Source organism: Procambarus clarkii, chromosome 73 (assembly GCF_040958095.1).
Source record: "Procambarus clarkii isolate CNS0578487 chromosome 73, FALCON_Pclarkii_2.0, whole genome shotgun sequence".
Taxonomy (NCBI): Eukaryota; Metazoa; Arthropoda; class Malacostraca; order Decapoda; family Cambaridae; genus Procambarus; species Procambarus clarkii.
Genome location: NC_091222.1, coordinates 22,429,126 through 22,573,304, shown reverse-complemented (window position 1 = coordinate 22,573,304; position 144,179 = coordinate 22,429,126). Strand labels below are relative to the sequence as shown.

The window sequence follows — 144,179 nt, the reverse complement described above, 5'->3', positions numbered from 1 at the left end:
TAATGGGAGTTAACTTTATAAGGAGTTGCACATTACTTGATGAGTGTGAGAGCTGTTAAGGGAACCAGTGCTGAGTTTATTGAGATATGTTTCTGGTGCAATTATTAGTCCGTGTGACAACTAATTGACCACTCTAGCTAATTATGTATTTAGCATTCTCATCATGAATTCACATAGTGAGAGAAGAACTGTCAGAGTCTGTCAGTATTAAGTCTGCAGACACTAAACTCCTCACTAACGATGCCTTTCTTCGCAAAGAGCACTACCTACATCCTCACTTCCCACGTCAGTTCCTGGCCGGAAGAACTGTTTTGAACAATGATGAACTGCGACCTCAACATCATATCATAAACAATATCGAGGACAAAAATCCAAACCTGTCGGTATTCAACCTAGAGTTCTGCAACACCGACAAAACATCAATGAAGATTACGTTCATCACCATAGCTGCGGCAACCCAGGCTGCCACACAAGGATTCTACTGCTTCGGCCTAAAAATACCATCCCACCAAATAAAAAAGGAACGATACCATGAGATCCAGCAGTGCTTTAAGTGCTACGAGCTCTCCTACCCGACCAACAAGTGTCAGCACCCTGTCCAGAGGTGCAGCGTGTGCGCACTGGACCATCACTACTCCATATGCAAGGCAACAGTCCATCACTGCTTGCTCTGTGATGGCAATCATGCCGCAATTTCCTACCGCTGCCCCCGCAGACAGGAAATCATCAAGGCCCAGGTTGAAGCCAAAAGAAACAACTCGTCTACCTCCTCGACCAGAGCCCCAAGCGTTCAACTTACCACCTTAGCGACCAGAAGACTTTCCGGTTCCAACATGTGGCTCCTCCTAGCAGGCGACACAGCCTTCTCATTGTGGACCCAAGGTCCCCAAGATCCCACAGGCTCCTTCACAGCCCCCTGCATCACGTGCAGGCATTATCCCTGGTCTTCTTAAACTAAAGGCTTGCAGGACCAGACAACCAGCGCTTTGTCAGTGAACTAAACGCATTATACATAGCCCCATCATAGCCACTATCGTAAATCTCACTGCCTCCTCTACCACTCCGGAGACTACCACCAGGACGACCAAGTGGTGAACTTCAACACCGACTCCAGAACCGCCCATAATCCGGGCGACACAAACAGAGGTAATTCCTTCTCCAGCTCCCAACACTCCTATCACTATCTCAGCAGCCGCGCTAGCAGACGTGCTGTCTACAAACGATAACAGCACCACCAGCGCTTCTGAAATAGCTACATCCACCAATCAACGACACCTAAACCTACCTAAGGCTGCGAGGCGAAAGACAAAAACGCCCACTACGGAGGTTACGGACTCCTCAGACGAGGAAATCATAGTAGGAGCTCCACCGCCACATCACAAATACGACACCTACACAAGACATCCTCATGGAGGCCACGTCATGGAGGCAAGCTTTATTTAAATTTAAAATTCTGCCCTCAAGGAGTGAGTTTATTGGGCAGCGCCACTCATCTTGTGAGCGGACACATCATCATAGCAGCATGTACAACACTTCCTATTTTTCCCTTTTGTATTTCTTCCTAGTTTCTTCAATAAGAAGAAAACCCACTGTTCATCCTGTCACTTGTACCCAGACACAGCCTGGACTTGCATAACTGTCTCAAGTGAACAGCTCCTCAAACAAGAAGATTAACATCTGCCAACCCTTAAAAGCTTTCGTTATCTTGTGGGTGCAAAATGGGGAAATCTTTTAATCTTTTCCTAACTCAAACAATGTGGGGTTTATTATTCTACACATATTTCTAATGTCTCTCAGGTGTTTATATTCACGTAGATAGTGGTCAAGGCGGTGTCCGTCACTCTCATCAATTGATCAACTGTTGTTTCCATTTCGAATCTCCATGGATTCGAAATAGAAATCCAAGACGGATTCTCACTATTACTGATCCAGATTCACTGGTTTGTGCTTTTACCCTCAGTAACTTTCCTCAGTTACCTTGTCACGGTGAAGTTGCCTGACAATACCTCTAATTTGAAGAAGAGTCTTGGGTATGAAGTATTCAATATGGTCTCCTTCAGCAGCCAGCACATCTGCTCGTTCATTCCCACATATTTCAACATGGGAGGGGACAGATCGACAGATCTGTTCTAAAACCTTAAACCTATGTTCCTTGGGGGCCGGGCCTAATTGTGTCACTACCCTGTTACACCTTGATTCTAACTGCTGACCCTGCTCCATAATGCTTCAATAATTCTAGTTCTGTGACTGCTGTGGAGGAGGGACTGTCCCATTTGCAGATGGCCCAACGTGAAGAGGTGTAGTCGTTGCTTGACGAATTCTCCAGTCTGTTCGGGGAGGTCCCGACCCAGACTGATGCCATTTACCATGATGTCAAATTGATGAACTACACCACCATCGGATGAGTCCGGAAAAGAAGGCCATCGTACAGAAAGAGGTCGACTTCCTGCTCCACACGGCCTCATCCGGCCGAGCCAGGGCTCTTGGGTTTTTTCCCAGCCCTGCCTTTTGGTCCCCAAACCAGACCGCCATGTACGTCTCGAAATTCGACCTCTCAAGGGATCAGATCCCACTCACTGAACGTGCTAAGCAACTAACTGTGTTCGTAACACCCGATGGTGTCTTTGAGTACCGTTCGGCTTGCATAATGCCCCTGCCATGTTCCAGAGGCTTATGAACTCTCTGCTCACTGATGTGCTAAATTGTCGGGCGCATTTAGATGACATTGTGCTCGTTGATAGTAATTGGGCTGACCACATAGCTAGGTTACGCCAGTTGTTCACAGTTTTGAAAAATGCAAATCTAACCATAAATGCAAAAAAGTGCCATTTTGGCCAAGGCACAGTGATGTACCTCGGTTATGAAGTGGGCCAAGGAAAAGTGTTACCTCGGCAAGATAAAATCAGTGCCATTCTGGAGTATCCTGTGCTCCGGTCTAAGAAGGACGTTCAAAGATTTATCGGTATGCGTACGTACTATCGACGCTTTTGTCAGAACTTTTCCAGTGTTGCCACTCCTCTCACAGACTTGTTGCGGAAGGTCCGTTAAATTTAAGTGGTCATCAGATTGTGCAGAGGCGTTTAAAAATTTGAAATTGATCTTAGCTTCCGCCCCAGTGCTAGTCCAAGGTTTGACCGACCATTTAAAATTCATGTTGACGCGTCTGACTCGGAACACCCAATATATTATTACTCTGAAATTTGACAAGGCGCAACGCAATTATTCAGTGGTAGAAAAAGAGGCGTTGGCGTTGACGAATTAAAAGACGATCTTTTTAGATCGCCTTTTTAGTTTGTCGAAACTAAAGAGGCGAACTTCCTCAGTTTAGACAAAGTAATCTGGTTAACACTTCTCCTCCCCTCTGTGCACAGGGGAGGAGAATCCCCACACAGTAAATAGACCAGTCTCATTAAAACTCATGTCACTTTCAAATTGTTTAATTTGTTCATTAACAATTCATCTGGCAAGGTTATTGGTTTGTCTTAATAAGGCAGAACACAAAACCAAAAATAGTTGTTATAACTCGAACTCTATTACATGCTTTTATATATTGTTTTCTGATTTTAATTCTTCCGTGTTTTTGTATTTACTGAAAATTTATAAATGTTACGCAGCCAAGATGAAATTGTTACTCATCAGTTCAGAATGTAAATGAGTTGTAAACAACAGTGGGTCCAACCATAATTTCCGAAAAAAATAGCGTAAACTATGACTTAATTGCACATAAGTTTTCTTATTCTTGAATCGTAATGTTTCACGGATTTCACATGATGCCTTTCTTTAATTTATGTATATAAGTGAAGGAGAATTCTTGAAGTAAAATAGATTGTTATTCAAGAAATGTTTTATTTAAAGGTTTTTACATTCATATTTTAGGTTCAATTTATTTTAAAATAAATGTACAGGAAATATTCACATACGTATATAATTATATAAGAGTATCAGATAAAGCCAAATTGTGAAAGTAATACCTGTAGTGGGCAAGCACTCCTGTCTATATCACTGTCACTTATAGTGTCTATGATGACTTCAGAGTCACTGATGTCACTCTCACTATCGTTAACCCTAACAATGTCGTTGTCATCGCTGGTGTTGACCTGGACAGTGGTGTTGGTCCAGGCATTAATGTCAGCCTGGAGGTGAGGCAGACGACTGTAGGAACCATGGTCCAGAGGGCTCCGCGTGAAGGGGTCTGTGGGAGACACCAGCAGCAGGTAGACCAGCGTCGACTCGTCCACCACCATCTTGGACGAATGCAGCAACACCGGCGCCTCCATCACCGAGTGCGTCAAGCTGTCCACGAACTCATCTGGACAATCCGTATTCTTCTCACATGGAGTTGGAAGACTGAGGAATCCACACTCGGCAGCCCGCTGGTTGATGGAAGCCAAAGCGTGACCGTGGTTTAGGCCTAAAACTTTGGAAATGGGCGTAGATTTATGAAGTAGTTGGAAAAAATCATCTAATTCACGAAAAAGCGAAAGGTGTCTGGACTGATTATCAAGTTGTAAAGTCGGACCCATTTCAACCAAAACGGAAGTTATATTGACGAGGGAAGCGGCAGCGGTCTGGGCCAGACCGGGGCTCTGGAAAGCGGTCATAGTAGGTGCTGTAAACACCAGCAGCTCAAACAAACTAAATATATTACTGTACTCATCTGCAACTTGTGAAGCGTCAATGAAGCTTGCTCGATACATGTCACGTGTTAACTCTGCCTTTTGTCCCAAAAGTTGTACTAGACGATGTAAAAATTTTGTTTCTTTTTTAACTCTCAAATTCCTCACCTGAATAATGCTTGCAGTAGCAACAGGATCTAGATAACCGCATTTATTGAGCCTGATCAACACCACATGGAGGTGATATAAGAGGCTGATCTGCAAGTCGCAGGAGACGAGGTTTTCCACCTCCAGGTATAGGCTCGTGCTCACCAGTCCAGCAGCGGCCTGCTGGCCGGCAGTTTCATCCTGAAGGAATGTATCTGGCCACATACCAATGAAGCGCAGCATTTCCAGACGGAGATAGGGGTTGGGACACAACTTTTGACAGGAGAACATCCTCAGTATCCATGACCTTAATGTGTTAGGAACTAATGGACTGAAATTTAGCTTGAATTCTGGAATCCAATTTTTAGCAAGATGAACAATTTTCCAAATAATGTTCTCCCATTGACCCGACATTCTAATAGACTTTGTATTAAAACAGGATGCCATTGTGAGAGCCCAAAAAATAGCTTGATAGATCTTTTTAACAGCCAATTCCTTTGAGCGGAAGATCATTTCGGCCTCACGTTTTTTCATTTCTATTGTTTCTAAAAGATGATAACTGGAGATTGTATCAGGATCAATTCTCGACGCAGCCAAGATGAAATGGTTGAGTCTAATTTCTGCATTTTGTGGACTGTCCATTGTGCGCAGCGAGTCTACCAAGTCTCTTACTCTCAAGTTCAGCCAAATTACGTAATTTCCAAAAATTTAAAGCCAAAAGTTTCCTTATATTTACTGTAGTAGTGAGGTGAAGTTAGAAGTCATTACCTGAACGTGAGGTGTAGGTCGTTGACAGAGATCACATATGATCTTTAGGTTTATTAGAACATAAGAATGAAGGTAACTGTTGCCCTATTGTTTTCTTCCATAGGAATAGGAAGGCCTATTGGCCATACGAGGCAGCTCGTATTTATTTCCAAACAATATCAATAATATATATGTCTAACCTACGATTGAAACAATCAAAATAAGAACATAAGAATTAAGATAATTGCAGAAGGCCTATTAGCCCATATGAGGCAGCTCCATTTTAAAATACCCAATCTCATTCATATATGTGAGTCTAACCAACACTTAAAAACATAGGAACATAGAACAAAGTTAACTGCAGAAGGCCTATTGGCCCATACGAGGCAGCTCCTATTTATAACCTCCTGTTGTTGTTGTTGTTGTTTTAGATTTAGCTACTCAGAACGAAGTGTCTATGTCCATTACGGGCTATGGTGAGCCCGTAATGGAGTTCGGTTATTCGCGATAACCTTGTTACTGTGATATTTGGGTCTATGTTTAAAATGGAGGAGGGGATTCCTCCTTTTTCCCTCCTTATCGCTTCTGTTTTAGTGCACTGGTTTTAGTCTTGTTTTATTAACATTATCTTGGTGGTGGATGTAGATACAGATTGCTCACTAGTGAGTCCCATTCCTCAACGGCATTTCTAATCTTCTAATCATTATAGTCACGGTGGAATGTGCACCTAATGCAGCTGCTGTCGTTGGAGTAATGTTGAGTTTGATGCGCAGGGCTTCAGTAGCTTCACATTTCAGTAAGTAGAGCAATAGTGGCGCCTCTGCTTCTGTTTCACAGATGTGACACTCTTTAACTATTGGCTTCATTACCTCCTAGCAGCACTTGTAACCAAGTCTGAGTCTGTGTATGGCTACTGCAATGTTTCTGGTTATCTTTTTGCCAGACTTGAAAGAGTCAAGTAATCAGTGGCTTGTTCGTACCATATCACAATGGATCTTCCTTCCGCTACTTTAGCTCTGAGGCGACTTTTGATACTTGAGAATATTTATAACCACCCAATCCCACTCATACACATGTCCAACAAACGTTTGAAACAATCGAGGGACCCCACCTCCACCACGTTACGCGGTATTTGGTTCCACAAATCAACAACCCTGTTACCGAACCAGTATTTAACCAAATCTTTCCTAAATCTAAATTCATACCCAGTGTTTCTTTTTTAGAAGAAAGAGGGCTTGAAAGAGGAGTAACCAGTGGCTTGTTCGTACCATATCACAGTGGATATTCCTTCCGCTACTTTACCTCTGAGGCGACTTTTGATAGTTGAGAATATTTATAACCACCCAATCCCACTCATATACATGTCCAACAAAAGTTTCAAAGAATCGATGGACCCCATCTCCACCACGTTATGCTTATGCGGTAATTGGTTCCACAAATCAACAACCCTGTTACCAAACCAGTATTTACCCAAGTCTTTCCTAAACCTAAACTTTACATTTATCATCATTAAACTGCATCTGCCAATCTTTTGACCATTTCAAAACCCTATTTAGATCAACTTGAAGTGATAGTGAGTCTTCTTCCGTATTACTTTCCCTACAGATAACATAAGAACAAGGTAACTGCAGAAGGCCTATTGGCCCATACGAGGCAGCTAATATCTATAACCACCCAATCCCACTCATATACTTGTCCAACCCGCGCTTGAAACAATCGAGGGACCCCACCTCCACCACGTTACACGGCAATTGGTTCCACAAATCAACAACCCTGTTACTGAACCAGTATTTACCAAAGTCTTTCCTAAATCTAAACTTATACAATTTATACCCATTGTTTCGTGTTCTGTCTTGTGTGGATATTTTTAATACCCTATTAATATCCCCCTGATATGTCCATTCATCCACTTGTAAATCTCTATCATGTCACCCCTAACTCTTCGCCTTTCAGTGAATGCAACTTAAGCTTTGTTAATCTTTCTTCATATGAAATATTTCTAATTTGGGGAATTAACTTAGTCATCCTACGTTGGACACGTTCAAGAGAATTTATATCCATTCTATAATACGGCGACCAAAACTGAACTGCAAAATCTAAATGGGGCCTAACCAGAGCAAGATATAGCTTAAGAACCACACCAGGTGTCTTGTTACTAACGCTTCGATTAATAAATCCCAGTGTCCTATTCGCCTTATTACGAACATTCATGCATAAGAACATAAGAACATAAGAACAAAGGTAACTGCAGAAGGCCTATTGGCCCATACGAGGCAGCTCCTATTCTATAACCACCCAATCCCACTCATATACTTGTCCAACCCGCGCTTGAAACAATCGAGGGACCCCACCTCCACCACGTTACGCGGCAATTGGTTCCACAAATCTACAACCCTGTTACTGAACCAGTATTTACCCAAGTCTTTCCTAAATCTAAACTTATCCAATTTATACCCATTGTTTCGTGTTCTGTCCTGTGTTGATACTTTTAATACCCTATTAATATCCCCCTTGTTATGTCCATTCACCCACTTGTAAACCTCTATCATGTCGCCCCTAACTCTTCGCCTTTCCAGTGAATGCAACTTAAGCTTTGTTAATCTTTCTTCATATGAAAGATTTCTAATTTGGGGAATTAACTTAGTCATCCTACGCTGGACACGTTCAAGTGAATTTATATCCATTCTATAATATGGCGACCAAAACTGAACTGCATAATCTAAATGGGGCCTAACTAGAGCAAGATATAGCTTGAGAACCACACCAGGTGTCTTGTTACTAACGCTGCGATTAATAAATCCAAGTGTCCGATTTGCCTTATTACGAACATTTATGCATTGATCCTTTTGTTTTAAATTCTTATTAATCATAACTCCCAGATCCCTTTCGCAATCCGACTTCGCAATCACAACACCATCTAGCTCGTATCTTGTAACTCTATCATCATTACCTAACCTCAGAACTTTACATTTATCAGCATTAAACTGCATCTGCCAATCCTTTGACCATTTCAAAACCCTATCTAGATCAACTTGAAGTGATAGTGAGTCCTCCTCCGAATTAATTTCCCTACCGATTTTCGTATCATCGGCAAATTTGCAAATGTTGCTACTCAAACCTGAATCTAAATCATTTATATATATTATAAACAACAGAGGTCCCAGGACAGAGCCTTGAGGCACTCCACTTACAACATTTTCCCACTCTGACTTGATTCCATTTATACTAACTCTCTGTTTCCTTTGGTATAGCCATGCCCTAATCCAGCTTAATATAGCACCCCCAATTCCATGAGACTCTATCTTTTTAATCAGTCTTTCATGTGGCACTGTATCAAAAGCTTTGCTAAAGTCAAGGTATACAACATCGCAATCCTTACCACTATCAACTGCCTCAACAATGCTAGAATAAAAAGATAACAAATTTGTTAAACATGAACGGCCATTTATAAAACCATGTTGAGACTCAATTATTAATTTATGTTTTTCAAGATGAAGACGAATTTTATTTGCTATTATAGATTCGAGTAACTTTCCCACAATAGACGTTAGGCTAATTGGTCGATAGTTAGACGCAAGTGATCTATCTCCTTTCTTAAAAACTGGTATCACATTAGCAACTTTCCAAAACTCTGGCACTCTGCCTGACTCTATTGATTTATTAAATATGGTTGACAGTGGGTCACAAACCTCTATCATGTCGCCCCTAACTCTTCGCCTTTCCAGTGAATGCAACTTAAGCTTTGTTAATCTTTCTTCATATGAAAGATTTCTAATTTGGGGAATTAACTTAGTCATCCTACGCTGGACACGTTCAAGTGAATTTATATCCATTCTATAATATGGCGACCAAAACTGAACTGCATAATCTAAATGGGGCCTAACTAGAGCAAGATATAGCTTGAGAACCACACCAGGTGTCTTATTACTAACGCTGCGATTAATAAATCCAAGTGTCCGATTTGCCTTATTACGAACATTTATGCATTGATCCTTTTGTTTTAAATTCTTACTAATCATAACTCCCAGATCCCTTTCGCAATCCGACTTCGCAATCACAACACCATCTAGCTCGTATCTTGTAACTCTATCATCATTACCTAACCTCAGAACTTTTATTTTATTATATTTTTATTATTTTTATAACACTATTTTAGATTTAGTGTTAACTAACAGGGAAACGCAAATTAATGACATCGAAATAGGGAGTGAGCTAGGGAGCAGTGATCACAAAGAAATCAGATTTAGCATAGAATGGAATAGACCAGTAGGAGAAAATTCTGTTAAAGTGCCAGATTTTCGAAAAGCTAATTTTAATAGCCTAAGAAATTTTTTGGGTCAAATTGATTGGAAAAGCTTGGGTATGGGGTGTGGGCCGGTCTTGGAGCGAGACATGAACCCAGCGATAGGTGACTTAAATGGGGATTTCGATGTGGATTCAATATATAACTTATTTAAGAATATTCTAAACAAAGCACAGGAACGTAGTATACCATACAAATTGAATAGATCGTATACTAATGACCCAAAGTGGATAACAAAGAATTTGAAGAACCTTATAGGTAAAAAGAGAGCTTGGTACAAAAGGATTAAAAATGGGGAGGTCACTTTAGAACAGGAATTCGTACAACTGGTTAGAAATGTTAAAAAAGAGATAAGGAAAGCAAAAAGAAACTATGAAGTTCGCATAGCAGGGCAAGCAAAGACAAATCCTAAAGGGTTTTTTCAGTTATATCGTACTAAGACTAGGGAAAGGATAGGTCCATTAAAAACTGAGACAGGTCATATAACAGATAGTGATGAAGAGATGAGTAGTATTTTTAATAAATATTTTGTATCTGTATTTACTAAAGAGGAACTTAACAATATGCCTTCAGCCGAACAAGTCTATGTGGGTGGGGACGAGGACAGGTTGACGAGTTTAGCAGTTACCAGGGAGGATGTTCTTAAACAAATAGTAAAACTCAAACCAAACAAATCCCCAGGGCCGGATGAAGTGTTTGCTAGGGTGCTTAAAGAATGCAAAGAGGAGCTTTGTGACCCACTGTCAACCATATTTAATAAATCAATAGAGTCAGGCAGAGTGCCAGAGTTTTGGAAAGTTGCTAATGTGATACCAGTTTTTAAGAAAGGAGATAGATCACTTGCGTCTAACTATCGACCAATTAGCCTAACGTCTATTGTGGGAAAGTTACTCGAATCTATAATAGCAAATAAAATTCGTCTTCATCTTGAAAAACATAAATTAATAATTGAGTCGCAACATGGTTTTATAAATGGCCGTTCATGTTTAACAAATTTGTTATCTTTTTATTCTAGCATTGTTGAGGCAGTTGATAGTGGTAAGGATTGCGATGTTGTATACCTTGACTTTAGCAAAGCTTTTGATACAGTGCCACATGAAAGACTGATTAAAAAAATAGAGTCTCATGGTATTGGGGGTGCTATATTAAGCTGGATTAGGGCATGGCTATACCAAAGGAAACAGAGAGTTAGTATAAATGGAATCAAGTCAGAGTGGGAAAATGTTGTAAGTGGAGTGCCTCAAGGCTCTGTCCTGGGACCTCTGTTGTTTATAATATATATAAATGATTTAGATTCAGGTTTGAGTAGCAACATTTGCAAATTTGCCGATGATACGAAAATCGGTAGGGAAATTAATTCGGAGGAGGACTCACTATCACTTCAAGTTGATCTAGATAGGGTTTTGAAATGGTCAAAGGATTGGCAGATGCAGTTTAATGCTGATAAATGTAAAGTTCTGAGGTTAGGTAATGATGATAGAGTTACAAGATACGAGCTAGATGGTGTTGTGATTGCGAAGTCGGATTGCGAAAGGGATCTGGGAGTTATGATTAGTAAGAATTTAAAACAAAAGGATCAATGCATAAATGTTCGTAATAAGGCAAATCGGACACTTGGATTTATTAATCGCAGCGTTAGTAACAAGACACCTGGTGTGGTTCTCAAGCTATATCTTGCTCTAGTTAGGCCCCATTTAGATTATGCAGTTCAGTTTTGGTCGCCATATTATAGAATGGATATAAATTCACTTGAACGTGTCCAGCGTAGGATGACTAAGTTAATTCCCCAAATTAGAAATCTTTCATATGAAGAAAGATTAACAAAGCTTAAGTTGCATTCACTGGAAAGGCGAAGAGTTAGGGGTGACATGATAGAGGTTTACAAGTGGATGAATGGACATAACCGGGGGGATATTAATAGGGTATTAAAAGTATCAACACAGGACAGAACACGAAACAATGGATATAAATTGGATAAGTTTAGATTTAGGAAAGACTTGGGTAAATACTGGTTCAGTAACAGGGTTGTTGATTTGTGGAACCAATTGCCGCGTAACATTGTGGAGGTGGGGTCCCTCGATTGTTTCAAGCACGGGTTGGACAAGTATATGAGTGGGATTGGGTGGTTATAGAATAGGAGCTGCCTCGTATGGGCCAATAGGCCTTCTGCAGTTACCTTTGTTCTTATGTTCTTATGTTCTTATGCAGTTCAGTTTTGGTCGCCATATTATAGAATGGATATAAATTCACTTGAACGTGTCCAGCGTAGGATGACTAAGTTAATTCCCCAAATTAGAAATCTTTCATATGAAGAAAGATTAACAAAGCTTAAGTTGCATTCACTGGAAAGGCGAAGAGTTAGGGGTGACATGATAGAGGTTTACAAGTGGATGAATGGACATAACCGGGGGGATATTAATAGGGTATTAAAAGTATCAACACAGGACAGAACACGAAACAATGGATATAAATTGGATAAGTTTAGATTTAGGAAAGACTTGGGTAAATACTGGTTCAGTAACAGGGTTGTTGATTTGTGGAACCAATTGCCGCGTAACATTGTGGAGGTGGGGTCCCTCGATTGTTTCAAGCACGGGTTGGACAAGTATATGAGTGGGATTGGGTGGTTATAGAATAGGAGCTGCCTCGTATGGGCCAATAGGCCTTCTGCAGTTACCTTTGTTCTTATGTTCAAAGCTCCTCTTTGCATTCTTTAAGCACCCTGGCAAACACTTCATCCGGCCCTGGGGATTTGTTTGGTTTGAGTTTTACTATTTGTTTAAGAACATCCTCCCTGGTAACTGCATTGATCCTTTTGTTTTAAATTCTTACTAATCATAACTCTCAGATCCCTTTCGCAATCCGACTTCGCAATCTCAACACCATCTAGCTCGTATATTGTAACTCTCTCATCATTACCTAGCCTCAGAACTTTACATTTATCAACATTTAACTGCATTTGCCAATCCTTTGACCATTTCAAAACCCTATCTAGATCAATTTGAAGTGATAGTAAGTCCTCCTCCGAATTAATTTCCCTACCGATTTTCGTGTGATCGGCAAATTTGCAAATGTTGCTACTCAAACCTGAATCTAAATCATTTATATATATTATAAACAACAGAGGTCCCAGGACAGAGTCCTGAGGTACTCCACTAACAACATTATCCCACTCTGACTTAACCCCATTTATACTAACTCTCTGTTTCCTTTGGAATAGCCATGCCCTAATCCAAGTTAATAAAGCACCCGCAATACCATGAGCTTCTATTTTTTTAATTAGTCTCTCATGTGGCACTGTATCAAAAGCTTTGCTAAAGTCAAGGTACACAACATCACAATCCTTACATCTATCAACTGCCTCAACTATGCTGGAATAAAAAGTTAGCAAATTTGTTAAACATGAACGGCCATTTGTAAAACCATATGCAGGCCATGTTGTAAAACCATGTTGCGACTCATTTATTAATTTATGCTTTTCAAGATGGAGATGAATTGTATTTGGAATTATTGATTCAAGTAACTTTCCCACAATAGACGTTAGGCTAATTGGCCGATAGTTTGACGCAAGTGATCTATCTCCTTTCTTAAAAATTGGTACCACATTAGCTACCTTCCATGACTCAGGCACTCTGCCTGACTCTATTGATTTATTAAATATGGTAGACAGTGGCTCGGAAAGCTCCTCTTTGCATTCTTTAAGCACCCTGGCAAACACTTCATCCGGCCCTGGGGATTTGTTTGGTTTTAGTTTTTCTAATTGTTTAATTACATCCTCCCTGGTAACTGCTAAACTAGTTAACCTGTCCTCATCTCCACCCACACAGACTTGTTCGGCTGAAGGCATATTGTTAAGTTCTTCTTTAGTAAATACAGATATAAAATATTTGTTAAAAATACTACTCATCTCCTTGTCATTATCCGTTATTTGACCTGTCTCAGATTTTAATGGACCTATCCTTTCCCTAATCTTAGTTCGATATAACTGAAAAAAACCATTAGGATTTGACTTTGCTTGCTCTGCTATGCGAACTTCATAGTTTCTTTTTGCTTTCCTAATCTCTTTTTTAACATTTCTAACCAGTTGTATGAATTCCTGTTTTAAACTGACTTCCCCATTCTTAATCCTTTTGTACCAAGCTCTCTTTTTACCTATAAGGTTCTTTAAATTATTTGTTATCCACTTTGGGTCATTAGTATTCGATCTATTCATTTGTATGGTATACTACGTTCCTGTGCTTTGTTTAGAATATTCTTAAATAAGTTATATATTGAATCCACATCGAAATCCCCATTTAAGTCACCTATCGCTGGGTTCATGTCTCGCTCCAAGACCGGCCCACACCCCATACCCAAGCCTTTCCAATCAATTTGACCCAAAAAATTTCTTAGGCTATTAAAATCAGCTTTTCGAAAATCTGGCACTTTAACAGAATTTTCTCCTACTGGTCTATTCCATTCTATGCTAAATCTGATTTCTTTGTGATCACTGCTCCCTAGCTCACTCCCTATTTCGATGTCATTAATTTGCGTTTCCCTGTTAGTTAACACTAAATCTAAAATATTATTTTCCCGTGTTGGTTCCTTAATGTGTTGCGTAAGAAAGCAATCGTCAATTAATTCTAGAAAATCTTCTGCTTCACTATTCCCTGTTTTGTTCAACCAGTTTATTCCGCTAAAATTAAAGTCACCCATGACATAAATACTGTTAGATCTAGATGCTCTAGATATTTCATCCCATAGATGCTTTGCTTCCATTCTGTCTAAATTTGGTGGCCTATATATTACTCCTATTATAATATTATTAGCTTTTTCGTTTAATTCAATCCAAATAGTTTCTGTGTGTGGCTCTGTTTTGATTCCCTCTTTGAGACTACATTTCAAATTGTCCCTAACATATATGGCTACTCCACCTCCTCGTCTAATATATCTATCTGTGTGAAATAGTTTAAATCCATATATTTGATATTCAGCTAATAGTTCTCTATTTTCTACATTCATCCACGTTTCGGTAAGTGCAATAATATCTATTTTTTCTGTGCAGACAAGAGCATTTAATTCGTTAATTTTATTTCTTAGACTTCTACTGTTAGTGTAATATACCCTAAGTGAATTGTTATTTTGCGGACCTTCTCTTTCCCTGATCGTTTTGCCAATTCCTTTCTCCCACAAACACATACTTTTATTACCTCCTTCCTCCAAATCAATTCCCATACCTCTATCTACTAACAGTTTAAACCCAAACAAACACCTCTAACCACTTCTTCTAGCGAGTTCGCAACAGCAACAACCCCAGCTCTCGATAGATGCACCCCATCACGAGCATACATTTCATTTCTTCCATAGAAGTGTTCCCAGTTGTCTATGAAAGATATTGCATTTGATTTGCAATATCTTTCCAGCCGGCAATTGACACCAAGTGCCCTCGATATCCATTCATTTCCCACTCCCTTTCTTGGAAGAATGCCACATATGATCGGGATTCCTCCCTTGCTCCTAACTAACTCTATGGCTGTTTTATACCTCTGAATCAGTTCCTCACTCCTGACTCGACCAACATCATTTCCTCCCACGCTAATGCAAATAATGGGATTGTTCCCATTACCAGAAATAATATCATTCATGTTGTTTATAATATCACCAATGCCAGCTCCGGGATAGCAACCCTTAACCTGTTCCCCCTATCTCTAGCACAAAACGTTCTATCCAAATACCTTATCTGGGAATCTCCCACAACTAATGTTTGCTTAGGTACTTCCTTTAATTTCTGAGGGGCCTGCGCTTCCTTTCTCTTCGTTGCTTTCCCTTTTGCGCGATCCACAGTCTCTCCACAGCACTCGTCCTCCAAAACGTCAAATGAATTTGAAGTTGCTATGGCGTTTGAAGGCGGCTTTATCAAAGTCTTCTTAAGGCCCCTGTCTTTCGCAACTCTCCAAGACGAGGTCCCTTTACTGCTGGTCTCCTCCTTCGTTACTTCTCGTTGTTTTTTAAGCTGACGCACCTCCTCCCGCAGAGAGTCCAACTCTGTCCTCAGGGCTCCCACTAGAGTCACCAGGTCCTTCACTACAACTTCCATATTGCTATGATAATATAACAACACTCAGGAGCTCCGGTTAACACAACCTCTCACTGTGACTTCACCTGACCGACCACCAGGTCCTTCACTACAACTTCCATATTGCTATGATAATATAACAACACTCAGGAGCTCCGGTTAACACAACCTCTCACTGTGACTTCACCTGAGTTCGCAACAGCAACAACCCCAGCCTTCGATAGATGCACCCCATCACGAGCATACATTTCATTTCTTCCATAGAAGTGTTCCCAGTTGTCTATGAAAAATATTGCATTTGATTTGCAATATCTTTCCAGCCGGCAATTGACACCAAGTGCCCTCGACATCCATTCATTTCCCACTCCCTTTCTTGGAAGAATGCCACATATGATCGGGATTCCTCCCTTGCTCTTAACTAATTCAATTGCTGTCCTGAATCTCTGTATCAGTTCCTCACTCCTAACTCGCCCAACATCATTACCCCATGGTTTTACAAATTGTCGTTTATGTTTAACAAATTTGCTAACTTTTTATTCCAGCATAGTTAAGGCAGTTGATAGTGGTAAGGATTGTGATGTTGTGTACCTTGACTTTAGCAAAGCTTTTGATACAATGCCACATGAAAGACTAATTAAAAAAAATAGAAGCTCGTGGTATTGGGGGTACTATATTAAGTTGGATTAGGGCATGACTATTCCAAAGGAAACAGAGAGTTCGTATAAATGGGGTTAAGTCAGAGTGGGATAATGTTGTTAGTGGAGTACCTCAGGGCTCTGTCCTGGGACTCTGTTGTTTATAATATATATAAGAACATAAGAACAAAGGTAACTGCAGAAGGCCTATTGGCCCATTCGGGGCAGCTCCTATTTATAACCACCCAATCCCACTCATATACTTGTCCAACCCGCGCTTGAAACAATCGAGGGACCCCACCTCCACCACGTTACGCGGCAATTGGTTCCACAAATCAACAACCCTGTTACTGAACCAGTATTTACCCAAGTCTTTCCTAAATCTAAACTTATCCAATTTATACCCATTGTTTCGTGTTCTGTCCTGTGTTGATACTTTTAATACCCTATTAATATCCCCCTTGTTATGTCCATTCACCCACTTGTAAACCTCTATCATGTCGCCCCTAACTCGTCGCCTTTCCAGTGAATGCAACTTAAGCTTTGTTAATCTTTCTTCATATGAAAGATTTCTAATATGGGGAATTAACTTAGTCATCCTACGCTGGACACGTTCAAGTGAATTTATATCCATTCTATAATATGGCGACCAAAATTGAACTGCATAATCTAAATGGGGCCTTACTAGAGCAAGATATAGCTTGAGAACCACACCAGGTGTCTTGTTACTAACGCTGCGATTAATAAATCCAAGTGTCCGATTTGCCTTATTACGAACATTTATGCATTGATCCTTTTGTTTTAAATTCTTACTAATCATAACTCCCAGATCCCTTTCGCAATCCGACTTCGCAATCACAACACCATCTAGCTCGTATCTTGTAACTCTATCATCATTACCTAACCTCAGAACTTTACATTTATCAGCATTAAACTGCATCTGCCAATCCTTTGACCATTTCAAAACCCTATCTAGATCAACTTGAAGTGATAGTGAGTCCTCCTCCGAATTAATTTCCCTACCGATTTTCGTATCATCGGCAAATTTGCAAATGTTGCTACTCAAACCTGAATCTAAATCATTTATATATATTATAAACAACAGAGGTCCCAGGACAGAGCCTTGAGGCACTCCACTTACAACATTTTCCCACTCTGACTTGATTCCATTTATACTAACTCTCTGTTTCCTTTGGTATAGCCATGCCCTAATCCAGCTTAATATAGCACCCCCAATACCATGAGACTCTATCTTTTTAATCAGTCTTTCATGTGGCACTGTATCAAAAGCTTTGCTAAAGTCAAGGTATACAACATCGCAATCCTTACCACTATCAACTGCCTCAACACGAAACAATGGGTATAAATTGGATAAGTTTAGATTTAGGAAAGACTTGGGTAAATACTGGTTCAGTAACAGGGTTGTTGATTCGTGGAACCAATTGCCGCGTAACGTGGTGGAGGTGGGGTCCCTCGATTGTTTCAAGCGCGGGTTGGACAAGTATATGAGTGGGATTGGGTGGTTATAGAATAGGAGCTGCCTCGAATGGGCCAATAGGCCTTCTGCAGTTACCTTTGTTCTTATGTTCTTATGTTCAACAATGCTAGAATAAACAATGCTTAGGGAGTGAGCTAGGGAGCAGTGATCACAAAGAAATCAGATTTAGCATAGAATGGAATAGACCAGTAGGAGAAAATTCTGTTAAAGTGCCAGATTTTCGAAAAGCTGATTTTAATAGCCTAAGAAATTTTTTGGGTCAAATTGATTGGAAAGTCTTGGGTATGGGGTGGGGGCCGGTCTTGGAGCGAGACATGAACCCAGCGATAGGTGACGTAAATGGGGATTTCGATGTGGATTCAATATATAACTTATTTAAGAATATTCTAAACAAAGCACAGGAACGTAGTATACCATACAAATTGAATAGATCGAATACTAATGACCCAAAGTGGATAACAAAGAATTTGAAGAATCTTATAGGTAAAAAGAGAGCTTGGTACAAAAGGATTAAAAATGGGGAGGTCACTTTAGAACAGGAATTCGTACAACTGGTTAGAAATGTTAAAAAAGAGATAAGGAAAGCAAAAAGAAACTATGAAGTTCGCATAGCAGGGCAAGCAAAGACAAATCCTAAAGGGTTTTTTCAGTTATATCGTACTAAGACTAGGGAAAGGATAGGTCCATTAAAAACTGAGACAGGTCAAATAACAGATAGTGATGAAGAGATGAGTAGTATTTTTAATAAATATTTTGTATCTGTATTTACTAAAGAGGAACTTAACAATATGCCTTCAGCCGAACAAGTCTATGTGGGTGGGGACGAGGACAGGTTGACTAGTTTAACAGTTACCAGGGAGGATGTAATTAAACAAATAGTAAAACTCAAACCAAACAAATCCCCAGGGCCGGATGAAGTGTTTGCCAGGGTGCTTAAAGAATGCAAAGAGGAGCTTTCCGAGCCACTGTCAACCATATTTAATAAATCAATAGAGTCAGGCAGAGTGCCAGAGTTTTGGAAAGTTGCTAATGTGATACCAGTTTTTAAGAAAGGAGATAGATCACTTGCGTCTAACTATCGACCAATTAGCCTAACGTCTATTGTGGGAAAGTTACTCGAATCCATAATAGCAAATAAAATTCGTCTTCATCTTGAAAAACATAAATTAATAATTGAGTCGCAACATGGTTTTATAAATGGCCGTTCATGTTTGACAAATTTGTTATCTTTTTATTCTAGCATTGTTGAGGCAGTTGATAGTGGTAAGGATTGCGATGTTGTGTACCTTGACTTTAGCAAAGCTTTTGATACAGTGCCACATGAAAGACTGATTAAAAAGATGGAGTCTCATGGTATTGGGGGTGCTGTATTAAGCTGGATTAGGGCATGGCTATACCAAAGGAAACAGAGAGTTAGTATAAATGGAATCAAGTAGATATTATTGCACTTACCGAAACGTGGATGAATGTAGAAAATAGAGAACTATTAGCTGAATATCAAATATATGGATTTAAACTATTTCACACAGATAGATATATTAGACGAGGAGGTGGAGTAGCCATATATGTTAGGGACAATTTGAAATGTAGTCTCAAAGAGGGAATCAAAACAGAGCTACACACAGAAACTATTTGGATTGAATTAAACGAAAAAGCTAATAATATTATAATAGGAGTAATATATAGGCCACCAAATTTAGACAGAATGGAAGCAAAGCATCTATGGGATGAAATATCTAGAGCATCTAGATCTAACAGTATTTATGTCATGGGTGACTTTAATTTTAGCGGAATAAACTGGTTGAACAAAACAGGGAATATTCTAAACAAAGCACAGGAACGTAGTATACCATACAAATTGAATAGATCGTATACTAATGACCCAAAGTGGATAACAAAGAATTTGAAGAACCTTATAGGTAAAAAGAGAGCTTGGTGCAAAAGGATTAAAAATGGGGAGGTCACTTTAGAACAGGAATTCGTACAACTGGTTAGAAATGTTAAAAAAGAGATAAGGAAAGCAAAAAGAAACTATGAAGTTCGCATAGCAGGGCAAGCAAAGACAAATCCTAAAGGGTTTTTTCAGTTATATCGTACTAAGACTAGGGAAAGGATAGGTCCATTAAAAACTGAGACAGGTCAAATAACAGATAGTGATGAAGAGATGAGTAGTATTTTTAATAAATATTTTGTATCTGTATTTACTAAAGAGGAACTTAACAATATGCCTTCAGCCGAACAAGTCTATGTGGGTGGGGACGAGGACAGGTTGACGAGTTTAGCAGTTACCAGGGAGGATGTTCTTAAACAAATAGTAAAACTCAAACCAAACAAATCCCCAGGGCCGGATGAAGTGTTTGCTAGGGTGCTTAAAGAATGCAAAGAGGAGCTTTGTGACCCACTGTCAACCATATTTAATAAATCAATAGAGTCAGGCAGAGTGCCAGAGTTTTGGAAAGTTGCTAATGTGATACCAGTTTTTAAGAAAGGAGATAGATCACTTGCGTCTAACTATCGACCAATTAGCCTAACGTCTATTGTGGGAAAGTTACTCGAATCTATAATAGCAAATAAAATTCGTCTTCATCTTGAAAAACATAAATTAATAATTGAGTCGCAACATGGTTTTATAAATGGCCGTTCATGTTTAACAAATTTGTTATCTTTTTATTCTAGCATTGTTGAGGCAGTTGATAGTGGTAAGGATTGCGATGTTGTATACCTTGACTTTAGCAAAGCTTTTGATACAGTGCCACATGAAAGACTGATTAAAAAAATAGAGTCTCATGGTATTGGGGGTGCTATATTAAGCTGGATTAGGGCATGGCTATACCAAAGGAAACAGAGAGTTAGTATAAATGGAATCAAGTCAGAGTGGGAAAATGTTGTAAGTGGAGTGCCTCAAGGCTCTGTCCTGGGACCTCTGTTGTTTATAATATATATAAATGATTTAGATTCAGGTTTGAGTAGCAACATTTGCAAATTTGCCGATGATACGAAAATCGGTAGGGAAATTAATTCGGAGGAGGACTCACTATCACTTCAAGTTGATCTAGATAGGGTTTTGAAATGGTCAAAGGATTGGCAGATGCAGTTTAATGCTGATAAATGTAAAGTTCTGAGGTTAGGTAATGATGATAGAGTTACAAGATACGAGCTAGATGGTGTTGTGATTGCGAAGTCGGATTGCGAAAGGGATCTGGGAGTTATGATTAGTAAGAATTTAAAACAAAAGGATCAATGCATAAATGTTCGTAATAAGGCAAATCGGACACTTGGATTTATTAATCGCAGCGTTAGTAACAAGACACCTGGTGTGGTTCTCAAGCTATATCTTGCTCTAATTAGGCCCCATTTAGATTATGCAGTTCAGTTTTGGTCGCCATATTATAGAATGGATATAAATTCACTTGAACGTGTCCAGCGTAGGATGACTAAGTTAATTCCCCAAATTAGAAATCTTTCATATGAAGAAAGATTAACAAAGCTTAAGTTGCATTCACTGGAAAGGCGAAGAGTTAGGGGTGACATGATAGAGGTTTACAAGTGGATGAATGGACATAACCGGGGGGATATTAATAGGGTATTAAAAGTATCAACACAGGACAGAACACGAAACAATGGATATAAATTGGATAAGTTTAGATTTAGGAAAGACTTGGGTAAATACTGGTTCAGTAACAGGGTTGTTGATTTGTGGAACCAATTGCCGCGTAACATTGTGGAGGTGGGGTCCCTCGATTGTTTCAAGCACGGGTTGGACAAGTATATGAGTGGGATTGGGTGGTTATAGAATAGGAGCTGCCTCGTATGGGCCAATAGGCCTTCTGCAGTTACCTTTGTTCTTATGTTCTTATGTTCTTAATACCATGAGCTTCTATTTTTTTAATTAGTCTTTCATGTGGCACTGTATCAAAAGCTTTGCTAAAGTCAAGGTACATAACATCACAATCATAAGAACATAAGAACAAAGGTAACTGCAGAAGGCCTATTGGCCCATACGAGGCAGCTCCTATTCTATAACCACCCAATCCCACTCATATACTTGTCCAACCCGTGCTTGAAACAATCGAGGGACCCCACCTCCACAATGTTACGCGGCAATTGGTTCCACAAATCAACAACCCTGTTACTGAACCAGTATTTACCCAAGTCTTTCCTAAATCTAAACTTATCCAATTTATATCCATTGTTTCGTGTTCTGTCCTGTGTTGATACTTTTAATACCCTACTAATATCCCCCCGGTTATGTCCATTCATCCACTTGTAAACCTCTATCATGTCACCCCTAACTCTTCGCGTTTCCAGTGAATGCAACTTAAGCTTTGTTAATCTTTCTTCATATGAAAGATTTCTAATTTGGGGAATTAACTTAGTCATCCTACGCTGGACACGTTCAAGTGAATTCATATCCATTCTATAATATGGCGACCAAAACTGAACTGCATAATCTAAATGGGGCCTAACTAGAGCAAGATATAGCTTGAGAACCACACCAGGTGTCTTGTTACTAACGCTGCGATTAATAAATCCAAGTGTCCGATTTGCCTTATTACGAACATTTATGCATTGATCCTTTTGTTTTAAATTCTTACTAATCATAACTCCCAGATCCCTTTCGCAATCCGACTTCGCAATCACAACACCATCTAGCTCGTATCTTGTAACTCTATCATCATTACCTAACCTCAGAACTTTACATTTATCAGCATTAAACTGCATCTGCCAATCCTTTGACCATTTCAAAACCCTATCTAGATCAACTTGAAGTGATAGTGAGTCCTCCTCCGAATTAATTTCCCTACCGATTTTCGTATCATCGGCAAATTTGCAAATGTTGCTACTCAAACCTGAATCTAAATCATTTATATATATTATAAACAACAGAGGTCCCAGGACAGAGCCTTGAGGCACTCCAATTACAACATTTTCCCACTCTGACTTGATTCCATTTATACTAACTCTCTGTTTCTAAATTTAGATTTAGATTTAGGAAAGACTTGGGTAAATACTGGTTCAGTAACAGGGTTGTTGATTTGTGGAACCAATTGCCGCGTAACGTTGTGGAGGTGGGGTCCCTCGATTGTTTCAGATAGATATATTAGACGAGGAGGTGGAGTAGCCATATATGTTAGGGACAATTTGAAATGTAGTCTCAAAGAGGGAATCAAAACAGAGCCACACACAGAAACTATTTGGATTGAATTAAACGAAAAAGCTAATAATATTATAATAGGAGTAATATATAGGCCACCAAATTTAGACAGAATGGAAGCAAAGCATCTATGGGATGAAATATCTAGAGCATCTAGATCTAACAGTATTTATGTCATGGGTGACTTTAATTTTAGCGGAATAAACTGGTTGAACAAAACAGGGAATAGTGAAGCAGAAGATTTTCTAGAATTAATTGACGATTGCTTTCTTACGCAACACATTAAGGAACCAACACGGGAAAATAATATTTTAGATTTAGTGTTAACTAACAGGGAAACGCAAATTAATGACATCGAAATAGGGAGTGAGCTAGGGAGCAGTGATCACAAAGAAATCAGATTTAGCATAGAATGGAATAGACCAGTAGGAGAAAATTCTGTTAAAGTGCCAGATTTTCGAAAAGCTGATTTTAATAGCCTAAGAAATTTTTTGGGTCAAATTGATTGGAAAGGCTTGGGTATGGGGTGTGGGCCGGTCTTGGAGCGAGACATGAACCCAGCGATAGGTGACTTAAATGGGGATTTCGATGTGGATTCAATATATAACTTATTTAAGAATATTCTAAACAAAGCACAGGAACGTAGTATACCATACAAATTGAATAGATCGTATACTAATGACCCAAAGTGGATAACAAAGAATTTGAAGAACCTTATTGGTAAAAAGAGAGCTTGGTACAAAAGGATTAAAAATGGGGAGGTCACTTTAGAACAGGAATTCGTACAACTGGTTAGAAATGTTAAAAAAGAGATAAGGAAAGCAAAAAGAAACTATGAAGTTCGCATAGCAGGGCAAGCAAAGACAAATCCTAAAGGGTTTTTTCAGTTATATCGTACTAAGACTAGGGAAAGGATAGGTCCATTAAAAACTGAGACAGGTCAAATAACAGATAGTGATGAAGAGATGAGTAGTATTTTTAATAAATATTTTGTATCTGTATTTACTAAAGAGGAACTTAACAATATGCCTTCAGCCGAACAAGTCTATGTGGGTGGGGACGAGGACAGGTTGACGAGTTTAGCAGTTACCAGGGAGGATGTTCTTAAACAAATAGTAAAACTCAAACCAAACAAATCCCCAGGGCCGGATGAAGTGTTTGCTAGGGTGCTTAAAGAATGCAAAGAGGAGCTTTGTGACCCACTGTCTACCATATTTAATAAATCAATAGAGTCAGGCAGAGTGCCAGAGTTTTGGAAAGTTGCTAATGTGATACCAGTTTTTAAGAAAGGAGATAGATCACTTGCGTCTAACTATCGACCAATTAGCCTAACGTCTATTGTGGGAAAGTTACTCGAATCTATAATAGCAAATAAAATTCGTCTTCATCTTGAAAAACATAAATTAATAATTGAGTCGCAACATGGTTTTATAATTGGCCGTTCATGTTTAACAAATTTGTTATCTTTTTATTCTAGCATTGTTGAGGCAGTTGATAGTGGTAAGGATTGCGATGTTGTATACCTTGACTTTAGCAAAGCTTTTGATACAGTGCCACATGAAAGACTGATTAAAAAAATAGAGTCTCATGGTATTGGGGGTGCTATATTAAGCTGGATTAGGGCATGGCTATACCAAAGGAAACAGAGAGTTAGTATAAATGGAATCAAGTCAGAGTGGGAAAATGTTGTAAGTGGAGTGCCTCAAGGCTCTGTCCTGGGACCTCTGTTGTTTATAATATATATAAATGATTTAGATTCAGGTTTGAGTAGCAACATTTGCAAATTTGCCGATGATACGAAAATCGGTAGGGAAATTAATTCGGAGGACGACTCACTATCACTTCAAGTTGATCTAGATAGGGTTTTGAAATGGTCAAAGGATTGGCAGATGCAGTTTAATGCTGATAAATGTAAAGTTCTGAGGTTAGGTAATGATGATAGAGTTACAAGATACGAGCTAGATGGTGTTGTGATTGCGAAGTCGGATTGCGAAAGGGATCTGGGAGTTATGATTAGTAAGAATTTAAAACAAAAGGATCAATGCATAAATGTTCGTAATAAGGCAAATCGGACACTTGGATTTATTAATCGCAGCGTTAGTAACAAGACACCTGGTGTGGTTCTCAAGCTATATCTTGCTCTAGTTAGGCCCCATTTAGATTATGCAGTTCAGTTTTGGTCGCCATATTATAGAATGGATATAAATTCACTTGAACGTGTCCAGCGTAGGATGACTAAGTTAATTCCCCAAATTAGAAATCTTTCATATGAAGAAAGATTAACAAAGCTTAAGTTGCATTCACTGGAAAGGCGAAGAGTTAGGGGTGACATGATAGAGGTTTACAAGTGGATGAATGGACATAACCGGGGGGATATTAATAGGGTATTAAAAGTATCAACACAGGACAGAACACGAAACAATGGATATAAATTGGATAAGTTTAGATTTAGGAAAGACTTGGGTAAATACTGGTTCAGTAACAGGGTTGTTGATTTGTGGAACCAATTGCCGCGTAACATTGTGGAGGTGGGGTCCCTCGATTGTTTCAAGCACGGGTTGGACAAGTATATGAGTGGGATTGGGTGGTTATAGAATAGGAGCTGCCTCGTATGGGCCAATAGGCCTTCTGCAGTTACCTTTGTTCTTATGTTCTTCTTATGTTCTTATGTTTCAAGCACGGGTTGGACAAGTATATGAGTGGGATTGGGTGGTTATAGAATAGGAGCTGCCTCGTATGGGCCAATAGGCCTTCTGCAGTTACCTTTGTTCTTATGTTCTTATGTTCATATGAAGAAAGATTAACAAAGCTTAAGCTGCATTCACTGGAAAGGCGAAGAGTTAGGGGTGACATGATAGAGGTTTACAAGTGGATGAATGAACATAACAGGGGGGGATATTAATAGGGTATTAAAAATATCAACACAAGACAGAACACGAAACAATGGGCATAAATTGGATAAGTTTAGATTTAGGAAAGACTTGGGTAAATACTGGTTCAGTAACAGGGTTGTTGATTTGTGGAACCAATTGCCGCGTAACGTGGTGGAGGTGGGGTCCCTCGATTGTTTCAAGCGCGGGTTGGACAAGTATATGAGTGGGATTGGGTGGTTATAGAATAGGAGCTGCCTCGTATGGGCCAATAGGCTTTCTGCAGTTGCCTTTGTTCTTATGTTCTTATGTTCGTATGTTTCCTTTGGTATAGCATGGTATAGCCATGCCCTAATCCAGCTTAATATAGCACCCCCAATACCATGAGACTCTATTTTTTTAATCAGTCTTTCATGTGGCACTGTATCAAAAGCTTTGCTAAAGTCAAGGTATACAACATCGCAATTCTTACCACTATCAACTGCCTCAACAATGCTAGAATAAAAAGATAACAAATTTAAGAACATAAGAACATAAGAACAAAGGTAACTGCAGAAGGCCTATTGGCCCATACGAGGCAGCTCCTATTCTATAACCACCCAATCCCACTCATATACTTGTCCAACCCGTGCTTGAAACAATCGAGGGACCCCACCTCCACAATGTTACGCGGCAATTGGTTCCACAAATCAACAACCCTGTTACTGAACCAGTATTTACCCAAGTCTTTCCTAAATCTAAACTTATCCAATTTATATCCATTGTTTCGTGTTCTGTCCTGTGTTGATACTTTTAATACCCTATTAATATCCCCCCGGTTATGTCCATTCATCCACTTGTAAACCTCTATCATGTCACCCCTAACTCTTCGCCTTTCCAGTGAATGCAACTTAAGCTTTGTTAATCTTTCTTCATATGAAAGATTTCTAATTTGGGGAATTAACTTAGTCATCCTACACTGGACACGTTCAAGTGAATTTATATCCATTCTATAATATGGCGACCAAAACTGAACTGCATAATCTAAATGGGGCCTAACTAGAGCAAAATATAGCTTGAGAACCACACCAGGGGTCTTGTTACTAACGCTGCGATTAATAAATCCAAGTGTCCGATTTGCCTTATTACGAACATTTATGCATTGATCCTTTTGTTTTAAATTCTTACTAATCATAACTCCCAGATCCCTTTCGCAATCCGACTTCGCAATCACAACACCATCTAGCTCGTATCTTGTAACTCTATCATCATTACCTAACCTCAGAACTTTACATTTATCAGCATTAAACTGCATCTGCCAATCCTTTGACCATTTCAAAACCCTATCTAGATCAACTTGAAGTGATAGTGAGTCCTCCTCCGAATTAATTTCCCTACCGATTTTCGTATCATCGGCAAATTTGCAAATGTTGCTACTCAAACCTGAATCTAAATCATTTATATATATTATAAACAACAGAGGTCCCAGGACAGAGCCTTGAGGCACTCCACTTACAACATTTTCCCACTCTGACTTGATTCCATTTATACTAACTCTCTGTTTCCTTTGGTATAGCCATGCCCTAATCCAGCTTAATATAGCACCCCCAATACCATGAGACTCTATTTTTTTAATCAGTCTTTCATGTGGCACTGTATCAAAAGCTTTGCTAAAGTCAAGGTATACAACATCGCAATCCTTACCACTATCAACTGCCTCAACAATGCTAGAATAAAAAGATAACAAATTTGTTAAACATGAACGGCCATTTATAAAACCATGTTGCGACTCAATTATTAATTTATGTTTCTCAAGATGAAGACGAATTTTATTTGCTATTATAGATTCGAGTAACTTTCCCACAATAGACGTTAGGCTAATTGGTCGATAGTTAGACGCAAGTGATCTATCTCCTTTCTTAAAAACTGGTATCACATTAGCAACTTTCCAAAACTCTGGCACTCTGCCTGACTCTATTGATTTATTAAATATGGTTGACAGTGGGTCACAAAGCTCCTCTTTGCATTCTTTAAGCACCCTAGCAAACACTTCATCCGGCCCTGGGGATTTGTTTGGTTTGAGTTTTACTATTTGTTTAAGAACATCCTCCCTGGTAACTGCTAAACTCGTCAACCTGTCCTCGTCCCCACCCACATAGATTTGTTCGGCTGAAGGCATATTGTTAAGTTCCTCTTTAGTAAATACAGATACAAAATATTTATTAAAAATACTACTCATCTCTTCATCACTATCTGTTATTTGACCTGTCTCAGTTTTTAATGGACCTATCCTTTCCCTAGTCTTAGTACGATATAACTGAAAAAATCCTTTAGGATTTGTCTTTGCTTGCCCTGCTATGCGAACTTCATAGTTTCTTTTTGCTTTCCTTATCTCTTTTTTAACATTTCTAACCAGTTGTACGAATTCCTGTTCTAAAGTGACCTCCCCATTTTTAATCCTTTTGTACCAAGCTCTCTTTTTACCTATAAGGTTCTTCAAATTCTTTGTTATCCACTTTGGGTCATTAGTATTCGATCTATTCAATTTGTATGGTATACTACGTTCCTGTGCTTTGTTTAGAATATTCTTAAATAAGTTATATATTGAATCCACATCGAAATCCCCATTTAAGTCACCTATCGCTGGGTTCATGACTCGCTCCAAGACCGGCCCACACCCCATACCCAAGCCTTTCCAATCAATTTGACCCAAAAAATTTCTTAGACTATTAAAATCAGCTTTTCGAAAATCTGGCACTTTAACAGAATTTTCTCCTACTGGTCTATTCCATTCTATGCTAAATCTGATTTCTTTGTGATCACTGCTCCCTAGCTTACTCCCTATTTCGATGTCATTAATTTGCGTTTCCCTGTTAGTTAACACTAAATCTAAAATATTGTTTTCCCGTGTTGGTTCCTTAATGTGTTGCGTAAGAAAGCAATCGTCAATTAATTCTAGAAAATCTTCTGCTTCACTATTCCCTGTTTTGTTCAACCAGTTTATTCCGCTAAAATTAAAGTCACCCATGACATAAATACTGTTAGATCTAGATGCTCTAGATATTTCATCCCATAGATGCTTTGCTTCCATTCTGTCTAAATTTGGTGGCCTATATATTACTCCTATTATAATACTATTAGCTTTTTCGTTTAATTCAATCCAAATAGTTTCTGTGTGTGGCTCTGTTTTGATTCCCTCTTTGAGACTACATTTCAAATTATCCCTAACATATATGGCTACTCCACCTCCTCGTCTAATATATCTATCTGTGTGAAATAGTTTAAATCCATATATTTGATATTCAGCTAATAGTTCTCTATTTTCTACATTCATCCACGTTTCGGTAAGTGCAATAATATCTATTTTTTCTGTGCAGACAAGAGCATTTAATTCGTTAATTTTATTTCTTAGACTTCTACTGTTAGTGTAATATACCCTAAGTGAATTGTTATTTTGCGGACCTTCTCTTTCCCTGATCGTTTTGCCAATTCCTTTCTCCCACAAACACATACTTTTATTACCTCCTTCCTCCAAATCAATTCCCATACCTCTATCTACTAACAGTTTAAACCCAAACAAACACCTCTAACCACTTCTTCTAGCGAGTTCGCAACAGCAACAACCCCAGCTCTCGATAGATGCACCCCATCACGAGCATACATTTCATTTCTTCCATAGAAGTGTTCCCAGTTGTCTATGAAAGATATTGCATTTGATTTGCAATATCTTTCCAGCCGGCAATTGACACCAAGTGCCCTCGATATCCATTCATTTCCCACTCCCTTTCTTGGAAGAATGCCACATATGATCGGGATTCCTCCCTTGCTCCTAACTAACTCTATGGCTGTTTAATCTTTATGGCTGTCTATGGCTGTTTATGGCTGTCTTTATGCAATCAGCCAATCTTTATGGCTGTTTAATCTATGGCTGTTCAATCTTTACCACTATCAACTGCCTCAACTATGCTGGAATAAAAAGTTAGCAAATTTGTTAAACATGAACGGCCATTTGTACAACCATGTTGCGACTCATTTATTAATTTATGTTTTTCAAGATGGAGACGAATTGTATTTGCAATTATTGATTCAAGTAACTTTCCCACAATAGACGTTAGGCTAATTGGCCGATAGTTTGACGTAAGTGATCTATCTCCTTTCTTAAAAATTGGTACCACATTAGCTACCTTCCATGACTCTGGCACTCTGCCTAACTCTATTGATTTATTAAATATGGTAAACAGTGGCTCGGAAAGCTCCTTGTGACTCTAATGGGAGCCCTGAGGACAGAGTTGGACTCTCTGCGGGAGGAGGTGCGTCAGCTGAAAGAACAACGAGAAGTAACGAAGGAGGAGACCAGTAGTAAAGGGACCTCGTTTTGGAGAGTTGTGGAAGACAGGGGCCTTAAAAAGACTTTGATAAAGCCGCCTTCAAACGCCATAGCAACTTCTAATTCATTTGACGTTTTGGAGGACGAGTGCTGTGGTGAGACTGCGGATCGCGCAAAAGGGAAAGCAACGAAGAGCAAGGAAGCGCAGGCCCCTCAGAGAGTAAAGGAAGTACCTAAGCAAACCTTAGTTGTGGGAGATTCCCAGATAAGGTATTTGGATAGAACGTTTTGTGCTAGAGATAGGGGGGAACAGGTTAAGGGTTTGCTATCCCGGAGCTGGCATTGGTGATATTATAAACAACATGAATGATATTATAGCTGGAAATGGGAACAATCCCATTATTTGCATTAGCGTGCAATAAATGCACGCTAATTTATGGGGAGGAAATGATGTTGGTCGAGTTATGAGTGAGGAACTGATTCAGAGGTATAAAACAGCCATAGAATTAGTTAGGAGCAAGGGAGGAATCCCGATCATATGTGGCATTCTTCCAAGAAAGGGAGTGGGAAATGAATGGATATCGAGGGCACTTGGTGTCAATTGCCGGCTGGAAAGATATTGCAAATCAAATGCAATATCTTTCATAGACAACTGGGAACACTTCTATGGAAGAAATGAAATGTATGCTCGTGATGGGGTGCATCTATCGAGAGCTGGGGTTGTTGCTGTTGTGAACTCGTTGGAAGAAGTGGTTAGAGGTGTTTGTTTGGGTTTAAACTGTTAGTAGATAGAGGTATGGGAATTGATTTGGAGGAATGAGGTAATAAAAGTACGTGTTTGTGGGAGTGAATTGTGAATTGGCAAAATGATCAGGGAAAGAGAAGGGCCTCAAAATAACAATTCACTTAGGGTATATTACACTAACAGTAGAAGTCTAAGAAATAAAATTAACGAATTAAATGCTCTTGTCTGCACAGAAAAAATAGATATTATTGCACTTACCGAAACGTGGATGAATGTAGAAAATAGAGAACTATTAGCTGAATATCAAATAAATGGATTAAAACTATTTCACACAGATAGATATATTAGACAAGGAGGTGGAGAAGCCATATATATTAGGGACAATTTGAAATGTAGTCTCAAAGAGGGAATCAAAACTGAGCCACACACAGAAACTATTTGGATAGAATTAAACGAAAAAGCTAATAATATTATAATAGGAGTTATATATAGGCCACCAAATTTAGAAAGAATGGAAGCAAAGCACCTATGGGATGAAATTATATTATCATAGCAATATGGAAGTTGTAGTGAAGGACCTGGTGACTCTAGTGGGAGCCCTGAGGACAGAGTTGGACTCTCTGCGGGAGGAGGTGCGTCAGCTTAAAAAACAACGAGAAGTAACGAAGGAGGAGACCAGCAGTAAAGGGACCTCGTCTTGGAGAGTTGCGAAAGACAGGGGCCTTAAGAAGACTTTGATAAAGCCGCCTTCAAACGCCATAGCAACTTCAAATTCATTTGACGTTTTGGAGGACGAGTGCTGTGGAGAGACTGTGGATCGCGCAAAAGGGAAAGCAACGAAGAGAAAGGAAGCGCAGGCCCCTCAGAAAGTAAAGGAAGTACCTAAGCAAACATTAGTTGTGGGAGATTCCCAGATAAGGTATTTGGATAGAACGTTTTGTGCTAGAGATAGGGGGAACAGGTTAAGGGTTTGCTATCCCGGAGCTGGCATTGGTGATATTATAAACAACATGAATGATATTATGGCTGGTAATGGGAACAATCCCATTATTTGCATTAGCGTGGGAGGAAATGATGTTGGTCGAGTCAGGAGTGAGGAACTGATTCAGAGGTATAAAACAGCCATAGAGTTAGTTAGGAGCAAGGGAGGAATCCCGATCATATGTGGCATTCTTCCAAGAAAGGGAGTGGGAAATGAATGGATATCGAGGGCACTTGGTGTCAATTGCCGGCTGGAAAGATATTGCAAATCAAATGCAATATCTTTCATAGACAACTGGGAACACTTCTATGGAAGAAATGAAATGTATGCTCGTGATGGGGTGCATCTATCGAGAGCTGGGGTTGTTGCTGTTGCGAACTCGCTAGAAGAAGTGGTTAGAGGTGTTTGTTTGGGTTTAAACTGTTAGTAGATAGAGGTATGGGAATTGATTTGGAGGAAGGAGGTAATAAAAGTATGTGTTTGTGGGAGAAAGGAATTGGCAAAACGATCAGGGAAAGAGAAGGTCCGCAAAATAACAATTCACTTAGGGTATATTACACTAACAGTAGAAGTCTAAGAAATAAAATTAACGAATTAAATGCTCTTGTCTGCACAGAAAAAATAGATATTATTGCACTTACCGAAACGTGGATGAATGTAGAAAATAGAGAACTATTAGCTGAATATCAAATATATGGATTTAAACTATTTCACACAGATAGATATATTAGACGAGGAGGTGGAGTAGCCATATATGTTAGGGACAATTTGAAATGTAGTCTCAAAGAGGGAATCAAAACAGAGCCACACACAGAAACTATTTGGATTGAATTAAACGAAAAAGCTAATAATATTATAATAGGAGTAATATATAGGCCACCAAATTTAGACAGAATGGAAGCAAAGCATCTATGGGATGAAATATCTAGCGCATCTAGATCTAACAGTATTTATGTCATGGGTGACTTTAATTTTAGCGGAATAAACTGGTTGAACAAAACAGGGAATAGTGAAGCAGAAGATTTTCTAGAATTAATTGACGATTGCTTTCTTACGCAACACATTAAGGAACCAACACGGGAAAATAATATTTTAGATTTAGTGTTAACTAACAGGGAAACGCAAATTAATGACATCGAAATAGGGAGTGAGCTAGGGAGCAGTGATCACAAAGAAATCAGATTTAGCATAGAATGGAATAGACCAGTAGGAGAAAATTCTGTTAAAGTGCCAGATTTTCGAAAAGCTGATTTTAATAGCCTAAGAAATTTTTTGGTCAAATTGATTGGAAAGGCTTGGGTATGGGGTGTGGGCCGGTCTTGGAGCGAGACATGAACCCAGCGTTAGGTGACTTAAATGGGGATTTCGATGTGGATTCAATATATAACTTATTTAAGAATATTCTAAACAAAGCACAGGAACGTAGTATACCATACAAATTGAATAGATCGTATACTAATGACCCAAAGTGGATAACAAAGAATTTGAAGAACCTTATAGGTAAAAAGAGAGCTTGGTACAAAAGGATTAAAAATGGGGAGGTCACTTTAGAACAGGAATTCGTACAACTGGTTAGAAATGTTAAAAAAGAGATAAGGAAAGCAAAAAGGAACTATGAAGTTCGCATAGCAGGGCAAGCAAAGACAAATCCTAAAGGGTTTTTTCAGTTATATCGTACTAAGACTAGGGAAAGGATAGGTCCATTAAAAACTGAGACAGGTCAAATAACAGATAGTGATGAAGAGATGAGTAGTATTTTTAATAAATATTTTGTATCTGTATTTACTAAAGAGGAACTTAACAATATGCCTTCAGCCGAACAAGTCTATGTGGGTGGGGACGAGGACAGGTTGACAAGTTTAGCAGTTACCAGGGAGGATGTTCTTAAACAAATAGTAAAACTCAAAAAAAACAAATCCCCAGGGCCAGATGAAGTGTTTGCTAGGGTGCTTAAAGAATGCAAAGAGGAGCTTTGTGACCCACTGTCAACCATATTTAATAAATCAATAGAGTCAGGCAGAGTGCCAGAGTTTTGGAAAGTTGCTAATGTGATACCAGTTTTTAAGAAAGGAGATAGATCACTTGCGTCTAACTATCGACCAATTAGCCTAACGTCTATTGTGGGAAAGTTACTCGAATCTATAATAGCAAATAAAATTCGTCTTCATCTTGAAAAACATAAATTAATAATTGAGTCGCAACATGGTTTTATAAATGGCCGTTCATGTTTAACAAATTTGTTATCTTTTTATTCTAGCATTGTTGAGGCAGTTGATAGTGGTAAGGATTGCGATGTTGTATACCTTGACTTTAGCAAAGCTTTTGATACAGTGCCACATGAAAGACTGATTAAAAAAATAGAGTCTCATGGTATTGGGGGTGCTATATTAAGCTGGATTAGGGCATGGCTATACCAAAGGAAACAGAGAGTTAGTATAAATGGAATCAAGTCAGAGTGGGAAAATGTTGTAAGTGGAGTGCCTCAAGGCTCTGTCCTGGGACCTCTGTTGTTTATAATATATATAAATGATTTAGATTCAGGTTTGAGTAGCAACATTTGCAAATTTGCCGATGATACGAAAATCGGTAGGGAAATTAATTCGGAGGAGGACTCACTATCACTTCAAGTTGATCTAGATAGGGTTTTGAAATGGTCAAAGGATTGGCAGATGCAGTTTAATGCTGATAAATGTAAAGTTCTGAGGTTAGGTAATGATGATAGAGTTACAAGATACGAGCTAGATGGTGTTGTGATTGCGAAGTCGGATTGCGAAAGGGATCTGGGAGTTATGATTAGTAAGAATTTAAAACAAAAGGATCAATGCATAAATGTTCGTAATAAGGCAAATCGGACACTTGGATTTATTAATCGCAGCGTTAGTAACAAGACACCTGGTGTGGTTCTCAAGCTATATCTTGCTCTAGTTAGGCCCCATTTAGATTATGCAGTTCAGTTTTGGTCGCCATATTATAGAATGGATATAAATTCACTTGAACGTGTCCAGCGTAGGATGACTAAGTTAATTCCCCAAATTAGAAATCTTTCATATGAAGAAAGATTAACAAAGCTTAAGTTGCATTCACTGGAAAGGCGAAGAGTTAGGGGTGACATGATAGAGGTTTACAAGTGGATGAATGGACATAACCGGGGGGATATTAATAGGGTATTAAAAGTATCAACACAGGACAGAACACGAAACAATGGATATAAATTGGATAAGTTTAGATTTAGGAAAGACTTGGGTAAATACTGGTTCAGTAACAGGGTTGTTGATTTGTGGAACCAATTGCCGCGTAACATTGTGGAGGTGGGGTCCCTCGATTGTTTCAAGCACGGGTTGGACAAGTATATGAGTGGGATTGGGTGGTTATAGAATAGGAGCTGCCTCGTATGGGCCAATAGGCCTTCTGCAGTTACCTTTGTTCTTATGTTCTTATGTTCTTAAATATCTAGAGCATCTAGATCTAACAGTATTTATGTCATGGGTGACTTTAATTTTAGCGGAATAAACTGGTTGAACAAAACAGGGAATAGTGAAGCAGAAGATTTTCTAGAATTAATTGACGATTGCATTCTTACGCAACACATTAAGGAACCAACACGGGAAAATAATATTTTAGATTTAGTGATAACTAACAGGTCATAGCAATATGGAAGTTGTAGTGAAGGACCTGGTGACTCTAGTGGGAGCCCTGAGGACAGAGTTGGACTCTCTGCGGGAGGAGGTGCGTCAGCTTAAAAAACAACGAGAAGTAACGAAGGAGGAGACCAGCAGTAAAGGGACCTCGTCTTGGAGAGTTGCGAAAGACAGGGGCCTTAAGAAGACTTTGATAAAGCCGCCTTCAAACGCCATAGCAACTTCAAATTCATTTGACGTTTTGGAGGACGAGTGCTGTGGAGAGACTGTGGATCGCGCAAAAGGGAAAGCAACGAAGAGAAAGGAAGCGCAGGCCCCTCAGAAAGTAAAGGAAGTACCTAAGCAAACATTAGTTGTGGGAGATTCTCAGATAAGGTATTTGGATAGAACGTTTTGTGCTAGAGATAGGGGGAACAGGTTAAGGGTTTGCTATCCCGGAGCTGGCATTGGTGATATTATAAACAACATGAATGATATTATGGCTGGTAATGGGAACAATCCCATTATTTGCATTAGCGTGGGAGGAAATGATGTTGGTCGAGTCAGGAGTGAGGAACTGATTCAGAGGTATAAAACAGCCATAGAGTTAGTTAGGAGCAAGGGAGGAATCCCGATCATATGTGGCATTCTTCCAAGAAAGGGAGTGGGAAATGAATGGATATCGAGGGCACTTGGTGTCAATTGCCGGCTGGAAAGATATTGCAAATCAAATGCAATATCTTTCATAGACAACTGGGAACACTTCTATGGAAGAAATGAAATGTATGCTCGTGATGGGGTGCATCTATCGAGAGCTGGGGTTGTTGCTGTTGCGAACTCGCTAGAAGAAGTGGTTAGAGGTGTTTGTTTGGGTTTAAACTGTTAGTAGATAGAGGTATGGGAATTGATTTGGAGGAAGGAGGTAATAAAAGTATGTGTTTGTGGGAGAAAGGAATTGGCAAAACGATCAGGGAAAGAGAAGGTCCGCAAAATAACAATTCACTTAGGGTATATTACACTAACAGTAGAAGTCTAAGAAATAAAATTAACGAATTAAATGCTCTTGTCTGCACAGAAAAAATAGATATTATTGCACTTACCGAAACGTGGATGAATGTAGAAAATAGAGAACTATTAGCTGAATATCAAATATATGGATTTAAACTATTTCACACAGATAGATATATTAGACGAGGAGGTGGAGTAGCCATATATGTTAGGGACAATTTGAAATGTAGTCTCAAAGAGGGAATCAAAACTGAGCCACACACAGAAACTATTTGGATTGAATTAAACGAAAAAGCTAATAATATTATAATAGGAGTAATATATAGGCCACCAAATTTAGACAGAATGGAAGCAAAGCATCTATGGGATGAAATATCTAGAGCATCTAGATCTAACAGTATTTATGTCATGGGTGACTTTAATTTTAGCGGAATAAACTGGTTGAACAAAACAGGGAATAGTGAAGCGGAAGATTTTCTAGAATTAATTGACGATTGCTTTCTTACGCAACACATTAAGGAACCAACACGGGAAAATAATATTTTAGATTTAGTGTTAACTAACAGGGAAACACAAATTAATGACATCGAAATAGGGAGTGAGCTAGGGAGCAGTGATCACAAAGAAATCAGATTTATCATAGAATGGAATAGACCAGTAGGAGAAAATTCTGTTAAAGTGCCAGATTTTCGAAAAGCTGATTTTAATAGCCTAAGAAATTTTTTGGGTCAAATTGATTGGAAAGGCTTGGGTATGGGGTGTGGGCCGGTCTTGGAGCGAGACATGAACCCAGCGATAGGTGACTTAAATGGGGATTTCGATGTGGATTCAATATATAACTTATTTAAGAATATTCTAAACAAAGCACAGGAACGTAGTATACCATACAAATTAAATAGATCGTATACTAATGACCCAAAGTGGATAACAAAGAATTTGAAGAACCTTATAGGTAAAAAGAGAGCTTGGTACAAAAGGATTAAAAATGGGGAGGTCACTTTAGAACAGGAATTCGTACAACTGGTTAGAAATGTTAAAAAAGAGATAAGGAAAGCAAAAAGAAACTATGAAGTTCGCATAGCAGGGCAAGCAAAGACAAATCCTAAAGGGTTTTTTCAGTTATATCGTACTAAGACTAGGGAAAGGATAGGTCCATTAAAAACTGAGACAGGTCAAATAACAGATAGTGATGAAGAGATGAGTAGTATTTTTAATAAATATTTTGTATCTGTATTTACTAAAGAGGAACTTAACAATATGCCTTCAGCCGAACAAGTCTATGTGGGTGGGGACGAGGACAGGTTGACGAGTTTAGCAGTTACCAGGGAGGATGTTCTTAAACAAATAGTAAAACTCAAACCAAACAAATCCCCAGGGCCGGATGAAGTGTTTGCTAGGGTGCTTAACGAATGCAAAGAGGAGCTTTGTGACCCACTGTCAACCATATTTAATAAATCAATAGAGTCAGGCAGAGTGCCAGAGTTTTGGAAAGTTGCTAATGTGATACCAGTTTTTAAGAAAGGAGATAGATCACTTGCGTCTAACTATCGACCAATTAGCCTAACGTCTATTGTGGGAAAGTTACTCGAATCTATAATAGCAAATAAAATTCGTCTTCATCTTGAAAAACATAAATTAATAATTGAGTCGCAACATGGTTTTATAAATGGCCGTTCATGTTTAACAAATTTGTTATCTTTTTATTGTCTTGGAGCGAGACATGAACCCAGCGATAGGTGACTTAAATGGGGAGTTCGATGTGGATTCAATATATAACTTATTTAAGAATATTCTAAACAAAGCACAGGAACGTAGTATACCATACAAATTGAATAGATCGAATACTAATGACCCAAAGTGGATAACAAAGAATTTGAAGAACCTTATAGGTAAAAAGAGAGCTTGGTACAAAAGGATTAAAAATGGGGAGGTCACTTTAGAACAGGAATTCGTACAACTGGTTAGAAATGTTAAAAAAGAGATAAGGAAAGCAAAAAGAAACTATGAAGTTCGCATAGCAGGGCAAGCAAAGACAAATCCTAAAGGGTTTTTTCAGTTATATCGTACTAAGACTAGGGAAAGGATAGGTCCATTAAAAACTGAGACAGGTCAAATAACAGATAGTGATGAAGAGATGAGTAGTATTTTTAATAAATATTTTGTATCTGTATTTACTAAAGAGGAACTTAACAATATGCCTTCAGCCGAACAAGTCTATGTGGGTGGGGACGAGGACAGGTTGACGAGTTTAACAGTTACCAGGGAGGATGTTCTTAAACAAATAGTAAAACTCAAACTAAACAAATCCCCAGGGCCGGATGAAGTGTTTGCTAGGGTGCTTAAAGAATGCAAAGAGGAGCTTTGTGACCCACTGTCAACCATATTTAATAAATCAATAGAGTCAGGCAGAGTGCCAGAGTTTTGGAAAGTTGCTAATGTGATACCAGTTTTTAAGAAAGGAGATAGATCACTTGCGTCTAACTATCGACCAATTAGCCTAACGTCTATTGTGGGAAAGTTACTCGAATCTATAATAGCAAATAAAATTCGTCTTCATCTTGAAAAACATAAATTAATAATTGAGTCGCAACATGGTTTTATAAATGGCCGTTCATGTTTAACAAATTTGTTATCTTTTTATTCTAGCATTGTTGAGGCAGTTGATAGTGGTAAGGATTGCGATGTTGTATACCTTGACTTTAGCAAAGCTTTTGATACAGTGCCACATGAAAGACTGATTAAAAAGATAGAGTCTCATGGTATTGGGGGTGCTATATTAAGCTGGATTAGGGCATGGCTATACCAAAGGAAACAGAGAGTTAGTATAAATGGAATCAAGTCAGAGTGGGAAAATGTTGTAAGTGGAGTGCCTCAAGGCTCTGTCCTGGGACCTCTGTTGTTTATAATATATATAAATGATTTAGATTCAGGTTTGAGTAGCAACATTTGCAAATTTGTCGATGATACGAAAATCGGTAGGGAAATTAATTCGGAGGAGGACTCACTATCACTTCAAGTTGATCTAGATAGGGTTTTGAAATGGTCAAAGGATTGGCAGATGCAGTTTAATGCTGATAAATGTAAAGTTCTGAGGTTAGGTAATGATGATAGAGTTACAAGATACGAGCTAGATGGTGTTGAGATTGCGAAGTCGGATTGCGAAAGGGATCTGGGAGTTATGATTAGTAAGAATTTAAAACAAAAGGATCAATGCATAAATGTTCGTAATAAGGCAAATCGGACACTTGGATTTATTAATCGCAGCGTTAGTAACAAGACACCTGGTGTGGTTCTCAAGCTATATCTTGCTCTAGTTAGGCCCCATTTAGATTATGCAGTTCAGTTTTGGTCGCCATATTATAGAATGGATATAAATTCACTTGAACGTGTCCAGCGTAGGATGACTAAGTTAATTCCCCAAATTAGAAATCTTTCATATGAAGAAAGATTAACAAAGCTTAAGTTGCATTCACTGGAAAGGCGAAGAGTTAGGGGTGACATGATAGAGGTTTACAAGTGGATGAATGGACATAACCGGGGGGATATTAATAGGGTATTAAAAGTATCAACACAGGACAGAACTCGAAACAATGGGTATAAATTGGATAAGTTTAGATTTAGGAAAGACTTGGGTAAATACTGGTTCAGTAACAGGGTTGTTGATTTGTGGAACCAATTGCCGCGTAACATTGTGGAGGTGGGGTCCCTCGATTGTTTCAAGCACGGGTTGGACAAGTATATGAGTGGGATTGGGTGGTTATAGAATAGGAGCTGCCTCGTATGGGCCAATAGGCCTTCTGCAGTTACCTTTGTTCTTATGTTCTTATGTATTGGGGGTGCTATATTAAGCTGGATTAGGGCATGGCTATACCAAAGGAAACAGAGAGTTAGTATAAATGGAATCAAGTCAGAGTGGGAAAATGTTGTAAGTGGAGTGCCTCAAGGCTCTGTCCTGGGACCTCTGTTGTTTATAATATATATAAATGATTTAGATTCAGGTTTGAGTAGCAACATTTGCAAATTTGCCGATGATACGAAAATCGGTAGGGAAATTAATTCGGAGGACTCACTATCACTTCAAGTTGATCTAGATAGGGTTTTGAAATGGTCAAAGGATTGGCAGATGCAGTTTAATGCTGATAAATGTAAAGTTCTGAGGTTAGGTAATGATGATAGAGTTACAAGATACGAGCTAGATGGTGTTGTGATTGCGAAGTCGGATTGCGAAAGGGATCTGGGAGTTATGATTAGTAAGAATTTAAAACAAAAGGATCAATGCATAAATGTTCGTAATAAGGCAAATCGGACACTTGGATTTATTAATCGCAGCGTTAGTAACAAGACACCTGGTGTGGTTCTCAAGCTATATCTTGCTATAGTTAGGCCCCATTTAGATTATGCAGTTCAGTTTTGGTCGCCATATTATAGAATGGATATAAATTCACTTGAACGTGTCCAGCGTAGGATGACTAAGTTAATTCCCCAAATTAGAAATCTTTCATATGAAGAAAGATTAACAAAGCTTAAGTTGCATTCACTGGAAAGGCGAAGAGTTAGGGGTGACATGATAGAGGTTTACAAGTGGATGAATGGACATAACCGGGGGGATATTAATAGGGTATTAAAAGTATCAACACAGGACAGAACACGAAACAATGGATATAAATTGGATAAGTTTAGATTTAGGAAAGACTTGGGTAAATACTGGTTCAGTAACAGGGTTGTTGATTTGTGGAACCAATTGCCGCGTAACATTGTGGAGGTGGGGTCCCTCGATTGTTTCAAGCACGGGTTGGACAAGTATATGAGTGGGATTGGGTGGTTATAGAATAGGAGCTGCCTCGTATGGGCCAATAGGCCTTCTGCAGTTACCTTTGTTCTTATGTTCTTATGTAAACACAAATTAATGACATCGAAATAGGGAGTGAGATAGGAAACAGTGATCACAAAGAAATCAGATTTAGCATAGAATGGAATAGACCAGTAGGAGAAAATTCTGTTAAAGTGCCAGATTTTCGAAAAGCTGATTTTAATAGCCTAAGAAATTTTTTGGGTCAAATTGATTGGAAAGTCTTGGGTATGGGGTGTGGGCCGGTCTTGGAGCGAGACATGAACCCAGCGATAGGTGACTTAAATGGGGATTTCGATGTGGATTCAATATATAACTTATTTAAGAATATTTTAAACAGAGCACAGGAACGTAGTATACCATACAAATTGAATAGATCGAATACCAATGACCCAAAGTGGATAACAAAGAATTTGAAGAACCTTATAGGTAAAAAGAGAGCTTGGTACAAAAGGATTAAAAATGGGGAGGTCACTTTAAGACAGGAATTCGTACAACTGGTTAGAAATGTTAAAAAAGAGATAAGGAAAGCAAAAAGAAACTATGAAGTTCGCATAGCAGGGCAAGCAAAGACAAATCCTAAAGTGTTTTTTCAGTTATATCATACTAAGACTAGGGAAAGGATAGGTCCATTAAAAACTGAGACAGGTCAAATAACAGATAGTGATGAAGAGATGAGTAGTATTTTTAATAAATATTTTGTATCTGTATTTACTAAAGAGGAACTTAACAATATGCCTTCAGCCGAACAAGTCTATTTGGGTGGGGACGAGGACTGGTTGACGAGTTTAGCAGTTACCAGGGAGGATGTTCTTAAACAAATAGTAAAACTCAAACCAAACAAATCCCCAGGGCCGGATGAAGTGTTTGCCAGGGTGTTTAAAGAATGCAAAGAGGAGCTTTGTGACCCACTGTCAACCATATTTAATAAATCTATAGAGTCAGGCAGAGTGCCAGAGTTTTGGAAAGTTGCTAATGTGATACCTGTTTTTAAGAAAGGAGATAGATCACTTACGTCTAACTATCGACCAATTAGCCTAACGTCTATTGTGGGAAAGTTACTCGAATCTATAATAGCAAATAAAATTCGTCTTCATCTTGAAAAACATAAATTAATAATTGAGTCGCAGCATGGTTTTGTAAATGGCCGTTCATGTTTAACAAATTTGTTATCTTTTTATTTAGCACAGTTGAGGCAGTTGATAGTGGTAAGGATTGTGATGTTGTGTACCTTGACTTTAGCAAAGCTTTTGATACAGTGCCACATGAAAGACTGATTAAAAAGATAGAGTCTCATGGTATTGGGGGTGCTATATTAAGCTGGATTAGGGCATGGCTATACCAAAGGAAACAGAGAGAACATAAGAACATAAGAACATAAGAACAAATGTAACTGCAGAAGGCCTATTGGCCCATACGAGGCAGCTCCTATTCTATAACCACCCAATCCCACTCATATACTTGTCCAACCCGTGCTTGAAACAATCGAGGGACCCCACCTCCACAATGTTACGCGGCAATTGGTTCCACAAATCAACAACCCTGTTACTGAACCAGTATTTACCCAAGTCTTTCCTAAATTTAAACTTATCCAATTTATATCCATTGTTTCGTGTTCTGTCCTGTGTTGATACTTTTAATACCCTATTAATATCCCCCCGGTTATGTCCATTCATCCACTTGTAAACCTCTATCATGTCACCCCTAACTCTTCGCCTTTCCAGTGAATGCAACTTAAGCTTTGTTAATCTTTCTTCATATGAAAGATTTCTAATTTGGGGAATTAACTTAGTCATCCTACGCTGGACACGTTCAAGTGAATTTATATCCATTCTATAATATGGCGACCAAAACTGAACTGCATAATCTAAATGGGGCCTAACTAGAGCAAGATATAGCAAGATATATAGAGTTAGTATAAATGGAATCAAGTCAGAGTGGGAAAATGTTGTAAGTGGAGTGCCTCTAGGCTCTGTCCTGGGACCTCATAAGAACATAAGAACAAAGGCAACTGCAGACGGCCTATTGGCCCATACGAGGCAGCTCCTATTTATAACCACCCAATTCCACTCATATACTTGTCCAACCCGCGCTTGAAACAATCGAGGGACACCACCTCCACCACGTTACGCTGTAATTGGTTCCACAAATCAACAACCCTGTTACTGAACCAGTATTTACCCAAGTCTTTTCTAAATCTAAACTTATCCAATTTATACCCATTGTTTCGTGTTCTGTCTTGTGTTGATACTTTTAATACCCTATTAATATCCCCTTTGTTATGTCCATTCACCCACTTGTAAAGCTATGTCATGTCACCCCTAACTCTTCGCCTTTCCAGTGAATGCAACTTAAGCTTTGTTAATCTTTCTTCATATGAAAGATTTCTAATTTGGGGAATTACCTTAGTCATCCTATGCTGGACACGTTCAAGTGAATTAATATCCATTCTATAATATGGCGACCAAAACTGAACTGCATAATCTAAATGGGGCCTAACTAGCGCAAGATATAGCTTGAGAACCACACCAGGTGTCTTTTTACTAACGCTGCGATTAATAAATCCAAGTGTCCGATTTGCCTTATTACGAACATTTATGCATTGATCCTTTTGTTTTAAATTCTTACTAATCATAACTCCCAGATCCCTTTCGCAATCCGACTTCGCAATCTTAACACCATCTAGCTCGTATCTTGTAACTCTATCATCATTACCTAACCTCAGAACTTTACATTTATCAGCATTAAACTGCATCTGCCAATCCTTTGACCATTTCAATACCCTATCTAGATCAACTTGAAGTGATAGTGAGTCCTCCTCCGAATTAATTTCCCTACCGATTTTCGTATCATCAGCAAATTTGCAAATGTTGCTACTCAAACCTGAATCTAAATCATTTATATATATATTATAAACAACAGAGGTCCCAGGACAGAGCCTCGAGGCACTCAACTTACAACATTTTCCCACTCTGACTTGATTCCATTTATACTAACTCTGTTTCCTTTGGCATAGGAAAGGCCAAATTCATTTGACGTTTTGGAGGACGAGTGCTGTGGAGAGACTGTGGATCGCGCAAAAGGGAAAGCAACGAAGAGAAAGGAAGCGCAGGCCCCTCAGAAAGTAAAGGAAGTACCTAAGCAAACATTAGTTGTGGGAGATTCCCAGTTAAGGTATTTGGATAGAACGTTTTGTGCTAGAGATAGGGGGAACAGGTTAAGGGTTTGCTATCCCGGAGCTGGCATTGGTGATATTATAAACAACATGAATGATATTATGGCTGGTAATGGGAACAATCCCATTATTTGCATTAGCGTGGGAGGAAATGATGTTGGTCGAGTCAGGAGTGAGGAACTGATTCAGAGGTATAAAACAGCCATAGAGTTAGTTAGGAGCAAGGGAGGAATCCCGATCATATGTGGCATTCTTCCAAGAAAGGGAGTGGGAAATGAATGGATATCGAGGGCACTTGGTGTCAATTGCCGGCTGGAAAGATATTGCAAATCAAATGCAATATCTTTCATAGACAACTGGGAACACTTCTATGGAAGAAATGAAATGTATGCTCATGATGGGGTGCATCTATCGAGAGCTGGGGTTGTTGCTGTTGCGAACTCGCTAGAAGAAGTGGTTAGAGGTGTTTGTTTGGGTTTAAACTGTTAGTAGATAGAGGTATGGGAATTGATTTGGAGGAAGGAGGTAATAAAAGTATGTGTTTGTGGGAGAAAGGAATTGGCAAAACGATCAGGGAAAGAGAAGGTCCGCAAAATAACAATTCACTTAGGGTATATTACACTAACAGTAGAAGTCTAAGAAATAAAATTAACGAATTAAATGCTCTTGTCTGCACAGAAAAAATAGATATTATTGCACTTACCGAAACGTGGATGAATGTAGAAAATAGAGAACTATTAGCTGAATATCAAATATATGGATTTAAACTATTTCACACAGATAGATATATTAGACGAGGAGGTGTAGTAGCCATATATGTTAGGGACAATTTGAAATGTAGTCTCAAAGAGGGAATCAAAACAGAGCCACACACAGAAACTATTTGGATTGAATTAAACGAAAAAGCTAATAATATTATAATAGGAGTAATATATAGGCCACCAAATTTAGACAGAATGGAAGCAAAGCATCTATGGGATGAAATATCTAGAGCATCTAGATCTAACAGTATTTATGTCATGGGTGACTTTAATTTTAGCGGAATAAACTGGTTGAACAAAACAGGGAATAGTGAAGCAGAAGATTTTCTAGAATTAATTGACGATTGCTTTCTTACGCAACACATTAAGGAACCAACACGGGAAAATAATATTTTAGATTTAGTGTTAACTAACAGGGAAACGCAAATTAATGACATCGAAATAGGGAGTGAGCTAGGGAGCAGTGATCACAAAGAAATCAGATTTAGCATAGAATGGAATAGACCAGTAGGAGAAAATTCTGTTAAAGTGCCAGATTTTCGAAAAGCTGATTTTAATAGCCTAAGAAATTTTTTGGGTCAAATTTATTGGAAAGGCTTGGGTATGGGGTGTGGGCCGGTCTTGGAGCGAGACATGAACCCAGCGATAGGTGACTTAAATGGGGATTTCGTTGTGGATTCAATATATAACTTATTTAAGAATATTCTAAACAAAGCACAGGAACGTAGTATACCATACAAATTGAATAGATCGTATACTAATGACCCAAAGTGGATAACAAAGAATTTGAAGAACCTTATAGGTAAAAAGAGAGCTTGGTACAAAAGGATTAAAAATGGGGAGGTCACTTTAGAACAGGAATTCGTACAACTGGTTAGAAATGTTAAAAAAGAGATAAGGAAAGCAAAAAGAAACTATGAAGTTCGCATAGCAGGGCAAGCAAAGACAAATCCTAAAGGGTTTTTTCAGTTATATCGTACTAAGACTAGGGAAAGGATAGGTCCATTAAAAACTGAGACAGGTCAAATAACAGATAGTGATGAAGAGATGAGTAGTATTTTTAATAAATATTTTGTATCTGTATTTACTAAAGAGGAACTTAACAATATGCCTTCAGCCGAACAAGTCTATGTGGGTGGGGACGAGGACAGGTTGACGAGTTTAGCAGTTACCAGGGAGGATGTTCTTAAACAAATAGTAAAACTCAAACCAAACAAATCCCCAGGGCCGGATGAAATGTTTGCTAGGGTGCTTAAAGAATGCAAAGAGGAGCTTTGTGACCCACTGTCAACCATATTTAATAAATCAATAGAGTCAGGCAGAGTGCCAGAGTTTTGGAAAGTTGCTAATGTGATACCAGTTTTTAAGAAAGGAGATAGATCACTTGCGTCTAACTATCGACCAATTAGCCTAACGTCTATTGTGGGAAAGTTACTCGAATCTATAATAGCAAATAAAATTTGTCTTCATCTTGAAAAACATAAATTAATAATTGAGTCGCAACATGGTTTTATAAATGGCCGTTCATGTTTAACAAATTTGTTATCCTTTTATTCTAGCATTGTTGAGGCAGTTGATAGTGGTAAGGATTGCGATGTTGTATACCTTGACTTTAGCAAAGCTTTTGATACAGTGCCACATGAAAGACTGATTAAAAAAATAGAGTCTCATGGTATTGGGGGTGCTATATTAAGCTGGATTAGGGCATGGCTATACCAAAGGAAACAGAGAGTTAGTATAAATGGAATCAAGTCAGAGTGGGAAAATGTTGTAAGTGGAGTGCCTCAAGGCTCTGTCCTGGGACCTCTGTTGTTTATAATATATATAAATGATTTAGATTCAGGTTTGAGTAGCAACATTTGCAAATTTGCCGATGATACGAAAATCGGTAGGGAAATTAATTCGGAGGAGGACTCACTATCACTTCAAGTTGATCTAGATAGGGTTTTGAAATGGTCAAAGGATTGGCAGATGCAGTTTAATGCTGATAAATGTAAAGTTCTGAGGTTAGGTAATGATGATAGAGTTACAAGATACGAGCTAGATGGTGTTGTGATTGCGAAGTCGGATTGCGAAAGGGATCTGGGAGTTATGATTAGTAAGAATTTAAAACAAAAGGATCAATGCATAAATGTTCGTAATAACAAAGAAAACAGATTTAGCATAGAATGGAATAGACCAGTAGGAGAAAATTCTGTTAAAGTGCCAGATTTTCGAAAAGCTGATTTTAATAGCCTAAGAAATTTTTTGGGTCAAATTGATTGGAAAGTCTTGGGTATGGGGTGTGGGCCGGTCTTGGAGCGAGACATGAACCCAGCGATAGGTGACTTAAATGGGGATTTCGATGTGGATTCAATATATAACTTATTTAAGAATATTCTAAACAAAGCACAGGAACGTAGTATACCATACAAATTGAATAGACCGAATACTAATGACCCAAAGTGGATAACAAAGAATTTGAAGAACCTTATAGGTAAAAAGAGAGCTTGGTACAAAAGGATTAAAAATGGGGAGGTCACTTTAGAACAGGAATTCGTACAACTGGTTAGAAATGTTAAAAAAGAGATAAGGAAAGCAAAAAGAAACTATGAAGTTCGCATAGCAGGGCAAGCAAAGACAAATCCTAAAGGGTTTTTTCAGTTATATCGTACTAAGACTAGGGAAAGGATAGGTCCATTAAAAACTGAGACAGGTCAAATAACAGATAGTGATGAAGAGATGAGTAGTATTTTTAATAAATATTTTGTATCTGTATTTACTAAAGAGGAACTTAACAATATGCCTTCAGCCGAACAAGTCTATGTGGGTGGGGACGAGGACAGGTTGACGAGTTTAACAGTTACCAGGGAGGATGTTCTTAAACAAATAGTAAAACTCAAACCAAACAAATCCCCAGGGCCGGATGAAGTGTTTGCCAGGGTGCTTAAAGAATGCAAAGAGGAGCTTTGTGACCCACTGTCAACCATATTTAATAAATCAATAGAGTCAGGCAGAGTGCCGGAGTTTTGGAAAGTTGCTAATGTGATACCAGTTTTTAAGAAAGGAGATAGATCACTTGCGTCTAACTATCGACCAATTAGCCTAACGTCTATTGTGGGAAAGTTACTCGAATCTATAATAGCAAATAAAATTCGTCTTCATCTTGAAAAACATAAATTAATAATTGAGTCGCAACATGGTTTTATAAATGGCCGTTCATGTTTAACAAATTTGTTATCTTTTTATTCTAGCATTGTTGAGGCAGTTGATAGTGGTAAGGATTGCGATGTTGTATACCTTGACTTTAGCAAAGCTTTTGATACAGTGCCACATGAAAGACTGATTAAAAAGATAGAGTCTCATGGTATTGGGGGTGCTATATTAAGCTGGATTAGGGCATGGCTATACCAAAGGAAACAGAGAGTTAGTATAAATGGAATCAAGTCAGAGTGGGAAAATGTTGTAAGTGGAGTGCCTCAAGGCTCTGTCCTGGGACCTCTGTTGTTTATAATATATATAAATGATTTAGATTCAGGTTTGAGTAGCAACATTTGCAAATTTGCCGATGATACGAAAATCGGTAGGGAAATTAATTCGGAGGAGGACTCACTATCACTTCAAGTTGATCTAGATAGGGTTTTGAAATGGTCAAAGGATTGGCAGATGCAGTTTAATGCTGATAAATGTAAAGTTCTGAGGTTAGGTAATGATGATAGAGTTACAAGATACGAGCTAGATGGTGTTGTGATTGCGAAGTCGGATTGCGAAAGGGATCTGGGAGTTATGATTAGTAAGAATTTAAAACAAAAGGATCAATGCATAAATGTTCGTAATAAGGCAAATCGGACACTTGGATTTATTAATCGCAGCGTTAGTAACAAGACACCTGGTGTGGTTCTCAAGCTATATCTTGCTCTAGTTAGGCCCCATTTAGATTATGCAGTTCAGTTTTGGTCGCCATATTAGAGAATGGATATAAATTCACTTGAACGTGTCCAGCGTAGGATGACTAAGTTAATTCCCCAAATTAGAAATCTTTCATATGAAGAAAGATTAACAAAGCTTAAGTTGCATTCACTGGAAAGGCGAAGAGTTAGGGGCGACATGATAGAGGTTTACAAGTGGGTGAATGGACATAACAAGGGGGATATTAATAGGGTATTAAAAGTATCAACACAGGACAGAACACGAAACAATGGGTATAAATTGGATAAGTTTAGATTTAGGAAAGACTTGGGTAAATACTGGTTCAGTAACAGGGTTGTAGATTTGTGGAACCAATTGCCGCGTAACGTGGTGGAGGTGGGGTCCCTCGATTGTTTCAAGCGCGGGTTGGACAAGTATATGAGTGGGATTGGGTGGTTATAGAATAGGAGCTGCCTCGTATGGGCCAATAGGCCTTCTGCAGTTACCTTTGTTCTTATGTTCTTATGTTCTTATAAGGCAAATCGGACACTTGGATTTATTAATCGCAGCGTTAGTAACAAGACACCTGGTGTGGTTCTCAAGCTATATCTTGCTCTAGTTAGGCCCCATTTAGATTATGCAGGTCAAATAACAGATAGTGATGAAGAGATGAGTAGTATTTTTAATAAATATTTTGTATCTGTATTTACTAAAGAGGAACTTAACAATATGCCTTCAGCCGAACAAGTCTATGTGGGTGGGGACGAGGACAGGTTGACGAGTTTAGCAGTTACCAGGGAGGATGTTCTTAAACAAATAGTAAAACTCAAACCAAACAAATCCCCAGGGCCGGATGAAGTGTTTGCCAGGGTGCTTAAAGAATGCAAAGAGGAGCTTTGTGACCCACTGTCAACCATATTTAATAAATCAATAGAGTCAGGCAGAGTGCCAGAGTTTTGGAAAGTTGCTAATGTGATACCAGTTTTTAAGAAAGGAGATAGATCACTTGCGTCTAACTATTGACCAATTAGCCTAACGTCTATTGTGGGAAAGTTACTCGAATCTATAATAGCAAATAAAATTCGTCTTCATCTTGAAAAACATAAATTAATAATTGAGTCGCAACATGGTTTTATAAATGGTCGTTCATGTTTAACAAATTTGTTATCTTTTTATTCTAGCATTGTTGAGGCAGTTGATAGTGGTAAGGATTGCGATGTTGTATACCTTGACTTTAGCAAAGCTTTTGATACAGTGCCACATGAAAGACTGATTAAAAAGATAGAGTCTCATGGTATTGGGGGTGCTATATTAAGCTGGATTAGGGCATGGCTATACCAAAGGAAACAGAGAGTTAGTATAAATGGAATCAAGTCAGAGTGGGAAAATGTTGTAAGTGGAGTGCCTCAAGGCTCTGTCCTGGGACCTCTGTTGTTTATAATATATATAAATGATTTAGATTCAGGCTTGAGTAGCAACATTTGCAAATTTGCCGATGATACGAAAATCGGTAGGGAAATTAATTCGGAGGAGGACTCACTATCACTTCAAGTTGATCTAGATAGGGTTTTGAAATGGTCAAAGGATTGGCAGATGCAGTTTAATGCTGATAAATGTAAAGTTCTGAGGTTAGGTAATGATGATAGAGTTACAAGATACGAGCTAGATGGTGTTGTGATTGCGAAGTCGGATTGCGAAAGGGATCTGGGAGTTATGATTAGTAAGAATTTAAAACAAAAGGATCAATGCATAAATGTTCGTAATAAGGCAAATCGGACACTTGGATTTATTAATCGCAGCGTTAGTAACAAGACACCTGGTGTGGTTCTCAAGCTATATCTTGCTCTAGTTAGGCCCCATTTAGATTATGCAGTTCAGTTTTGGTCGCCATATTATAGAATGGATATAAATTCACTTGAACGTGTCCAGCGTAGGATGACTAAGTTAATTCCCCAAATTAGAAATCTTTCATATGAAGAAAGATTAACAAAGCTTAAGTTGCATTCACTGGAAAGGCGAAGAGTTAGGGGTGACATGATAGAGGTTTACAAGTGGACGAATGGACATAACCGGGGGGATATTAATAGGGTATTAAAAGTATCAACACAGGACAGAACACGAAACAATGGATATAAATTGGATAAGTTTAGATTTAGGAAAGACTTGGGTAAATACTGGTTCAGTAACAGGGTTGTTGATTTGTGGAACCAATTGCCGCGTAACATTGTGGAGGTGGGGTCCCTCGATTGTTTCAAGCACGGGTTGGACAAGTATATGAGTGGGATTGGGTGGTTATAGAATAGGAGCTGCCTCGTATGGGCCAATAGGCCTTCTGCAGTTACCTTTGTTCTTATGTTCTTATGTTCTTATGCAGTTCAGTTTTGGTCGCCATATTATAGAATGGATATAAATTCACTTGAACGTGTCCAGCGTAGGATGACTAAGTTAATTCCCCAAATTAGAAATCTTTCATATGAAGAAAGATTAACAAAGCTTAAGTTGCATTCACTGGAAAGGCGAAGAGTTAGGGGTGACATGATAGAGGTTTACAAGTGGATGAATGGACATAACCGGGGGGATATTAATAGGGTATTAAAAGTATCAACACAGGACAGAACACGAAACAATGGATATAAATTGGATAAGTTTAGATTTAGGAAAGACTTGGGTAAATACTGGTTCAGTAACAGGGTTGTTGATTTGTGGAACCAATTGCCGCGTAACATTGTGGAGGTGGGGTCCCTCGATTGTTTCAAGCACGGGTTGGACAAGTATATGAGTGGGATTGGGTGGTTATAGAATAGGAGCTGCCTCGTATGGGCCAATAGGCCTTCTGCAGTTACCTTTGTTCTTATGTTCTTATAGCCATGCCCTAATCTAGCTTAATATATCACCCCCAATACCATGAGACTCTATCTTTTTAATCAGTCTAAATCAGCCTCTGTTGTTTATCATATATATAAATGATTTAGATTCAGGTTTGAGTAGCAACATTTGCAAATTTGCCGATGATACGAAAATCGGTAGGGAAATTAATTCGGAGGAGGACTCACTAGCACTTCAAGTTGATCTAGATAGGGTTTTGAAATGGTCAAATGATTGGCAAATGCAGTTTAATGCTGATAAATGTAAAGTTCTGAGGCTAGGTAATGATGATAGAGTTACAAGATACGAGCTAGATGGTGTTGAGATTGCGAAGTCGGATTGCGAAAGGAATCTGGGAGTTATGATTAGTAAGAATTTAAAACAAAAGGATCAATGCATGAATGTTCGTAATAAGGCGAATAGGACACTGGGATTTATTAATCGAAGCGTTAGTAACAAGACACCTGGTGTGGTTCTTAAACTATATCTTGCTCTGGTTAGGCCCCATTTAGATTATGCAGTTCAGTTTTGGTCGCCGTATTATAGAATGGATATAAATTCACTTGAACGTGTCCAACGTAGGATGACTAAGTTAATTCCCCAAATTAGAAATCTTTCATATGAAGAAAGGTTAACAAAGCTTAAGTTGCATTCACTGGAAAGGCGAAGAGTTAGGGGTGACATGATAGAGGTTTACAAGTGGATGAATGACCATAACAGGGGGGATATTAATAGGGTTTCAAAAATATAACACAAGACAGAACACTAAACAATGGGTATAAATTGGATAAGTTTAGATTTAAGAAAGACTTGGGTAAATACTGGTTCAGTAACAGGGTTGTTGATTTGTGGAACCAATTGCCGCGTAACGTGGTGGAGGTGGTGTCCCTCGATTGTTTCAAGCGCGGGTTGGACAAGTATATGAGTAGGATTGGGTGGTTATAGAATAGGAGCTGCCTCGTATGGGCCAATAGGCCTTCTGCAGTTACCTTTGTTCTTATGTTCATAAGTTGCATTCACTGGAAAGGCGAAGAGTAAGGGGTGACATGATAGAGGTTTACAAGTGGGTGAATGGACATAACAAAGGGGATATTAATATGGTAATAAAACATAAGAACATAAGAACAAAGGTAACTGCAGAACTTTTGGGTGGCTTAATCTTCATCAATCATCAATCAAAAAGTGAAGGTTCTTGGAACCATTACCAGTACCAATAGCTGATATTGGATATCTGTGGATGGATGGGGTCTTCATGGTCACTAGCAGTTTATGGCTCGCAGGACTCTTAGTTGCCAGGTTGCAGTTTAATGTACAAGGCAATGTGTTATACCTGAACAGAACAACCTTGTTAGCTCAGTACCATCAGGATAATCATCTTTTTCTAGGAATTCCATTTGTCTGTCCGGGATTTTGCGGTGGAATTCTGAGTAGCGGAATTCTTTCTCCAGTATGATGAGGTTATTGTAAAAGTTTATGGTGATGGCATGGACATTCATAGGGTGCGGGTATTTGTTGTTACAGATTATCTTGTTACATTTGTTGGCCAATGGTCGTCTGATGTTTGTGATGCCACTGAACTCGCTGGGCGGAATGAAGAGAACATACCAAGTACTTTTGTCATCGTCGTCGGTGGCAAGGCCATTCTCGATGGAGGCTCTAAAATCGGAGTCATTTTTGTCAGAGTGGGAAAATGTTGTACTTCAAGACTCTGTCCTGGGACCTTTATTATTCATAATATATATATAAATGATTTAGATTTAGGTTTGAGCAGCAATATTTGCAAATTTGCCGACGAATAAAAAATCTGGGTTGTAATAAGCACGGAAGAACACTCACTATCAGATCATGACGATCTACATAGCGTTTGAAGTGGTCAAAAGATTGATAGATGCAGTTTACTGCTGACAAATTTAATGTTTGGTAATGATGATAGTGTTACAAGATACGAGTTAAATGATGTTGTAATAAAATGCAACTAATATATGACGGCTGTATTTAAGACAAGATACTATGGAGAATTCATTTAGTTATTTAAGTTTATCCGTTCCGGGTGGCTTGCCATGCGTTCTAACCACTTGACATTATATACTAAATAAAGCCATTCATAATAAATATAGTCAAACAGTAATGTGAAGGAGACCTTGGTTTTATATATGATTTAATTATACTCAGTCCTGGAGAATCGTTTTTTATTCATTTTGGTCTCCTGACTGGTGTTATAAAGATTATTGGATATAAGTTTTACAGGGAAAGAGAAATTAGGTGAAATGTGACGAAATTAGAATGAGTTAGCCATTTTGTATGGCTAACTATTGTAAATAAAAGTTAGTAGTAATTGGTGTCGAAATTTCCGACAATTCATTTAGGAATTGGTTCATAATGATCAAAATGTTTTGCTTATTTTTATTACGAAAGAATATAAAGTAATACATGACCTCAAAAAATTTATCTCTTCCAACTGAGTCCTCTGAGTTAAATTTCCTATATTCATTGAAGATTCCATTATTGCAGAGAACCTAATTATTTTGCCTGCCTTCATAAGGCATCCAAATGGCAAATGTGATTCAATTTATTACATCTCTCAAATTAATTAGATGAAAAAAACAATTAGACAGCAGATAAAAGGTCAGTTCTAAGTGGACACGTAACTAATGCTGGAAGTTAGTAGTGAGCAGCAAGACTGGCACACTGGGTCTCCTCGAGTGTTACAACAACTCCTCGAGTGTTGCAACAGTAATCATGCCACGCTGGGTCCCCACGATACAAGAGGGAAGGAGGCAGCAGTAACAATGCTACGCTGGTTCCCCACGCGTTTATACAAGGGGGAAGGAGGCAGCAGTAGCAATGCCACACTGGTTACTACGGTTCCTCATCATCTTGATGTAGCCTTCATCACCCAGAGTTGTACCCCAAGAGTTCTTCACCAGCCAGTAGTCAGTTCCGTCCTCCGTAGTGCCATAACCCACAACCAGAACACCGTGGCCAAGATTCGTTGAGCTACATCCTGGCTCGTCATAAACACCTGTAATATATATATTCATCCTTCAATAATACAATATTTAACAAATTATTTGTTCAGAACCTTTCATAATTCCTACAAAATAAATAAAATTCCGAATTTAAAGGCATTAAATTAAATGGAAGAATAAATACTGTTTTACAATGTGGGAATTGTCGATATGGTGAGTGAGACCCTATTGACATGACAGTGTGTGTGAACATGACACTTTCTAGTAGAAAACATGATGAATACTTAACGCACTATGAGAAAGGATGATATATTAAAAAACTTTAGAAAACATAGCAAATATAAGAAAGACCCGAGAATCGTTAAAAAATAAAGATCTCATACAATATAAGCAATTTATATACACATATGGCGAACATTTCACGTTTATATGAGCATGCAGAAATATACTGATCACCTTCAGTAAAATGTGATCTATGTATACATTTACAATAAAAAAAACTTACCATGATGGTAAAACTGGATTGACCCGTGTGAGGCATCAATGGCAACAGATACTGGTCCAACTGTGGCAACAGCTTTCTTCAGTGCATCTTCACTTCCCTCGCGAATATGAACAAAGCCAGTCACTTTAGCACCAGATTCTTGTTGTTTATATTGACACTTTCCTTCCTAATAGAGTAAGGTTACAATATTATTATGTACAAAAATATGAAAAACATATATATACTTATAAGTTCGAAATATTTGCTTATATTATAGGCAAATATGTTATTTGTTCAGAAACTTTCATAATTCCTACAAAATAAATAAATTTTCGAATTTAAAGGCATTAAAGGTTATGCGAATGCTTATTATTCTCTCTGTTAAAAAGTTTAAAGCCAGTTTTAAATATGTAAAATATAATTATCATTAAAATCTTCAGTGTCAATCACAAAAAAGCAAATATTACGAACTCTGTTGACCAAACCACACACAGACTGCAATATTTGCAGACTCCTCATCAGCAAATATTACAAACTACTCACTGTTTAAAAGTTCAAGACCACATCCCAGGTAAAATATAATTATCATGAAACGTGTATTTACCTTCTTCTTGTAAGGATAAGAATCTTCAGTGTCAATCCCACCATTGTCCTCAATGTACTTGAAGGCAGCGGTCATCAGTCCACCGTCACAGCCACCATTGCCGTACTTGGTGGAACAGTCAATCAAGTTCTGCTCAGAAAGGCTCACCAGCTTACCCGTCTGGCGGAAGTGTTGACCTTCCAGTGACCCGGTCTGTGGACCACACAAACATTACTTTGTAAAACATCATCAGAACTTGTAAATCCTTTATATGATCATTATTAATATATGAGAAAATATTAATATTTGCTCATATATCAATATTATTAAATATCTAAGGATTTAATAGCACGCAACTCATTAAGTAATTATCTAGGATAATAATGATACTAATTATCAACCTTAAGTCTGCATAAATTTACTTAAGAATTTTCCTAAATATTCAACTTTTTGATTTGTATAAAATAATAACAATAAACCCATTAAAAATTAACTTCACATGTCCAAGATGTCATTAATATTTCATATAAATAACACTACAAACAAGATGAGTTAGAAGATAATACTCACAGCTGAGAAGGCCCAGCATGATCCACATTTTCCCTGGTCCTTTACCGGGGTGACTGCTCCCTTCTCTCTCCAGTCAACAGTCTTGGGAAGGACAACATCATCATCTGGCTCAATGTAAGTGGAACCATTGTACATGCTGTTTAATCTGTATCTTTCTGTGTGGTTCGCATGGAAACCTGCCATTGTTGACAAAAACTCATCCTGCAGCTGTAAGAAATATTTTATTTTATTACATCACATAAGCAGGCGATGAGTCACAATAACGTGGCTGAAGTATGTTGACCAGACCACACACAAGAAGTTGAAGGGACGACGACGTTTCGGTCCGTCCTAGACCATTCTCAAGTCGATTCTCAATCAACTTGAAAATGGTCCAGGATGGACCGAAACGTCGTCGTCCCTTCAACTTCTAGTGTGTGGTCTGGTCAAAATCACATAAATTACTGGGCATTAGGGTGTAATTGAACATATGAGTTTTGTTGTTCTGAATGAGATCAGGATACAGACAATACACAATGTGATCACATTAACGTGATGCCTCAATGAGAAAAAAAATCAGTAGGAGCCAAGAGGACTTGAACCAATGCTCAGTATTGGTTCGAATACAGGGTTTCAATCCTCTGAACCCCAGATGATTTAGTTGAATCCCAGGTTGCCATGTCGCGGTGTAGTGGCCTAGAGGCGAGCCTGTGAGGATCCATCGCATTGGATAGAATCCTCTTCATGGCTTCTTAACAGTCGAAACCCAGTCTTCATGTCCATAGTTGAGGATTGTAAGAAAAAGATAACTGAGATACAGCTGAAAGGTCATACTGTGAAATTCATATGTATTCCATTTCATGTTGGAATAGTGCTCAACGAGTGGCGGATGACTTGGCCAAACGTGCCACATCAAAACCACAAGTTAACATTGAATGTGAATTCACAATGAAACAAATAAGAAGCAAAATCAGAAATATTCAGGCAGAAGTGGAGAGAGGTATAATGTATGAGAGAAGTCAAACCATGCAACACTACATGTATGTGAGACAGAACACCCATTTCACTTATGGTAAAAGGAGAAATGCTTGGAGTGACTCTGGGTACATGCGGCTCAGGCTTGGGTACAAATATTACTGGGAATATGGGATAGGTGTTCATGATAACGACACGAAGTGTAAACTATGTGGTATGTTAAGGTATCACACCCTTGCCCATTACGTTCTTGATTATCCGTTGATTAATGTATATAGAAACACTGAGATAAGGACTGTTCCTGAACAAATAGCCTGGATGTGTCACAACGGAAAGGTTGATGATATTCTCGAGAGATATAAGAATTTTGCACCAAGATTAATCTTTTGTTGAATTATCTGAATGTCTCTTGCATATTGTCTATACAGTATACCTAGGTCATAAATGTATTTATGTGTACGTCTGATACCATACTACTTGTGTAAAGGAGGAAATATATATGTTTATCTCTCAGAATGTTTGGTAATATGTTTATTGTTTGTGATGTGTGTATATGTATGTTTTAACACGATGTACTGAACGGAGTGAGAATAGATTGAGATACCTCATCCCTTTGTGTGTATTTTACCTCAATAAACTTATTTCAATTTCATTGCTTCTTCTGATTTTATCATGCAAACAATGCTAACTAATTAGAAGTTTATCCTACTTACCATGTCACCAAACTTGTTCATCCTCAGCCTGTATGACTTGTGTCCTGTTGCAAACAGCTTATTGTGTGCAGCAATCTTGTGTCTGTTCTCCATATAGATGTTCATGCGGAACGAGTCTTCAACATCAGTGGCGTATTTCTTGTCATGTTCAATCTAAAAAATATTTTTTCATAATTACACTATTTCTTCTAGCCGGTCTCGGGAGGCAAGACAAATGGTTTTAAAAATATATGAAGATGAGTATATGCAGATGTAATATAGTTGCTACAAGCACAATAGTTTTTTAGATCAGTACAACAGCAACGGTTGTTGATGATATAAACAATGAAAAGAAGTTGGCAAGGAACGCTTTAGTTCACCACAAGTAGCATCCATCACCTCCGACTTTACTGACTGCACTCAATAAATTTCTTCACTGAAGTGACCAGTGATACCAGCGGGTTTGCAGTCAAAACAAATATAACACCTTTATTTGCAAGAGAAATCTATACATGAAACTTGATACGCTATCAAGCTATCACAGTGTTCTCTCACACTAATTTTAAACCTAGTGTAAAATGATGGCAACTGTTACACTATTATCCCCTAGAACATGTTAAAGCTTTCTTCTTAAAGAACACTTAAAATAATTGTTGTTACGTTCTTACCTTAAATGTCTCCCACTCTTCCTGCACAACAGAAGAGTAAGGTACTGCAGATATTGCGGCAAGAGCGGCCACCAACACTGATGCTGCCAAGTACTTCATCTAGTGGGAAAGACAAAATAAGTATCATAACAGTAACAATTTCCATAATATTTAACATCACTTTAGTGAACAAATCAACAAGGACCGTGACGAGGGTTCGAACCTACGTCCGAGAGGATCCCAGACGAGGCCTTAATCGACTGAGCTGCGACATGGTAGAAGAATTGCAACCGGAAGTTCTACTGACCTTACTCGGATCCTGCAGCCTCTCCGAGACACAAACCAGGATTGTACACAATTCCCCCCATGCACCCGAGCTCTGTCAATAACCTGTTGTACCTCTACTTCATTATACACAGAAATCAAAATGAGCGTGATACATCAAATGAACAAATCCACAAGGTTTGTTCATTTGTTCAAGTTGTTCATTTCGGCGTTTAAGGCAGCGTCTGGGATCCTCTCGGACGTAGGTTCGAACCCCCGTGGATTTGTTCATTTGATGCATCACGCAATTGTTATTTCTGTGTGTTATTTCACTTTAGTCTCGTAACAGACTGATGCGACTGTAACACATTGGTTACGTCATGTAAATTTTCTCCAACTGCAAGTGAGTATGAAATCTAGAATAATAATTTGTTACACAAACTATTTTTTTTCTAATTTTCGATTTTTCTTTTAATGGAATTTGATGTTAAACAATTATAATTTTAATCCATATTCCATATGGACCATAGATCAGTATAATGATTTAAAAGTGAGAACATAAACCCCATTAATGATATTTTACCTGGGAACATGTTAATACACATTCCTCCACTCACCTTGCCTGGAAGTCTGGTCGACGCTGACTGACTGACTAACACTGCTGCTCGATGATGGCAAACATATACACTTAGTGAGGACGCGCAGGCGGGGCAGAGGTGAGATGGATGTTGTTCAAGAACTGCAAAGCAGTGTTTCTCGCTCTTTGAAACCTTCGAAGAATTTATTGCTCTCGTGGCGTTATTTTTGCGGTTGGACTTTGAATACGATCTAATTTAGTAATATATTTTTTCTCAATTCGGAATGTAATATTCGTGTACAGTATGTTACAATATTTAGTGGTACACTTTTGAGGTGTACACTTTTGAATGGTTTACTTGTGGCTGTACTAGAGAATGGTTCACTAATGAATGGTATGCTAGTGAATGTATTGATGAATGATATTTAAGTAAAAAGCACACTGTTGAATGGTATGCTAGTGAATGTATTAGTGAATGATATTTAAGTAAAAAACACACTGTTGAATGGAATACTAGTGAAAGGTATCCATGTTAATGATACTCTGTTGAATGGTACACTAGTGAATGGTACCCAAGTTAATGGTACACTGTTGAATGGAACACTAATGAATGGTACCCAAGTTAATGGTACACTGTAGAATGGTACACTAGTGAATGTTACCCAAGTGAATGGAACCAAAGTGTAAGGTACACTGTAGAATGATCCACTAACAAATGTGCAGGAATTGACTTTTTCAGATCGAACCAAGAAACAAAAAATAACAGTGGTACCCAGTGAAAGAAAAATAATAGTGGTGCCCAGTGAAGAAAAAATAAAAGTGGTACCCAGAGGACGAAAAATAAGAGCGGTATCAAGTGAAAAATAACATTATATTGGTATTATTAAAGCATCAATGTAGTGCTATACTTTGCTACAGATCATCAATCACTCTCACACACACATATTGGTATTATTATAGCATCAGTGCAGTGCTTTACTCTGCTGCAGATCATCAATCACTCTCACAGGTCGTTTTCTTCATTTTCAGTCATCAATTCTCATGTTTATAAGTAGTTTGCCATTTCATGTTTGCTTCTAAGATATATTACTTTACATCTATTATAGACGCAAAGGATGGGATTATAATTATAATTGGCCAATCAGTTGTACATAACAACTTAAGAATTAAAGAAAATGAAAATGGTTTATTGGACTTTACATTTAAATTGGCTTTAAGTTCCTATTAATTATGACCTCTAGCTGAAATCTTGTAACTCACTACCTAGCCTCAGAAACTTACATTTCTCTACATTAAGCTGCATCTGCCAGTCTTTAGACCATTTCAAAAACCTGTCTGGATCGTCTTGAAGCGATTTTGCGTTTTACACAAGAAAATCACACTAACGTCATATACCAATAAGAAAATCAATTGAAGCAATGCGATTTGGCGTCTTCTGGGTTTATCTCCCGACCAATTTTTGTTTCGTCTACATATTTGTAAATTTTTGTGAAACATCCTATCTAATTATTTTATATATATGGTAGACAATTGAAGTCCTAGGACACATCCTTCACTCCACTCCAGACACCCCACCTACAAGTTTTCCACTTAAACATAACTCCATTTATAATAACTCTTTGCTTCCTTTAATACAATCATGATATTTTCCAGATGAAGATATCACCATAATACCTTGAGCCTCTATTTTGCTAATCAGTCTTTTCACAATCAACTACCCCAGGTATGCTAGAAAAGAATGAAAGTAAATTTGCCAAACAAGAGCAACTCTTAGTACACCTATGTTGTTGATCAATTAAGAAGTTCAGCTAATATGACTATGCAAGTGATCACTCTCCCTTCTTAAAAATCGGTACCACATTAGCAAATGACCACAAATCAGCTACTGTGCTCAAATCAACGTATTTACTTATAATGGAAAACACATATAAACATGAATTACATTATTCTTTTTGTCTTACCTCCATTGATACCAATTCTTTACTTGCCTTGATATTACAATATCCTTATTTAACATATTACATCGACAAGAGTTCTCCCGTGGCCCTCTTCTCTATTACATCAACTGCCTGATTTACAAAGATTCCTACATAAATGGGGTCATGAATCTTATTTTTAGCCATTTTTCTTTAGTTGCTTAATGTTCCCTCTTCATAGTCCAGAAAATACTGATATACTGGTCTTCTGCTATATAATAACGCCAAAGATCATCTACTGTAAATAAAAAAATAGGCTTAATTTAGTTGACACAACTTAAATGACACAATTAGGCTGTGTCCAATAACATCTACGGTGAAGATTTCAGTGTACTCCTTAATCAAGACTCCACATCCTGCTTTTCCATCCTTAGTTACCGAGCCATCACAACAAACATCGAGAGTTTTTAATTTGGGAGTTTTTCTACTTTTCAATCATATATTACTTTCAACTGTCCTGACTCGTACATACTCTCATCCTTTTGCAGGGAGAACAATCTTTACATCAGAAGGTAATGAAATACATTCTTGTAAGACATTATATTTTGTAACAATTTAAAATAAAGTTATCAAATATCCTCTCGTGTAATACCTAAAAACACATTATTCATTTCTTCCAACCAAATCAACACCCCAAGATCTTTTTTCCCACCATTTGAGCTGAGAGGATTAATTCATTAAGAAGACGACGACGGACCATCCTAAACTCCCACAACCGACACCAAGAGGCTCTCCAGAGCCTCCACCTACTTCGACAAGAATATCCTTGCCACCGACGATGAAGACAAAAGTTCTTGATATGTTCTCTTCATTCCGCCCAGCGAGTTCAGTGGCATCACAAACATCAGACGACCATTGGCCAACAAATGTAACAAGATAATCTGTAACAACAAATACCCGCACCCTATGAATGTCCATGCCATCACCATAAACTTTTACAATAACCTCATCATACTGAAGAAAAAAATCCGCTACCCAGAATTCCACCGCAAAATACCTGACAGACAAATGGAATTCCTGGAAAAAGATGATTATCCTGATGGTACTGAGCTAACAAGGTTGTTCTGTTCAGGTATAACACATCGCCTTGTACATTAAACTGCAACCTGGCAACTAAGAGCCCTGCGAGCCATAAACTGCTAGTGACCATGAAGACCCCATCCATCCACAGATATCCAATATCAGCTATTGGTATTGGTAATGGTTCCCAAGAACCTTCACTTTTTGATTGATGATTGATGAAGATTAAGCCACCCAAAAGGTGGCACGGGCATGAATAGCCCGTAAGGGACCAAATGGATTGATGATTGATGAAGATTAAGCCACCCAAAAGGTGGCACGGGCATGAATAGCCCGTAAGTGGTGGTCCTTTTGAGCCATTACCAGTATCAAGAGCTGATACTGGAGACCTGTGGAGGTGCGACTGCACCCTGCGTGACGGGAGATGTCTCCCGTGTTCACTTTTTGGGTGACTTGATCTTTATCAATCAATCAATCGATTAATTCATAAGCTCCTCAGCCTCTCATTAATCTAATCACCGAAGCCAAGATTATCCCAGAAATTATATCCCCAATACTCTGAAAGTTCAATTCCATCGTTATTAACTCAGTCTTTGTATTCCAAGGTCATCCTAAAGTTATTTGCATTGCTTCGTTTTGTACCTTCTCCAATTTGTTTAATCCCTTTTACCAAATCGAGAAATTGAAGGTTCAGAATAATCGATAAGAGATCTCAAGGGACTTTGGTACAAGTTCTCGTGTACGCAAGAAACTTCGTAGCTTTCAAGGTTTGTAATAACTTCAGACAAATACCCAATGAACGGTTCAACTCAGCCTTCAAGCTCGATTATATCTTGGGTATATCTATTATATTTGGATATTAAATAGTAAAATTTATTTTTACTCTTTCTATAATTATCCCGTTTATTTCCGGTTTCTACATTCAATCTTAGTTTTGTCTTCATTAACCACCAGTTCTAATACGGTGGAACAGATTTTCAAACTTTTCCATCAACTGCATAAATATTGAAAATATCTTTAACCTGTGACTCCTCTTTCTATATTACAAAGACAGGCAGAACCCAGTTCTCTCCCCCACATGCTGACTCCATCTCCTGTGATCGAGAGACACATCCACCAAGCTGACGGCAGAACGGCATCACTCCTCACCATCAGTTGAATCCCTAGGTGGACACAATACGTCCCAAACGGTATAAAGATAAGATTACCAACCTAGATGGACACACCTTTGGAAAGAGTGACATTCTTATGATAACAAAGATGGGGTCAGCATCACACCCATTGACATTAGTCATAAAGATGAGGATGTCGTGCTCTTCTTTTCATGTGCGGGGACTTGGAAAAACTCCTGGCCTACGCACTCCCACTTCACACGGAGCAGCACCTCTATCTAAACTACACAAAACAGTTCCAGCTGAAAGAACAATTCTTATAAGCAGGGTCAGCGAATGGATAACTGCTGACCAAAAAGAAAGTAAGATCATTTACAACATCGAGAACGAAAACCCATCACTCGTCGTGTTCGACTTGGCCGTTAGTTGCTGTTTTAGATTCAGCAACTCAGAACAAAAAATTCCAAGTAGCACGGGCTATGGTGAGCCCGTAAGTGAACTGTTTGGAGTGATTGATTGAAAAGATTAAGCCAACCAGGAGGTGGCTTGGGCATGAATAGCCCATTACTGGAAGATTTTTTTTTATTTTTAGTGAGTGTATTCTGTGAGCTGAGGTCGCATTTAAATCGTCAGGCTGCTATCGCGGGGAAAAGTGTAAATAAATATTGGCAATCTCAATACCATCTAGCATGTATCTTGTAATTCTATCATCGTTACCTAGCCTCAAAACCTTTAAAGAGTTTAAAACACAAAACAAAATATACGATTTAAATACTCATGTAAGCACAGAATATAAATATTATTGCACTTACCGAAACGTGGATTAATATAGAAAAAGAGAACTACAAGCTGATTATCAAATAAACGGATTTAAACTATTTCACACAGATAGCTGTATTAGACGAGGAGGAGGAGTAGCCATATATGTCAGGGAAAATTTGAAATATCGTCTCAAAGAGGTAATCAAAACTGAGCCACACATATAAACTATTTGGCTAAAATTAAACGGAAAAAGAAAAAATCTTATAATAGTAGTTATATACATTCCACCAAATTTAAACAAAATGGAACAAAGCATCTATGAGATGAAATATCTAGAGCATCTAGGTCTAACAGTATTCGTGTCATGGGTGACTTTAATTATAGTGGAATAAACTGGATTAACAGAAAAAGGAAAAACCAAGCAGAAGATTTTCTAGAATTAATTGAGGATTGCTTTCTTACGCAACACATTAAGGAACTAACACGGGAATTTTTTTTTTAGATTTGTGTTTCCCTGTTAACTAACTAACTATTAACTAACAGGGAAACACAAATTAATTACATCGAAATAGGGAGTGAGCTAGGGAACAGTGATCACAAAAATAATCAGGTTTAGCATAGAATGGAATAAATCTGTAGGAGAAAATTCTGTTAAATTGCCAGATTTTCGAAAATTTGATTTTAATAGCCTAAGAATTTTTTTGGGAGGGGGGGTGGGGGGCAAATAGATTAGAAATTCTCAATCTTGGAGCGAGATATGAACCCAGCGATGGTTGATGTAAAAAGGGATTTCGATATGGATTCAAAATATGACTTATTTAAAAATATTATAAGCAAAGCACAGGAACGTAGTATACCATACAAATTGAATAGATCGAATAGTAATGACCCGAAATGGATAACAAAGGATCTGAAGAACCTTATAAGGTAGAAAGAGAGAGCTTGGTACAAAAGGATTAAGAATGGGAAAGTCAGTTAAGAACAAGAATTCGGACAACTTTTTAGAAATGTTAAAAAAAGATATAATGAGGGCAAAAATAATCTATGAAATTCGAATAGCAGGGCGAGCGAAGGCAGACCCTAAAGTTTTTTTTCAGTTATATCGAACAAAAATAAGAGAAAGGATAGGTCCATTAAAAACTGAGACAGGTCAGATAACGGATAATGACGAAGAGATGAGTAGTATTTATAATAATATTTTATCTCTGTATTTACTAAAGAGGAACCTAACATTATGCCTTCAGTCAAACAAGTCTATGTGGGTGGGGAAGAGGATAGTTTAGCAGTTACCAGGGAGGATGTTATTCAACTAATTGTGAAATTCAAGCCAAATGGTGAATGGACATAACAAAGGAGATATTAATAGGGTATTAAAAGTATCAACACAAGACAGAACACGAAACAATGGGTATAAATTGGATAAGTTTAGATTTAGGAAAGACTTGGGTAAATACTGGTTCAGTAACAGGGTTGTTGATTTGTGGAACCAATTGCCGCGTAACATTGTGGAGGTGGGGTCCCTCGATTGTTTCAAGCATGGGTTGGACATGTATATGAGTGGAGTTGGGTGGTTATAAATAGGAGCTGCCTCGTATGGGCCAATAGGCCTTCTGCAGTTGCCTTTGTTCTCATGTTCTTATGTTCAAACAAATCCCCAGGGCCTGTCAAAGTGCTTGCCAGGGTGCTTACCGAATGCAAAGTGGAACTTTGCGAGCCATCGTCTACCATATTTAATAAATCATTAGAGTCAGGCAGATTGCCATAGTCGTGGAAGGTGGAACATAAGATATACACAGAAATCACAATAGCGTGATGCGTCAAATGAATAAATCCACAAGGGCCGTGATGAGGGTTCGAACTCACGTCCGGGATGTTCCCAGTTACTGCCTTAGCTCGACTAGGCCACGACACGGTGAAGAGAATTGCAACGGGGAATTCCACTGAATTCACACGGATCCTGCAGTCTCTCCGAGACACAAACCAGGGTTTTAAACAATTCCCCCATGCACTCGGGCTTTGTCAACAAGCTGTTTTACCTCTTCGCCCTCACTTCAATACACACAGAAATCACAATAGCATGATGCATCAAATGAATAAATCCACAAGGGCCGTGATGATGGTTCGAACTCAAGTCCGGGATATTCCTGACCAAGCTGTGGCCTAGTCGACTAAGGCAGCGTCTGGGATCATCCCGGACGTGAGTTCGAACCCTCATCACGGCCCTTGTGGATTTATTCATTTGATGCATATTCATCTGTGTGTATTGAAGTGAGGGCGAAGAGGTAGAACAGCTTGTATAGCTGAAGAACAACACCAGGTGTCTTGTTACTAATGCTGCGATTAATAAATCCCAGTGTCCTATTTGCCTTATTACGAACATTCATTCATTGATCTTTTGGTTTTAAATTCTTTCTAATCATAACTCCCAGATCCCTTTCGCCTCAAAACTTTACATTTACTTTGCCTGACTCTAATGATTTATTAAATATGATAGACTGCAAATTTTGCATTTACTTAACTCCATATATACTAACTCTTTGTTTCCTTTGATACAACAATGCCTGTAGATAACACCGCCAGTACTGTGAACCTCTGTCTTTCTAATGAGTCACTTGGGTGTCACCGTATCAGAAGATTAAGTTATACGAAATTATTCCAAGAGTGTGAAACTTTACTTTCCAGTTCTTCTGCTGCATCCATCTCACCTCGATCCATACATGCGCGTCCTCATTTTGCATATATATGTGTGAGTGGGTGTGTGTGTGAGTGTATTGCAGGTAAGGTCCGGAGCTGATGTGGACGAATCTTGTTCGTTACTTGTGTGTTGTGTTTGTGTAGTCATCTGTATCCGTGAGCAGAAAAAAATATTCGAGGCAAGGTGAGATGCATCGATATTTGTTTGTGTTAGTTTTATACTTCAGTCATTTATTAGCGATGACTGTCCTGGGTAGACCAAATTAAATTTAATCTGTTAATAACCTTAACTGTTAATAACCCTAACTGTTAATAACCCTAACTGTTAATAACCCTAACTGTTAATACACACAGAAATCACAATAGCGGATGCATCAAATGGTCATGGCCTTTGTGGATTTGTTCATTTAACTGTTTATAATCCTAACTGTTAATAACCTTAACTGTTTGTAACCCTAACTGTTAATAACCTTCACTATTAATAGCCTAATAATTAACGTTATTGTTATTAACTTAATATATGCAGCTTGTGAAAGTTATAAGTAATTACTATGAAAGTTATATAACAATTTGCTGAGCCTAACCCACAAAACCCGAATCGTGGGTCGTGGGCTGAGAGAACAAAAGCTGTAAACCGTGGGTCGTGAGTTAGAATACTAACATACTAACGAATACTTTATTTAATAAATCAGTAGAGTCGTGAGTTAGAATACTAACCCACGAAAACCTAATCTATTAAGAAATAATGTTTTCAAATGTTTTTAGAAATTTTCCTTAATAAATCATTCTCCTTTTAACCAGATGAAGTACTTAACAGCATCAGTGTTTGTGGCCGTCCTTGCTGTAATATCTGCACTACCGATGAGTTCTGTGTTGGATGAGTGGGAAGCTTTTAAGGTAAGAACCATAATCAATATCTTCGGTTAGGTTTTGCTGAAGTATTGAACGTTATTTACTTTTGGAAGTTAATTGAGAGAACACGTTGCCGTCACTTAACACAGAGAAAATATGAGGTAATTATGATAGGGTACCAGCTTTCTTTTTAGCGTATTTTGAGAACTTTAATGTTAAAATTATTGAATGCTAAACATATACATTGTAGATTGCTTCTACCTATTTGTAGCCAGCTGAGGATTTTTTCTGCTTCACAAACGCTGACATCACTGGTCACTTGAATGAGAAAATCAGTAGGGGCCAAGATGAGGATTCGAACCTGTGCTGAGGGTACGCCGAAGCAAACGCTTTAGACAACCAAGCCACGACATGGTTAAAAGGATTGCAACATGGGATTCTACTGAAGCTACGAAGGTTTCTGAGTCTTCAACTGAAGCCTCATCACGGCTCCAACTGATTTTCTTATTGATAAATCATGTTAATGTGATTCTGCATTGAAAGAGGAAGTGTTAGAGGTTGAATTCTTGGAAGACAGAGCTACAGTGCATAGGGATTGTGTGAAGCCCTGGTTTAGCGTCAGTGGAAGCCTCAGCAACCCTCGGGGACTCAGTCGATTCGAAGGTTGCAATCTTTTTGACCATGTCGTCAGCTAGTGAGCACCCAGAGCATAGGTTCGAATCCTCATCACGACTCCTACTAATTTTCTCATTAATACATCACGTTACTGTGATTTCTCTGTGCACTGGTCACTTGATTGTCTATGCTGATGGCTTAATTCAGTCAACATACCCCAACTTATTCATCGAATCCCAACGGAGAGAGATTAGATGATGGATGATAGCCATCATCCATCATGGCTCAGTAGGAGCCATGACGAGGATGATGGCTGCTTCTTGTGATGTGCCATGGGAGAGTGTGCTCTCAGCTTATATTTTACATCAGCGTCCTCACCACCGCTGTTGTCTGTTATAACATGTTCTCTTGGAATACCTACATTAATTTCTTAGACAGTTTACAAGAACCTGATTTGGGTTCTCTTTGATAACAATATGCCTTAATTATGATCTTATAGATAACTGTTTTGTTTAGCTTGAACATGGCAAGAAATATGCTACTGATGCTGAAGACTCATTCCGCATGAAAATCTTTATTGAGAACAAAAACAGGATTGATGCACACAACAAGCTGTTTGCAGCAAGGCGTAAGTCATACAGCCTCAGGATGAACAAGTTTGGTGACATGGTAAGTAGGGGCATCCTCAAGTAATTTAACATTGTATGCATCTTGATCTCACTCATAACATCAAAACTTTAAAACAGATTCAATATTTGCTCATTAAATTCACGTTTTTCTACAGTTTTTTAGTTCAAAGATGCTCTCATAGATTTGTCATGTTATTATGATTTAATTGTGTAGTTTATTCATACTATGGTAATATAATTTGGCTACTTTTTCGAGCAGATATATTTGTGTAATGTTAAAAAACAGAAACATTCTTGGCTTTGCTTTGCGTTGATGGTGTACCTTTCTTGTCCTGAAAATAATATTTGTTTAAGCATTAATTAAAAATGCTATATTATATTGTATTGAAGATATCTTCAGTTATTTAAATTGCTATTAAATGTGCCTAATATATTGGAAGTTATAATTCGTTGTTCAATTTATGTAATCATCGATACAGCGATGCTGTATTGTGGTAGATGCGGTGTATTATATTGTAAATTATTTCTTGCAGCTACCAGACGAATTCATGTCAACATTGGGTGGTTTCAATATGTACCGGAAAGAATAATTCAGGTTTAATCACCAGTCCAAAAGTTCCTCCTACATTAAGCTACATGATGAGGGTCACCCCCAGGAGCGTTGACTTTAAAGAAGAGGATGGTACTGACTCTGGGTGATGAAGGCAACATCAAGAAGATGGGCAACCATAATAATAAGGTTGTCATTGCTACTGCTGACTCTTGTATACACACTCGAGGAGTTTGTATATAAGAGGGACATGTTATTTATGATGCAACTCAATATAATCAATGCATTTAATTGATATGATATTTTTAGTTAATTGAAATTTATTGAAATCAGATTTAGCATAGAATGGAATAGACCAGTAGGAGAAAATTCTGTTAAAGTGCCAGATTTTCGAAAAGCTGATTTTAATAGCCTAAGAAATTTTTTGGGTCAAATTGATTGGAAAGTCTAGGGTATGGGGTGTGGGCCGGTCTTGGAGCGAGACATGAACCCAGCGATAGGTGACTTAAATGGGGATTTCGATGTGGATTCAATATATAACTTATTTAAGAATATTCTAAACAAAGCACAGGAACGTAGTATACCATACAAATTGAATAGATCGAATACTAATGACCCAAAGTGGATAACAAAGAATTTGAAGAACCTTATAGGTAAAAAGAGAGCTTGGTACAAAAGGATTAAAAATGGGGAGGTCACTTTAGAACAGGAATTCGTACAACTGGTTAGAAATGTTAAAAAAGAGATAAGGAAAGCAAAAAGAAACTATGAAGTTCGCATAGCAGGGCAATTACAGACAAATCCTAAAGGTTTTTTTCAGTTATATCGTACTAAGACTAGGGAAAGGATAGGTCCATTAAAAACTGAGACAGGTCAAATAACAGATAGTGATGAAGAGATGAGTAGTATTTTTAATAAATATTTTGTATCTGTATTTACTAAAGAGGAACTTAACAATATGCCTTCAGCCGAACAAGTCTATGTGGGTGGGGACGAGGACAGGTTGACGAGTTTAACAGTTACCAGGGAGGATGTTCTTAAACAAATAGTAAAACTCAAACCAAACAAATCCCCAGGGCCGGATGAAGTGTTTGCCAGGGTGCTTAAAGAATGCAAAGAGGAGCTTTGTGACCCACTGTCAACCATATTTAATAAATCAATAGAGTCAGGCAGAGTACCAGAGTTTTGGAAAGTTGCTAATGTGATACCAGTTTTTAAGAAAGGAGATAGATCACTTGCGTCTAACTATCGACCAATTAGCCTAACGTCTATTGTGGGAAAGTTACTCGAATCTATAATAGCAAATAAAATTCGTCTTCATCTTGAAAAACATAAATTAATAATTGAGTCGCAACATGGTTTTATAAATGGCCGTTCATGTTTAACAAATTTGTTATCTTTTTATTCTAGCATTGTTGAGGCAGTTGATAGTGGTAAGGATTGCGATGTTGTATACCTTGACTTTAGCAAAGCTTTTGATACAGTGCCACATGAAAGACTGATTAAAAAGATAGAGTCTCATGGTATTGGGGGTGCTATATTAAGCTGGATTAGGGCATGGCTATACCAAAGGAAACAGAGAGTTAGTATAAATGGAATCAAGTCAGAGTGGGAAAATGTTGTAAGTGGAGTGCCTCAAGGCTCTGTCCTGGGACCTCTGTTGTTTATAATATATATAAATGATTTAGATTCAGGTTTGAGTAGCAACATTTGCAAATTTGCCGATGATACGAAAATCGGTAGGGAAATTAATTCGGAGGAGGACTCACTATCACTTCAAGTTGATCTAGATAGGGTTTTGAAATGGTCAAAGGATTGGCAGATGCAGTTTAATGCTGATAAATGTAAAGTTCTGAGGTTAGGTAATGATGATAGAGTTACAAGATACGAGCTAGATGGTGTTGAGATTGCGAAGTCGGATTGCGAAAGGGATCTGGGAGTTATGATTAGTAAGAATTTAAAACAAAAGGATCAATGCATAAATGTTCGTAATAAGGCAAATCGGACACTTGGATTTATTAATCGCAGCGTTAGTAACAAGACACCTGGTGTGGTTCTCAAGCTATATCTTGCTCTAGTTAGGCCCCATTTAGATTATGCAGTTCAGTTTTGGTCGCCATATTATAGAATGGATATAAATTCACTTGAACGTGTCCAGCGTAGGATGACTAAGTTAATTCCCCAAATTAGAAATCTTTCATATGAAGAAAGATTAACAAAGCTTAAGTTGCATTCACTGGAAAGGCGAAGAGTTAGGGGCGACATGATAGAGGTTTACAAGTGGGTGAATGGACATAACAAAGGGGATATTAATGGGGTATTGAAAGTATCAACACAAGACAGAACACGAAACAATGGGTATAAATTGGATAAGTTTAGATTTAGGAAAGACTTGGGTAAATACTGGTTCAGTAACAGGGTTGTTGATTTGTGGAACCAATTGCCGCGTAACATTGTGGAGGTGGGGTCCCTCGATTGTTTCAAGCGCGGGTTGGACAAGTATATGAGTGGGATTGGGTGGTTATAAATAGGAGCTGCCTCGTGTGGGCCAACAGGCCTTCTGCAGTTGCCTTTGTTCTTATGTTCTTATGTTGAGCGTCTCATGGATTTGGTCAGTTCTTACCCTGTTCATCAGAATCTTGCCCTCCGCAAAGCGAAGTGCTTTGTTTTGTACTCGTTGGATCTTCAGCATGTTGGATTTGTTGGTGAGGTTCAGGGGGACATAAGGGTATTCCAGGCTAAGAGACTCCGTTAATTATGGACATCAAGTGTTCTATGTCTGTTATATACTATTATGCTATATACTCAAATATAGACTATATTTATTATAAATGGCTTTATTTAGTATATTATGTCAAGTGGTTAGAACGCATGGCAAGCCACCTGGAACGGATAAACTTTAATAACTAAATGAATTCTCCATAATATCTTGTCTTAACTATAGCCGTTATATACTGGTCGCAGTTTATTACTGTTTATTACAGCCGTCATATATTGGTTGCAGTTTATTACCATTTAACTCGTATCTTGTAACTCTATCATCACTACCTAACATTAAAACTTAACTAAACTAACTTTAAAAAACTACATTTGTCTGCAGTAAACTGAATCTACCAGTCTTTTGACCACTTCAAACGCTGTGTAGATCGTCATGAAGTGATAGTGAATCTTCTTCCGTGTTTATTTTGCCGATGAATAAAAAATCCCGATTTTTTTATTCATCAGCAAATTTGCAAATATTGCTGCTCAAACCTAAATCTAAATCATTTATATATATTATGAATAATAGAGGTCCCAGACCAAAGTCTTGAGGTACTCCACTTACAACAATTTCCCACTCTGACAAAAATGACTCCAATTATAATTACTTTATTTCCTTTGGTATAGCCATGCTGTGATCCAACTTAATAGAACCCCCAATACCGTGAACCTCTAATTTTTTAATCAGTATTTCATGTGGCACTGTAACAAAAGCTTTGCTAAAGTCAAGTTACTCAACATCTCAAACTTTACTATAATCAACTGGTCAACTATGCTGGAATAAAATGATAGCAATTTGTTTGCTATCATTAAAATCATTAAAAGCAATTTGCAAAACCATGTTGTGGATCATTTAATAATTTATATTTTTCAAGATGAAGATGAATGGTATTTGCAATTCAATTAACTTTCCCAAAAAACATTAAGCTAATTAGCCGATAGGATCACACTATCGTTTATAGTTTGTTTATTGTCTATAGTGTATAGTTATTCTATATTGTTAGACTATATATTATAGTCTATTGATTATTGACACTTTGACACAAGTGATCTATCTCCTCCCTTAAAAATTGGTAATACATTAGCAACCTTCTACGGCTCTGGCACTCTGCCTGACTCTAATGATCTATTAAATATGGTAGATAATGGTTTGCAATGCTCCTCTTTGCATTCCTTAAGCACTCTGGCAAGCACTTCTTCAGGCCTTGGAGATTTGTTTGGCTTGAGTTTCACTAGTAGTAGGCATTTTTCAGTCTATTGACTGGAGTCAATAGCCTGGGTGGGTAGGTATGGAGGAGAAGCTGTTACCCATGCAGCAGGTCCCCCCTCTCCACGTTCCTGAAATTATTCAATAGAAAGGCAAATGCCAATGCACATGGTTCCAGCAACTTCGCAGGAGCTGCCAGAACGAGGTCGACGTCAACAACGAACTGCCTAAGGGGCTCCAACTCCGGATTTTTCCTCGAGGTTGACTCCTGAAGCCTTTCCCCTAAAAAAGGAGTTTCACTATTTATTTAATAACATTCATCCTGGTAAAAGCTATACTAGTCAACCTGTCCTTTTCTCTACCCACACAGACCTATTCAGCTGAAGGCATAATGTCCTCTAAAGTATGTACAAAAATAAAATATTTATTCAAAATTCTACTCATCACTTTGCCATTATCAGTTATCTGACCTGTCTCAGTTTTTACTGGACCTATTTTTCCATAATACTTGTTCGATATAGCTGAAAAAAAAAACTTTAGGATTTGTCTTTGCTTGCCCTGCCATGAAAACTTCATAGTTTCCTTTTGCACTCTTTACCTCTTTTTTTAACATTGCCTACGAGTTAAACGAATTCCTGTTCTAAACTGACTTCCCCTATTCTTAGACCTTTTGTACGAAGCTCCCTTTTTGCTTGTAAGGTTCTTCAGATCCTTTGTTATACATTTCCGGTCATTCTCATTCGATCTATTTAATTTATATTTCTACGTTCCTGCCATTTGCTTAAAATATTTTATAATAAGTTATATGTTGAATCCACATCAAAATCCCTTTTCACACCACCCATTGCTGGGTTCATGTATCGCTCCAATTCCGGTCCCCCCCTCAACGCCTAGGACTTTCCAATCTATTTCAAAAACATTCCTTACGCCATTAAAATCAGTTTTTAAAAAATCTGGTACAGAATTTTCTTCTACAATTCTATTACATTCTATGTTAAATCTGATTTCATTGTGATCACTGTTCCCTAGCTCATTTCCTATTTCGATGTTATTAATTTGCGTAACACTAAGTCTAAAATATTTTTTTCACGCGTTGGTTCCTTAATGTTATCCATTATTATCAATTGTTATCAATTATTGTGCATTGTTATCCAGCCAGTACAGATATAATATACAACTTATTATAGAAATCCAACATATATGACAAGAAGCACACAATTTAGGGCTGTCAATCTCCCTAAATTGGATGTCAAATCACACTGGCATGAATGGATTAATTCATGAATGTTCCTAATAAGGCAAATAGGACACAGGGATTTACTAATCGAAGTGGATGAATGAACATAACATAGGGGATATTAATAGGATATTAAAAGTATCAATACAAGACAGAACACGAAACAATGGATATAAATCGGATAAGTTTAGATATAGGAAAGACTTGGGTAAATACTAGTTCGGTAACAGGGTTGTTGATTTGTGGAACCAATTACCGCGTAACGTGGTGGAAGTAGGGTCCCTCGATTGTTTCAAGCGTGGGTAGGACATGTATATGAGTGGGATTGGGGGGTTATAAATGGGAGCTGCCTCGTAGGGCCAATAGGCCTTCTGCATTTACCTTCTTTCCAATGTTCTTATATCTTGCTCTGGTTAGGCCCCATTTAGATTATGCCGTGCTATAGAATGGTGTAGATCGGGTCCGGGATGGGCCACTCATCTGGGTCGTCTGGCAGGCCGCTTAGTATTTGAGGTCTTGGGAAGGCCTCATCATGGATGTGTCTGATCACTTTTTGTAGGAGAGTGATTCTTCTGGTTCTGTGTGGTGGTTCGTGGATCTCGTAGCCGCTGGTGGTGTTTTCTGCTACGTAGGGATCTTCGGGGTCTGGGACATACATGTTCTTCATTCGGTACAGCTGTCTTCTGGCCAGGTAGCTGAGCCTGATGTTCATTGGCTTCATGTTGAGCGTCTCATGGATTTGGTCAGTTCTTACCCTGTCCATCAGAGTCGGGCCCTCCGCAAAGCGAAGTGCTTTGTTTTGTACTCGTTGGATCTTCAGCATGTTGGATTTGTTGGTGAGGTTCAGGGGGACATAAGGGTATTCCAGGCTAAGAGACTCCGTTAATTATGGACATCAAGTGTTCTATGTCTGTTATATACTATTATGCTATATACTCAAATATAGACTATATTTATTATAAATGGCTTTATTTAGTATATTATGTCAAGTGGTTAGAACGCATGGCAAGCCACCTGGAACGGATAAACGTTAATAACTAAATGAATTCTCCATAATATCTTGTCTTAACTATAGCCGTTATATACTGGTCGCAGTTTATTACTGTTTATTACAGCCGTCATATATTGGTTGCAGTTTATTACCATTTAACTCGTATCTTGTAACTCTATCATCACTACCTAACATTAAAACTTAACTAAACTAACTTTAAAAAACTACATTTGTCTGCAGTAAACTGAATCTACCAGTCTTTTGACCACTTCAAACGCTGTGTAGATCGTCATGAAGTGATAGTGAATCTTCTTCCGTGTTTATTTTGCCGATGAATAAAAAATCCCGATTTTTTTATTCATCAGCAAATTTGCAAATATTGCTGCTCACACCTAAATCTAAATCATTTATATATATTATGAATAATAGAGGTCCCAGACCAAAGTCTTGAGGTACTCCACTTACAACAATTTCCCACTCTGACAAAAATGACTCCAATTATAATTACTTTATTTCCTTTGGTATAGCCATGCTGTGATCCAACTTAATAGAACCCCCAATACCGTGAACCTCTATCTTTTTAATCAGTATTTCATGTGGCACTGTATCAAAAGCTTTGCTAAAGTCAAGTTACTCAACATCTCAAACTTTACTATAATCAACTGGTCAACTATGCTGGAATAAAATGATAGCAATTTGTTTGCTATCATTAAAATCATTAAAAGCAATTTGCAAAACCATGTTGTGGATCATTTAATAATTTATATTTTTCAAGATGAAGATGAATGGTATTTGCAATTCAATTAACTTTCCCAAAAAAACATTAAGGTAATTAGCCGATAGGATCACACTATCGTTTATAGTTTGTTTATTGTCTATAGTGTATAGTTATTCTATATTGTTAGACTATATATTATAGTCTATTGATTATTGACACTTTGACACAAGTGATCTATCTCCTCCCTTAAAAATTGGTAATACATTAGCAACATTCTACGGCTCTGGCACTCTGCCTGACTCTAATGATCTATTAAATATGGTAGATAATGGTTCGCAATGCTCCTCTTTGCATTCCTTAAGCATTCTGGCAAGTACTTCTTCAGGCCCTGGGGATTTGTTTGGCTTGAGTTTCACCAGTAGTAGGCATTTTTCAGTCTATTGACTATGGAGTCAATAGCCTGGGTGGGTAGGTATGGAGGAGAAGCTGTTACCCATGCAGCAGGTCCCCCCTCTCCACGTTCCTGAAATTATCCAATAGAAAGGCAAATGCCAATGCACATGGTTCCAGCAACGTCGCAGGAGCTGCCAGAACGAGGTCGACGTCAACAACGAACTGCCTTAGGGGCTCCAACTCCGGATTTTTCCTCGAGGTTGACTCCTGAAGCCTTTCCCCTAAAAAAGGAGTTTCACTATTTATTTAATAACATTCATCCTGGTAAAAGCTATACTAGTCGACCTGTCCTTTTCTCTACCCACACAGACCTATTCAGCTGAAGGCATAATGTCCTCTTTAGTATGTACAGAAATAAAATATTTATTCAAAATTCTACTCATCTCTTTGCCATTATCAGTTATCTGACCTGTCTCAGTTTTTACTGGACCTATTTTTCCAAAATACTTGTTCGATATAGCTGAAAAAAAAACTTTAGGATTTGTCTTTGCTTGCCCTGCCATGAAAACTTCATTGTTTCTTTTTGCACTCTTTACCTCTTTTTTTAACATTGCCTACGAGTTAAACGAATTCCTGTTCTAAACTGACTTCCCCTATTCTTAAACCTTTTGTACGAAGCTCCCTTTTTGCTTGTAAGGTTCTTCAGATCCTTTGTTATACATTTCCGGTCATTCTCATTCGATCTATTTAATTTATATTTCTACGTTCCTGCCATTTGCTTAAAATATTTTATAATAAGTTATATGTTGAATCCACATCAAAATCCCTTTTCACACCACTCATTCCTGGGTTCATGTATCGCTCCAATTCCGGTCCCCCCCCCCTCAACGCCTAGGACTTTCCAATCTATTTCAAAAACATTCCTTAGGCCATTAAAATCAGTTTTTAAAAAATCTGGTACAGAATTTTCTTCTACAATTCTATTACATTCTATGTTAAATCTGATTTCATTGTGATCACTGTTCCCTGGCTCATTTCCTATTTCGATGTTATTAATTTGCGTAACACTAAGTCTAAAATATTTTTTTCACGCGTTGGTTCCTTAATGTTATCCATTATTATCAATTGTTATCAATTATTTTGCATTCTTATCCAGCCAGTACAGAAATAATATACAACTCATTATAGAAATCCACCATATATGACAAGAAGCACACAATTTAGGGCTGTCAATCTCCCTAAATTGGATATCAAATCACACTGGCATGAATGGATTAATTCATAAATGTTCGTAATAAGGCAAATAGAACACAGGGATTTACTAATCGAAGTGGATGAATGAACATAACATAGGGGATATTAATAGGATATTAAAAGTATCAATACAAGACAGAACACGAAACAATGGATATAAATCGGATAAGTTTAGATATAGGAAAGACTTGGGTAAATACTAGTTCGGTAACAGGGTTGTTGATTTGTGGAACCAATTACCGCGTAACGTGGTGGAAGTAGGGTCCCTCGATTGTTTCAAGCGTGGGTAGGACATGTATATGAGTGGGATTGGGGGGTTATAAATGGGAGCTGCCTCGTAGGGCCAATAGGCCTTCTGCATTTACCTTCTTTCCAATGTTCTTATATCTTGCTCTGGTTAGGCCCCATTTAGATTATGCCGTGCTATAGAATGGTGTAGATCGGGTCCGGGATGGGCCACTCATCTGGGTCGTCTGGCAGGCCGCTTAGTATTTGAGGTCTTGGGAAGGCCTCATCATGGATGTGTCTGATCACTTTTTGTAGGAGAGTGATTCTTCTGGTTCTGTGTGGTGGTTCGTGGATCTCGTAGCCGCTGGTGGTGTTTTCTGCTACGTAGGGATCTTCGGGGTCTGGGACATACATGTTCTTCATTCGGTACAGCTGTCTTCGGGCCAGGTAGCTGAGCCTGATGTTCATTGGCTTCATGTTGGACTCCTCCCGCAGAGTTGGACTCTCTGCGAGAGGAGGTGCGTCAGCTGAAAGAACAACGAGAAGTAACGAAGGAGGAGACCAGTAGTAAAGGGACCTCGTCTTGGAGAGTTGTGAAAGACAGGGGCCTTAAGAAGACTTTGATAAAGCCGCCTTCAAACGCCATAGCAACTTCTAATTCATTTAACGTTTTGGAGGACGAGTGCTGTGGTGAGACTGCAGATCGCGCAAAAGGAAAAGCAACGAAGAGCAAGGAAGCGCAGGCCCCTCAGAAAGTAAAGGAAGTACCTAAGCAAACCTTAGTTGTGGGAGATTCCCAGATAAGGTATTTGGATAGAGCGTTTTGTGCTAGAGATAGGGGGAACAGGTTAAGGGTTTGCTATCCCGGAGCTGGCATTGGTGATATTATAAACAACATGAATGATATTATGGCTGGTAATGGGAACAATCCCATTATTTGCATTAGCGTGGGAGGAAATGATGTTGGTCGAGTTAGGAGTGAGGAACTGATTCAGAGGTATAAAACAGCCATAGAATTAGTTAGGAGCAAGGGAGGAATCCCGATCATATGCGGCATTCTTCCAAGAAAGGGAGTGGGAAATGAATGGATATCGAGGGCACTTGGTGTCAATTGCCGGCTGGAAAGATATTGCAAATCAAATGCAATATCTTTCATAGACAACTGGGAACACTTCTATGGAAGAAATGATATGTATGCTCGTGATGGGGTGCATCTATCGAGAGCTGGGGTTGTTGCTGTTGCGAACTCGTTGGAAGAAGTGGTTAGAGGTGTTTGTTTGGGTTTAAACTGTTAGTAGATAGAGGTATGGGAATTGATTTGGAGGAAGGAGGTAATAAAAGTATGTGTTTGTGGGAGAAAGGAATTGGCAAAACGATCAGGGAAAGAGAAGGGCCGCAAAATAACAATTCACTTAGGGTATATTACACTAACAGTAGAAGTCTAAGAAATAAAATTAACGAATTAAATGCTCTTGTCTGCACAGAAAAAATAGATATTATTGCACTTACCGAAACGTGGATGAATGTAGAAAATAGAGAACTATTAGCTGAATATCAAATATATGGATTTAAACTATTTCACACAGATAGATATATTAGACGAGGAGGGGGAGTAGCCATATATGTTAGGGACAATTTGAAATGTAGTCTCAAAGAGGGAATCAAAACAGAGCCACACACAGAAACTATTTGGATAGAATTAAACGAAAAAGCTAATAATATTATAATAGGAGTAATATATAGGCCACCAAATTTAGACAGAATGGAAGCAAAGCACCTATGGGATGAAATATCTAGAGCATCTAGATCTAAGAGTATTTATGTCATGGGTGACTTTAATTTTAGTGGAATAAACTGGTTGAACAAAACAGGGAATAGTGAAGCAGAAGATTTTCTAGAATTAATTGACGATTGCTTTCTTACGCAACACATTAAAGAACCAACACGGGAAAATAATATTTTAGATTTAGTGTTAACTAACAGGGAAACGCAAATTAATGACATCGAAATAGGGAGTGAGCTAGGGAACAGTGATCACAAAGAAATCAGATTTAGCATAGAATGGAATAGACCAGTAGGAGAAAATTCTGTTAAAGTGCCAGATTTTCGAAAAGCTGATTTTAATAGCCTAAGAAATTTTTTGGGTCAAATTGATTGGAAAGTCTTGGGTATGGGGTGTGGGCCGGTCTTGGAGCGAGACATGAACCCAGCGATAGGTGACTTAAATGGGGATTTCGAAGTGGATTCAATATATAACTTATTTAAGAATATTCTAAACAAAGCACAGGAACGTAGTATACCATACAAATTGAATAGATCGAATACTAATGACCCAAAGTGGATAACAAAGAATTTGAAGAACCTTATAGGTAAAAAGAGAGCTTGGTACAAAAGGATTAAAAATGGGGAGGTCACTTTAGAACAGGAATTCGTACAACTGGTTAGAAATGTTAAAAAAGAGATAAGGAAAGCAAAAAGAAACTATGAAGTTCGCATAGCAGGGCAAGCAAAGACAAATCCTAAAGGGTTTTTTCAGTTATATCGTACTAAGACTAGGGAAAGGATAGGTCCATTAAAAACTGAGACAGGTCAAATAACAGATAGTGATGAAGAGATGAGTAGTATTTTTAATAAATATTTCGTATCTGTATTTACTAAAGAGGAACTTAACAATATGCCTTCAGCCGAACAAGTCTATGTGGGTGGGGACGAGGACAGGTTGACGAGTTTAACAGTTACCAGGGAGGATGTTCTTAAACAAATAGTAAAACTCAAACCAAACAAATCCCCAGGGCCGGATGAAGTGTTTGCCAGGGTGCTTAAAGAATGCAAAGAGGAGCTTTGTGACCCACTGTCAACCATATTTAATAAATCAATAGAGTCAGGCAGAGTACCAGAGTTTTGGAAAGTTGCTAATGTGATACCAGTTTTTAAGAAAGGAGATAGATCACTTGCGTCTAACTATCGACCAATTAGCCTAACGTCTATTGTGGGAAAGTTACTCGAATCTATAATAGCAAATAAAATTCGTCTTCATCTTGAAAAACATAAATTAATAATTGAGTCGCAACATGGTTTTATAAATGGCCGTTCATGTTTAACAAATTTGTTATCTTTTTATTCTAGCATTGTTGAGGCAGTTGATAGTGGTAAGGATTGCGATGTTGTATACCTTGACTTTAGCAAAGCTTTTGATACAGTGCCACATGAAAGACTGATTAAAAAGATAGAGTCTCATGGTATTGGGGGTGCTATATTAAGCTGGATTAGGGCATGGCTATACCAAAGGAAACAGAGAGTTAGTATAAATGGAATCAAGTCAGAGTGGGAAAATGTTGTAAGTGGAGTGCCTCAAGGCTCTGTCCTGGGACCTCTGTTGTTTATAATATATATAAATGATTTAGATTCAGGTTTGAGTAGCAACATTTGCAAATTTGCCGATGATACGAAAATCGGTAGGGAAATTAATTCGGAGGAGGACTCACTATCACTTCAAGTTGATCTAGATAGGGTTTTGAAATGGTCAAAGGATTGGCAGATGCAGTTTAATGCTGATAAATGTAAAGTTCTGAGGTTAGGTAATGATGATAGAGTTACAAGATACGAGCTAGATGGTGTTGAGATTGCGAAGTCGGATTGCGAAAGGGATCTGGGAGTTATGATTAGTAAGAATTTAAAACAAAAGGATCAATGCATAAATGTTCGTAATAAGGCAAATCGGACACTTGGATTTATTAATCGCAGCGTTAGTAACAAGACACCTGGTGTGGTTCTCAAGCTATATCTTGCTCTAGTTAGGCCCCATTTAGATTATGCAGTTCAGTTTTGGTCGCCATATTATAGAATGGATATAAATTCACTTGAACGTGTCCAGCGTAGGATGACTAAGTTAATTCCCCAAATTAGAAATCTTTCATATGAAGAAAGATTAACAAAGCTTAAGTTGCATTCACTGGAAAGGCGAAGAGTTAGGGGCGACATGATAAGAACATAAGAACATAAGAACAAAGGTAACTGCAGAAGGCCTATTGGCCCATACGAGGCAGCTCCTATTCTATAACCACCCAATCCCACTCATATACTTGTCCAACCCGTGCTTGAAACAATCGAGGGACCCCACCTCCATAATGTTACGCGGCAATTGGTTCCACAAATCAACAACCCTGTTACTGAACCAGTATTTACCCAAGTCTTTCCTAAATCTAAACTTATCCAATTTATACCCATTGTTTCGTGTTCTGTCCTGTGTTGATACTTTTAATACCCTATTAATATCCCCCCGGTTATGTCCATTCATCCACTTGTAAACCTCTATCATGTCACCCCTAACTCTTCGCCTTTCCAGTGAATGCAACTTAAGCTTTGTTAATCTTTCTTCATATGAAAGATTTCTAATTTGGGGAATTAACTTAGTCATCCTACGCTGGACACGTTCAAGTGAATTTATATCCATTCTATAATATGGCGACCAAAACTGAACTGCATAATCTAAATGGGGCCTAACTAGAGCAAGATATAGCTTGAGAAGCACACCAGGTGTCTTGTTACTAACGCTGCGATTAATAAATCCAAGTGTCCGATTTGCCTTATTACGAACATTTATGCATTGATCCTTTTGTTTTAAATTCTTACTAATCATAACTCCCAGATCCCTTTCGCAATCCGACTTCGCAATCACAACACCATCTAGCTCGTATCTTGTAACTCTATCATCATTACCTAACCTCAGAACTTTACATTTATCAGCATTAAACTGCATCTGCCAATCCTTTGACCATTTCAAAACCCTATCTAGATCAACTTGAAGTGATAGTGAGTCCTCCTCCGAATTAATTTCCCTACCGATTTTCGTATCATCGGCAAATTTGCAAATGTTGCTACTCAAACCTGAATCTAAATCATTTATATATATTATAAACAACAGAGGTCCCAGGACAGAGCCTTGAGGCACTCCACTTACAACATTTTCCCACTCTGACTTGATTCCATTTATACTAACTCTCTGTTTCCTTTGGTATAGCCATGCCCTAATCCAGCTTAATATAGCACCCCCAATACCATGAGACTCTATCTTTTTAATCAGTCTTTCATGTGGCACTGTATCAAAAGCTTTGCTAAAGTCAAGGTATACAACATCGCAATCCTTACCACTATCAACTGCCTCAACAATGCTAGAATAAAAAGATAACAAATTTGTTAAACATGAACGGCCATTTATAAAACCATGTTGCGACTCAATTATTAATTTATGTTTTTCAAGATGAAGACGAATTTTATTTGCTATTATAGATTCGAGTAACTTTCCCACAATAGACGTTAGGCTAATTGGTCGATAGTTAGACGCAAGTGATCTATCTCCTTTCTTAAAAACTGGTATCACATTAGCAACTTTCCAAAACTCTGGCACTCTGCCTGACTCTAATGATTTATTAAATATGGTTGACAGTGGGTCACAAAGCTCCTCTTTGCATTCTTTAAGCACCCTGGCAAACACTTCATCCGGCCCTGGGGATTTGTTTGGTTTGAGTTTTACTATTTGTTTAAGAACATCCTCCCTGGTAACTGTTAAACTCGTCAACCTGTCCTCGTCCCCACCCACATAGACTTGTTCGGCTGAAGGCATATTGTTAAGTTCCTCTTTAGTAAATACAGATACAAAATATTTATTAAAAATACTACTCATCTCTTCATCACTATCTGTTATTTGACCTGTCTCAGTTTTTAATGGACCTATCCTTTCCCTAGTCTTAGTACGATATAACTGAAAAAACCCTTTAGGATTTGTCTTTGCTTGCCCTGCTATGCGAACTTCATAGTTTCTTTTTGCTTTCCTTATCTCTTTTTTAACATTTCTAACCAGTTGTACGAATTCCTGTTCTAAAGTGACCTCCCCATTTTTAATCCTTTTGTACCAAGCTCTCTTTTTACCTATAAGGTTCTTCTTCAAATGATAGAGGTTTACAAGTGGGTGAATGGACATAACAAATTGGATATTAATGGGGTATTGAAAGTATCAACACAAGACAGAACACGAAACAATGGGTATAAATTGGATAAGTTTAGATTTAGGAAAGACTTGGGTAAATACTGGTTCAGTAACAGGGTTGTTGATTTGTGGAACCAATTGCAGCGTAACATTGTGGAGGTGGGGTCCCTCGATTGTTTCAAGCGCGGGTTGGACAAGTATATGAGTGGGATTGGGTGGTTATAAATAGGAGCTGCCTCGTGTGGGCCAACAGGCCTTCTGCAGTTGCCTTTGTTCTTATGTTCTTATGTTGAGCGTCTCATGGATTTGGTCAGTTCTTACCCTGTTCATCAGAATCGGGCCCTCCGCAAAGCGAAGTGCTTTGTTTTGTACTCGTTGGATCTTCAGCATGTTGGATTTGTTGGTGAGGTTCAGGGGGACATAAGGGTATTCCAGGCTAAGAGACTCCGTTAATTATGGACATCAAGTGTTCTATGTCTGTTATATACTATTATGCTATATACTCAAATATAGACTATATTTATTATAAATGGCTTTATTTAGTATATTATGTCAAGTGGTTAGAACGCATGGCAAGCCACCTGGAACGGATAAACTTTAATAACTAAATGAATTCTCCATAATATCTTGTCTTAACTATAGCCGTTATATACTGGTCGCAGTTTATTACTGTTTATTACAGCCGTCATATATTGGTTGCAGTTTATCACCATTTAACTCGTATCTTGTAACTCTATCATCACTACCTAACATTAAAACTTAACTAAACTAACTTTAAAAAACTACATTTGTCTGCAGTAAACTGAATCTACCAGTCTTTTGACCACTTCAAACGCTGTGTAGATCGTCATGAAGTGATAGTGAATCTTCTTCCGTGTTTATTTTGCCGATGAATAAAAAATCCCGATTTTTTTATTCATCAGCAAATTTGCAAATATTGCTGCTCAAACCTAAATCCAAATCATTTATATATATTATGAATAATAGAGGTCCCAGACCAAAGTCTTGAGGTACTCCACTTACAACAATTTCCCACTCTGACAAAAATGACTCCAATTATAATTACTTTATTTCCTTTGGTATAGCCATGCTGTGATCCAACTTAATAGAACCCCCAATACCGTGAACCTCTAATTTTTTAATCAGTATTTCATGTGGCACTGTAACAAAAGCTTTGCTAAAGTCAAGTTACTCAACATCTCAAACTTTACTATAATCAACTGGTCAACTATGCTGGAATAAAATGATAGCAATTTGTTTGCTATCATTAAAATCATTAAAAGCAATTTGCAAAACCATGTTGTGGATCATTTAATAATTTATATTTTTCAAGATGAAGATGAATGGTATTTGCAATTCAATTAACTTTCCCAAAAAACATTAAGCTAATTAGCCGATAGGATCACACTATCGTTTATAGTTTGTTTATTGTCTATAGTGTATAGTTATTCTATATTGTTAGACTATATATTATAGTCTATTGATTATTGACACTTTGACACAAGTGATCTATCTCCTCCCTTAAAAATTGGTAATACATTAGCAACCTTCTACGGCTCTGGCACTCTGCCTGACTCTAATGATCTATTAAATATGGTAGATAATGGTTCGCAATGCTCCTCTTTGCATTCCTTAAGCACTCTGGCAAGCACTTCTTCAGGCCTTGGAGATTTGTTTGGCTTGAGTTTCACTAGTAGTAGGCATTTTTCAGTCTATTGACTATGGAGTCAATAGCCTGGGTGGGTAGGTATGGAGGAGAAGCTGTTACCCATGCAGCAGGTCCCCCCTCTCCACGTTCCTGAAATTATCCAATAGAAAGGCAAATGCCAATGCACATGGTTCCAGCAACTTCGCAGGAGCTGCCAGAACGAGGTCGACGTCAACAACGAACTGCCTAAGGGGCTCCAACTCCGGATTTTTCCTCGAGGTTGACTCCTGAAGCCTTTCCCCTAAAAAAGGAGTTTCACTATTTATTTAATAACATTCATCCTGGTAAAAGCTATACTAGTCAACCTGTCCTTTTCTCTACCCACACAGACCTATTCAGCTGAAGGCATAATGTCCTCTTTAGTATGTACAGAAATAAAATATTTATTCAAAATTCTACTCATCTCTTTGCCATTATCAGTTATCTGACCTGTCTCAGTTTTTACTGGACCTATTTTTCCAAAATACTTGTTCGATATAGCTGAAAAAAAAACTTTAGGATTTGTCTTTGCTTGCCCTGCCATGAAAACTTCATTGTTTCTTTTTGCACTCTTTACCTCTTTTTTTAACATTGCCTACGAGTTAAACGAATTCCTGTTCTAAACTGACTTCCCCTATTCTTAGACCTTTTGTACGAAGCTCCCTTTTTGCTTGTAAGGTTCTTCAGATCCTTTGTTATACATTTCCGGTCATTCTCATTCGATCTATTTAATTTATATTTCTACGTTCCTGCCATTTGCTTAAAATATTTTATAATAAGTTATATGTTGAATCCACATCAAAATCCCTTTTCACACCACTCATTCCTGGGTTCATGTATCGCTCCAATTCCGGTCCCCCCCCCCCCCCACCCTCAACGCCTAGGACTTTCCAATCTATTTCAAAAACATTCCTTAGGCCATTAAAATCAGTTTTTAAAAAATCTGGTACAGAATTTTCTTCTACAATTCTATTACATTCTATGTTAAATCTGATTTCATTGTGATCACTGTTCCCTAGCTCATTTCCTATTTCGATGTTATTAATTTGCGTAACACTAAGTCTAAAATATTTTTTTCACGCGTTGGTTCCTTAATGTTATCCATTATTATCAATTGTTATCAATTATTTTGCATTCTTATCCAGCCAGTACAGAAATAATATACAACTCATTATAGAAATCCACCATATATGACAAGAAGCACACAATTTAGGGCTGTCAATCTCCCTAAATTGGATATCAAATCACACTGGCATGAATGGATTAATTCATAAATGTTCGTAATAAGGCAAATAGAACACAGGGATTTACTAATCGAAGTGGATGAATGAACATAACATAGGGGATATTAATAGGATATTAAAAGTATCAATACAAGACAGAACACGAAACAATGGATATAAATCGGATAAGTTTAGATATAGGAAAGACTTGGGTAAATACTAGTTCGGTAACAGGGTTGTTGATTTGTGGAACCAATTACCGCGTAACGTGGTGGAAGTAGGGTCCCTCGATTGTTTCAAGCGTGGGTAGGACATGTATATGAGTGGGATTGGGGGGTTATAAATGGGAGCTGCCTCGTAGGGCCAATAGGCCTTCTGCATTTACCTTCTTTCCAATGTTCTTATATCTTGCTCTGGTTAGGCCCCATTTAGATTATGCCGTGCTATAGAATGGTGTAGATCGGGTCCGGGATGGGCCACTCATCTGGGTCGTCTGGCAGGCCGCTTAGTATTTGAGGTCTTGGGAAGGCCTCATCATGGATGTGTCTGATCACTTTTTGTAGGAGAGTGATTCTTCTGGTTCTGTGTGGTGGTTCGTGGATCTCGTAGCCGCTGGTGGTGTTTTCTGCTACGTAGGGATCTTCGGGGTCTGGGACATACATGTTCTTCATTCGGTACAGCTGTCTTCTGGCCAGGTAGCTGAGCCTGATGTTCATTGGCTTCATGTTGAGCGTCTCATGGATTTGGTCAGTTCTTACCCTGTCCATCAGAGTCGGGCCCTCCGCAAAGCGAAGTGCTTTGTTTTGTACTCGTTGGATCTTCAGCATGTTGGATTTGTTGGTGAGGTTCAGGGGGACATAAGGGTATTCCAGGCTAAGAGACTCCGTTAATTATGGACATCAAGTGTTCTATGTCTGTTATATACTATTATGCTATATACTCAAATATAGACTATATTTATTATAAATGGCTTTATTTAGTATATTATGTCAAGTGGTTAGAACGCATGGCAAGCCACCTGGAACGGATAAACGTTAATAACTAAATGAATTCTCCATAATATCTTGTCTTAACTATAGCCGTTATATACTGGTCGCAGTTTATTACTGTTTATTACAGCCGTCATATATTGGTTGCAGTTTATTACCATTTAACTCGTATCTTGTAACTCTATCATCACTACCTAACATTAAAACTTAACTAAACTAACTTTAAAAAACTACATTTGTCTGCAGTAAACTGAATCTACCAGTCTTTTGACCACTTCAAACGCTGTGTAGATCGTCATGAAGTGATAGTGAATCTTCTTCCGTGTTTATTTTGCCGATGAATAAAAAATCCCGATTTTTTTATTCATCAGCAAATTTGCAAATATTGCTGCTCACACCTAAATCTAAATCATTTATATATATTATGAATAATAGAGGTCCCAGACCAAAGTCTTGAGGTACTCCACTTACAACAATTTCCCACTCTGACAAAAATGACTCCAATTATAATTACTTTATTTCCTTTGGTATAGCCATGCTGTGATCCAACTTAATAGAACCCCCAATACCGTGAACCTCTATCTTTTTAATCAGTATTTCATGTGGCACTGTATCAAAAGCTTTGCTAAAGTCAAGTTACTCAACATCTCAAACTTTACTATAATCAACTGGTCAACTATGCTGGAATAAAATGATAGCAATTTGTTTGCTATCATTAAAATCATTAAAAGCAATTTGCAAAACCATGTTGTGGATCATTTAATAATTTATATTTTTCAAGATGAAGATGAATGGTATTTGCAATTCAATTAACTTTCCCAAAAAAACATTAAGGTAATTAGCCGATAGGATCACACTATCGTTTATAGTTTGTTTATTGTCTATAGTGTATAGTTATTCTATATTGTTAGACTATATATTATAGTCTATTGATTATTGACACTTTGACACAAGTGATCTATCTCCTCCCTTAAAAATTGGTAATACATTAGCAACCTTCTACGGCTCTGGCACTCTGCCTGACTCTAATGATCTATTAAATATGGTAGATAATGGTTCGCAATGCTCCTCCTTGCATTCCTTAAGCACTCTGGCAAGCACTTCTTCAGGCCCTGGGGATTTGTTTGGCTTGAGTTTCACTAGTAGTAGGCATTTTTCAGTCTATTGACTATGGAGTCAATAGCCTGGGTGGGTAGGTATGGAGGAGAAGCTGTTACCCATGCAGCAGGTCCCCCCTCTCCACGTTCCTGAAATTATCCAATAGAAAGGCAAATGCCAATGCACATGGTTCCAGCAACGTCGCAGGAGCTGCCAGAACGAGGTCGACGTCAACAACGAACTGCCTTAGGGGCTCCAACTCCGGATTTTTCCTCGAGGTTGACTCCTGAAGCCTTTCCCCTAAAAAAGGAGTTTCACTATTTATTTAATAACATTCATCCTGGTAAAAGCTATACTAGTCAACCTGTCCTTTTCTCTACCCACACAGACCTATTCAGCTGAAGGCATAATGTCCTCTATAGTATGTACAAAAATAAAACATTTATTCAAAATTCTACTCATCACTTTGCCATTATCAGTTATCTGACCTGTCTCAGTTTTTACTGGACCTATTTTTCCATAATACTTGTTCGATATAGCTGAAAAAAAAAACTTTAGGATTTGTCTTTGCTTGCCCTGCCATGAAAACTTCATAGTTTCTTTTTGCACTCTTTACCTCTTTTTTTAACATTGCCTACGAGTTAAACGAATTCCTGTTCTAAACTGACTTCCCCTATTCTTAGACCTTTTGTACGAAGCTCCCTTTTTGCTTGTAAGGTTCTTAAGAACATAAGAACATAAGAACAAAGGTAACTGCAGAAGGCCTATTGGCCCATTCGAGGCAGCTCCTATTCTATAACCACCCAATCCCACTCATATACTTGTCCAACCCGCGCTTGAAACAATCGAGGGACCCCACCTCCACCACGTTACGCGGCAATTGGTTCCACAAATCAACAACCCTGTTACTGAACCAGTATTTACCCAAGTCTTTCCTAAATCTAAACTTATCCAATTTATACCCATTGTTTCGTGTTCTGTCCTGTGTTGATACTTTTAATACCCTATTAATATCTCCCTTGTTATGTCCATTCACCCACTTGTAAACCTCTATCATGTCGCCCCTAACTCTTCGCCTTTCCAGTGAATGCAACTTAAGCTTTGTTAATCTTTCTTCATATGAAAGATTTCTAATTTGGGGAATTAACTTAGTCATCCTACGCTGGACACGTTCAAGTGAATTTATATCCATTCTATAATATGGCGACCAAAACTGAACTGCATAATCTTCAGATCCTTTGTTATACATTTCCGGTCATTCTCATTCGATCTATTTAATTTATATTTCTACGTTCCTGCCATTTGCTTAAAATATTTTATAATAAGTTATATGTTGAATCCACATCAAAATCCCTTTTCACACCACCCATTGCTGGGTTCATGTATCGCTCCAATTCCGGTCCCCCCCCCCCCTCAACGCCTAGGACTTTCCAATCTATTTCAAAAACATTCCTTACGCTATTAAAATCAGTTTTTAAAAAATCTGGTACAGAATTTTCTTCTACAATTCTATGTTAAATCTGATTTCATTGTGATCACTGTTCCCTAGCTCATTTCCTATTTCGATGTTATTAATTTGCGTAACACTAAATCTAAAATATTTTTTTCACGCGTTGGTTCCTTAATGTTATCCATTATTATCAATTGTTATCAATTATTGTGCATTGTTATCCAGCCAGTACAGATATAATATACAACTCATTATAGAAATCCAACATATATGACAAGAAGCACACAATTTAGGGCTGTCAATCTCCCTAAATTGGATGTCAAATCACACTGGCATGAATGGATTAATTCATGAATGTTCCTAATAAGGCAAATAGGACACAGGGATTTACTAATCGACGTGGATGAATGAACATAACATAGGGGATATTAATAGGATATTAAAAGTATCAATACAAGACAGAACACGAAACAATGGATATAAATCGGATAAGTTTAGATATAGGAAAGACTTGGGTAAATACTAGTTCGGTAACAGGGTTGTTGATTTGTGGAACCAATTACCGCGTAACGTGGTGGAAGTAGGGTCCCTCGATTGTTTCAAGCGTGGGTAGGACATGTATATGAGTGGGATTGGGGGTTATAAATGGGAGCTGCCTCGTAGGGCCAATAGGCCTTCTGCATACCTTCTTTCCAATGTTCTTATATCTTGCTCTGGTTAGGCCCCATTTAGATTATGCCGTGCTATAGAATGGATATAAATTCACTTGAACGTGTCCAGCGTAAGATGACAAAGTTAATTCCCCAGATTAGAAATTTTTTATATGAAGAAAGATTAAGGAAGCTGATATTGCATTCACTGTAAAGGCGAAGCTAGACGTGACATGATAGAGGTTTACAAGTGGATGAATAGATATAACAAAGGATATTAATAAGGTATTAAAAGTATCAACACAAGACAGATCACGAAACAATGGGTATAAATTGGATAAGTTTAGATTTAGGAAAGACTTGGGGTAAATACTGGTTCGGTAACAGGGTTGTTGATTTGTGGAACCAATTACCGCTTAACGTGGTGGAAGTGGGGTCCCTGGATTGTTTCTAACGTGGGTTGGACATGTATCTGAGTAGGACTGGGTGGATATAAATAGCAGTTGCCTCGTATGGGCCAAAAGACCTTCTGCAGTTTCCTTTGTTCTAATATTCTTAAGTATGTATTTCATTAGCGTGTGATATGAACATTGCTCCCCCTTGTAAAAGGAAGAAAGTATATACGAGTCCGGATAGATGAAAGTAATGTATGATTGATAAGTAGAAAAATACCCAAATTAAAACTTTCGATGTTTGTTGTGATGGCTCGGTAACAAAGGACGGAAAGCCAGGATGTGGAGTCATGATTAAGGAGTACACTGACATTTTCACCGTAGTGGAAACAACATAATGGTGGACGATGTTAGTGGACACAACATAATTGTGTCAATTAAGTTTTGTGTAAATTAGATTCAGGACAGCCATTGAACTAGTTAGGAGCAAGGGAGGAATCCCGATCATATGTGGCATTCTTCCAAGAAAGGGAGTGGGAAATGAATGGATGTCGAGGCCAATTGGTGTCAATTGCCGGCTGGAAAGATATTGCAAATCAAATGCGAACTCGTTGGAAGAAGTGGTTAGAGGTGTTTGTTTGGGTTTAAACTGTTAGTAGATAGAGGTATGGGAATTGATTTGGAGGAAGGAGGTAATAAAAGTATGTGTTTGTGGGAGAAAGGAATTGGCAAAATGATCAGGGAAAGAGCAGGGCCTCAAAATAACAATTCACTTAGGGTATATTACACTAACAGTAGAAGTCTAAGAAATAAAATTAACGAATTAAATGCTCTTGTCTGCACATAAAAAATAGATATTATTGCACTTACCGAAACGTGGATGAATGTAGAAAATAGAGAACTATTAGCTGAATATCAAATAAATGGATTTAAACTATTTCACACAGATAGATATATTAGACGAGGAGGGGGAGTAGCCATATATGTTAGGGACAATTTGAAATGTAGTCTCAAAGAGGGAATCAAAACTGAGCCACACACAGAAACTATTTGGATAGAATTAAACGAAAAAGCAAATAATATTATAATAGGAGTTATATATAGGCCACCAAATTTAGACAGAATGGAAGCAAAGCATCTATGGGATGAAATATCTAGGGCATCTAGATCTAACAGTATTTACGTCATGGGTGACTTTAATTTTAGTGGAATAAACTGGTTGAACAAAACAGGGAATAGTGAAGCAGAAGATTTTCTAGAATTAATTGACGATTGCTTTCTACGCAACACATTAAGGAACCAACACGGGAAAATAATATTTTAGATTTAGTGTTAACTAACAGGGAAACACAAATTAATGACATCGAAATAGGGAGTGAGCTAGGGAACAGTGATCACAAAGAAATCAGATTTAGCATAAAATGGAATAGACCTGTAGGAGAAAATTCTGTTAAAGTGCCAGATTTTCGAAAAGCTGATTTTAATAGCCTAAGAATTTTTTGGGGTCAAATTGATTGGAAAGTCTTGGGTATGAGGTGGGGGCCGGTCTTGGAGCGAGACATGAACCCAGCGATAGGTGACGTAAATAGGGATTTCAATGTGGATTCAATATATAACTTATTTAAGAATATTCTAAACAAAGCACAGGAACGTAGTATACCATACAAATTGAATAGATCGAATACTAATGACCCAAAGTGGATAACAAAGAATTTGAAGAACCTTATAGGTAAAAAGAGAGCTTAGTACAAAAGGATTAAAAATGGGGAGGTCACTTTTGAACAGGAATTCGTACAACTGGTTAGAAATGTTGAAAAGGAGATAAGGAAAGCAAAAAGAAACTATGAAGTTCGCATAGCAGGGCAATTACAGACAAATCCTAAAGGGTTTTTTCAGTTATATCGAACTAAGACTAGAGAAAGGATAGGTCCATTAAAAACTGAGACTGGTCAAATAACAGATAGTGATGAAGAGATGAGTAGTATTTTTAATAACTATTTTGTATCTGTATTTACTAAAGAGGAACTTAACAATATGTCTTCAGCCGAACAAGTCTATGTGGGTGGGGACGAGGACAGGTTGACGAGTTTAGCAGTTACCAGGGAGGATGTTCTTAAACAAATAGTAAAACTCAAACCAAACAAATCAACAGGGCCGGATGAAGTATTTACCAGGGTGGTTAAAGACTGCAAAGAATGCTTTGTGACCTATTGTCAACCATATTTAATAAATCAATAGAGTCAGGCAGAGTGCCAGAGTTTTGGAAAGTTGCTAATGTGATACCAGTTTTTAAGAAAGGAGATAGATCACTTGCGTCTAAATATAAGAACATAAGAACAAAGGTAACTGCAGAAGGCCTATTGGCCCATACGAGGCAGCTCCTATTCTATAACCACCCAATCCCACTCATATACTTGTCCAACCCGTGCTTGAAACAATCGAGGGACCCCACCTCCACAATGTTACGCGGCAATTGGTTCCACAAATCAACAACCCTGTTACTGAACCAGTATTTACCCAAGTCTTTCCTAAATCTAAACTTATCCAATTTATATCCATTGTTTCGTGTTCTGTCCTGTGTTGATACTTTTAATACCCTATTAATATCCCCCCGGTTATGTCCATTCATCCACTTGTAAACCTCTATCATGTCACCCCTAACTCTTCGCCTTTCCAGTGAATGCAACTTAAGCTTTGTTAATCTTTCTTCATATGAAAGATTTCTAATTTGGGGAATTAACTTAGTCATCCTACGCTGGACACGTTCAAGTGAATTTATATCCATTCTATAATATGGCGACCAAAACTGAACTGCATAATCTAAATGGGGCCTAACTAGAGCAAGATATAGCTTGAGAACCACACCAGGTGTCTTGTTACTAACGCTGCGATTAATAAATCCAAGTGTCCGATTTGCCTTATTACGAACATTTATGCATTGATCCTTTTGTTTTAAATTCTTACTAATCATAACTCCCAGATCCCTTTCGCAATCCGACTTCGCAATCACAACACCATCTAGCTCGTATCTTGTAACTCTATCATCATTACCTAACCTCAGAACTTTACATTTATCAGCATTAAACTGCATCTGCCAATCCTTTGACCATTTCAAAACCCTATCTAGATCAACTTGAAGTGAAAGTGAGTCCTCCTCCGAATTAATTTCCCTACCGATTTTCGTATCATCGGCAAATTTGCAAATGTTGCTACTCAAACCTGAATCTAAATCATTTATATATATTATAAACAACAGAGGTCCCAGGACAGAGCCTTGAGGCACTCCACTTACAACATTTTCCCACTCTGACTTGATTCCATTTATACTAACTCTCTGTTTCCTTTGGTATAGCCATGCCCTTATCCAGCTTAATATAGCACCCCCAATACCATGAGACTCTATTTTTTTAATCAGTCTTTCATGTGGCACTGTATCAAAAGCTTTGCTAAAGTCAAGGTATACAACATCGCAATCCTTACCACTATCAACTGCCTCAACAATGCTAGAATAAAAAGATAACAAATTTGTTAAACATGAACGGCCATTTATAAAACCATGTTGCGACTCAATTATTAATTTATGTTTTTCAAGATGAAGACGAATTTTATTTGCTATTATAGATTCTAGTAACTTTCCCACAATAGACGTTAGGCTAATTGGTCGATAGTTAGACGCAAGTGATCTATCTCCTTTCTTAAAAACTGGTATCACATTAGCAACTTTCCAAAACTCTGGCACTCTGCCTGACTCTATTGATTTATTAAATATGGTTGACAGTGGGTCACAAAGCTCCTCTTTGCATTCTTTAAGCACCCTGGCAAACACTTCATCCGGCCCTGGGGATTTGTTTGGTTTGAGTTTTACTATTTGTTTAAGAACATCCTCCCTGGTAACTGCTAAACTCGTCAACCTGTCCTCGTCCCCACCCACATAGACTTGTTCGGTTGAAGGCATATTGTTAAGTTCCTCTTTAGTAAATACAGATACAAAATATTTATTAAAAATACTACTCATCTCTTCATCACTATCTGTTATTTGACCTGTCTCAGTTTTTAATGGACCTATCCTTTCCCTAGTCTTAGTACGATATAACTGAAAAAACCCTTTAGGATTTGTCTTTGCTTGCCCTGCTATGCGAACTTCATAGTTTCTTTTTGCTTTCCTTATCTCTTTTTTAACATTTCTAACCAGTTGTACGAATTCCTGTTCTAAAGTGACCTCCCCATTTTTAATCCTTTTGTACCAAGCTCTCTTTTTACCTATAAGGTTCTTCAAATTCTTTGTTATCCACTTTGGGTCATTAGTATTCGATCTATTCAATTTGTATGGTATACTACGTTCCTGTGCTTTGTTTAGAATATTCTTAAATAAGTTATATATTGAATCCACATCGAAATCCCCATTTAAGTCACCTATCGCTGGGTTCATGTCTCGCTCCAAGACCGGCCCACACCCCATACCCAAGACTTTCCAATCAATTTGACCCAAAAAATTTCTTAGGCTATTAAAATCAGCTTTTCGAAAATCTGGCACTTTAACAGAATTTTCTCCTACTGGTCTATTCCATTCTATGCTAAATCTGATTTCTTTGTGATCACTGCTCCCTAGCTCACTCCCTATTTCGATGTCATTAATTTGCGTTTCCCTGTTTGTTAACACTAAATCTAAAATATTATTTTCCCGTGTTGGTTCCTTAATGTGTTGCGTAAGAAAGCAATCGTCAATTAATTCTAGAAAATCTTCTGCTTCACTATTCCCTGTTTTGTTCAACCAGTTTATTCCGCTAAAATTAAAGTCACCCATGACATAAATACTGTTAGATCTAGATGCTCTAGATATTTCATCCCATAGATGCTTTGCTTCCATTCTGTCTAAATTTGGTGGCCTATATATTACTCCTATTATAATATTATTAGCTTTTTCGTTTAATTCAATCCAAATAGTTTCTGTGTGTGGCTCTGTTTTGATTCCCTCTTTGAGACTACATTTCAAATTGTCCCTAACATATATGGCTACTCCACCTCCTCGTCTAATATATCTATCTGTGTGAAATAGTTTAAATCCATATATTTGATATTCAGCTAATAGTTCTCTATTTTCTACATTCATCCACGTTTCGGTAAGTGCAATAATATCTATTTTTTCTGTGCAGACAAGAGCATTTAATTCGTTAATTTTATTTCTTAGACTTCTACTGTTAGTGTAATATACCCTAAGTGAATTGTTATTTTGCGGACCTTCTCTTTCCCTGATCGTTTTGCCAATTCCTTTCTCCCACAAACACATACTTTTATTACCTCCTTCCTCCAAATCAATTCCCATACCTCTATCTACTAACAGTTTAAACCCAAACAAACACCTCTAACCACTTCTTCTAACGAGTTCGCAACAGCAACAACCCCAGCTCTCGATAGATGCACCCCATCACGAGCATACATTTCATTTCTTCCATAGAAGTGTTCCCAGTTGTCTATGGAAGATATTGCATTTGATTTGCAATAACTTTCCAGCCGGCAATTGACACCAAGTGCCCTCGATATCCATTCATTTCCCACTCCCTTTCTTGGAAGAATGCCACATATGATCGGGATTCCTCCCTTGCTCCTAACTAACTCTATGGCTGTTTTATACCTCTGAATCAGTTCCTCACTCCTAACTCGACCAACATCATTTCCTCCCACGCTAATGCAAATAATGGGATTGTTCCCATTACCAGCCATAATATCATTCATGTTGTTTATAATATCACCAATGCCAGCTCCGGGATAGCAAACCCTTAACCTGTTCCCCCTATCTCTAGCACAAAACGTTCTATCCAAATACCTTATCTGGGAATCTCCCACAACTAATGTTTGCTTAGGTACTTCCTTTACTTTCTGAGGGGCCTGCGCTTCCTTTCTCTTCGTTGCTTTCCCTTTTGCGCGATCCACAGTCTCTCCACAGCACTCGTCCTCCAAAACGTCAAATGAATTAGAAGTTGCTATGGCGTTTGAAGGCGGCTTTATCAAAGTCTTCTTAAGGCCCCTGTCTTTCACAACTCTCCAAGACGAGGTCCCTTTACTGCTGGTCTCCTCCTTCGTTACTTCTCGTTGTTTTTTGAGCTGACGCACCTCCTCCCGCAGAGAGTCCAACTCTGTCCTCAGGGCTCCCACTAGAGTCACCAGGTCCTTAACTACAACTTCCATATTGCTATGATAATATTACAACACTCAGGAGCTCCGGTTAACACAACCTCTCACTGTGACTTCACCTGGACCAATTGATATCGACCAATTAGCCTAACGTCTATTGAGGGAAAGTTACTCGAATCTATAATAGCAAACAAAATTCGTCTTCATCTTGAAAAACATAAATTAATAATTGAGTCGCAACATGGTTTTATAAATGGCCGTTCATGTTTAACAAATTTGTTATCTTTTTATTCTAGAATAGTTGAGGCAGTTGATAGTGGTAAGGATTGTGATGTTGTGTACCTTGACTTTAGCAAAGCTTTTGATACAGTGCCACATGAAAGACTGATTAAAAAGATAGAGGCTCATGGTATTGGGGGTGCTATATTAAATTAAATTCACTTATAGTATAAATTCACTTGAACGTGTCCAGCGTAGGATGACTAAGTTAATTCCCCAAATTAGAAATCTTTCATATGAAGAAAGATTAACAAAGCTTAAGTTGCATTCACTGGAAAGGCGAAGAGTTAGGGGTGACATGATAGAGGTTTACAAGTGGATGAATGGACATAACCGGGGGGATATTAATAGGGTATTAAAAGTATCAACACAGGACAGAACACGAAACAATGGATATAAATTGGATAAGTTTAGATTTAGGAAAGACTTGGGTAAATACTGGTTCAGTAACAGGGTTGTTGATTTGTGGAACCAATTGCCGCGTAACATTGTGGAGGTGGGGTCCCTCGATTGTTTCAAGCACGGGTTGGACAAGTATATGAGTGGGATTGGGTGGTTATAGAATAGGAGCTGCCTCGTATGGGCCAATAGGCCTTCTGCAGTTACCTTTGTTCTTATGTAGAAATGTAGAAAATAGAGAACTATTAGCTGAATATCAAATATATGGATTTAAACTATTTCACACAGATAGATATATTAGACGAGGAGGTGGAGTAGCCATATATGTTAGGGACAATTTGAAATGTAGTCTCAAAGAGGGAATCAAAACAGAGCCACACTCAGAAACTATTTGGATTGAATTAAACGAAAAAGCTAATAATATTATAATAGGAGTAATATATAGGCCACCAAATTTAGACAGAATGGAAGCAAAGCATCTATGGGATGAAATATCTAGAGCATCTAGATCTAACAGTATTTATGTCATGGGTGACTTTAATTTTAGCGGAATAAACTGGTTGAACAAAACAGGGAATAGTGAAGCAGAAGATTTTCTAGAATTAATTGACGATTGCTTTCTTACGCAACACATTAAGGAACCAACACGGGAAAATAATATTTTAGATTTAGTGTTAACTAACAGGGAAACGCAAATTAATGACATCGAAATAGGGAGTGAGCTAGGGAGCAGTGATCACAAAGAAATCAGATTTAGCATAGAATGGAATAGACCAGTAGGAGAAAATTCTGTTAAAGTGCCAGATTTTCGTAAAGCTGATTTTAATAGCCTAAGAAATTTTTTGGGTCAAATTGATTGGAAAGGCTTGGGTATGGGGTATGAGCCGGTCTTGGAGCGAGACATGAACCCAGCGATAGGTGACTTAAATGGGGATTTCGATGTGGATTCAATATATAACTTATTTAAGAATATTCTAAACAAAGCACAGGAACGTAGTATACCATACAAATTGAATAGATCGTATACTAATGACCCAAAGTGGATAACAAAGAATTTGAAGAACCTTATAGGTAAAAAGAGAGCTTGGTACAAAAGGATTAAAAATGGGGAGGTCACTTTAGAACAGGAATTCGTACAACTGGTTAGAAATGTTAAAAAAGAGATAAGGAAAGCAAAAAGAAACTATGAAGTTCGCATAGCAGGGCAAGCAAAGACAAATCCTAAAGGGTTTTTTCAGTTATATCGTACTAAGACTAGGGAAAGGATAGGTCCATTAAAAACTGAGACAGGTCAAATAACAAATAGTGATGAAGAGATGAGTAGTATTTTTAATAAATATTTTGTATCTGTATTTACTAAAGAAGAACTTAACAATATGCCTTCAGCCGAACAAGTCTATGTGGGTGGGGACGAGGACAGGTTGACGAGTTTAGCAGTTACCAGGGAGGATGTTCTTAAACAAATAGTAAAACTCAAACCAAACAAATCCCCAGGGCCGGATGAAGTGTTTGCTAGGGTGCTTAAAGAATGCAAAGAGGAGCTTTGTGACCCACTGTCAACCATATTTAATAAATCAATAGAGTCAGGCAGAGTGCCAGAGTTTTGGAAAGTTGCTAATGTGATACCAGTTTTTAAGAAAGGAGATAGATCACTTGCGTCTAACTATCGACCAATTAGCCTAACGTCTATTGTGGGAAAGTTACTCGAATCTATAATAGCAAATAAAATTCGTCTTCATCTTGAAAAACATAAATTAATAATTGAGTCGCAACATGGTTTTATAAATGGCCGTTCATGTTTAACAAATTTGTTATCTTTTTATTCTAGCATTGTTGAGGCAGTTGATAGTGGTAAGGATTGCGATGTTGTATACCTTGACTTTAGCAAAGCTTTTGATACAGTGCCACATGAAAGACTGATTAAAAAAATAGAGTCTCATGGTATTGGGGGTGCTATATTAAGCTGGATTAGGGCATGGCTATACCAAAGGAAACAGAGAGTTAGTATAAATGGAATCAAGTCAGAGTGGGAAAATGTTGTAAGTGGAGTGCCTCAAGGCTCTGTCCTGGGACCTCTGTTGTTTATAATATATATAAATGATTTAGATTCAGGTTTGAGTAGCAACATTTGCAAATTTGCCGATGATACGAAAATCGGTAGGGAAATTAATTCGGAGGAGGACTCACTATCACTTCAAGTTGATCTTGATAGGGTTTTGAAATGGTCAAAGGATTGGCAGATGCAGTTTAATGCTGATAAATGTAAAGTTCTGAGGTTAGGTAATGATGATAGAGTTACAAGATACGAGCTAGATGGTGTTGTGATTGCGAAGTCGGATTGCGAAAGGGATCTGGGAGTTATGATTAGTAAGAATTTAAAACAAAAGGATCAATGCATAAATGTTCGTAATAAGGCAAATCGGACACTTGGATTTATTAATCGCAGCGTTAGTAACAAGACACCTGGTGTGGTTCTCAAGCTATATCTTGCTCTAGTTAGGCCCCATTTAGATTATGCAGTTCAGTTTTGGTCGCCATATTATAGAATGGATATAAATTCACTTGAACGTGTCCAGCGTAGGATGACTAAGTTAATTCCCCAAATTAGAAATCTTTCATATGAAGAAAGATTAACAAAGCTTAAGTTGCATTCACTGGAAAGGCGAAGAGTTAGGGGTGACATGATAGAGGTTTACAAGTGGATGAATGGACATAACCGGGGGGATATTAATAGGGTATTAAAAGTATCAACACAGGACAGAACACGAAACAATGGATATAAATTGGATAAGTTTAGATTTAGGAAAGACTTGGGTAAATACTGGTTCAGTAACAGGGTTGTTGATTTGTGGAACCAATTGCCGCGTAACATTGTGGAGGTGGGGTCCCTCGATTGTTTCAAGCACGGGTTGGACAAGTATATGAGTGGGATTGGGTGGTTATAGAATAGGAGCTGCCTCGTATGGGCCAATAGGCCTTCTGCAGTTACCTTTGTTCTTATGTTCTTATGTTCTTATGTTCTTATGTTCTTATGTTCTTAAGCTGGATTAGGGCATGGCTATACCAAAGGAAACAGAGAGTTAGTATAAATGGAGTCAAGTCCATGAGTCGCAACATGGCCATTTGTAAAACCATGTTGCGACTCATTTATTAATTTATGTTTTTCAAGATGGAGACGAATTGTATTTGCAATTATTGATTCAAGTAACTTTCCCACAATGGACGTTAGGCTAATTGGCCGATAGTGTGACGCAAGTGATCTATCTCCTTTCTTAAAAATTGGTACCACATTAGCTACCTTACATGACTCTGGCACTCTGCCTGACTCTATTGATATATTAAATATGGTAGACAGTGGCTCGGAAAGCTCCTCTTTGCATTCTTTAAGCACTCTGGCAAACACTTCATCCGGCCCTGGGGATTTGTTTGGTTTTAGTTTTTCTAATTGTTTAATTATATGAAGAAAGATTAACAAAGCTTAAGTTGCATTCACTGGAAAGGCGAAGAGTTAGGGGTGACATGACAGAGGTTTACAAGTGGGTGAATAGACATAACAAAGGGGATAATAATAGGGTATTAAAAGTATCAACACAAGACAGAACACGAAACAATGGGTATAAATATGATAAGTTTAGATTTAGGAAAGACTTGGGTAAATACTGGTTCAGTAACAGGGTTGCTGATTTGTGGAACCAATTACCGCGTAACGTGCTGGAGGTGGGGTACCTCGATTGTTTCAAGCCCTGGTTGGACAAGTATATGAATGGGATTGGGTGGTTATAAATAGGAGCTGCCTCGTATGGGCCAATAGGCCTTCTGCAGTTGCCTTTGTTCTTATTGTGGAGGTGGGGTCCCTCGATTGTTTCAAGCATGGGTTGGACATGTATGTGAGTGGGATTGGGTGGTTATAAATAGGAGCTGCCTCGTATGGGCCAATAGGCCTTCTGCAGTTGCCTTTAAGAACATAAGAACAAAGATAACTGCAGAAGGCCTATTGGCCCATACGAGGCAGCTCCTATTCTATAACCACCCAATCCCACTCATATACTTGTCCAACCCGTGCTTGAAGCAATCGAGGGACCCCACCTCCACAATGTTACGCGGCAATTGGTTCCACAAATCAACAACCCTGTTACTGAACCAGTATTTACCCAAGTCTTTCCTAAATCTAAACTTATCCAATTTATATCCATTGTTTCGTGTTCTGTCCTGTGTTGATACTTTTAATACCCTATTAATATCCCCCCGGTTATGTCCATTCATCCACTTGTAAACCTCTATCATGTCACCCCTAACTCTTCGCCTTTCCAGTGAATGCAACTTAAGCTTTGTTAATCTTTCTTCATATGAGAGATTTCTAATTTGGGGAATTAACTTAGTCATCCTACGCTGGACACGTTCAAGAGAATTTATATCCATTCTATAATATGGCGACCAAAACTGAACTGCATAATCTAAATGGGGCCTAACTAGAGCAAGATATAGCTTGAGAACCACACCAGGTGTCTTGTTACTAACGCTGCGATTAATAAATCCAAGTGTTCGATTTGCCTTATTACGAACATTTATGCATTGATCCTTTTGTTTTAAATTCTTACTAATCATAACTCTCAGATCCCTTTCGCAATCCGACTTCGCAATCACAACACCATCTAGCTCGTATCTTGTAACTCTATCATCATTACCTAACCTCAGAACTTTACATTTATCAGCATTAAACTGCATCTGCCAATCCTTTGACCATTTCAAAACCCTATCTAGATCAACTTGAAGTGATAGTGAGTCCTCCTCCGAATTAATTTCCCTACCGATTTTCGTATCATCGGCAAATTTGCAAATGTTGCTACTCAAACCTGAATCTAAATCATTTATATATATTATAAACAACAGAGGTCCCAGGACAGAGCCTTGAGGCACTCCACTTACAACATTTTCCCACTCTGACTTGATTCCATTTATACTAACTCTCTGTTTCCTTTGGTATAGCCATGCCCTAATCCAGCTTAATATAGCACCCCCAATACCATGAGACTCTATTTTTTTAATCAGTCTTTCATGTGGCACTGTATCAAAAGCTTTGCTAAAGTCAAGGTATACAACATCGCAATCCTTACCACTATCAACTGCCTCAACAATGCTAGAATAAAAAGATAACAAATTTGTTAAACATGAACGGCCATTTATAAAACCATGTTGCGACTCAATTATTAATTTATGTTTTTCAAGATGAAGACGAATTTTATTTGCTATTATAGATTCGAGTAACTTTCCCACAATAGACGTTAGGCTAATTGGTCGATAGTTAGACGCAAGTGATCTATCTCCTTTCTTAAAAACTGGTATCACATTAGCAACTTTCCAAAACTCTGGCACTCTGCCTGACTCTATTGATTTATTAAATATGGTTGACAGTGGGTCACAAAGCTCCTCTTTGCATTCTTTAAGCACCCTAGCAAACACTTCATCCGGCCCTGGGGATTTGTTTGGTTTGAGTTTTACTATTTGTTTAAGAACATCCTCCCTGGTAACTGCTAAACTCGTCAACCTGTCCTCGTCCCCACCCACATAGACTTGTTCGGCTGAAGGCATATTGTTAAGTTCCTCTTTAGTAAATACAGATACAAAATATTTATTAAAAATACTACTCATCTCTTCATCACTATCTGTTATTTGACCTGTCTCAGTTTTTAATGGACCTATCCTTTCCCTAGTCTTAGTACGATATAACTGAAAAAACCCTTTAGGATTTGTCTTTGCTTGCCCTGCTATGCGAACTTCATAGTTTCTTTTTGCTTTCCTTATCTCTTTTTTAACATTGCTAACCAGTTGTACGAATTCCTGTTCTAAAGTGACCTCCCCATTTTTAATCCTTTTGTACCAAGCTCTCTTTTTACCTATAAGGTTCTTCAAATTCTTTGTTATCCACTTTGGGTCATTAGTATACGATCTATTCAATTTGTATGGTATACTACGTTCCTGTGCTTTGTTTAGAATATTCTTAAATAAGTTATATATTGAATCCACATCGAAATCCCCATTTAAGTCACCTATCGCTGGGTTCATGTCTCGCTCCAATACCGGCCCACACCCCATACCCAAGCCTTTCCAATCAATTTGACCCAAAAAATTTCTTAGGCTATTAAAATCAGCTTTTCGAAAATCTGGCACTTTAACAGAATTTTCTCCTACTGGTCTATTCCATTCTATGCTAAATCTGATTTCTTTGTGATCACTGCTCCCTAGCTCACTCCCTATTTCGATGTCATTAATTTGCGTTTCCCTGTTAGTTAACACTAAATCTAAAATATTATTTTCCCGTGTTGGTTCCTTAATGTGTTGCGTAAGAAAGCAATCGTCAATTAATTCTAGAAAATCTTCTGCTTCACTATTCCCTGTTTTGTTCAACCAGTTTATTCCGCTAAAATTAAAGTCACCCATGACATAAATACTGTTAGATCTAGATGCTCTAGATATTTCATCCCATAGATGCTTTGCTTCCATTCTGTCTAAATTTGGTGGCCTATATATTACTCCTATTATAATATTATTAGCTTTTTCGTTTAATTCAATCCAAATAGTTTCTGTGTGTGGCTCTGTTTTGATTCCCTCTTTGAGACTACATTTCAAATTGTCCCTAACATATATGGCTACTCCACCTCCTCGTCTAATATATCTATCTGTGTGAAATAGTTTAAATCCATATATTTGATATTCAGCTAATAGTTCTCTATTTTCTACATTCATCCACGTTTCGGTAAGTGCAATAATATCTATTTTTTCTGTGCAGACAAGAGCATTTAATTCGTTAATTTTATTTCTTAGACTTCTACTGTTAGTGTAATATACCCTAAGTGAATTGTTATTTTGCGGACCTTCTCTTTCCCTGATCGTTTTGCCAATTCCTTTCGCCCACAAACACATACTTTTATTACCTCCTTCCTCCAAATCAATTCCCATACCTCTATCTACTAACAGTTTAAACCCAAACAAACACCTCTAACCACTTCTTCTAACGAGTTCGCAACAGCAACAACCCCAGCTCTCGATAGATGCACCCCATCACGAGCATACATTTCATTTCTTCCATAGAAGTGTTCCCAGTTGTCTATGAAAGATATTGCATTTGATTTGCAATATCTTTCCAGCCGGCAATTGACACCAAGTGCCCTCGATATCCATTCATTTCCCACTCCCTTTCTTGGAAGAATGCCACATATGATCGGGATTCCTCCCTTGCTCCTAACTAACTCTATGGCTGTTTTATACCTCTGAATCAGTTCCTCACTCCTGACTCGACCAACATCATTTCCTCCCACGCTAATGCAAATAATGGGATTGTTCCCATTACCAGCCATAATATCATTCATGTTGTTTATAATATCACCAATGCCAGCTCCGGGATAGCAAACCCTTAACCTGTTCCCCCTATCTCTAGCACAAAACGTTCTATCCAAATACCTTATCTGGGAATCTCCCACAACTAATGTTTGCTTAGGTACTTTCTTTACTTTCTGAGGGGCCTGCGCTTCCTTTCTCTTCGTTGCTTTCCCTTTTGCGCGATCCACAGTCTCTCCACAGCACTCGTCCTCCAAAACGTCAAATGAATTTGAAGTTGCTATGGCGTTTGAAGGCGGCTTTATCAAAGTCTTCTTAAGGCCCCTGTCTTTCGCAACTCTCCAAGACGAGGTCCCTTTACTGCTGGTCTCCTCCTTCGTTACTTCTCGTTGTTTTTTAAGCTGACGCACCTCCTCCCGCAGAGAGTCCAACTCTGTCCTCAGGGCTCCCACTAGAGTCACCAGGTCCTTCACTACAACTTCCTTTGTTCTAACTCCCAGATCCCTTTCGCAATCCGACTTCGCAATCTCAACACCATCTAGCTCGTATCTTGTAACTCTATCATCATTACCTAGCCTCAGAACTTTACATTTATCAGCATTAAACTGCATTTGACAATCCTTTGACCATTTCAAAACCCTATCTAGATCAACTTGAAGTGATAGTGAGTCCTCCTCCGAATTAATTTCCCTACCGATTTTCGTATCATCGGCAAATTTGCAAATGTTGCTACTCAAACCTGAATCTAAATCATTTATATATACATTATATACAACAGAGGTCCCAGGACAGATCCTTGAGGCACTCCACTTATAACATTTTCCCTTTCTGGTGAGTGGAAACTCTCTGTTTCCTTTGGTATAGCTATACCCTATTCCAACTTAATATAGCACCCCAACACCATGAGTCTCTATCTTTTTAATCAGTCTTTCATGTGGCACTGTATCAAAAACTTTGCTAAAGTTAAGGTACACAACATCACTACTATCAACCACTTACCACTATCAACTGCCTCGACTGTGCTGGAATAAAATGATAGCAAATTTTTTAAACATGAACGGTAATTAGTAAAACCATGTTGCTAATCATTTATTAATTTATGTTTTTATAGATGAAGACGAGTTGTATTTGCAATTATCGATTTATGTAACTTTCCCACAATAGACGTTACACTTTTATTAGTGGGAACCGCTATTATATACTTATATTAGTGTTAATATATTATTTTTCTTTATCTGGGTGTCACTTTTATTTTTCCTACACTGGGTACCACCACTATTTTTTTCCTTTATTATTACCGCTATTATTTTTTGTTTCTTGGTTGGAACTGAGAAAATCATTCCCTGCACATTCACTAGTGTACTCTTCTACAGTGTACCATTCAATTGGGTACCATTCACTTGGGTACCTTTCACTATTGTACTATTCTACAGTATACCATACAATTGGGTACCATTCACTTGGGTACCATTCACTAGTGTACCATTCATTAGTGAACCATTCTCTTATACATTCACTAGTGTACCATACATTAGTGAACCATTCTCTACTACAGTCACTAGTAAACCATTTAACAGCGTACAACTAAAGAGTATACCCACTACATATTGTACCATCCTGTACAAGAATATTACATTCCATATTGAGAAAAAATATATTGATAAATTAGAACGTATTCAAAGTCCAGCAGCAAAACTAACGCCACGAGAGCAATAAATTCTGCGAAGGTTTCAAAGAGCGAGAAACACCACTTTTCAGTTGCTCACCTTTGACCCTGATCCATCTCACCTCTGCCCCGCCTGCGCGTCCTCACTAAGTGTATATGTTTGTCATTATCGAGCAGCAGTGTTAGTCATTCAATCAACGTCGGCCAGAATTCCAGGCAAGGTAAATGGAGGATTGAGTATTAACATGTTCCCAGATATATCATTAATGGGATTTATGTTCTCACATTTAAATTATTATACTGATTTATGGTCTATATCATAGCAATTATTATAATAATTACAATTGTTTCACATCAAATTGCATTCAAAACAAAATCGAAAATTAGAAAACGTGCTTCTGTTGAAAAAAATTATTAATATTTTTGATTCTAGATTACTATTCACTTGTGAAAATTACTATTCACTTGTGAAAGTCTTTGAAAATTTATCTCTCATTTCCAACGTGTTACAGTCGCATCAGTCTGTTATGAGACTAAAGTGATGTTAATTATTATTGAAATTGTTACTATTATGATACTTATTTTTTCTTTCCCACTAGATGAAGTACTTGGCAGCATCAGTGTTGGTGGCCGCTCTTGCCGCAATATCTGCAGTACCTTACTCTTCTGTTGTGCAGGAAGAGTGGGAGACATTTAAGGTAAGAACGTTACCAACATTAATTATTTTTAAGAGTTCTTTAAGAAGAAAGCTTTAACATGTTTTAGGGGAGAATAGTGTAACAGTTGCCATCATTTTACATTAGGTTAAAAATTAATGAGCGAACAATATGATAGCGTACTGCACAACAATATGATAACATAATATGATAACGTACTGCACAACAATATGATAACAGGTTTCATGTAAAGACTATTCTTGCAAATAAAGAAGTTATATTTGTTTTGACTTCAAATTCGCTGGTAACACTGGTCACTTCAGTGTCAACGTTGGTGAAGAGATTTATTGAGTGCAGTCAGGAAAGTCAGGTGTGATGGATGCTACTAGTGGTGAACTAAAGCGTTCCTTGCCAACTTCTTGTTATTGTTTATGTCATTAAAAGCCGTTGCTGATGTATTTATCTGAAAAATTATTGTGCTTGTAACAACTGTATTACATCTTCATATATTTAACTTCATATATTCTTAAAATCATTTATCTTGCCTCCCGAGATTGGGAGAAGAAATAGTGTAATAATCAAAAAATATTTTTTTAGATTGAACATGACAAGAAATACGCCACTGATGTTGAAGACTCGTTCCGCATGAACATCTATATGGAAAATAGACTCAAGATTGCTGCACACAATAAGCTGTATGCAACAGGACACAAGTCATACAGGCTCAGGATGAACAAAACTCATTTGTTAAATAACCCTTATTGCCCAGTGACTTACGTGATGTAATATTTCTTGCAGCTTCAGACGGAGTTTTTGTCAACAATGGCAGGTTTCCATACGAACCACACCGAAAGATACAGATTAAACAGCATGTACAATGGTTCCACATACATTGAGCCGGAAGATGATGTTATCCTTCCCAAGACTGTTGACTGGAGAAAGAAGGGAGCAGTCACCCCAGTAAAGGACCAAGGAAAATGTGGATCATGCTGGGCTTTCTCAGCTGTGAGTATTATCATCTAACTTATTTTGTTTGTAATGTAATTCTTAATCTAATGATTCCTATTTATAGTTATTAATATAGAACATTAATGACATCTTGGAAGTTCATTTGTAATGGTTTTATTATTATTATATAAAAATATTGATATATGAGCAAATATTAACATTTTCTCATATATTAATAATGATCATATAAAGAACTTACAAGTTTCGATGATGTTTTACAAAGTAATGTTTGTGTGCTCCACAGACCGGGTCACTGGAAGGTCAACACTTCCGCCAGACGGGTAAGCTGGTGAGCCTTTCTGAGCAGAACTTGATTGACTGTTCCACCAAGTACGGCAATGGTGGCTGTGACGGTGGACTGATGACAGCTGCCTTCAAGTACATTGAGGACAATGGTGGGATTGACACTGAAGATTCTTATCCTTACAAGAAGAAGGTAAATACACGTTTCATGATAATTATATTTTACCTGGGATGTGGTCTTGAACTTTTAAACTTTTAAACAGTGAGTAGTTTGTAATATTAGCTGATGAGGAGTCTGCAAATATTGCAGTCTGTGTGTGGTTTGGTCAACAGAGTTCGTAATATTTGCTTTTTTGTGATTGACACTGAAGATTTTTATCCATATATCAAGGTAAATACACATTTAATGATAATTATATTTTACATATTTAAAACTGGTTTTAAACTTTTTAACAGATAGAATAATAAGCATTTGCATAACATATTTGCCTATAATATAAGCAAATATTACACATTTATATATAATGTACATATGTGTTTTTCATATTTTTGTACATAATAATATTGTAACCTTACTCTATTAGGAAGGAAAGTGTCAATATAAACAACAAGCAATCTGGTGCTAAAGTGACTGGCTTTGTTCATATTCGCGAGGGAAGTGAAGATGCACTGAAGAAAGCTGTTGCCACAGTTGGACCAGTATCTGTTGCCATTGATGCCTCACACGGGTCAATCCAGTTTTACCATCATGGTAAGTTTTTTTATTGTAAATGTATACATAGATCACATTTTACTGCAGGTGATCAGTATATTTCTGCATGCTCATATAAACGTGAAATGTGCATCATGTGTGTATATAAATTGTTTTTATTGCATGAGACCTTTATTGTTCAACGATTCTCAGGTCTTTCTTAGATCTGCTGTGTTTTCTAAAGTCTTTGAATATATATCATACTTTCTTTCTCATAGTGCGTTAAGTATTCATCATGTTTTCTACCAGAAAGTGTCATGTTCGCACACACACTGTGTGTGTCCATGTATACACACAATCATGTCAATGGGGTGGCGCGTCTCACTCACCATATCGACAATTCCCACGTTGTAGCACAGTATTTATTCTTCCATTTAATTTAATGCCTTTAAATTCGGAATCTTATATATTTTGTAGGAATTATGAGTTTCTGAACAAATAATTTGTTAAATATTGTATTATTGAAGGATGAATATATATATTACAGGTGTTTATGACGAGCCAGAATGTAGTTCAACGAATCTTGGCCACGGTGTTCTGGTTGTGGGTTATGGCACTACGGAGGACGGAACTGACTACTGGCTGGTGAAGAACTCTTGGGGCACAACTCTGGGTGATGAAGGCTACATCAAGATGATGAGGAACCGTAGTAACCAGTGTGGCATTGCTACTGAGGCCTCTTTCCCCCTTGTATAAACTCGTGGGGGAACCAGCGTGGCATTGTTACTGCTGCCTCCTTCCCTCTTGTATCGTGGGGACCCAGCGTGGCATGATTACTGTTGTAACACTCGAGGAGACCCAGTGTGCCAGTCTTGCTGCTCACTACTTACTTCCAGCATTAATTATGTGTCCACTTAGAACTGACATTTTATCTGCTGTCTAATTTTGTTGTTTTTCATCTGATTAATTTGAGAGATGTAATAAATTGAATCACTTTTGCCTCATGAAGGCAGGCAAAATAATTAGGTTCTCTGCCATAATGGAGTCTTCAATGAATATAGGAAATTAGGTAATTTAACTCAGAGGACTCAGTTGGTGAAGTGAAATTTTCTGAGGTCATGTATTACTTTATATTCTTTCGTAATAAAAATAAGCCAAACATATTTTATCATTATGAACCAATTCCTAAATCAATTATCGGAAATTCGGACACCAATTACTACTAACATTGATTTGCAATAGTTAGCCATACAAAATGGCTATTGTAAATGGTTACAATTATCTTGAGATGATTTCGGGGCTTTAGTGTCCCCGCGGCCTGGTCCTCGACCAGGCCTCCACCCCCAGGAAGCAACCCGTGATAGCTGATTAACACCCAGGTACCTATTTTACTGCTAGGTAACAGGGGCATAGGGTGAAAGAAACTCTGCCCATTGTTTATCGCCGGTGCCTGGGATCGAACCCAGGACCACAGGATCACAAGGCCAGCGTGCTGTCCGCTCGACCGACCGGCTCCCGAAGTACTGAAATGAGGTCTTAACTATTGAAATGTTCCTACGTCACCTAATTTCTCTAACCCTGTAAAATTTATATCCAATAATTTTTAAAAACCAAAATGGTCAGGAGACCAAAATGGATAAAAAATGATTCTCCAGGACTGAATATAATTAAATCACAAATAAACCCAAGGTCTCCTTCACATTGTTGATAAAAGACAGTCAAAACCATTTCTTAGCGACGCATCATCTGGAGCGTGAGAGAAGAGACTCCTTTAGCTTTGATGTCCATACGGATTGGAAAGGATGGGGAGTTGAAATTCAGGAAGAGGATGCGGGTGTAGAGAGAGAGGAGGTTTGAAAGTTCGGTGGCCTGTCCACCATGGGTTGATATTTGTGTATGTTTGTTTGCGTATGTGTTATGTTGGGTTGTCAGTACATTGGCTGGGGGGCTAGTGTTTGTGACCTTGTTGGTGTCCTAAAGCACTAGAGCCGATGGAGCTGGCTGAAGGAGGTTAATCTTAGCAACATCAGGGTAGTTACACTTCTGATGCCACGACAAACGGTTTTTTGGTTTTGTATTTTTTTTGTAGGAGTTTTATTTTTTTTATTTATTTATTTATTTTTCTTTATTCTTCATTTGGTGTAGATCGGGTCCGGGATGGGTCACTCATCTGGGTCGTCTGGCAGGCCGCTTAGTATTTGAGGTCTTGGGAAGGCCTCATCATGGATGTGTCTGATCACTTTTTGTAGGAGAGTGATTCTTCTGGTGCTGTGTGGTGGTTCGTGGATCTCGTAGCCGCTGGTGGTGTTTTCTGCTACGTAGGGATCTTCGGGGTCTGGGACATACATGTTCTTCATTCGGTACAGCTGTCTTCTGGCCAGGTAGCTGAGCCTGATGTTCATTGGCTTCATGTTGAGCGTCTCATGGATTTGGTCAGTTCTTACCCTGTCCATCAGAGTCGGGCCCTCCGCAAAGCGAAGTGCTTTGTTTTGTACTCGTTGGATCTTCAGAATGTTGGATTTGTTGGTGAGGTTCAGGGGGACATAAGGGTATTCCAGGCTATGAGACTCCGTTAATTATGTACATCAAGTGTTCTATGTCTGTTATATACTATTATGCTATATACTCAAATATAGACTATATTTATTATAAATGGCTTTATTTAGTATATTATGTCAAGTGGTTAGAACGCATGGCAAGCCACCTGGAACGGATAAACTTTAATAACTAAATGAATTCTCCATAATATCTTGTCTTAACTATAGCCGTTATATACTGGTCGCAGTTTATTACTGTTTATTACAGCCGTCATATATTGGTTGCAGTTTATTACCATTTAACTCGTATCTTGTAACTCTATCATCACTACCTAACATTAAAACTTAACTAAACTAACTTTAAAAAACTACATTTGTCTGCAGTAAACTGAATCTACCAGTCTTTTGACCACTTCAAACGCTGTGTAGATCGTCATGAAGTGATAGTGAATCTTCTTCCGTGTTTATTTTGCCGATGAATAAAAAATCCCGATTTTTTTATTCATCAGCAAATTTGCAAATATTGCTGCTCAAACCTAAATCTAAATCATTTATATATATTATGAATAATAGAGGTCCCAGACCAAAGTCTTGAGGTACTCCACTTACAACAATTTCCCACTCTGACAAAAATGACTCCAATTATAATTACTTTATTTCCTTTGGTATAGCCATGCTGTGATCCAACTTAATAGAACCCCCAATACCGTGAACCTCTATCTTTTTAATCAGTATTTCATGTGGCACTGTATCAAAAGCTTTGCTAAAGTCAAGTTACTCAACATCTCAAACTTTACTATAATCAACTGGTCAACTATGCTGGAATAAAATGATAGCAATTTGTTTGCTATCATTAAAAACATTAAAAGCAATTTGCAAAACCATGTTGTGGATCATTTATTAATTTATATTTTTCAATATGAAGATGAATGGTATTTGCAATTCAATTAACTTTCCCAAAAGACATTAAGCTAATTAGCCGATAGGATCACACTATCGTTTATAGTTTGTTTATTGTCTATAGTCTATAGTTATTCTATATTGTTAGACTATATATTATAGTCTATTGATTATTGACACTTTGACACAAGTGATCTATCTCCTCCCTTAAAAATTGGTAATACATTAGCAACCTTCTACGGCTCTGGCACTCTGCCTGACTCTAATGATCTATTAAATATGGTAGATAATGGTTCGCAATGCTCCTCTTTGCATTCCTTAAGCACTCTGGCAAGCACTTCTTCAGGCCCTGGGGATTTGTTTGGCTTGAGTTTCACCTAGTAGTAGGCATTTTTCAGTCTATTGACTATGGAGTCAATAGCCTGGGTGGGTAGGTATGGAGGAGAAGCTGTTACCCATGCAGCAGGTCCCCCCTCTCCACGTTCCTGAAATTATCCAATAGAAAGGCAAATGCCAATGCACATGGTTCCAGCAACGTCGCAGGAGCTGCCAGAACGAGGTCGACGTCAACAACGAACTGCCTTAGGGGCTCCAACTCCGGATTTTTCCTCGAGGTTGACTCCTGAAGCCTTTCCCCTAAAAAAGGAGTTTCACTATTTATTTAATAACATTCATCCTGGTAAAAGCTATACTAGTCAACCTGTCCTTTTCTCTACCCACACAGACCTATTCAGCTGAAGGCATAATGTCCTCTTTAGTATGTACAGAAATAAAATATTTATTCAAAATTCTACTCATCTCTTTGCCATTATCAGTTATCTGACCTGTCTCAGTTTTTACTGGACCTATTTTTCCATAATACTTGTTCGATATAGCTGAAAAAAAACTTTAGGATTTGTCTTTGCTTGCCCTGCCATGAAAACTTCATAGTTTCTTTTTGCACTCTTTACCTCTTTTTTTAACATTGCCTACGAGTTAAACGAATTCCTGTTCTAAACTGACTTCCCCTATTCTTAGACCTTTTGTACGAAGCTCCCTTTTTGCTTGTAAGGTTCTTCAGATCCTTTGTTATACATTTCCGGTCATTCTCATTCGATCTATTTAATTTATATTTCTACGTTCCTGCCATTTGCTTAAAATATTTTATAATAAGTTATATGTTGAATCCACATCAAAATCCCTTTTCACACCACCCATTGCTGGGTTCATGTATCGCTCCAATTCCGGTCCCCCCCCCCCCCCTCAACGCCTAGGACTTTCCAATCTATTTCAAAAACATTCCTTAGGCCATTAAAATCAGTTTTTAAAAAATCTGGTACAGAATTTTCTTCTACAATTCTATTACATTCTATGTTAAATCTGATTTCATTGTGATCACTGTTCCCTAGCTCATTTCCTATTTCGATGTTATTAATTTGCGTAACACTAAGTCTAAAATATTTTTTTCACGCGTTGGTTCCTTAATGTTATCCATTATTATCAATTGTTATCAATTATTGTGCATTGTTATCCAGCCAGTACAGAAATAATATACAACTCATTATAGAAATCCAACATATATGACAAGAAGCACACAATTTAGGGCTGTCAATCTCCCTAAATTGGATATCAAATCACACTGGCATGAATGGATTAATTCATGAATGTTCGTAATAAGGCAAATAGGACACAGGGATTTACTAATCGAAGTGGATGAATGAACATAACATAGGGGATATTAATAGGATATTAAAAGTATCAATACAAGACAGAACACGAAACAATGGATATAAATCGGATAAGTTTAGATATAGGAAAGACTTGGGTAAATACTAGTTCGGTAACAGGGTTGTTGATTTGTGGAACCAATTACCGCGTAACGTGGTGGAAGTAGGGTCCCTCGATTGTTTCAAGCGTGGGTAGGACATGTATATGAGTGGGATTGGGGGGTTATAAATGGGAGCTGCCTCGTAGGGCCAATAGGCCTTCTGCATTTACCTTCTTTCCAATGTTCTTATATCTTGCTCTGGTTAGGCCCCATTTAGATTATGCCGTGCTATAGAATGGTGTAGATCGGGTCCGGGATGGGCCACTCATCTGGGTCGTCTGGCAGGCCGCTTAGTATTTGAGGTCTTGGGAAGGCCTCATCATGGATGTGTCTGATCACTTTTTGTAGGAGAGTGATTCTTCTGGTTCTGTGTGGTGGTTCGTGGATCTCGTAGCCGCTGGTGGTGTTTTCTGCTACGTAGGGATCTTCGGGGTCTGGGACATACATGTTCTTCATTCGGTACAGCTGTCTTCTGGCCAGGTAGCTGAGCCTGATGTTCATTGGCTTCATGTTGAGCGTCTCATGGATTTGGTCAGTTCTTACCCTGTCCATCAGAGTCGGGCCCTCCGCAAAGCGAAGTGCTTTGTTTTGTACTCGTTGGATCTTCAGCATGTTGGATTTGTTGGTGAGGTTCAGGGGGACATAAGGGTATTCCAGGCTAAGAGACTCCGTTAATTATGGACATCAAGTGTTCTATGTCTGTTATATACTATTATGCTATATACTCAAATATAGACTATATTTATTATAAATGGCTTTATTTAGTATATTATGTCAAGTGGTTAGAACGCATGGCAAGCCACCTGGAACGGATAAACTTTAATAACTAAATGAATTCTCCATAATATCTTGTCTTAACTATAGCCGTTATATACTGGTCGCAGTTTATTACTGTTTATTACAGCCGTCATATATTGGTTGCAGTTTATTACCATTTAACTCGTATCTTGTAACTCTATCATCACTACCTAACATTAAAACTTAACTAAACTAACTTTAAAAAACTACATTTGTCTGCAGTAAACTGAATCTACCAGTCTTTTGACCACTTCAAACGCTGTGTAGATCGTCATGAAGTGATAGTGAATCTTCTTCCGTGTTTATTTTGCCGATGAATAAAAAATCCCGATTTTTTTATTCATCAGCAAATTTGCAAATATTGCTGCTCAAACCTAAATCTAAATCATTTATATATATTATGAATAATAGAGGTCCCAGACCAAAGTCTTGAGGTACTCCACTTACAACAATTTCCCACTCTGACAAAAATGACTCCAATTATAATTACTTTATTTCCTTTGGTATAGCCATGCTGTGATCCAACTTAATAGAACCCCCAATACCGTGAACCTCTATCTTTTTAATCAGTATTTCATGTGGCACTGTATCAAAAGCTTTGCTAAAGTCAAGTTACTCAACATCTCAAACTTTACTATAATCAACTGGTCAACTATGCTGGAATAAAATGATAGCAATTTGTTTGCTATCATTAAAATTATTAAAAGCAATTTGCAAAACCATGTTGTGGATCATTTAATAATTTATATTTTTCAAGATGAAGATGAATGGTATTTGCAATTCAATTAACTTTCCCAAAAGACATTAAGCTAATTAGCCGATAGGATCACACTATCGTTTATAGTTTGTTTATTGTCTATAGTGTATAGTTATTCTATATTGTTAGACTATATATTATAGTCTATTGATTATTGACACTTTGACACAAGTGATCTATCTCCTCCCTTAAAAATTGGTAATACATTAGCAACCTTCTACGGCTCTGGCACTCTGCCTGACTCTAATGATCTATTAAATATGGTAGATAATGGTTCGCAATGCTCCTCTTTGCATTCCTTAAGCACTCTGGCAAGCACTTCTTCAGGCCCTGGGGATTTGTTTGGCTTGAGTTTCACTAGTAGTAGGCATTTTTCAGTCTATTGACTATGGAGTCAATAGCCTGGGTGGGTAGGTATGGAGGAGAAGCTGTTACCCATGCAGCAGGTCCCCCCTCTCCACGTTCCTGAAATTATCCAATAGAAAGGCAAATGCCAATGCACATGGTTCCAGCAACGTCGCAGGAGCTGCCAGAACGAGGTCGACGTCAACAACGAACTGCCTTAGGGGCTCCAACTCCGGATTTTTCCTCGAGGTTGACTCCTGAAGCCTTTCCCCTAAAAAAGGAGTTTCACTATTTATTTAATAACATTCATCCTGGTAAAAGCTATACTAGTCAACCTGTCCTTTTCTCTACCCACACAGACCTATTCAGCTGAAGGCATAATGTCCTCTTTAGTATGTACAGAAATAAAATATTTATTCAAAATTCTACTCATCTCTTTGCCATTATCAGTTATCTGACCTGTCTCAGTTTTTACTGGACCTATTTTTCCATAATACTTGTTCGATATAGCTGAAAAAAAACTTTAGGATTTGTCTTTGCTTGCCCTGCCATGAAAACTTCATAGTTTCTTTTTGCACTCTTTACCTCTTTTTTTAACATTGCCTACGAGTTAAACGAATTCCTGTTCTAAACTGACTTCCCCTATTCTTAGACCTTTTGTACGAAGCTCCCTTTTTGCTTGTAAGGTTCTTCAGATCCTTTGTTATACATTTCCGGTCATTCTCATTCGATCTATTTAATTTATATTTCTACGTTCCTGCCATTTGCTTAAAATATTTTATAATAAGTTATATGTTGAATCCACATCAAAATCCCTTTTCACACCACCCATTGCTGGGTTCATGTATCGCTCCAATTCCGGTCCCCCCCCCCCCCTCAACGCCTAGGACTTTCCAATCTATTTCAAAAACATTCCTTAGGCCATTAAAATCAGTTTTTAAAAAATCTGGTACAGAATTTTCTTCTACAATTCTATTACATTCTATGTTAAATCTGATTTCATTGTGATCACTGTTCCCTAGCTCATTTCCTATTTCGATGTTATTAATTTGCGTAACACTAAGTCTAAAATATTTTTTTCACGCGTTGGTTCCTTAATGTTATCCATTATTATCAATTGTTATCAATTATTGTGCATTGTTATCCAGCCAGTACAGAAATAATATACAACTCATTATAGAAATCCAACATATATGACAAGAAGCACACAATTTAGGGCTGTCAATCTCCCTAAATTGGATATCAAATCACACTGGCATGAATGGATTAATTCATGAATGTTCGTAATAAGGCAAATAGGACACAGGGATTTACTAATCGAAGTGGATGAATGAACATAACATAGGGGATATTAATAGGATATTAAAAGTATCAATACAAGACAGAACACGAAACAATGGATATAAATCGGATAAGTTTAGATATAGGAAAGACTTGGGTAAATACTAGTTCGGTAACAGGGTTGTTGATTTGTGGAACCAATTACCGCGTAACGTGGTGGAAGTAGGGTCCCTCGATTGTTTCAAGCGTGGGTAGGACATGTATATGAGTGGGATTGGGGGGTTATAAATGGGAGCTGCCTCGTAGGGCCAATAGGCCTTCTGCATTTACCTTCTTTCCAATGTTCTTATATCTTGCTCTGGTTAGGCCCCATTTAGATTATGCCGTGCTATAGAATGGTGTAGATCGGGTCCGGGATGGGCCACTCATCTGGGTCGTCTGGCAGGCCGCTTAGTATTTGAGGTCTTGGGAAGGCCTCATCATGGATGTGTCTGATCACTTTTTGTAGGAGAGTGATTCTTCTGGTTCTGTGTGGTGGTTCGTGGATCTCGTAGCCGCTGGTGGTGTTTTCTGCTACGTAGGGATCTTCGGGGTCTGGGACATACATGTTCTTCATTCGGTACAGCTGTCTTCTGGCCAGGTAGCTGAGCCTGATGTTCATTGGCTTCATGTTGAGCGTCTCATGGATTTGGTCAGTTCTTACCCTGTCCATCAGAGTCGGGCCCTCCGCAAAGCGAAGTGCTTTGTTTTGTACTCGTTGGATCTTCAGCATGTTGGATTTGTTGGTGAGGTTCAGGGGGACATAAGGGTATTCCAGGCTAAGAGACTCCGTTAATTATGGACATCAAGTGTTCTATGTCTGTTATATACTATTATGCTATATACTCAAATATAGACTATATTTATTATAAATGGCTTTATTTAGTATATTATGTCAAGTGGTTAGAACGCATGGCAAGCCACCTGGAACGGATAAACTTTAATAACTAAATGAATTCTCCATAATATCTTGTCTTAACTATAGCCGTTATATACTGGTCGCAGTTTATTACTGTTTATTACAGCCGTCATATATTGGTTGCAGTTTATTACCATTTAACTCGTATCTTGTAACTCTATCATCACTACCTAACATTAAAACTTAACTAAACTAACTTTAAAAAACTACATTTGTCTGCAGTAAACTGAATCTACCAGTCTTTTGACCACTTCAAACGCTGTGTAGATCGTCATGAAGTGATAGTGAATCTTCTTCCGTGTTTATTTTGCCGATGAATAAAAAATCCCGATTTTTTTATTCATCAGCAAATTTGCAAATATTGCTGCTCAAACCTAAATCTAAATCATTTATATATATTATGAATAATAGAGGTCCCAGACCAAAGTCTTGAGGTACTCCACTTACAACAATTTCCCACTCTGACAAAAATGACTCCAATTATAATTACTTTATTTCCTTTGGTATAGCCATGCTGTGATCCAACTTAATAGAACCCCCAATACCGTGAACCTCTATCTTTTTAATCAGTATTTCATGTGGCACTGTATCAAAAGCTTTGCTAAAGTCAAGTTACTCAACATCTCAAACTTTACTATAATCAACTGGTCAACTATGCTGGAATAAAATGATAGCAATTTGTTTGCTATCATTAAAATCATTAAAAGCAATTTGCAAAACCATGTTGTGGATCATTTAATAATTTATATTTTTCAAGATGAAGATGAATGGTATTTGCAATTCAATTAACTTTCCCAAAAAACATTAAGCTAATTAGCCGATAGGATCACACTATCGTTTATAGTTTGTTTATTGTCTATAGTCTATAGTTATTCTATATTGTTAGACTATATATTATAGTCTATTGATTATTGACACTTTGACACAAGTGATCTATCTCCTCCCTTAAAAATTGGTAATACATTAGCAACCTTCTACGGCTCTGGCACTCTGCCTGACTCTAATGATCTATTAAATATGGTAGATAATGGTTCGCAATGCTCCTCTTTGCATTCCTTAAGCACTCTGGCAAGCACTTCTTCAGGCCCTGGGGATTTGTTTGGCTTGAGTTTCACTAGTAGTAGGCATTTTTCAGTCTATTGACTATGGAGTCAATAGCCTGGGTGGGTAGGTATGGAGGAGAAGCTGTTACCCATGCAGCAGGTCCCCCCTCTCCACGTTCCTGAAATTATCCAATAGAAAGGCAAATGCCAATGCACATGGTTCCAGCAACGTCGCAGGAGCTGCCAGAACGAGGTCGACGTCAACAACGAACTGCCTTAGGGGCTCCAACTCCGGATTTTTCCTCGAGGTTGACTCCTGAAGCCTTTCCCCTAAAAAAGGAGTTTCACTATTTATTTAATAACATTCATCCTGGTAAAAGCTATACTAGTCAACCTGTCCTTTTCTCTACCCACACAGACCTATTCAGCTGAAGGCATAATGTCCTCTTTAGTATGTACAGAAATAAAATATTTATTCAAAATTCTACTCATCTCTTTGCCATTATCAGTTATCTGACCTGTCTCAGTTTTTACTGGACCTATTTTTCCATAATACTTGTTCGATATAGCTGAAAAAAAACTTTAGGATTTGTCTTTGCTTGCCCTGCCATGAAAACTTCATAGTTTCTTTTTGCACTCTTTACCTCTTTTTTTAACATTGCCTACGAGTTAAACGAATTCCTGTTCTAAACTGACTTCCCCTATTCTTAGACCTTTTGTACGAAGCTCCCTTTTTGCTTGTAAGGTTCTTCAGATCCTTTGTTATACATTTCCGGTCATTCTCATTCGATCTATTTAATTTATATTTCTACGTTCCTGCCATTTGCTTAAAATATTTTATAATAAGTTATATGTTGAATCCACATCAAAATCCCTTTTCACACCACCCATTGCTGGGTTCATGTATCGCTCCAATTCCGGTCCCCCCCCCCCCCCTCAACGCCTAGGACTTTCCAATCTATTTCAAAAACATTCCTTAGGCCATTAAAATCAGTTTTTAAAAAATCTGGTACAGAATTTTCTTCTACAATTCTATTACATTCTATGTTAAATCTGATTTCATTGTGATCACTGTTCCCTAGCTCATTTCCTATTTCGATGTTATTAATTTGCGTAACACTAAGTCTAAAATATTTTTTTCACGCGTTGGTTCCTTAATGTTATCCATTATTATCAATTGTTATCAATTATTGTGCATTGTTATCCAGCCAGTACAGAAATAATATACAACTCATTATAGAAATCCAACATATATGACAAGAAGCACACAATTTAGGGCTGTCAATCTCCCTAAATTGGATATCAAATCACACTGGCATGAATGGATTAATTCATGAATGTTCGTAATAAGGCAAATAGGACACAGGGATTTACTAATCGAAGTGGATGAATGAACATAACATAGGGGATATTAATAGGATATTAAAAGTATCAATACAAGACAGAACACGAAACAATGGATATAAATCGGATAAGTTTAGATATAGGAAAGACTTGGGTAAATACTAGTTCGGTAACAGGGTTGTTGATTTGTGGAACCAATTACCGCGTAACGTGGTGGAAGTAGGGTCCCTCGATTGTTTCAAGCGTGGGTAGGACATGTATATGAGTGGGATTGGGGGGTTATAAATGGGAGCTGCCTCGTAGGGCCAATAGGCCTTCTGCATTTACCTTCTTTCCAATGTTCTTATATCTTGCTCTGGTTAGGCCCCATTTAGATTATGCCGTGCTATAGAATGGTGTAGATCGGGTCCGGGATGGGCCACTCATCTGGGTCGTCTGGCAGGCCGCTTAGTATTTGAGGTCTTGGGAAGGCCTCATCATGGATGTGTCTGATCACTTTTTGTAGGAGAGTGATTCTTCTGGTTCTGTGTGGTGGTTCGTGGATCTCGTAGCCGCTGGTGGTGTTTTCTGCTACGTAGGGATCTTCGGGGTCTGGGACATACATGTTCTTCATTCGGTACAGCTGTCTTCTGGCCAGGTAGCTGAGCCTGATGTTCATTGGCTTCATGTTGAGCGTCTCATGGATTTGGTCAGTTCTTACCCTGTCCATCAGAGTCGGGCCCTCCGCAAAGCGAAGTGCTTTGTTTTGTACTCGTTGGATCTTCAGCATGTTGGATTTGTTGGTGAGGTTCAGGGGGACATAAGGGTATTCCAGGCTAAGAGACTCCGTTAATTATGGACATCAAGTGTTCTATGTCTGTTATATACTATTATGCTATATACTCAAATATAGACTATATTTATTATAAATGGCTTTATTTAGTATATTATGTCAAGTGGTTAGAACGCATGGCAAGCCACCTGGAACGGATAAACTTTAATAACTAAATGAATTCTCCATAATATCTTGTCTTAACTATAGCCGTTATATACTGGTCGCAGTTTATTACTGTTTATTACAGCCGTCATATATTGGTTGCAGTTTATTACCATTTAACTCGTATCTTGTAACTCTATCATCACTACCTAACATTAAAACTTAACTAAACTAACTTTAAAAAACTACATTTGTCTGCAGTAAACTGAATCTACCAGTCTTTTGACCACTTCAAACGCTGTGTAGATCGTCATGAAGTGATAGTGAATCTTCTTCCGTGTTTATTTTGCCGATGAATAAAAAATCCCGATTTTTTTATTCATCAGCAAATTTGCAAATATTGCTGCTCAAACCTAAATCTAAATCATTTATATATATTATGAATAATAGAGGTCCCAGACCAAAGTCTTGAGGTACTCCACTTACAACAATTTCCCACTCTGACAAAAATGACTCCAATTATAATTACTTTATTTCCTTTGGTATAGCCATGCTGTGATCCAACTTAATAGAACCCCCAATACCGTGAACCTCTATCTTTTTAATCAGTATTTCATGTGGCACTGTATCAAAAGCTTTGCTAAAGTCAAGTTACTCAACATCTCAAACTTTACTATAATCAACTGGTCAACTATGCTGGAATAAAATGATAGCAATTTGTTTGCTATCATTAAAATCATTAAAAGCAATTTGCAAAACCATGTTGTGGATCATTTAATAATTTATATTTTTCAAGATGAAGATGAATGGTATTTGCAATTCAATTAACTTTCCCAAAAAACATTAAGCTAATTAGCCGATAGGATCACACTATCGTTTATAGTTTGTTTATTGTCTATAGTGTATAGTTATTCTATATTGTTAGACTATATATTATAGTCTATTGATTATTGACACTTTGACACAAGTGATCTATCTCCTCCCTTAAAAATTGGTAATACATTAGCAACCTTCTACGGCTCTGGCACTCTGCCTGACTCTAATGATCTATTAAATATGGTAGATAATGGTTCGCAATGCTCCTCTTTGCATTCCTTAAGCACTCTGGCAAGCACTTCTTCAGGCCCTGGGGATTTGTTTGGCTTGAGTTTCACCAGTAGTAGGCATTTTTCAGTCTATTGACTATGGAGTCAATAGCCTGGGTGGGTAGGTATGGAGGAGAAGCTGTTACCCATGCAGCAGGTCCCCCCTCTCCACGTTCCTGAAATTATCCAATAGAAAGGCAAATGCCAATGCACATGGTTCCAGCAACGTCGCAGGAGCTGCCAGAACGAGGTCGACGTCAACAACGAACTGCCTTAGGGGCTCCAACTCCGGATTTTTCCTCGAGGTTGACTCCTGAAGCCTTTCCCCTAAAAAAGGAGTTTCACTATTTATTTAATAACATTCATCCTGGTAAAAGCTATACTAGTCAACCTGTCCTTTTCTCTACCCACACAGACCTATTCAGCTGAAGGCATAATGTCCTCTTTAGTATGTACAGAAATAAAATATTTATTCAAAATTCTACTCATCTCTTTGCCATTATCAGTTATCTGACCTGTCTCAGTTTTTACTGGACCTATTTTTCCATAATACTTGTTCGATATAGCTGAAAAAAAACTTTAGGATTTGTCTTTGCTTGCCCTGCCATGAAAACTTCATAGTTTCTTTTTGCACTCTTTACCTCTTTTTTTAACATTGCCTACGAGTTAAACGAATTCCTGTTCTAAACTGACTTCCCCTATTCTTAGACCTTTTGTACGAAGCTCCCTTTTTGCTTGTAAGGTTCTTCAGATCCTTTGTTATACATTTCCGGTCATTCTCATTCGATCTATTTAATTTATATTTCTACGTTCCTGCCATTTGCTTAAAATATTTTATAATAAGTTATATGTTGAATCCACATCAAAATCCCTTTTCACACCACCCATTGCTGGGTTCATGTATCGCTCCAATTCCGGTCCCCCCCCCCCCCTCAACGCCTAGGACTTTCCAATCTATTTCAAAAACATTCCTTAGGCCATTAAAATCAGTTTTTAAAAAATCTGGTACAGAATTTTCTTCTACAATTCTATTACATTCTATGTTAAATCTGATTTCATTGTGATCACTGTTCCCTAGCTCATTTCCTATTTCGATGTTATTAATTTGCGTAACACTAAGTCTAAAATATTTTTTTCACGCGTTGGTTCCTTAATGTTATCCATTATTATCAATTGTTATCAATTATTGTGCATTGTTATCCAGCCAGTACAGAAATAATATACAACTCATTATAGAAATCCAACATATATGACAAGAAGCACACAATTTAGGGCTGTCAATCTCCCTAAATTGGATATCAAATCACACTGGCATGAATGGATTAATTCATGAATGTTCGTAATAAGGCAAATAGGACACAGGGATTTACTAATCGAAGTGGATGAATGAACATAACATAGGGGATATTAATAGGATATTAAAAGTATCAATACAAGACAGAACACGAAACAATGGATATAAATCGGATAAGTTTAGATATAGGAAAGACTTGGGTAAATACTAGTTCGGTAACAGGGTTGTTGATTTGTGGAACCAATTACCGCGTAACGTGGTGGAAGTAGGGTCCCTCGATTGTTTCAAGCGTGGGTAGGACATGTATATGAGTGGGATTGGGGGGTTATAAATGGGAGCTGCCTCGTAGGGCCAATAGGCCTTCTGCATTTACCTTCTTTCCAATGTTCTTATATCTTGCTCTGGTTAGGCCCCATTTAGATTATGCCGTGCTATAGAATGGTGTAGATCGGGTCCGGGATGGGCCACTCATCTGGGTCGTCTGGCAGGCCGCTTAGTATTTGAGGTCTTGGGAAGGCCTCATCATGGATGTGTCTGATCACTTTTTGTAGGAGAGTGATTCTTCTGGTTCTGTGTGGTGGTTCGTGGATCTCGTAGCCGCTGGTGGTGTTTTCTGCTACGTAGGGATCTTCGGGGTCTGGGACATACATGTTCTTCATTCGGTACAGCTGTCTTCTGGCCAGGTAGCTGAGCCTGATGTTCATTGGCTTCATGTTGAGCGTCTCATGGATTTGGTCAGTTCTTACCCTGTCCATCAGAGTCGGGCCCTCCGCAAAGCGAAGTGCTTTGTTTTGTACTCGTTGGATCTTCAGCATGTTGGATTTGTTGGTGAGGTTCAGGGGGACATAAGGGTATTCCAGGCTAAGAGACTCCGTTAATTATGGACATCAAGTGTTCTATGTCTGTTATATACTATTATGCTATATACTCAAATATAGACTATATTTATTATAAATGGCTTTATTTAGTATATTATGTCAAGTGGTTAGAACGCATGGCAAGCCACCTGGAACGGATAAACTTTAATAACTAAATGAATTCTCCATAATATCTTGTCTTAACTATAGCCGTTATATACTGGTCGCAGTTTATTACTGTTTATTACAGCCGTCATATATTGGTTGCAGTTTATTACCATTTAACTCGTATCTTGTAACTCTATCATCACTACCTAACATTAAAACTTAACTAAACTAACTTTAAAAAACTACATTTGTCTGCAGTAAACTGAATCTACCAGTCTTTTGACCACTTCAAACGCTGTGTAGATCGTCATGAAGTGATAGTGAATCTTCTTCCGTGTTTATTTTGCCGATGAATAAAAAATCCCGATTTTTTTATTCATCAGCAAATTTGCAAATATTGCTGCTCAAACCTAAATCTAAATCATTTATATATATTATGAATAATAGAGGTCCCAGACCAAAGTCTTGAGGTACTCCACTTACAACAATTTCCCACTCTGACAAAAATGACTCCAATTATAATTACTTTATTTCCTTTGGTATAGCCATGCTGTGATCCAACTTAATAGAACCCCCAATACCGTGAACCTCTATCTTTTTAATCAGTATTTCATGTGGCACTGTATCAAAAGCTTTGCTAAAGTCAAGTTACTCAACATCTCAAACTTTACTATAATCAACTGGTCAACTATGCTGGAATAAAATGATAGCAATTTGTTTGCTATCATTAAAATCATTAAAAGCAATTTGCAAAACCATGTTGTGGATCATTTAATAATTTATATTTTTCAAGATGAAGATGAATGGTATTTGCAATTCAATTAACTTTCCCAAAAAACATTAAGCTAATTAGCCGATAGGATCACACTATCGTTTATAGTTTGTTTATTGTCTATAGTGTATAGTTATTCTATATTGTTAGACTATATATTATAGTCTATTGATTATTGACACTTTGACACAAGTGATCTATCTCCTCCCTTAAAAATTGGTAATACATTAGCAACCTTCTACGGCTCTGGCACTCTGCCTGACTCTAATGATCTATTAAATATGGTAGATAATGGTTCGCAATGCTCCTCTTTGCATTCCTTAAGCACTCTGGCAAGCACTTCTTCAGGCCCTGGGGATTTGTTTGGCTTGAGTTTCACTAGTAGTAGGCATTTTTCAGTCTATTGACTATGGAGTCAATAGCCTGGGTGGGTAGGTATGGAGGAGAAGCTGTTACCCATGCAGCAGGTCCCCCCTCTCCACGTTCCTGAAATTATCCAATAGAAAGGCAAATGCCAATGCACATGGTTCCAGCAACGTCGCAGGAGCTGCCAGAACGAGGTCGACGTCAACAACGAACTGCCTTAGGGGCTCCAACTCCGGATTTTTCCTCGAGGTTGACTCCTGAAGCCTTTCCCCTAAAAAAGGAGTTTCACTATTTATTTAATAACATTCATCCTGGTAAAAGCTATACTAGTCAACCTGTCCTTTTCTCTACCCACACAGACCTATTCAGCTGAAGGCATAATGTCCTCTTTAGTATGTACAGAAATAAAATATTTATTCAAAATTCTACTCATCTCTTTGCCATTATCAGTTATCTGACCTGTCTCAGTTTTTACTGGACCTATTTTTCCATAATACTTGTTCGATATAGCTGAAAAAAAAACTTTAGGATTTGTCTTTGCTTGCCCTGCCTATGAAAACTTCATAGTTTCTTTTTGCACTCTTTACCTCTTTTTTTAACATTGCCTACGAGTTAAACGAATTCCTGTTCTAAACTGACTTCCCCTATTCTTAGACCTTTTGTACGAAGCTCCCTTTTTGCTTGTAAGGTTCTTCAGATCCTTTGTTATACATTTCCGAGTCATTCTCATTCGATCTATTTAATTTATATTTCTACGTTCCTGCCATTTGCTTAAAATATTTTATAATAAGTTATATGTTGAATCCACATCAAAATCCCTTTTCACACCACCCATTGCTGGTTCATGTATCGCTCCAATTCCGGTCCCCCCTCCCCCCCTCAACGCCTAGGACTTTCCAATCTATTTCAAAAACATTCCTTAGGCCATTAAAATCAGTTTTTAAAAAATCTGGTACAGAATTTTCTTCTACAATTCTATTACATTCTATGTTAAATCTGATTTCATTGTGATCACTGTTCCCTAGCTCATTTCCTATTTCGATGTTATTAATTTGCGTAACACTAAGTCTAAAATATTATTTTCACGTGTTGGTTCCTTAATGTTATCCATTATCATCAATTGTTATCAATTATTGTGCATTGTTATCCAGGCAGTACAGAAATAATATACAACTCATTACTAGAAATCCAACATATATGACAAGAAGCACACAATTTAGGGCTGTCAATCTCCCTAAATTGGATACTAAAGTCACACTGGCATAGATGGTAATGAATAGACAGATTCACTAGCAAAAACTGCCTCTGGTCTGCCTGTTGTACAGGTTAAAAGCCTCTGCCCCACTGTCTCTGCCCCACTGCCTCTGCCCCACTGTCTCTGCCCCACTGTCTCTGCCCCACTGTCTCTGCCCCACTGTCTCTGCCCCACTGTCTCTGCCCCACTGTCTCTGCCCCACTATCTCTGCCGCACGGTGTCTGCCCCACTGTCTCTGCCCCACTGTCTCTGCCCCACTGTCTCTGACCCTCTGCCTCGGCCCCACTGTCTCTGCCCTTCTGTCTCTGACCCTCTGTCTCTGCCCCACAGTCTCTGACCCTCTGTCTCTGCCCCACTGTCTCTGCCTCACTGTCTCTGACCCTCTGTCTCTGCCCACTGCCTCTGCCCCTCTCTCTCTTACCTTCTGTCTCTGCCCCACTGTCTCTGCCTCACTGTCTCTGCCCCTCTCTCTCTTACCCTCTGTCTCTGCCCCACTGTCTCTGCTCCACTGTCTCTGCCCCACTGTCTCTGCCTCACTGTCTCTGACCCACTGTCTCTGACCCACTGCCTCTGCCCCACTGTCTTTGCCCCTCTCTCTCTTACCCTCTATCTCTGCCCCACTGTCTCTGCCCCACTGTCTCTGCCCACTGCCTCTGCCCCACTGTCTCTGCCCCTCTGTCTCTGACCCTCTGTCTCTGCCCACTGCCTCTGCCCCACTGTCTCTGCCCCACTGTCTCTGACCCTCTGCCTCTGACCCTCTGTCTCTGCCCCACTGTCTCTGCCCCACTGTCTCTGCCGCACGGTCTCTGCCTCACTGTCTCTGCTCCACTGTCTCTGCCCCACTGTCTCTGCCCCACTGCCTCTGACCCACTGTCTCTGACCCACTGTCACTGCCCCACTGCATCTGCCCCTGTCTCTGCCCCACTGTCTCTGCCCCACTGCCTCTGCCCCTCTGTCTCTGCTCCACTGTCTGTGCCCCACTGTCTCTGCCCCACTGTCTCTGCCCCAATGTCTCTGCCCCAATGTCTCTGCCCCAATGTCTCTGCCCCACTGTCTCTGCCCCACTGTCTCTGACACACTGTCTCTGACCCACTGTCTCTGCCCCACTGTCTCTGCCCCACTGTCTCTTACCCACTGTCTCTTACCCACTGTCTCTGCCCCATTGCCTCTGCCTCTGCCCAACTGCCTCTGCCCCACTGTCTCTGCCCCACTGCCTCTGCCCCACTGTCTCTGCCCCACTGTCTCTGCCCCTCTGTCTCTGCCCCACTGTCTCTGCCCCACTGCCTCTGCCCAACTGCCTCTGCCCCACTGCCTCTGCCCCTCTGCCTCTGCCCCACTGTCTCTGCCCCATTGTCTCTGCCCCACTGTCTCTGACCCACTGTCTTTGACCCACTGTCTCTGACCCACTGTCTCTGCCCCACTGCCTCTGCCCCACTGCCTCTGCCCAACTGCCTCGGCCCCACTGCCTCTGCCCCACTGTCTCTGCCCCACTGTCTCTGCCCAACTGCCTCTGCCCCACTGCCTCTGCCCCACTGCCTCTGCCCAACTGCCTCTGCCCCACTGCCTCTGCCTTTCTGTCTCTGCCCCACTGCCTCTACCCCTCTGTCTCTGCCCCACTGCCTCTGCCCAACTGCCTCTGCCCCTCTGTCTCTGCCCCTCTGTCTCTGCCCCACGGCCTCTACCCCTCTGTCTCTGCCCCACTGCCTCTGCCCCACTGTCTCTGTCCCACTGTCTCTGCCCCACTGTCTCTGTCCCACTGTCTCTGTCCCACTGTCTCTGACCCTCTGTCTCTGCCCCTCTGTCTCTGCCCCACTGTCTCTGCCCCACTTTCTCTGCCCTTCTGTCTCTGCCCCTCTGCCCCACTGCCTCTGCCCCACTGCCTCTGCCTCTCTGCCTTTGCCAAACTGCCTCTGCTCCACTGTCTTTGCCCCTCTGTCTCTGAAACTCTGCCTCTGCCCCACTGTCTCTGCCCCACTGTCTCTGCCCCACTGTCTCTGCCCCACTGTCTCTGCCCACTGTCTCTGCCCCACTGTCTCTGCCTCACTGCCTCTACCCCACTATCTCTGCCCCACTGTCTCTGCCCCACTGTCTCTGCTCCACTGTCTCTGCCCCACTGTCTCTGTCCCACTGTCTCTTCCCCACTGTCTCTGCCCCACTGCCTCTGCCCACTGTCTCTGCCCACTGTCTCTGACCCTCTGTCTCTGCCCACTGCCTCTACATTTATCCTCTACCTCTGCCCTTCTGCCTTTATCGTTCTGCCTCTCTGTCTCTGCTTCTCTCTCTCTCTCTCTCTCTCTCTCTCTCTCTCTCTCTCTCTCTCTCTCTCTCTCTCTCTCTCTCTCTCTCTTACCCTTTCTCTTCTCTCTCTCCTCTCTCCTCTTTGTCTCCCTTCTGTATCTTTCCAAATGCAATAAAGATAATTATACCTATTAATACCAATAATTAATAATTATAATTAACGTTTTAAAACCTTTGCTCCAAAGCGTTATTTCATAACATTTAAAACACGTTTTATTAAATCGTTATGACCTCACGTTTTATACTCGTCTTTAGAAATTCTCAAAATACTTATATTAAATATAATTTAAAAGGAGCTCAAAGCAACTGAATTTCGTTTTTAGCATGTTTAAAAATGTGAAAATCTTTGGTGGGATATGCTGCTTCCCTTGTTTGTATGATCTACCACACAGTGTAGATCAAAAACCAGCTACAAGTCAATTCAACATCCACCTCACAGGACTGCTAGTCATACATGGAATCAAGAGAGAACAAGAAATGTAAGGCTGATATAGCAGCCCCCCCCCCCACACTACCAAAATCTGGGTACAGCACAAGAATGTCTTCCAATATTCTTGAGTGTATGAAGTAATTATAGAGCTCAAAGTACCTCTTACCATTTGGTCTGAAGTCACTGATAACAGGGCAATCACAGATATAGTGTTGGAGAGTATGTCCTCTCAAGTAGGACTGAAAACATGTTTTTCACCCAAAGGGTTATAAACCCATGGAACTGCCTACCCGCTGAAACCGTAAATGCCAAAATTCAGCTAGAAAACATCATTAGGAAAATTGGCAGAACCTTTAACAAGCTGCCAGCTTTCTGTCCTCGTCGAGGCCACTAAATAGTTAATGGGCCTTGGGTAAATTCAGGTACATATATACAATAATTGTCAGCGCATCTTCCGAGGGACAAGGAAAGCTACACAATATCTCTTAGAATTACGCAGGTAAACATTAGTTTATCTGCGTAATTAGTAACATCCAGGTATTAAGCACCTGGATTAGTAACATCCAGACGTACCAGCATTACCATTGCTGATAGTAACATCGGCAATATAAATAATGTTAAGTTCCTTGTCTATACATAGACAAGATACTCAACTTCAGCACACTCATACATCACAACCATAAAGCCTCAAAAACTGTTGGTATACTGTCTAAAGTCAGATTTTATGTTCCAAACTCTGCTCTCTTCTCATTATTCTACTCGCCAATCTATCCCTATCTTACATACTGTATCTGTGAATGGGGTTTAACCACTGGCCTCAAGCTCATCATAACTCAGCAAAAATCTGCTATCAGAACAACAACAAACTCTGTTGCAGACATCACACAGCCCCTCTGTTTAGGTCCCTTAACATGCTAAACATACACTCACTCCACACATTCTCATATGCTATTTACATGTGCAAAACCTTGTTCCTAAATGCTATCTTGATCTGAAACTTTTCCTTCATAGGTATAATAGAACCCATGAACACCATACCAGAAATAAATATCTCTTTGATATCCCCCAGAGTAAACATAAATCTATGCAAACACTCCATGTAAATTAAAGGACCCAGTCTATTGAACTCACTCCCTAACGAATTAAAAAATTGTCGATACTCTCCTAGGCTATTGTTGTAGGGACTACAACATGTAGATACTGTTGTGGGGGACTACCTCCAGAATGGTGATGGTTGGCTCTCTGACTCCCGCACATATGCTCCTCTGGCTTCTACTCTTTTGGATCGCCTTAAAACTTACTTCAACCGCAAACTAAGACAGCTCTGTAGTCTTTGTCCTCCTGACTTCAAATCTACTAAAACGTTTCTGTGTCATCTGCCTTTCTCTTCCTTACTTCTATGATCTACCTAAGACTCATAAACCTGGTGTTCCTCTTCGTTTTATCATTTCTTCACGGGGCTCTGTCGGCTATCCTCTTGCCTCCTGGCTTGCTAAAACTCTGACTCCTTATTTAGGCACTTCTTCTCCTGCCCACCTAAGCATCTACTGTAAGATGCTTAGTCTTGATGTCGAGAGACTGTTTACTAAGTTCTCCTTGATGATGTTCTCTCTTAGTCATAATGCAACCGAGGGCCTTCTTAATTAATCTCCTGCTTCCCACTGACGTGTACCTTTAACTCATCAGATTCTGTGTTGACTCTTAACTCCTCTGTCAACGGAAAATACTTCTTAAAAACTTTGTGTTGCTATGGGTTCCCCTCTCTTTCCTGTTCTTGCCAATCCCTATATCTAATATTTCGAAACTGTTCTTCCCACTATTGATGCTCGTTCCATTCTCTAGTTTCGCTATGTAATGACATTTTTGCTTTATGGCCTCATAACCTTGGGCTTTTCAAGCCTTTCCTCTCCTCTCTTAACAATCAAGTTCCATCTATCCATTTCAAAGTTGAATGGTAATCTAATTACCACCTTCCTTTTCTTAACGTTCAAGGTCACAGCTGTGTGTCTGGGTTCTCTTTCTCTGTCTATTGGCAAACTCATGCATAGTGATATGTACATTCACTTCTTTTCCTACCATCCTCCTTTTGTTAAGAAAATGTTCTCTCTCTCTCTCTCTCTCTCTCTCTCTCTTCTTCTGCTCTACGCATCAATGACCCCTCACCAGAAAAGAAATTTCCTTTTTTTTAAAATCTTTCTCTCGCCTTGGTTATCCCTAACATTTTATCAACTGTGCCTATTCTTAAACTAAACAAAATTTCTTTCATCCCAAACCTGTTTCCAACACTAGTACCACTGTGCTCTGCCTTCCCTTCATATCTCAATTAAAAAATCTCACTAATACCCTTCGTCCTCCTAACATTAAGCTCGCCTTTCAACAAAACTAACACTTTTCATAGTAATCTGGGTCACACTGCTGCTCCTGCTTCTAATGCTGCTGGTGTCTACTCTATTTCCTGTTCGTCTTGTCCTCTCTGATACTTTGGGGAAACTGGCCGTACACTAAATGACAGACTTAAGGAACACAAAAGAAGTGTTAAGTCTGCAGACACAAAACAATGGTCTCTTCTGTCATGTTAGGGATTCAAATCATCCTATTGATTGATTATCTTTTCAAATAATCTTTCCTGTCTCTATTCTTCATAGATACCCTCTTGTCGAATCGGCTCTGATAGATAATGTAAATACAGCACTGGATTCAAATGTAATAGTCACTTCATTCCTGCAAACAACAGATATTTTAAATGTCAATGTTGTTACCACTTATCAATTCATAATGTATACTAATGAGTCTTTTTGAATAATATAAAATACACGGAGAAACTCTAAGTATTAACCGATAAATTACTATTTTAATGGATATGTTGAGCAAGTGCCAGATAGCGCCGTGACTTCACAAAAACGATGATGAAGTGTGATGGATAATAACTCAACAATTAACACTGTACTTTAGCTTGACACGAGTAACAAGGATTTCATGCTGAGCAAGGGGGAACTTTCAACCATGTGTGTTTAAACGTCCCACTGGGCAGGATGGTATTTCCAATATGCAGTAGTTAATCTAGGTTAATCGCCTAAAAAATCTGTTTCAAGAGATGATGTGAACCAGGAGGCAAAAAGAGACTGAAACAAAGACACAGCTCTAGAATGCCTCCGCATAGACTTGTGTGGGTTCAGGGTCACCCACAATCTGTACATCAATGTGACTACTGTGCAGATATTGATTCACAATAACGTGGCTAAAGTTATGGTGACCAAACCACACATCAAAAGGTGGAAAAATGACAAAGTTTCGATCCGTCCTGGACCATTATCTATCCTCTGACTCTCTGGTCCATTGTCTTGATAATGGACCAGAACAGACTAAAACGTCGTCGTTTCTTCATCTTCTGCTATGTACTCACCTAATTGTGCTTGCAGGGGTTGAGCTCTGGCTCTTTGGTCCCGCCTCTCAACCATCAATCAACAGGTGTACAGGTTCCTGAGCCTATGAGCCTGAGTGGTTTGGTCATCATGTGACAACTGTAATTTAGAAAGACAGCAGTTGCTTCCCATTCCTATTACTTCCCTGGAAACACAAACCGTAACTGTCTTTATTTTCTGCTTGTTACAACTTGTAATAAAGTTGTTACATCTTGGCTTAACGTGTTTATGACGTATTAGAACGTTGTTACAACTTGCTATATTGGTTGTTATAACTGGTTAGGAGGTGTTAAAACTTGTTCGAACGTTGTACCAACATCGTAGTTTCGGTGTGTCTAGCGGGTTAAGTCCTTGTGCCAAGCTAGTATTGAAGTCATTACCAATGGTTGTTGAATGACAGCTGTGTGCACATTAACTAGTAATATCGTAATCAAAAGATTTCTGAAACATTATAATTATTACTTTCTCATCTGTTTTAATTTCATTAATCATTGCTTCCTCACTTTTCCCTAATAACTTAGAAGGAATAAAATTATGATGAGAAAGCACTGAAATATATGAAGATAAAGAGCTGGGATATGAAGAAGAGATGCAAGGCACGATGGCATTGCTCTGCTGTTAAGTCCAGATGATCAAAATTATGACTTACGGTATATAATAAAAAACCTGCAAGGGTAAATAACATTGTTACATTAAGCACATTTGTTTATTAATTGATAGAATGCACTTAGTTACAGTGACTTTTTATGTAGAGATAACCGTCAAGTTCTCTATAATAATTAAAGGGCCATGAGTAAGGACCAACTATTATGCTTTATTCTAAAAATATAAATTAATAATAAACAATAACTACTGTATATTATTCACATACATCAAAATAAAAAAAAAAATCAACTGTAAATCAAGTGCAAATAGCAAGGTAAGGTCAGGTAATTATCAGGAGAAAGTAAGTAATTATCAAAAGAAGGCACCAAACTGGGAAGGCTATGTAGCACCATCAAATGTGCGGAATAATCATAGGGCGCTAAATATCACCAAGGATGCCAATACGAGAACAAAAATGCATAAGGCGAACGATATCAAAAGTATCCGATTCACCAAGAATTCCATGGAGGGACAAATGACCGTGAGGAACAGTCGGAAAACAAGACACGCTCGTCCTGGAAGTCAGGACATTCACCAAGGATATGCACAACCGTAAGAGGGACAATGCAATTTGGATAATAAGGAGCAGGGCGGCGCTCCATTAAGTAACCGCGAGTTAAGCATGTATGCCCAATACACAACCACGCCAAACCCGTTTCCCATCGCCGGTTATGGTAGTCAGAGGACGGCCACGAGGACACAACTCTTAAGAGTACGCAGTTTGTTACCAGTAACAGAAGACCAACAAGCCTACCAACGGGTAAGGTTGGAGGAATGGATAACTGGATAAAAGTCGGAATAAGGAATATCTTTACGAGAGATGGGACAAGGGCGGACAGCTTCCTTGGCGTTTCAGAACCATAGGAGGGGTAAAAGCTTTAGTGATGCTGGTTAAGGATGTACAAAACTGCGGAAGGAGGACTCTCCACTGGAGCAAGGAAGGAACAACACGAGGAGATATCAGGAGAAAGCAATACGCCATTACAACTATTTAGCACTTTGAAGGAGTACGAGGTTAAGTGTTTGGAATAAGATGGAGGAAAGGAATGATACCCAACCACTTGGGCAGTCGAGGATTGAACGCTGACCTACAAGAAGTGGAACATTGCTGTACCGTCCAGTCCAGTCCAAGTGGGTGAGTAAAGTCACAATAATGTGGTTGAAAATTAAACACCCAACCTACACATCTGAAATACAAGATGTCTTAACATTTCAGTCCATTCTGGACAATTATCTAGTTTTAATAATGGTCCAGGACCGACTGATATGACTTCACTTCCTTTATTTTAAGATGTGTGAATTAGGTGATAAATCAAATCAATATTGGCTACTTAAATACCTGGCAACACACAGGCCTATAGCTTATGATTATATGCCTATGTAGTCAACATTTAAACTTAAGAGCTATATTTATAAATTGACATCACTTTTAATAAAAAGTAAATATCCTTGTAATTAATAGTTTATAAATAATTACATGAATAATAATAGCAATTAGGCCTAGTCTAAGGTACTACCATGAAATAAATGTTACCAGGATAATACAAATTCCAGTCAGATTAAATATAAATGTTCCCATGTATAATGCACATTCTGGTCAGGTTAATATAAATGTTCCCTATATAATACACATTCTGCTCAGGTTAATATAAATGCTACCTGTATAATACCAATTCTGGTCAGGCTAATATAGATGTTCCTTGTATAATACACACTCTGGTCAGGTTAATGTAAATATTCCATGTAAAATACACATTCTGGTGAGGTTAATATAAATGTTCCATATATGGTACACATTCTGCTCAGGCTAATATAAATGTTCCATGTATAATATACATTCTGGTCAGGTTGATAGTGACGTTTCCTGCATAATACACATTCTGATCAGGTTAATATAAATGTTTTCTGTAAAATACACATTTTGCTCAGTTTTTTTTTTTTTTTTTTTTTTTTTGAGATATATACAAGAGTTGTTACATTCTTGTAGAGCCACTAGTACGCGTAGCGTTTCGGGCAAGTCCTTAATCCTATGGTCCCTGGAATACGATCCCCTGCCGCGAAGAATCGTTTTTTCATCCAAGTACACATTTTACTGTTGCGTTAAACAGAGGCTACAGTTAAGGAATTGCGCCCAGTAAATCCTCCCCGGCCAGGATTCGAACCCATGACATAGCGCTCGTGGAACGCCAGGCGAGTGTCTTACCACTACACCACGGAGACTGAAAAGGTTAATATAAATGTTCCCTGTATAATATACATTCTGATCAGGGGGAAGTACATTATACAGGTTCCCTGTGTAATGCACATTCCTGGGGGGGGGGAGCCACTTGCGGGGGAGGGGGGAGCCAAAAATACCAAATCCTAAGAAAAGCCAAATGATCCTTTGACCATAAGGAAAAGAAAGTACAGTGGTACCTCAGCTTTTTAATTTATTCTGTATCCAGAGAAGATTCGAAAACCGGAATAAATTTTCCCATAAGAAATAATGTAAATTGAATTAATATATTCCACACTCCCAAAAATATTAACTAAAAAAACAGCGTTCAATGTAATGAAACACCATTTTCTGGGTGAGACCCGGAGGCTCCCCGGAGCTATCCAGGCTTATATTGCTAATGTCAGACTTTGGCATCAATCATGTGTATGGGGTTCTTTAGGCCTACTGGGGACCACAAGCCAGAACCTGGCCCCCTCAGAGAGGCACGAGGAGCAATGGCCTATAGAAACCCCCGTATGGTTGAAAGTATTCTATGTCTGCCATCTACCGGGGATAGGCACCCGGTACACTACACTACCTTAGCACTGATAGCTGGTACACTACCTTGGCACTGATAGTTGGTACACTACCTTAGCACTGATAGTTGGTACACTACCTTAGCACTGATAGCTGGTACACTACCTTAGCACTGATAGCTGGTACACTACCTTGGCACTGATAGTTGGTACACTACCTTAGCACTGATAGTTGGTACACCTCAGCACTGATAGCTGGTACACTACCTTAACACTGATAGCTGGTACACTACCTTAGCACTGATATCTGGTACATTACCTTAACACTGATAGCTGGTACACTAACACTGACCAATAAGCAATCAGCGATCAGCTTCTGGCAACAGACGATCAGCAATGGACAGAAATATAATGCCACGACACCAAATATACCAGTCACTGACCAATAAGCAAGCAACAATCAGTCAAATCAAGAAGGAGGCATGTATCAATTTCAGTAATGTGGCATCTTGTTGTGACAGTAGGTCACCTGAGTGACAGCCAGGTTTTGGCTCCAGTTACTCAAACTAACAGATGTCAGTAACCTAAGATATATCCAGGAACCAAAGAGGAATTCTCTCATTGTTGATCTAGATGTGTTCTACCAGTTGCAGCCATGTCTACACCTGCGACTCAAGAGCTCAAGTCTACAGCATGCCTACCTCCCTCACACTCCCCTCTGTTGGTCTGGTAAATCCTGACAGGTCAAGCAGAACAGTTCTGGGAGCGACCCTCAAGGTGTGAAGCTTGTTGTAGGTTGTATTATCTCCTGCAGTATTGAACAAGTGGAGAACAATCACCACTTGTGTCATTAGTTACAGGATACACTGTTGTTTTCAGTTAGCTAGTAGCCCCACTTGGATTTTTACAGAGTTCAATGTACCATGTACTAAGAAAAATTTACGTAAATTCTTCAAATTTATATGAATTTTTCTTTTCTCCTTGTCCCCCCGGGAAGGGGAATTATGTAAGAGAGAGACCCTTGTGTAGGAAGAAATAGCAGTGTTGAATGTTGAAAAACAGTCTGGTACTTTACCCCTGCAGATATACAGATCATCATCTTAGCAGGAAAAGGTCATCTTCTAAAAACCAATGTAAACAAACTGATAAAATAGTTAAAAAGCAGATTCAATGCAAGAAAATATAGAGAAACAACAGTGTTAAATGTAAAAAAACTGCCTGGAACATTATAAGACATATAAATGAACTATTGGGAAATATGTATGACATGTATAGGGATGAGACATTATTGGAACCAGGCAGGAAGCACATGGGCAAGGCCTTCTCAGGGACTTGGGAGAGAGAGGCAGTGAGGACAATTCCAATATCTTGGATGGTCTTCCACAAATACGATAAGTGCAGTATTATAGATGGTTATAGCGGTGCTTCCCTTTTTGTATAAGTTAGAGATAGGAATTTGTAGAAATAAGGAATTTAGAACCCTGTGTGTAGGGAGAGTGGTGTGTTGTTAATTCAGATAGTGTGTCATCTGTGACACACACACACACTGTGTCAAGATACTGTGACACACAGTTCAGCTGTGTGTCACATGGGGTTATCCACATTTACTTTATACATCCATTTGTGTATTGTGGTCAGAGTAGTGTATTGTTAAAACCCATGCCCTTTGTAGTGACCCAAGAAGAGTGGAATGGAGTAATGACCTTAAAGTCCCAGTTGGTAGAGGCCTAAATCGTTGTGTGGTCCCTTGTGCCAGTAGTCTCCTGAGATGTGTGTTAGTGGGAAGGAACCTCCCCCACCCCCCTTTTGTTTGTATCAATCCTGTGGTGGATCCAAATATCCCCCCCCCCCCTCCCTGTTCTAATCAGTGTGAGGAAATCTGGTATTTTTTTTAAATAAAAACCATTTTGTAAAATTGTACCCCCCAAGGTGTATTTTTTGTCCCATGTAGTTAGAACTGGTGATTATTGCTATATAGATCCCTTCACTTTCATTATTTATAAGAAAGTAAAAGCGGGTGTTGTTAGCGATACTCTAGGATACGGCTTTCAATCCTGTACCTTACATTGTCTGCTGTGTCTCTTGTCATGCAATTTTGTTGTGGCCACTATGTTGTTTGGACACCATACCAGCTTAGTTGTACAGTTGTGGTGAATAAGATATGTAGATACTTATATATGTGTGTATATAGTGTAAAAACAGCACAAACAGTATAGTGGGAGTAGGAATGTTGGCAAGTGATGGAGGGAGCGTCAGCTGACTGTGTGGTGACCTCAATTATTGTCTTGAATCCCTATACCAGCTTAGTTGTACAGTTGGTTCACACATTTTATTATAGAAATATATCATACTACACTCTACTGAATAATATTACTGTAAAAAAAATGAAAAAATCAAGGACATTGAATTAATTAAGTAACGTCATCGCCCAACTTCTCAACTCATTTACGTCATTGGTAAGTACAATTAATATTTTTTCTTTTTCTCGTGCTCAGGGAACACAAATGAACTCTTTTATAAAAAAAAAATTATTTTTGTTGTTGCGCCTGGAGGTGTTGAAGGCTATTATTAGTGGAGCAGCATAAAGGTTAACCGGTTATCAACACTTTGTCCGGGCTTCCCATAGCAGTCAGCCTGCAGGTCCTGGGAAAACCCTGTCGGGGCTCAGTGAACCTATGGATGAATCTTCAGAATTCCAGCCCTCCTTGTGCAGGTTTGAAGGTTACTGTGTGCCCTTGTCTCTGGGTGACTGTCACCTTCTTTGCCTCTGTCATGCTGCCTGTTTAGTCAGTGACACTTTTGACCCCGGAGTCTTGTAAGTCATGTTCTCTGCTTGTTTTCCAATACTATTCTGATGACATTACTGTTAGGGTACAGGCAGCATCCGCGTCGCATGCTAGGTTTAGGTTGCTGCAACGCATTAGGTTGGTTCCCAGCCAGATGCCCCACTTTGGTTATACAGACCCGGACCTGGGGGCGTTAGTCACTTCTACTTTGGTTCAGTCTGCGCTCTGTGATCCTTCTTCTGTTGTTCATCCTGCACCTTCCCTTCCTGCTTCTGACTCCCAAACGTCTGAGAGTTTCGGGGTTGGGGCAGGGTTTAGTTGGTAATGAGACTCGGGCAGCTTCGGGGACTGCCCCGTTCGGGTTGGGGATGGAAGCATTCAAGCCAGTTCCTCCTACTGACGCTTCTGGGTCCCACCAGCAGGCACCCTTCTTTTCAGCCTTTCTCCTGGAATCTTGCCTTTTCTTCAGGGGTAGAGGGTATGGAGGACAGCTCTGCCCCTGGTCCCGACTTGGAGGAAGTCCCAGGGCTGGGTAGGAGTTGCCCTGGGGGCCTTGGGCCCCCTTTAACCCTGCTTGAGTGTTGGTACTCTCTTTGTGGAGCTTGTTGTTACAGGGGTAGGTTTTTTTTTTACCCCTCTTCCCTGTATGAGTGTGATTTGGGGTCGGCTCCTCCCCGAGTTCAGTTCCGGGCTCCCTTGGGTTCCTTGGCCCCAATTTCTGGAGGTTTTCTGCCTCTCAAATCTCACCTAAGGAGGTTCAGGAGGCTCTCTCTGCGTACCTCTTGCGAGACCCGGATTCCACCTCTATGATGGATCTGTCCTTGTTTGAGTTCGGTTCTTCCCTGTATTGGGTGCATTTGGAGGTTCCGGAGTCTTTCTGGCTGGCAGACTGCCCATTCTTTTTGTTGGGGGCGTGGCATGGGTTCTATCAGATCCGCACGCTTGAGTGGCAACAAACTTCTACTGTTCTGCAGGTTTACCTAGGCAGGGGGGGGGGGCACAAGTCTGAGCACCTTAATGCGTGCTTGTTCGTCTCTGTGCTTTCTCGAGATGTTGACCTTGTGCAGGTGCACAAGCAGGTTCCTACCCTTTCGGCATCCTTGGTTGCGGAGGATTTGTGCACCTGTGAGCATTGGGTTTCGGTCTTGCGCGTTCCTTTCCCTTCTCGAGCTGTCTTCGGCCTGGCTTGAGGAGAATGTGGAGGCATTAAGTGCCGGTCCTTCATCTAGTGTGCTGGCCTCAGCGGCTAGGGCATTGGCTGTGCTGTTGAAGCTGTTTGCACCAATCCTGAAGGAGGCGGTCTCTCTGATCTTTGCTTCTCCCCCCGCGTGCTGTCAGGCTGTGCTTGCTCTCTTTGGAATTTGCTTGGGCCCCTGGCTCTTAGGTTTTCATTGCCATTTTGTCCGTTGCTGTTTGTGGAGTCTGCTGTCACACAGTTTCTGCAGTCAGCTTCATCTAGTTGTCGTCCTATCTCGGACTTGTTGGTTCTCCAGGGTGGCCGTTCTCGGTCTTCTCAGAGGGGTCGTGCGAGGGCTGGTTGGGGTGGGCCACTGGTGCCAGCTTCTGAGCCGGTGTCGTCTGGTCAGCGCTGTGATCACTCTGTTCGTTGGCTGGCTTCTCGTAAGGGGCATTAGCTCTTTCACAGTTCGCCCCATTGACAAGGCGATTGAGGCTCGCGCTGTTTGCTCACACTTGGTCCCACTATTCATGGGCATTTCGGGTTGTGTTCTCCGGCCTGTGGTGGTGTTGGGTGGCTCCTCTTCCTTAGGGGGTTCAGGGCTGGTGTAGCATGCCTCTTCCTCTGCACTTCGACAAGTCATCTCGGAGTGGGTGCACTTGAGCGTTGTCGAAACGACCCTGTCCCTCAGGTGGGTTTCCTGCCTGTTTCCAGTGCCAAAATGGGACTGTGCGGATCTGAGGTTCATTCTGTTTTTGTCTCATCTGAACCCCTGGATTCCTTGCTCCTCCTTTCGAATAACCACTCTGTCTCAGGTCTGGCTTTGTTTGGAGCCGTGTGCCTGGACCTCAAGGACGCATATTGGCCCGATCTTATTCACCAGGGGTTTAGGGACTGCTTAGGTTTTGTGGTGGGGTGTCAGGCTCACCGCTTTCGTTGCCTTTCATTTGGCTTGAATCTGGCTCCTTGTGTATTTACGCATCTTACCCAGGTCGTGGTGACCCATTTGCGTCTTCTTGGGGTTCAGAAGGTCTTGGCCTAACTCGTCAACTGGCTGGTGTGGGCTCCCAGTTGGTCCACACCACTCCCAGTGGTATGGTTCTTTCCCAGCTTGCTGGGTTCGGGTTCCTGGTGAACTGGAGGAAGTCCCATTTGGTTCCGTCCCAGGTTCGTACCTGGCTGGGTCTTGTTTGGGACTCTCAGACCGCTTCCATGTCACTCCCTCCGGAGATGTTGCTGCGGCTGCAGTCCCGCATTCAACTGTTTCAGGAAGGAGTGGGGGGGTTCCAAGTCACTTGGCGGTTGCTCGACGAGTTGTGATGGAGTCTGAACTTCGCTGTTCTGGTCAGCCCTCTGGGTCGGGTTTGGCTTTGGTGTCTGTTCTGGTTCCTTCGTGGATGCCCCTTTTGCCTCTCTTGCAA

General features: G+C 38.8%; 1 protein-coding gene and 1 pseudogene across 1 annotated transcript; one reads left to right on the top strand and one right to left on the bottom strand.

Annotated features, from left to right (window-relative positions):
* Window positions 1–54,910: 54,910 nt before the first annotated feature.
* On the bottom strand, window positions 54,911–59,241 carry LOC138356597 (procathepsin L-like). Its single transcript, XM_069312783.1, has 6 exons — window positions 59,143–59,241; window positions 58,496–58,648; window positions 56,829–57,035; window positions 56,280–56,471; window positions 55,697–55,862; window positions 54,911–55,244 (listed from the first exon to the last, which is right to left on the bottom strand). The coding sequence occupies exons 1-6, from the start codon at window positions 59,239–59,241 to the stop codon at window positions 55,036–55,038; spliced, it is 1,026 nt and encodes a 341-aa protein (XP_069168884.1). The 3' UTR covers window positions 54,911–55,035.
* Window positions 59,242–64,263: 5,022 nt separating this feature from the next.
* LOC138356661 (cathepsin L-like peptidase) lies at window positions 64,264–111,600 on the top strand (annotated as a pseudogene).
* Window positions 111,601–144,179: the final 32,579 nt, after the last annotated feature.

Bases quoted from the DNA above. Each gene is read 5' to 3' on its own strand.
- LOC138356597 (XM_069312783.1), bottom strand. From the start codon at position 59,241: ATGAAGTACTTGGCAGCATCAGTGTTGGTGGCCGCTCTTGCCGCAATA. The intron at 57,036-58,495 runs GTAAGTAGGATA...TATTTCTTACAG, and splicing joins TGAACAAGTTTGGTGACATG to CTGCAGGATGAGTTTTTGTC. The intron at 56,472-56,828 runs GTGAGTATTATC...TGTGGTCCACAG, and splicing joins CATGCTGGGCCTTCTCAGCT to ACCGGGTCACTGGAAGGTCA.